General features: G+C 34.1%; 4 protein-coding genes and 3 long non-coding RNA genes across 58 annotated transcripts; 4 read left to right on the top strand and 3 right to left on the bottom strand.

Annotated features, from left to right (window-relative positions):
* Positions 1-13479: 13479 nt before the first annotated feature.
* On the bottom strand, positions 13480-13949 carry LOC125059876. The gene is made up of 2 exons (XR_007118743.1): positions 13740-13949; positions 13480-13581 (listed from the first exon to the last, which is right to left on the bottom strand). It is a non-coding gene; the product is annotated as an uncharacterized LOC125059876 (long non-coding RNA).
* A 4075-nt stretch (positions 13950-18024) lies between these two features.
* On the bottom strand, positions 18025-18494 carry LOC125059875. Its single transcript, XR_007118742.1, has 2 exons — positions 18285-18494; positions 18025-18126 (listed from the first exon to the last, which is right to left on the bottom strand). It is a non-coding gene; the product is annotated as an uncharacterized LOC125059875 (long non-coding RNA).
* Positions 18495-20733: 2239 nt separating this feature from the next.
* On the top strand, positions 20734-21837 carry LOC125059877. The gene is made up of 2 exons (XR_007118744.1): positions 20734-20793; positions 21095-21837. It is a non-coding gene; the product is annotated as an uncharacterized LOC125059877 (long non-coding RNA).
* Positions 21838-23315: 1478 nt separating this feature from the next.
* LOC125059634 lies at positions 23316-40656 on the top strand. 3 transcript variants are annotated; one of them, XM_047664141.1, is made up of 8 exons: positions 23316-23489; positions 23667-23773; positions 28925-29034; positions 31093-31239; positions 32096-32315; positions 37502-37623; positions 38390-38594; positions 40343-40654. In XM_047664141.1, the coding sequence occupies exons 2-8, from the start codon at positions 23696-23698 to the stop codon at positions 40535-40537; spliced, it is 1077 nt and encodes a 358-aa protein (XP_047520097.1). In that variant the 5' UTR covers positions 23316-23489; positions 23667-23695; the 3' UTR covers positions 40538-40654. The 3 variants fall into 3 exon arrangements, with proteins under 3 accessions (XP_047520097.1, XP_047520095.1, XP_047520096.1); XM_047664139.1 differs by lacking the exon at positions 23316-23489 and having other exon boundaries at positions 23496-23773; XM_047664140.1 differs by lacking the exons at positions 23316-23489; positions 23667-23773 and adding an exon at positions 25537-25773 and having other exon boundaries at positions 40343-40656.
* Positions 40657-43689: 3033 nt separating this feature from the next.
* On the top strand, positions 43690-53438 carry LOC125059593 (glycogen phosphorylase). The gene is made up of 8 exons (XM_047664069.1): positions 43690-44046; positions 44263-44494; positions 45480-45664; positions 47591-47702; positions 48182-49299; positions 49753-50039; positions 50530-50731; positions 52219-53438. The coding sequence occupies exons 1-8, from the start codon at positions 43807-43809 to the stop codon at positions 52366-52368; spliced, it is 2526 nt and encodes an 841-aa protein (XP_047520025.1). The 5' UTR covers positions 43690-43806; the 3' UTR covers positions 52369-53438.
* Positions 53439-54243: 805 nt separating this feature from the next.
* On the top strand, positions 54244-127988 carry LOC125059791 (Down syndrome cell adhesion molecule-like protein Dscam2). 50 transcript variants are annotated; one of them, XM_047664359.1, is made up of 42 exons: positions 54244-54374; positions 59755-59910; positions 70501-70685; positions 71153-71291; positions 78533-78712; positions 78951-79100; positions 80770-80893; positions 84773-84921; positions 85808-85991; positions 86725-86828; positions 87539-87795; positions 88488-88645; positions 89242-89396; positions 90294-90587; positions 99178-99297; positions 99929-100102; positions 100744-100832; positions 102015-102222; positions 103001-103157; positions 104571-104822; positions 105098-105208; positions 105634-105875; positions 106359-106514; positions 112291-112439; positions 113629-113761; positions 114376-114485; positions 115111-115270; positions 115647-115798; positions 116501-116583; positions 116705-116881; positions 117639-117703; positions 118307-118408; positions 119080-119274; positions 120064-120240; positions 121155-121253; positions 121955-122133; positions 122637-122750; positions 123463-123601; positions 124407-124556; positions 124842-124847; positions 125771-125831; positions 126635-127988. In XM_047664359.1, the coding sequence occupies exons 2-42, from the start codon at positions 59862-59864 to the stop codon at positions 126711-126713; spliced, it is 5967 nt and encodes a 1988-aa protein (XP_047520315.1). In that variant the 5' UTR covers positions 54244-54374; positions 59755-59861; the 3' UTR covers positions 126714-127988. The 50 variants fall into 50 exon arrangements, with proteins under 50 accessions (XP_047520315.1, XP_047520314.1, XP_047520318.1 ...); XM_047664358.1 differs by lacking the exons at positions 80770-80893; positions 90294-90587 and adding exons at positions 79669-79792; positions 97270-97563; XM_047664362.1 differs by lacking the exons at positions 78533-78712; positions 80770-80893; positions 90294-90587 and adding exons at positions 77113-77295; positions 83719-83851; positions 97270-97563 and having other exon boundaries at positions 119080-119256.
* Positions 127980-131416, bottom strand: LOC125059794 (ATP synthase subunit delta, mitochondrial). Its single transcript, XM_047664411.1, has 6 exons — positions 131265-131416; positions 130886-131009; positions 130546-130636; positions 129773-129879; positions 129281-129385; positions 127980-128140 (listed from the first exon to the last, which is right to left on the bottom strand). The coding sequence occupies exons 2-6, from the start codon at positions 131006-131008 to the stop codon at positions 128075-128077; spliced, it is 492 nt and encodes a 163-aa protein (XP_047520367.1). The 5' UTR covers position 131009; positions 131265-131416; the 3' UTR covers positions 127980-128074.
* Positions 131417-132288: the final 872 nt, after the last annotated feature.

Here is a 132288-nt window from a genome sequence, read left to right as displayed (position 1 = left end):
AAAATATGCTTAAAGACGAAACCGATATATTTAATATATTCCGAGCACTTACAGAAGATGTTCCGAAACCGATAAAAATTATTAGGTTAGGCAAATATAATCCAACGAAAATTCGTCGAGTTAAGGTATTCTATAACTCTTCAGACACAGTCAAATTTCTTCTTCAAAACAAAAGTAAGCTGCCTTCAACAATACAAATTTTCTCAGACCAAACTCCAGCACAGCAAAAATTCCTAAAAAACTTAAAAGAAGAATTGCTCCGACGTCAAAGTAATGGCGAAAGAGACATAACAATAAAATATAAAAACGGAACACCATTCATAATAAAAACTTCATCAAAAAACTGATAATTAAAGAGGCAATAGCGAATGTAAACACATATCAAGTGCTCGACAGCTACAACGACATACAAAAAACTAATTTCAGACTGTCATTCTTTTATCTAAATGCTCGAAGTATTTGCAAACAAGGAAAGTTTGATGAACTACAATGCGTGCTTAAATCGTTCTCGACAACTATACACATAATATTACTAACTGAAACCTGGATCAAAAATGAGAAACAGGCTTGTGAACTAAAACTACCAAATTACACACACTATTACAATTTTCGTACAGATACAATTGGTGGTGGAGTTTCTATATATGTTCATAACAGTCTTGAGCACAACTTGTCAGAATCAATCTACCAGGATGGAAATAATTATCTTTGGGTACAATTAAAAAGATATAAAATAGAAGTAGGTGTCATCTATTACCCTGGTAATACTAACTACAATCAATTCCTTGAAGCATACACTCAACAGCTTCGGAGAAGACGCAGAGCTATAGTTTTTGGAGATTTCAATACAGATTTATTAACTAAAAACACTAAATCTAAGCAGTACATTGAACTTATGAACGAAATTGGATATACAATACTCAATAAAATATCTAAAAAGTATTCCACAAGGGATTCAACAACACGAAAATCTATATTAGATCACGCTACAACGAACTTAATAAAAGATCACTTTCACATGGCTTTAATAGAATCTTCTATGTCAGACCATAAACATATATATGTAGAGTTAAAAACTGTCAAGATTCTGAAGAAAGAAATTATCGAGTACCAAGCGATCGATTACGAAAAATTGGGAAAATTAACAACAACTCTTGGACTTGACGAAGATAATGATGACTACAAGATACTGGAAAATTCTATTATAGATCACGTAAACAACTGTAAAACAATCAAAAAGAAAATACTTAATGAACCTCAAAAGGATTGGATTAATAATGATTTAATCAGCGAAATAAACCAAAGAAATAAACTATGGATAAAATTAAAAAACATGCGTGACTGTGAAACTACAAAGAAAGAATTCGAAGACTATAAAAACTATGTTTGTAAACGCATTAGGGATACCAAAGATGCCTATTACTTTCAAAAATTCATAAAATTAAAAAATAATCCGAAAAAAATGTGGAACCTTGTAAATGACCTAGCAAAAAATAAAACAAATACTAGCTGTGGGCCTTCGAAAATTATAATAAATTCTATCGAAATTACTAATAAAAACAATATTTGTGAGGAATTTAACCGATACTTCACTGGAATAGGTAAAATTCTGGCTGACGAAATACCAAAAAGCTATCATGATAATTTTTCAAAAGCTTTACCTTCAACTAAACAGTCTACAAACTTGATGATACTAGAACCATGTAGTAGTGACGAAATTTTAAAAGTAATAAATAATTTGGATACACATTGTAGTGCAGGCCTGGACGGTATTAGCACAAAATCTATAAAATGTATAAAAGATCATATTGCTAAAAACCTATCTAAATGTTTTAACAAATTATTAGAAATTGGAGATTTCCCAGACTCTCTAAAAATAGCTAAAGTTACTCCCATTTTTAAATCTGGATCTAAAACTAATACTGGAAACTATAGACCAATCTCGGTGCTACCCATAATAAGTAAAATACTTGAAAAGATACTATATAACCGTCTTACAAAGTATCTAACGTCTATAAATTTTTTATTTGAACGACAGTATGGTTTTAGACCAAAAAGTAATACTTTAACTGCAACTATTGACTTAATTACCAAAATTAAGACCAACATAGATAATAAAAACATTACGTTAGGTGTATTTATTGATTTAAAAAAAGCATTTGATACTGTAAGCCATAAACTATTACTACAAAAGCTTGAATGCATTGGAATCAAAGGCACAGCTCTCAAAATTTTTCAATCATATTTAAAAAATCGATTTCAGGTAGTTAAAATAGATAATACTCAGAGTAAACCGTTGCCTATCGAATACGGCGTTCCACAGGGTTCTATTTTGGGTCCATTACTCTTTCTTATTTATATAAATAACTTGCATGAAATTGGATTAAACGGTCACCTTGCTTTATATGCAGATGATACGTGTTTATTCTACTTTGGCAGTTCAGTCAAAGATATCTTCAGCAGAGCCCAAGAAGACCTTAATCTACTCTTCACTTGGTTTCAATATAATTTACTCACTGTCAACGCGTCGAAATCATGCTACATTATATTTAAATCTAAAAATAAAAAAGTTTTACCTCATGATCCATTAAAAATAAATAACACGGTCATAGAAGAAAAAAGTACAGAAAAATATCTCGGTCTTAGAATGGATAGCGGTTTGACGTGGAATACACAAATTGAGCACATCAGATCGAAGCTCTGTTCACTTATGGGATCACTTCGACACATTGCTCGGTGTATCCCACGTCAGGTACGTTACACCATCTACAACTCTTTGGTCAAGCCACATCTACTTTATTTAATTGAAGTATGGGGCAGCGCCGCTAAAACTAAATTAATAAATATTCAAGTATTACAAAATAAAATTATAAAAATACTGTTCCACTATAATTATCTTGCACCTACCATAAATATATATCGAGACACAAACATAATGAATCTAAAACAACTTTATATTTATCACACATGTGTTAGCTTTTATTATTTATTTAATAATATTCTAAATAATTTATGAAACATATTCTTTTGCTACAAGTGCGCATGTGCAATAATTACTCATTTGACTCGTTCGGTTATTTACGAATTGTTACGAATTGACTCGAATAACTGCCCGAAGTGGGAAGGTCGAGTCAGAGTGGGGACTAAAGGATAAAACAGCTTGTAGCACATGCGCACAGGCAATTCCTTTGTTCAAGTTGGTGTTTATACATTTTACGTAGGGTCAGTGTGTGAAATATAGTAAATCAAGTCATCATTGGAGTGTTTAATTTCCTACCCTAAGAACCAGATCAACTAGCCCTAACAAATCAGAAGAGCGGGATGCCATCGAGGTAAACTGATATGGTATATCATATCCTTGGTGTAAAGGATTAACGCCCACGAGGTATGCGATTTTTTTTTCCTTTCTACATTTTGTAACCTAAAGATGTAGGTACTCTTTTTTTTATTATTTTTATTACACCTTTGAAGGTAAATTAGTTACATTTGTTATGAAACCTAGCTTACGATTATGAAGTTTTGTATTTTTACTAACGGAAGACTGTGCTATTGCGTAGGAAGTGTGGGACTGTGCTGTTTTAGGTTATCTAAATTTTTTACCAACTATAACCCGTCGGCCCTGTCTTGTCGTCTTATATCGATGAAAATCAAAACTTCCCAGCTGAAGTCCTTCATACCTACCTAACATAAATGGAAGAAAATGAATCCTATACGAGTGTTCGAAATACATAATTTTATAATATTTGATGAGGGTGATCCCAAATATTTTTACTCGGCCGATCCTCATATGTTTTTATTAGTCTTTGTTGAGATTTACTCGAGTTACGTTAGATGTATATATAGTTTTTGATAATTATAATTGATAATATGTAGTTACGTCCACTAATTAGAATTTTATAGTGAGTGTTTAAGAAACGTTCTGGTAGGGAGACATTATGGCGAGGTATGTACTCGGTGCTATGAGTTATGCATCGACGGCCACCGAACCTGTCCTGTAAAACATATAACGTTATTTATTTTAAAGCTGTTACATTACATATTTTTATAATACTTACCGTCGGTTTAGTTGAAATAAATTGAATCATTATTATAAGATACTAGCAGACCGGCCAAGCGCGTTGCTGTGGCTAAGGTTTTTCTTATATTACATAGTAGTAAACTATTCAAGGGAGACGGTAGGAGAACACTAGTCATGGGGACCACCATGCTTTATTGGTTGTTATGCCGTTGAATTGTAGCTTATGTGAAACGTTGGTACTTTCAACACAGCGCCATCTGTTAGAATTGTGACTGTTCAATAATAAACAAATATTTTGCAATAAAATAATATAAATTGAAATGTAAGCTATCCTATATTTTAAGTTAGATCAAACTGCACACGGTGTGCAAAATATTTGATATCGGTTCGGTAGTCAGGAGTCGATAGTGGACAAACAACGTGACACGTAATTTATATATTAAGATTTACGACAGATTACACAAGTAATTAGTTTAATTTTGTCTCATATTTTAACAATTTTTTTTTTTAGAGGTTATTTGGTGAGTTGAATATTTTAATAAAGTTTTATTTTTACAGACTACTTTATTATAAATGTTTTACCATTTTTGAAATTATTAGGCAACTTGAATATTATAATAAGATACATTTAATTAATTTATTATTTTTAGAAGTTCCAAGCCGATTTAATACTATAATAAGTTTCTTACAGAACTAATTTATTTTTTATAATAATAATTTTACCATTTTTTTTAGAGGTTCTTTGGTGAGTTGAATATTTTAATAAAGTTTTATTTTTACAGACTACTTTATTATAAATGTTTTACCATTTTTGAAATTATTTGGCAAGTTGAATATTATAATAAGTTACATTTAATTAATTTATTATTTTTAGAAGTTTCAAGTCTGTTTAATATTATAATATTTTTACAGAACTAATTATTTCAATTTTTTTTTTTTTATATATATTTTATACCATTTTTAGAAATTATTTAGTGACTGTTATTATAATAAGGTTTTTACATATATAATTTATACTTTAAAATAATTATTCATTTTTAGAAGTTCAGTTAGTTTAATATTAAGGTATTTACAAAAGTAATAAATTTTACAATAATTTTCGCCATTTATCGTAGAAGGTAAGTTTAATATCATATTATGACTTTGTTATACGAAAATTCAATTGAAACGTATTGTTTGAAGTATATTTTATTGGTAATTAAAACTTAAATGTTTTATATATATAATCAATACAAACAATATTTTTTTTTTTATTACTACGTTGAATAATATTCTAAACTATCTTAAATATATGTATTAATAAAAAAAATTATTTGATTTTATAGAGTGTCTTTGTTACTTAGAATCGACGCCAATCCTTATAGATTAAGATGGCTGGAGTAATAATGTACAATGTTTTTCTTTTGTGTAACGATTGTTTCCAGTATGACTAGACCCAATAAGAATCCAGGGTTTTAGTCCTGAGTTACGAAGTCGTTTTAGGGACGAGGCATATAGAAGTCGAACCTTATGGTTGTTTCATTGGTGAGACTAAAGCAGCTTGCTTTCCAATGCAGTAGGTGCAGGCTATAGGGCAGTCGTAAGTTAAACTTACCACGAAGCTGCAGCAGATCGAGTGGCTACGCAGGCGTTGCCACTACAAATCATGGGTGTTGTATTACACAGGGCCTCGCATCAGGGTACTATTAGAAAGCTGATGGTATTTCTGGTTTTAAGTGAGAGCAAGGGTAGCAAAGATGAAAAAGATGACCTGGTAAGATGACTCTATAGGACAACGACACAGTAAGACTGTATATTATGAGGTATTAATATTATTATATTTTTTTTGCTGCTTAGAGATTTAAAATATATAAGAAGCAAGCATTCGCAAGTTTAGGTTTTAAGGAGGAATTAGTAATCCTCCCGTAGTCAATTTTACATGTACCATGTTAAATGGGAGCATTCAAAGTTGGCATTGCTGATAAAGAAGTTTGATTTACTTCAAATGAGTAAGACTCTGCTGAATGTTAACATACTGAAGAGCCTAGTCTTTCATGACATTTCTTTTGCGGTAATTCACTTTGGGTATATTACAAAGGGTTGCTTTTTGATACAGCATCAAACAGACATAAGTCTCAATTTCATTAACAAATCTGAAACTTCGATGTCACGTCATGTCGACAATTTAACTTGCTTGCTAAGGCTGTTGTTCTTTTTGTGTACTGTGGCTATGTGCTTAGAAATTCAAAATTACATATGACCTTTTAACATATTATGTATTCCCTACAAACCAATCAATACTTGGTTAGTTTTTTTTTTTTATTTTATTTTTGTTATTGGTCTTAATAATGGATATGAAATACTTTCATTATGTCTGATGATAAAATATCTTAAAACAGAATTGATTAAATGTTGTAATGAAATTTAATAATGTAAGAAAATTATTGTATCATCTTGATCGGTTACCAATGAGGTTGTATTTGACAAAGTAATGTCAAATTATTTGATAAAGTAATTTCACATTTAATTCATCTCCAGAAGTGATAGTATCCTAATAAAAGTGATGGCTTAATATAATAAGTAAGTTTTGAGTGCGTTGAAATATGTTGATGAAAAATAATACTCTAAAGAAGTAGGGTTGTAGTAGTAATAGTTCAAGTATTTGTTGTGCTTTCGATAAGTATTTTTTCTGAAGTCTGCACGAAAATCTGCAGCGTTTTTGTCAAAGAAAAGAGGGAGAGAGCGATTGAGACTTGAACACCGATGGTGTTTTTAATACATATCAATATCATTATTATTTTATTATGGGAAAAAATTACCATTTTTTTTTTTTGTTGGTTTGGACCTTTTGCTAAGACCCAGTTGGCTATTTTACAAAATGTGGACATTAGTTAGCAATTATGATAGTAATTTCTTATATTATTGAACTAATTTAACTAATTTTAGCTCTGGTTTTTAATTAGCCTTGGTATCATTTAATAATATAGAAAGACTGGGAAAATTAAATTATGGGATTTGGTCAGCTTAATTACTCAATAATTAATCTACAAAGAAGTTTCACTTTTGACATGTGTACCTTGTACTTACGCACTATTTATTCGTATAATTGACATAGACTAGAATATTTATTTATTTATTTAGTTAATAAGCTTACGACATCACACACAGTACTAAATCTACTAATTATTTTACAAAATCTTACATCTTAAATGTGTGACAATTAATGTAAACATAAGTTTTACAAAAAATATATAAATTATAAAGTACAATTAAAACATATACGAATATCAATTTCACATGATAAATTCACTATTGTGAATATAAAGAGATCATAATGGACTTAGTTTGGTAAAACTTTATTGTGATCTTAAAAGATCACAGTAGTTTCAGTTATGTAGGACTTTATTGTGAATATAAAGATATCTCAAAGGATTTAGTTATGTAAACTATATTGTGAATATTAAGAGATCACAATAGATATAGTTATATAAACTTTATTGTGAATATGGGTAGTTTATATAACTAAATCTAATATCACAATGCATTTAGTTATGTAAACTTTATTTTGAAAATAAAAATATCACAATAGATATAGTTATATAAACTTTATTGTGAATATTAAGAGATCACAATAGATATAGTTATATAAACTTTATTGTGAATATTAAGAGATCACAATATATATAGTAATGTAAACTTTATTGTAAATATAAAGAGATCACAATAGATTTAGTCATATAAACTTTATTGTGAATATTAAGAGATCACAATGCATTTAGTTATGTTAACTTTATTTTAAATATAAAGATATAAAACAGATTTAGTTATGTTAACTTTATTGTGAATTTTAAAGATCACAATGCATAAAAAGATCACAATACATTTAGTTACGTAAACTTTATTTTAAATGTAAAGAGATAAAACAGATTTACTTATGTAAACTTTATTGTGAATTTAATGAGATCACAATACATTTAGTTACGTAAACTTTATTTTAAATGTAAAGAGATAAAACAGATTTACTTATGTAAACTTTATTGTGAATTTAATGAGATCACAATGCATTTAGTTATGTATACTTTATTTTAAATGTAAAGAGATAAAACTGATTTACTTATGTAAACTTTATTGTGAATTTAATGAGATCACAATACATTTAGTTACGTAAACTTTATTTTAAATGTAAATAGATAAAACAGATTTACTTATGTAACCTTTATTGTGAATTTAATGAGATCACAATGCATTTAGTTATGTTAACTTTATTGTGAATTTTAAAGATCACAATGCATAAAAAGATCACAATACATTTAGTTACGTAAACTTTATTGTGAATTTAATGAGATCACAATACATTTAGTTACGTAAACTTTATTTTAAATGTAAAGAGATAAAACAGATTTACTTATGTAAACTTTATTGTGAATTTAATGAGATCACAATGCATTTAGTTATGTATACTTTATTTTAAATGTAAAGAGATAAAACTGATTTACTTATGTAAACTTTATTGTGAATTTAATGAGATCACAATACATTTAGTTACGTAAACTTTATTTTAAATGTAAATAGATAAAACAGATTTACTTATGTAAACTTTATTGTGAATTTAATGAGATCACAATGCATTTAGTTATGTAAACTTTATTGTGAATATAAAGAGATCATAATACATTTAGTAATATAAACTTTATTTTAAATGCAAAGAGATAAAACAGATTTACTTATGTAAACTTTATTGTGAATTTAAAAAGATCACAATGCATTTAGTTATGTTAACTTTATTTTAAATGTAAAGAGATAAAACAGATTTATTTATGTAAACTTTATTGTGAATAAAAAGAGATCACAAAACAGATTCAGTTATGTAAACTTTATGGTGAATTTAAAGAGACCACAATGCATTTAGTGATGTGAACTTTAATGTAAAATATATTGTAAATATAAAGAGATCTCAAAAGATTTAGTCATGTAAACTATATTGTGAACATAAAAAGATCTCAAAAGATTTAGTTATGTATGTATGTGACTATTGTGAATGTAAAGAGGTCACAGTAGATTTGGATGTGTCCGACTATTGTGAATGTAAAGAGGTCACAGTAGATTGGATATATAAGTAATAAGACTATTGTGAATGTGAAGAGGTCACAGTAGATTTTAGATATTATGTAAGACTATTGTGAATGTAAAGAGGTCACAGTAGACTATTGTGAATATGAAGAGGTCACAGTAGATATGATATGATAAGACTATTGTTAATTATTGATGACTTGATATTTTAAAAGAGTACCGAGAGTTTTTTACGCCGGCTTTTTCTCTCGGCCTACACCCCATGTCTTCTTTGCCGATGAATAGGGATTTCTACCGATACATATTTAATGACGTGAAATAGGTGATACCTGTATCTTTTATTCCATTATAAATAAACATAAATTAAATTTAGGTTCAATTTAACTAAAGAGATGTAATTCAAGAATGAAAGTTAAAAGATACATAGAATTAATTTTGTTTCTGTTTTGAGTTGTAATTTACAAAGCATTGTTTTTGTTTTTCTTTTTTTTGCGAGACGCAAACATTGTCAGGAAAGGCCGACTGTTAGCTTTTATTATTTATTTAATAATATTCTAAATAATTTATGAAACATATTCTTTTGCTACAAGTGCGCATGTGCAATAATTACTCATTTGACTCGTTCGGTTATTTACGAATTGTTACGAATTGACTCGAATAACTGCCCGAAGTGGGAAGGTCGAGTCAGAGTGGGGACTAAAGGATAAAACAGCTTGTAGCACATGCGCACAGGCAATTCCTTTGTTCAAGTTGGTGTTTATACATTTTACGTAGGGTCAGTGTGTGAAATATAGTAAATCAAGTCATCATTGGAGTGTTTAATTTCCTACCCTAAGAACCAGATCAACTAGCCCTAACACATGTATTCTTGTAAAAAAATGTATAACAAGTTCTCTCCACACTAGTTTAGCTTTCTCCAAACCGCCACGTGTACGAAGTATGCGTCGAACGAGTTATCTTGCATTACCTAAAGTACGTACGAACTACGGCAAAAAAATGTTTACCTACGAAGGCGCACAGCTGTATAATAAACTACCCACAGATATAAAAAATATTACTTCTATTAATTCATTCAAATCAAAGCTAAGTGAATATGTTAAACAAAATTACTTTTAAATTCATTTCTTATTACTTACTTATTACTTACTTTTAATTCATATTTCATTGTTTACTTTTATTTTGTAAATTTTTTGCATGTACGGCTATATTTTATTGTGATTATTTTAAGAACGACTACAATGTTACGTTATCTAGAGTATTATTCTCATGTAAGTGACATTTTTTGTCTTTTTTGAGAAATAAAGTCTTTAAACCTAACTATAATAAGGTGATCGTCTAGTTGTTCCATAAGGTTAAGGGCCTCTGACTTCTGAGGGCATTTTATACAGGGTGGCCAAAAAGTCGTGGATCAAAGGCAAATAGGGGATAGATGAGGTCATCACCTGCAAAAAATTGTTCTACGAGAGGTCTCTAAGCTCAACCCCTGCAAAGTTATAATTTCTCAATTCATAACTTTTTGTTTATTTGACCGGTACCGGTTGACCTTTACATATCAATTATCAAGTATGTCAACACGCACTCCATCTCAATAAATAGAAAATATTTATGGCGCTTTTTTAACTAAGCATAAAAAATTATTTCGAATCTGCGGTATATTTTCGTAGTTAGCAACACTGACCTCATCTATAGTCGTATTTTTAATTAGACGAAGCCAACTGACAGTAGCTAATGTCACTTTGTAATATAATGTTGCCATATTTAAAGTAATAGTAAATAGTGATACGTTCAGGGGTCTAGCCAAGATGGCTTAACAGTAGTGTATGTAGAAAGTCGAAAACTAAATTTGTATGAAAATGACAACTCGTGTCGACAGTCGGTAGCCTAGGCCCTAAAGGCGTGAGTCGGGATACAATAAGCGACGCCATGACAGTGCTACGAAAAGACACACATTAACGCTTACGCTATTCGGTAGCCAACGGCCAATTAATGTTTCGGCAGTGTAGAAAAAACGGCGTTTCTCCGCCATGTTTTAGCGTGATCTCAAAAGCTGCTGTTTGCAATAATTCAGTACAACTATTGCCATCTTTAATGACTACCGTTTTAAAAACATCTCATATTTTGGACGTTTTAACGAAATGGTTTTAATTTGTTATCTGTCTTTTTTAAGGTTCTCGTGTAATTATAATAATTTAAACTAGAGTTAATATTTTTAAGTTAAGAGTTTTAGTTTTTCTATGTATCAATGCGAGGATAACATAATAGACACAGATAAATATGAAAATATCAAGAAAATCAGCAAATTAGTAGAGGTAAATCCTGTTTATATTGGATATCTTTTATTGATATTTATATTGCATGTAAGTTCATGAAATTGTTCTTTAATTTGAAAAATACATATACCATTTAATATTGCTTATATTATGTAATCACAAAGTAAAAGGATTGTACATTTTATTTGTATATTTCAGACGAGAAAGCAGTCACTAATGAACATAATTAGAAGTTCTAAATATATTTTATTGTAATTATAATTGAAGCTAATGATATAATATTGATTTAAATTAATCAAATAAAGTGGATTTATACTTCATGAACTTTGGAAATATAAAATCTAGTGAGCAATACTAAGTAATGGTAAGCAGATATTTTCTTTAATTATTTACTAAGTTAATATACTAGAGAAGTTATTATAATATTGTTAATGAATGAGAAGTTTGAATTCAAGTCCCTTGGGAGTTACTGACATTGTTTGGTTATTAAAAACTTTAATTGACAATAAGCAGCAAAGTGACAATTTAAGTATATTTTTAAGTTTAGAATTAAGTAAAGAGTTTTAATATTAAAGTTACTTATTGAACAAATCTTGGACCGATCTTACAGTTTAGTTTGTCAGTTTTCTTTTCGATTTTGATCGAAAAGAAAACTGAGTACTAACTAAAACTACTAGTACTTTGGTACTAACTAAAATATTTTATTTTCAGAAAAAGAGAAGCTAATAAGACAACTAAAAATATTAAAGAAAACCACAAATGGACAAGTTTTATTAAAGTCTTATCTTTTAATTAATTTAAGTGTTATATTATGTACCTGAAAATGAATTTGATAATGGGGAATGGAGCATTTTATGAATAATGTAAAAAATAAGACAAGTGGAGTATGAAATAATGGTTGGTTAAGTACAACATTACCTCAAGAACAGGAAACAGTAACTGAAACTATGTTCTTCCACATTTAATCTTAATAAGTTCAGCAGTTTGAATTTAATGAGATATTATTATAAACAAACTGCATATATAGATTTTGGGAAGAATTATATCTTTACAATAACTATTATTATTTACAATTGTTGTGTTAAGGAAAAAATCACTATTTTTTTAATCGTCCAGGATGTATTCATAGTAATTTTATGAAATCATCACAACATCTTACGTTAGGTTTTATGAATTGAACAATTTTGTATATAACAGTACACAAACAAGATATTGACATTGCTGCAAATGAACACTTACATTTATTAGTTAATTATCTACATATATAAATATGAATACATCTACATTAGGTAGTAATGCATTTAATTTGGTGCACCTGTGTGTGTTCAATAGTAATGTCTGTATTGTTTGATAAGTTGTTACATATGCTTATTTTTCTATGTAGACTGCATTATGTTAAGGAAGATATTTGGTGCCTTATTTTAATAAAAAATAACCACAACTGAAACATTTTTATTTTGCTACCTGTTTGTTTAATATTCCTAACTATTAGTAGGTACGGGTCATTCATATATGCATTATCTGTATATTCTTGTAAAATAAACTAATATTGTGAACCACTTTAATGGCTTTTCCTACTAAAAAAGACATAGGTAAATTACCAAAAATAAAACTGACAAATACATAACATACAATGTTTATTCATTTCTTACTTAAACAGATTTTGCATTTACATATTAACTAGTAGCAAATCACTGATATAACCAATAGTTAATTGACATAAATATTAACTTAAAATCAGCATCAAACTTAAATTTATATCTAAGATGTTGGAACATCAATATGGAATCAAAGGTTCACTAAGGGTTTTAATTTCATACCAGACTAAGTTTCTATTTTATAATTTTTATTAATCCCTCTTTTCATTTCATTGAGTACTTACTGCTTTTCAATTCTCACTTTCTAAAAGTATAAATTTATTATAAACAATCAACCTTTATGACTAGTAGCAAATCACTTATAAAATCTACACTTATATACAAAACTGCTTTCAAATTGACATTAAAAATGTTCAAGCACAAACACCAAACCTAATTAAAGCTTAAATCAAACTCTAATTTCAGTGTTCACACTAGTCTACGTTTTTTTTCTATTGTTTTTTAATTCCTTGGACTTTATCAACTTCTAGTCAACCTTATTTTCAATCTTTATTTATCAATCCACAGTACTATTTCTATTGTTTCTTCTAACCGGTAACAAAATATGATGCTTCTTCATTTAGCAGATTAGTTGTGAGGTCAAATCCTAAAAATATCAAAGTATGAGTACTACTAATTATTATATATCGCGATTATGCAATTTCAAAATATTGTATTTATTTGTAGCCTTAAATTTCTGACAAAACATGAAACAATCCATAATTAATTTAAACATGGAATTAAATTCATATATTCACTTTGCACCTTCCGTAAATTCCACTTAAATCGAAAATTGTTCCGACCTTGCTGACATTCTAATGTCCCTTTTGCAGCTTCCAATTGCAAATTTACAACAATATTGTAAAGTTTTAACTTTTATTTGTTTATAAAAGTGACATTAGGAATACATTTAATCCAGAGACAATATGACGGAATAAGGTGCTACGAACAGCAGCTCGCATCTACGCTGTCGACTTTGCGGTAATGTATCGACATGCCTCTTGGCTACGAACGAAGCGTTTTCGACAGTACAATTACGCAAAAGCGGTAGTGTATGTAGAATACTTTTCGACACCAATATGGCTAGACCCCCAGCCCTGCGATTCTGTAACTCAACTGAAAAGGTGGGAGCTTGTAGTTTATTGTTTATCAGAATGCCAAATCATAAAATGACTGCTTCACGACTGATTTGAGAGCGACCGCCGATGCAAAAACCGCTGTGTGAGTTGGAAAAGTGAGTTACAGAATCGCAGGGCAGATCTTGTTCAATCAGATGAATGAACAATGAGTGTGAATAGTTAATGATTTCAAACTATAAAAGAATATTATTTCTATTTCAAAATTGTATTAAAGTGCTCTGATATAAGTTAGGTACTAGTACTATGTAACTATAGTCCTTTTCATGAAAGAAGTCCCCCAGACGCGGCGCTGCAATCGCATAACGTAATGTTGCCATTTATGAGTAAATAATTTACCAATTTTATTTACATTTAGCAGATGTAATTTATCAAAATATAATATTATTTTCTGCATACTTCGATGAAACAATATTTCTGTTATGTAAAAAGTATATTTTTATTTACTTATATTAGCGGTGTTCCAACTACTTACAAGGAAAAGATGAGAAAAAAGCAATACAATTTTTTATTCAGTTTTATTGCATAATAGTTGGGTTACAATTTTTTTCGAAGTACACGCCGCTATTATACCTTCGTTTGTAATTCTTGTTACAGTTTTCTGTGTCACACCTGCAATTAAATTATGAACAATTAAAAATAATAGTAACTTTAAGTTTATAATGCTTATGTAATATGTAATATATGTTTTAATTTCAGTTACCTAGTTTCATCACGTTATGTATCAATTTTGTCGCAAAAACGAATTTATATCATAAAAGTCCCATCAATACAGCAAAAAATTATTAAATGGCAACACTAAAAAGTACCTGTTATGGCGGGAACTCTCTTCCGAACATTGTTTAGTGGTATTAAAACACCTTGATTCTTATGTTCCGCTTCACAAAACTCTTTTACCTTTAATATCATTTCTCGAGCCGAACTTTTTACAACTTTTGGCATTGTAATCAATCTTTAAAATGCACTAAGCTAGTTAAAAATTCACAAAAATCTACCACAACAAACGAACTTGATAACATCGACGAATGACAACATTGCCGAGTGCCGACCGGCGACCTGTCAAATTTAGTTCCAAAAATCACCGCGGGACTTCTTTCATGAAAAGCACTATACAATCAGTTTTTTGACGGCTTATTACAAAGCGCGGCGCGGCGACTAGTGCCATCACCGATCATTAATTCAGGGGTCTCTACTTTGTCACAACACTATTTTTATTTCATTAAAAACTGACAACACCGTAAACGTCAGTTGACTTCGTCTAATTAAAAATTCGACTATAAACATACACGGGGGTCTAGCCAAGATGGCTTAACGGTAGTGTATGTAGAAAGTCGAAAACTAAATTTGTATGAAAATGACAGCTCGTGTCGACAGTCGGTAGCCTAGGCCCTAAAGGCGTGAGTCGGGATACAATAAGCGACGCCATGACAGTGCTACGAAAAGACACACATTAACGCTTACGCTATTCGGTAGCCAACGACAAATTAATGTTTCGGCAGTGTAGAAAAAACGGCGTTTCTCCGCCATGTTTTAGCGTGATCTCAAAAGCTGCTGTTTGCAATAATTCAGTACAACTATTGCCATCTTTAATGACTACCGTTTTAAAAACATGTCATATTTTGGACGTTTCAACGAAATGGTTTTAATTTGTTATCTGTCTTTTTTTAACGTTCTCGTGTAATTGTAATAATTTAAACTAGAGTTAATATTTTTAAGTTAAGAGTTTTAGTTTTTCTATGAATCAATGCGAGGATAACATAATAGACACAGATAAATATGAAAATATCAAGAAAATCAGCAAATTAGTAGAGGTAAATCCTGTTTATATTGGATATCTTTTATTGATATTTATATTGCATGTAAGTTCATGAAATTGTTCTTTAATTTGAAAAATACATATACCATTTAATATTGCTTATATTATGTAATCACAAAGTAAAAGGATTGTACATTTTATTTGTATATTTCAGACGAGAAAGCAGTCACTAATGAACATAATTAGAAGTTCTAAATATATTTTATTGTAATTATAATTGAAGCTAATGATATAATATTGATTTAAATTAATCAAATAAAGTGGATTTATACTTCATGAACTTTGGAAATATAAAATCTAGTGAGCAATACTAAGTAATGGTAAGCAGATATTTTCTTTAATTATTTACTAAGTTAATATACTAGAGAAGTTATTATAATATTGTTAATGAATGAGAAGTTTGAATTCAAGTCCCTTGGGAGTTACTGACATTGTTTGGTTATTAAAAACTTTAATTGACAATAAGCAGCAAAGTGACAATTTAAGTATATTTTTAAGTTTAGAATTAAGTAAAGAGTTTTAATATTAAAGTTACTTATTGAACAAATCTTGGACCGATCTTACAGTTTAGTTTGTCAGTTTTCTTTTCGATTTTGATCGAAAAGAAAACTGAGTACTAACTAAAACTACTAGTACTTTGGTACTAACTAAAATATTTTATTTTCAGAAAAAGAGAAGCTAATAAGACAACTAAAAATATTAAAGAAAACCACAAATGGACAAGTTTTATTAAAGTCTTATCTTTTAATTAATTTAAGTGTTATATTATGTACCTGAAAATGAATTTGATAATGGGGAATGGAGCATTTTATGAATAATGTAAAAAATAAGACAAGTGGAGTATGAAATAATGGTTGGTTAAGTACAACATTACCTCAAGAACAGGAAACAGTAACTGAAACTATGTTCTTCCACATTTAATCTTAATAAGTTCAGCAGTTTGAATTTAATGAGATATTATTATAAACAAACTGCATATATAGATTTTGGGAAGAATTATATCTTTACAATAACTATTATTATTTACAATTGTTGTGTTAAGGAAAAAATCACTATTTTTTTAATCGTCCAGGATGTATTCATAGTAATTTTATGAAATCATCACAACATCTTACGTTAGGTTTTATGAATTGAACAATTTTGTATATAACAGTACACAAACAAGATATTGACATTGCTGCAAATGAACACTTACATTTATTAGTTAATTATCTACATATATAAATATGAATACATCTACATTAGGTAGTAATGCATTTAATTTGGTGCACCTGTGTGTGTTCAATAGTAATGTCTGTATTGTTTGATAAGTTGTTACATATGCTTATTTTTCTATGTAGACTGCATTATGTTAAGGAAGATATTTGGTGCCTTATTTTAATAAAAAATAACCACAACTGAAACATTTTTATTTTGCTACCTGTTTGTTTAATATTCCTAACTATTAGTAGGTACGGGTCATTCATATATGCATTATCTGTATATTCTTGTAAAATAAACTAATATTGTGAACCACTTTAATGGCTTTTCCTACTAAAGAAGACATAGGTAAATTACCAAAAATAAAACTGACAAATACATAACATACAATGTTTATTCATTTCTTACTTAAACAGATTTTGCATTTACATATTAACTAGTAGCAAATCACTGATATAACCAATAGTTAATTGACATAAATATTAACTTAAAATCAGCATCAAACTTAAATTTATATCTAAGATGTTGGAACATCAATATGGAATCAAAGGTTCACTAAGGGTTTTAATTTCATACCAGACTAAGTTTCTATTTTATAATTTTTATTAATCCCTCTTTTCATTTCATTGAGTACTTACTGCTTTTCAATTCTCACTTTCTAAAAGTATAAATTTATTATAAACAATCAACCTTTATGACTAGTAGCAAATCACTTATAAAATCTACACTTATATACAAAACTGCTTTCAAATTGACATTAAAAATGTTCAAGCACAAACACCAAACCTAATTAAAGCTTAAATCAAACTCTAATTTCAGTGTTCACACTAGTCTACGTTTTTTTTCTATTGTTTTTTAATTCCTTGGACTTTATCAACTTCTAGTCAACCTTATTTTCAATCTTTATTTATCAATCCACAGTACTATTTCTATTGTTTCTTCTAACCGGTAACAAAATATGATGCTTCTTCATTTAGCAGATTAGTTGTGAGGTCAAATCCTAAAAATATCAAAGTATGAGTACTACTAATTATTATATATCGCGATTATGCAATTTCAAAATATTGTATTTATTTGTAGCCTTAAATTTCTGACAAAACATGAAACAATCCATAATTAATTTAAACATGGAATTAAATTCATATATTCACTTTGCACCTTCCGTAAATTCCACTTAAATCGAAAATTGTTCCGACCTTGCTGACATTCTAATGTCCCTTTTGCAGCTTCCAATTGCAAATTTACAACAATATTGTAAAGTTTTAACTTTTATTTGTTTATAAAAGTGACATTAGGAATACATTTAATCCAGAGACAATATGACGGAATAAGGTGCTACGAACAGCAGCTCGCATCTACGCTGTCGACTTTGCGGTAATGTATCGACATGCCTCTTGGCTACGAACGAAGCGTTTTCGACAGTACAATTACGCAAAAGCGGTAGTGTATGTAGAATACTTTTCGACACCAATATGGCTAGACCCCCAGCCCTGCGATTCTGTAACTCAACTGAAAAGGTGGGAGCTTGTAGTTTATTGTTTATCAGAATGCCAAATCATAAAATGACTGCTTCACGACTGATTTGAGAGCGACCGCCGATGCAAAAACCGCTGTGTGAGTTGGAAAAGTGAGTTACAGAATCGCAGGGCAGATCTTGTTCAATCAGATGAATGAACAATGAGTGTGAATAGTTAATGATTTCAAACTATAAAAGAATATTATTTCTATTTCAAAATTGTATTAAAGTGCTCTGATATAAGTTAGGTACTAGTACTATGTAACTATAGTCCTTTTCATGAAAGAAGTCCCCCAGACGCGGCGCTGCAATCGCATAACGTAATGTTGCCATTTATGAGTAAATAATTTACCAATTTTATTTACATTTAGCAGATGTAATTTATCAAAATATAATATTATTTTCTGCATACTTCGATGAAACAATATTTCTGTTATGTAAAAAGTATATTTTTATTTACTTATATTAGCGGTGTTCCAACTACTTACAAGGAAAAGATGAGAAAAAAGCAATACAATTTTTTATTCAGTTTTATTGCATAATAGTTGGGTTACAATTTTTTTCGAAGTACACGCCGCTATTATACCTTCGTTTGTAATTCTTGTTACAGTTTTCTGTGTCACACCTGCAATTAAATTATGAACAATTAAAAATAATAGTAACTTTAAGTTTATAATGCTTATGTAATATGTAATATATGTTTTAATTTCAGTTACCTAGTTTCATCACGTTATGTATCAATTTTGTCGCAAAAACGAATTTATATCATAAAAGTCCCATCAATACAGCAAAAAATTATTAAATGGCAACACTAAAAAGTACCTGTTATGGCGGGAACTCTCTTCCGAACATTGTTTAGTGGTATTAAAACACCTTGATTCTTATGTTCCGCTTCACAAAACTCTTTTACCTTTAATATCATTTCTCGAGCCGAACTTTTTACAACTTTTGGCATTGTAATCAATCTTTAAAATGCACTAAGCTAGTTAAAAATTCACAAAAATCTACCACAACAAACGAACTTGATAACATCGACGAATGACAACATTGCCGAGTGCCGACCGGCGACCTGTCAAATTTAGTTCCAAAAATCACCGCGGGACTTCTTTCATGAAAAGCACTATACAATCAGTTTTTTGACGGCTTATTACAAAGCGCGGCGCGGCGACTAGTGCCATCACCGATCATTAATTCAGGGGTCTCTACTTTGTCACAACACTATTTTTATTTCATTAAAAACTGACAACACCGTAAACGTCAGTTGACTTCGTCTAATTAAAAATTCGACTATAAACATACACGGGGGTCTAGCCAAGATGGCTTAACGGTAGTGTATGTAGAAAGTCGAAAACTAAATTTGTATGAAAATGACAGCTCGTGTCGACAGTCGGTAGCCTAGGCCCTAAAGGCGTGAGTCGGGATACAATAAGCGACGCCATGACAGTGCTACGAAAAGACACACATTAACGCTTACGCTATTCGGTAGCCAACGACAAATTAATGTTTCGGCAGTGTAGAAAAAACGGCGTTTCTCCGCCATGTTTTAGCGTGATCTCAAAAGCTGCTGTTTGCAATAATTCAGTACAACTATTGCCATCTTTAATGACTACCGTTTTAAAAACATGTCATATTTTGGACGTTTCAACGAAATGGTTTTAATTTGTTATCTGTCTTTTTTTAACGTTCTCGTGTAATTGTAATAATTTAAACTAGAGTTAATATTTTTAAGTTAAGAGTTTTAGTTTTTCTATGAATCAATGCGAGGATAACATAATAGACACAGATAAATATGAAAATATCAAGAAAATCAGCAAATTAGTAGAGGTAAATCCTAGTTATATTGGATATCTTTTATTGATATTTATATTGCATGTAAGTTCATGAAATTGTTCTTTAATTTGAAAAATACATATACCATTTAATATTGCATATATTATGTAATCACAAAGTAAAATGATTGTATATTTTATTTGTATATTTCAGATGAGAAAGCAGTCACTAATGAACATAATTAGAAGTTCTAAATATATTTTATTGTAATTATAATAGAAGCTGATAATGATATAATATTGATTTAAATTAATCAAAAAAGTGGATTTATACTTTATGAACTTAAGAAATATAAAATCTAGTGAGCAATACTAAGTAATGGTAAGCAGATATTTTCTTTAATTATTTACTAAGTCAATATACTAGAGAAGTTATTATAATATTGTTAATGAATTAGAAGTTTGAATTCAAGTCCCTTGAGAGTTACTGACATTGTTTGGTTATTAAAAACTTTAATTGACAATAAGCAGCAAAGTGACAAATTAAGTATATTTTTAAGTTTAGAATTAAGTAAAGAGTTTTAATATTAAAGTTACCTATTGAACAAACCTTGGACCGATCTCAGTTTGGTTTGTCAGTTTTCTATTTGATCAAAGTACTAACTAAAATATTTTCTTTTCAGAAAAAGAGAAGCTAATAAGACAACTAAAAATATTAAAAAAAACCACAAATGGACAAGTTTTATTAGTCTTATCTTTTATTAATTTAAGTGTTATATTATGTACCTGAAAATGGGGAATGAAGCATTTTATGAATAATGTAAAAAATAAGACAAGTGGAGTATGAAATAATGGTTGGTTAAGTAACATTACCTCATGAACAGGAAACAGTAACTGAAACTATGTTCTTCCACATTTAATCTTAATAAGTTCAGCAGTTTGAATGTTAATGAGATATTATTATAAACAAACTAGATTTGTAGATTTTGGGAAGAATTATATCTTTAAAAAAACTATTATTATTTACAATTGTTGTGTTAAGGAAACAATCACTGTTTTTTTAATCGCCCAGGATGTATTCATAGTAACTGTAGGTATCATTATCAATTTTATGAAATCATCACAACATCTAACGTTAGGTTTTATGAATTGAAATTTTTTTGGTATATAACAGCACATAAACAAGATATTGACATTGCTGCAAACTAACACTTACATTTATTAGTTAATTATCTACATATATAAATATGAATAATTGAATACATCTACATTAGGTAGTAATGCATTGAATTTGGTGCACCTGTGTGTGTTCAGTAGTAATGTCTGTATTGTTTAATAAGTTGTTACATATGCTTATTTTTCTATGTAGACTGCATTATGTTAAGGAAGATATTTGGTGCCTTATTTTAATAAAAAATAACCATAACTGAAACATTTTTATTTTGCTACCTATTTGTTTAATATTCCTAACTGTTAGTAGGTACGGGTCATATGCATTATCTGTATATTCTTGTAAAATAAACTAATATTGTTAACCACTTTAATGGCTTTTCCTACTAAAGAAGACATAGGTAAATTACCAAAAATAAAACTGACAAATACATAACATACAATGTTTATTCATTTCTTACTTAAACAGATTTTGCATTTACATATTAACTAGTAGCAAATCACTAATATAACCAAAAGTTAATAGACATAAATATTAACTTTTAGATTAGATTTATATCTAAGATGTTGGAGCATCAATATGGAATCAAAGGTTGAGTAAGGGTTATAATTTCATACCAGACTAAGTTTCTATTTTATAATTTTTATTAATCCCTCTTTTCATTTCATTGATTACTTACTGCTTTTCAATGCTCACTTTCTAAAAGTATAAATTTATTATAAACAATAAACCTTTATGACTCTAACATAAACTAAAATTGTTTGTTGGACATAAACAGAGATAATTCCAACTAGTAGCAAATCACTAATAAAATCTACACTTATATATAAATCTGCTTACAAATTGCCATTAAAAATGTTCAAGCACAAACACCAAACCTAATTAAAGCTTAAATCAAACTCTAATTTCAGTGTTCACACTATGTTTTTATTCTATTGTTTTTTAATTCCTTGGACTATCCTTCTATTCCTTATCAACTTCTAGTCATCCTTATTTTCACTCTTTATTTATCAATCCACAGTACAATTTCTATTGTTTCTTCTAAGCGGTAACAAAATATGTTGCTTCTTCATTTTGCAGATTAGTTGTAAGATCAAATCCATAAAATATCAAAGTATGAGTACTACTTATTATTATATAGCGCGATTATGCAATTTCAAAATATTGTATTTATTGGTAGCCTTAAATTTCTGAGAAAACATGAAACAAACCATAATTAATTTAAACATGCAATTAAATTCATATTATATTCACTTTGCACCTTCCGTAAATTCCACTTAAATCGAAAATTGTTCCGTCCTTGCTGACATTCTAATGTCCCTTTTGCAGCTTCCAATAATTGGAATTTGCAATTATTGCAAATTTACAATAATATTGTAGTTTTAACTTCTATTTGTTTATAAAAGTGACATTAGGAATACATTTAATCCAGAGACAATATGACGGAATAAGGTGCTACGAACAGCAGCTCGCATCTACGCTGTCGACTTTGCGGTAATGTATCGACATGCCTCTTGGCTACGAACGAAGCGTTTTCGACAGTACAATTACGCAAAAGCGGTAGTGTATGTAGAATACTTTTCGACACCAATATGGCTAGACCCCACGCATACACTATAGATAAACTACAAACGGAGCAATCCGTCAAAAATTCCAAACAAAAATATTACAATAAAACATTGCTAGATACTCAGGCGAAATATTTCTCATAGAGTATAAACTATAAACCTATGTTTATTCCATTGATACTCCTCATCTCTGATCTCAATCGATTTTTAAATTGCAACTTTCAGTTATATTATATATGTAGTATGTACATAAGAATTAGTAATGTAAATTTAGTATTTTAGTATGTTGCCCTTATATCTCTCTCTCACTGAATAGCGATATTGATTTTAAATTAATAGGTATTATTAAATTGACTATCTAGTAAATAATAAATGTTAACAATACATCTTTTGGCCGGAAAACGATTTTTCTAAAACAAACATGAAATTAAAACACTACTCCTATTGTTATTGTAAAATGTTTTTTTATCTTGCTGTCAGAGGTTTAGTTTAAATAAATAATTTTCAATATGCCAGGGGGAATAAAATGTGTGAACTGTATAACAATGGACAACGTTGAGGAAGGACAAGTGCCTAAAGAATTTATTGAATATGATTTTGCAGAAGATGCCCTAGACTTTGAGGTCAGTACTTTTAATGGAAATTGCCATTGTTTATTTTGAAGTATCAAATGTACTACTCTATATACTTTTGAAATATGATATTGTGACCTTAAGTTAATAGCAAAAGGTGACACTTACTAGGCATTTAACCTTAAATAAATCAATGTTTATTAAGAAACGTTTTTAGTTTAACGTTATGGATACACTAAGTATATTATTTCACTGTTTATTGTTACCAGATAGATGTTTCGAGTGCATAGAAATTGTACTCAATTTTCAAAAGTCATGCAATACTCATATTTTCTCATGAGAGATTTATCTCATATTCTATTTAAAAACCTTGATATCCCACAAAGTATTAACACTACTGATAACAATACTCTAAGATTCATATACATGCCCAAATAAAATTTGATTGCTGGTAAGGATTTATTTATTATTCTTCATTTATTTACACATTTAGTTACACTTACAATATTATATTGTACTGATGTAAAGAAACGAAATCTGTGTGGATAATTTCTTACATTGAACATAATTTTTTAACTGTAACTTGTATATTAAATTGGAAGATATGAGCATGTGCACACTTAATCCCTTAATTTTTGGTGATACAAGCAGGGCAATTTTGTCTTTAAAGAAATGTGATAGGCACTGAATATAAGAAACCATTTAAAAATAAACTTGCATTTTTGTATGTCCGCTCTACCTCTCAATAGACCATAATCTGTCGATACTCATGTAATTATTTAATGCATTTTTATAATATTTTTATAATTTATAACTACTACATATTTTATCGAGGCTACAAGTACTAAATAACCACACTAGGTATGGGAAATGGTGACTTTTGTTGAATGGTGTCTACATCTACTAACTCTCTCAGAGGTGCCCACTTTATGCATGCATTGTGCTTGCTAAATAATATTGCGGTACAGAGCAATATATTCAGTTTAACACTGACCTAATTCACATGAGTTGCATTGTCCATTATTTGCTATGAAAAGGAAATTAGGTTAGGTTATTTTTTTCTTTTCTATAGAATTAGTGTCAATTAGTTGCTGTAATCATAGACTAACATTTATTTATGCACTTTCTTTTCTCTTTACTGTAGCTTTTATGACACAACTGTTGAATTTATAACCCAGAAATAGAGTCATTGGCACTCTATAATAGCTTTTAATCTTTATTAATAAATAATGACACACATGTACCAACATCTGTGTAATTATTTTATATAAAATTATTCATAAATGAAAAATCCCTCATGTAAAAACTTAAATAAATTTTTCAGCTATTGAATAATTACATCAATTGCTTTTTAATCTTAAGATATTCAAATAAATTTTCTAGTATTTCTGATGTTAGTTTATCATTAAATGTTTATTATTATTTACTCCACTTTTCATTGTTATCTCTCATATCATGGGGTTGTAATAGAATTTCTTCTATTCTATTTGTGTGGTTTCTGTCTGCATGCAATCAAAGGTAAATTAAACAAAGTAATGACTGAATTATTTTGATTTTTTGCTTCAATGACTTTCAAATTAATGTTGTGAGGTCTGGGTCAATGCCCAGAAAAACAATAATTGTTTCAGATTGGCCGTTTCGCCTAAAATACAAGTGAACAGGGCACAGACAATGATCCATATTATAGTTTGAAAGCTTAAGAGTTACTAAGCATACAAAGTAACTCAAGCTTAAGCATACTCTACTATTTTAAGTCACATAGTAAACACGCAAATACTGCTATACGTTAATGCACATAACAATAAACAAACATTCTAATACTAAATGCTGAGGGTTACGGACGTAACTGGGGCGCGGGCACCCAATAGCACGATTGTACGGATATTTTCGTGAGCCAAAGATATAATTTGTGGGCAGTGCAATGCCTGGCCTCTTGCGATGACGAACGTCTAAATCGAAACACGATGGTCTGCTGTCGTGATTGTGGTGCGTTTTGTCGCCGTTTATTTTGCCGCCAAAACGATGTTAATGAAGAGATTCCAATATCACCGGTAATTTGAGATGTTGTTAACAGCACTGTAACTGAAAGCTTCTGACACTCACTAACTGTATGTATGTTTTTAACGCTGTGGTGTTAATGTATTATGTTGTGGTTACAAGCAATCTCTATTGTAATAACCTATTTTAATTGTTATATAGATGACCCCGGTTGCCATGACGACCAAAAATACAGATAAAAAATAGTTGAAATTTGTATTATACAATTTTATTACTTATAAATTAAATATATACATAGAATAACAAAGTGAAAAAAACTTGATTCATTTTTAGTTCTTAGCAATGTTGCTAATTGTGGTAACTTTGTTTACAATAACATTCCTTCATGGCCTCGAAAATAACATGAGTTTGAAATAGAAGTCAATTCAGCGAATTGCCGTAAAAAAATCGAACCCGTAAAAACATTTTAGACTTTTTTCGTTCCGCGGTTTAAGTGCAAAGGGCATTACTGATACTTGTAGATTACTTTATTAGTATATTACTTTAAAAAAAAATTTAACCGTCAAAAATTAAGAATAAATTTGATTTTCTTATCGCTTCAATACCTAACGTCTTGAAGGTTAATTTTTTCTCAAAGCTGACGTCATTTTGTTATGTACATTTTTAACGATGCAATAAAATTATAATATTAACACTGCTTAGATAAACTTATTCAAATAGCAAGGAAAATTGTTTATTAATTATTTTCCAGTAATAATTAAGGCTTTACTTTGGATTGCCTGCCATAGGCGGTTGGGCTACATGATATGATGAGTATATGTTCTTAATTAATAATAAAGATATTTCTGTACAAAATTTCTTGATTTGAGGTGAATGAACTAATTTTACAGATGGCGTCGTTGGATGCCAAGTAAAAAGCAATACAAATGATAAGCATTTAATTACTTCAAATTTCAATTTTAATATGTAAATGGCCAGTATTTCATTAAGTTTAGTCAGGTAACACGCCTTACGGAGCGTTCACAGTCTGCTAAGATTGTCCCTGGCACAAATTAATTTCTTTGGTCTGATGACCTCATACTTAGGCATGAGGTGTGACTCAGTACCTATCGTTTTGATAACATGGTATGAATGTTAAGATATTAACACCGTCATAGAAAACCCTCAAACCACTACTCATAACTACAATCAAAAAGCCCGCTTTGAATAATTTTTGTTCCAACATTTCTTAGTACTAGAGAAACTCTGAAGATTTTAAATAACTGTTATTGTGACTCATTTCAATAAAAAACATTGAGAACGAATTGTTAGCTTCGGGTTAGTAATACTTTTTGTACATCACAATAACACAAAAACAGGGAAAAAAACAAATAAAAGACAAAGGATGTCTCATACAACACAACTTAAAAACTTAATATAAAATTACATGCAAAGGTAAACAAATGCTTATCGATATAATTTTTACGTACATCAACTCTTCGAGGTCTGGCACGGCTACAGAAAGAGCATTCAACAATCGACGCAATCGTAGTCGTTTAAGAAAATTAACCCGTAACAATAGTAAACATATATTTCAAATTATAATTTAACCACACGACTTCAATTGTTTTCTGTTTATTTAAATATGTTATTTAATTTCATCCAGCATTATAATGAGTATTTAAAGCCTGTGTCATCGAAGGCGTAACAAGTGTACCTGAATCCTTACTATGTAACTTCCAATAACGATAGCCCGACGTTATAAGAGCACGATGTGATGTAGTTCTCTCAATATCCGTAGGTCTGATGTCGCAGAATTGAAATCAAAAACATATTATTAAAATCTGGATCGCTGTCGCTGAGCGCTCTCTATCCCAAAAGGTTAATCACATCCATATCGATCTATAAACGCGACTTCCACTAGTTAAATAGTCTCGGATACAGAAATACTTTGATTATGAATACGAATTTCACCGCCTTCTTGAAAAACCATTTGAATATCATTTAGTTCACACCTATGTAAATACGATAGATTATCTATTGATATATTTTACAGCAATGGCTCAAGATATGGTCCGTTAGTTTATCATGAACGTGTGTGAGGTAATTACTAAAAAAGTTTTTTGTCGACGTAGATATGCTGTAAGTTAATTATTTATACTAAATATCCGATCATTTTTCTCATTTATAAATTTCCTGTAGGGTTTTACGTATGCTAGCTTTTCCACGCGATGTTATAATTATTATAAAACCAATCTATCGTGTAAATATATGCATTTAAAGTCTCTTATGAAGGCCATACACACTACGGTCTACCGGAGAGGTAATCTGTGCAGGTATGCCTGCGCAGGTCAACTCTGAAAGAAACCGTAGACCGTAGTGTGTATGGCCTACATAACAGACACTATTTTATTGACTCTCTTTAGTCAGCGCTTTATTCTTTATTTAGTGATTAGTGTGGGTCATGACAACGTCTTCTAGAGTCAGGCACAAATATTGTCTGATCTGTCAATTTTTTTTCTATGGACATTATTGACAGCGCCCGATATAAGATAGGGTACCTAGTGAACCTAACAAAGGCAGTATAGAACACTGTTCTTTACAGGAGGCGATTATTTTCTGCCCATATTCCATAGAATCGAACCGCTTTCATCGTCAATTAAATGAATCAGTGGCGTTTCAACCTTTTTTGTTCTGGGCCCCAGATTTCTGTATCTGTTTCACAATTATTTGTTAATCTAATCGGCAAGTAGGTGATCAGCCTCCTGTGCCTGACACACGTCGTCGGCTTTTTCTGACTAAGGCAAGCCGCTTTCCTCACGATGTTTTCCTTCACCATTCGAGCAAATGTTAAATGCGCACATAGAAAGAAAGTCCATTGGTGCTCACGCTGAAGCCACTTGGTCAACAATGCTCGTCAATTAATCGATTATGTCACCGTAAAATTGTAAACACCGTTAGATTGTAATCTATCTCGCGAGATTGTAAACTGTCGAAAGATTGTGAACCTCAACGAACTGCTTACAATTTAACGTATTATTATTCGGTAGATTGTAATCTATCGAAGTGAAACCGTCAAATTGTGAAACGGATCGCACCTCGCGCGTTGATTGGTTGAACGGAATATGCCCCGCGCCACCATATTTGTTTTTATAATCTCGCGAGATAGATTACAATCTAACGGTTTTTACAATTTTACGTTAACAATTATATAATTTTTTTCAGATTCAGTTGGCTGAAGCGCAAGAAGTTAAGTTTAGTCAAACGTTGATAGAACCTCTCTCAATTGGATCTCATATCGTGTGTACGGGGACGCCTTCAGAAGATTTACCATGGTAGGTAAGACATATACATAATATATCTTATTACTTTGATATTTTCGTATATGATTGCGATAACCGTTTCTACCACCAGAACTTGATGTTTTTTAGTCCATTGAAATGTTACATGGGCTGAAATTTTTTTGGAGAACGCAATTTTACTTATGGGACATATATTGGCGCCCTTGTCCCCCGGCCGCCATCTTGGAAAAAGGGGTGAAAACACGTTTTTGGCTATGTCTCCTAAACTATAAATCGAAAAAAAATTTCAGTTTGGCCCTCAAATTGTAACATTTCAATGGACTAATTATAGGTTTGGGAAGACAGAAACGAATGCAGGATTTTTATGAAAGATGGAAGGAGGATAGATTTGAGAGAGAGTTTCACAGGGCATTTTCTTTTGGGAACTAGCGAGCAGTGGAATCGACTCCCGGTGGGGGTCTTCCCTGAGAGATACGACCTCCAAATATTCAAAATTCGAGTGTACACCTCCCACAAAGGCCGGTAACGCACCCACTAAAAATGGGTGTCTATGGGCTGCGACTGCCCTTTTTGGGCGTCCCGCAGGCTATATTATATAAAAAAAATCTATCTTAAAAATCATTTTAGTCCCCTGAACAACCAAGTTAAGTTATAAAAAAAATTTAATAATTAATCTCCACCAGTGCGAAGCCTCGTCAGGAAATACATGCAGTAAGAGAAATGAAAATGTAAAATTTATCATAGATATAATACCTATATCCAACCGAACGGTACCGTCATAATGTGGCATTATCGTACCCACCAATACTTTACGATAGTTAAATTCTTCAATGTCATATGTTGTATATAAATTGTACTAAAACTATTGTATATTATGTTTAGTTGAAATACGCGCCATATCAATATCTCTTGCCCTTCCGTGTTGAGTTCAAATCTTATTATATATCTTATAAACATTCTTTCACTACTTCAAACTTAGTACATTTATTAATAAGCGAATGAATTCCTTCTTTTGTTTGTTTGGAAGGTAAAATAACGATTTTCAACATGTTTATGGGTAAAAGAGGGTGGGTGACTTAGGCACAAAATCGTTATACAAAGGTCACGCAACCAATAAACGACACGCTATTGCCTCATAAAATCCTTCGATCCTTCTTTTTATTTCACCTATTTTTTCCTACTACTAATTGTAGTTTTACGATGTACCTTTGACTACAACATGGTATAGTAGAAGAATGCTTTAAGATCTGATGTAATTTTTAAAAATATATGAGTATATATTTGTCTAATATTACGATTGTTTTATGTATTTGTAGCGACACAATCTTCGGCTATAAATCAGTACGATGACGTCATATCCTGAATCGCGCTATCAAAGTATTTCCCGCTGAGTATATATCAACAAGCAACTAAGGGAGCGTTCACGTCAACCAATTTTTGGAGATTATTGACCCCCCCCCCATGTAACGCGCCGTATAAACGTTTTTCTTTGTAACGTTTCGGGACCACCCAGTCACCAGTGACTCTTTATACCTAAAAGTTACCATTATGTGGTGTAAAGTACTGGAAAGTTAAAAATAATATTAACAATAACGCGTAATTCAATCCCCGTCCCGCATCGTAACATCGTTTTACAAATAGACCCCCTTCCAAAAATTCATTACGTAATTCTTGAACGCTCCCTAAGGCCTTTGGTCCTATAAAAACCATCATCAACGGTGAAGTCCCTTACTTCAGTGAACTTCCGTTCTGCCCTTCAGGCTAGTGACCATCCCACGGCAACCACCCCAAGTCTCGCAGAAGACGCAGCTCCTCCCTTTGAAGCACCTTCCTTCCCCCACATATTTTTATTCTCTAAATAAGACTCCGAATATGTCATATGAAATGACTCAAAGCGCAATCATATCTACCCAATGTAGGATTTTCTATACAAGCAAAATAATGACATTTGAAACAAAGCTTACTACACTCATCTGTCCTTTTTCATCACAGCGTAATACAATTTAACGGAAAGAGACTAGATAAAACAGTGTAAAACTGTTTGAGTTTTTATGAATATGATACTCTATGGAATCTATGTTTATTTTCCAGGTTTGCTATAAACATCGGTTGTGGAGACGCCGATAAAGGGGGTGGAGATATTGCCGTCCATTTCAATGTACGTTTACCCCAGTGTTATGTTGTTAGAAACACGCGGCGCCATGAGAAATGGGGAACCGAAGAGACTACAGCCTACAGGTATTGCGCCATTTAAGTATTACGTAAATACTATAGGGGTGAGGGGGGTTCTTTGATTTTCTTATTAGGTGATTACAACAGTAATTATTAACTTTTTTGCACATATTATCCATACATTGTCTATGCTTGAAAACGAAATGCATTTTCGAGGATTCCTACGAAAAATTGATACGTTTTATATTAATTATTTACCGTCGCTTAGTCGGGTATATGGGGAAAGTCCTGGCTTAGATTTCCGATAAAGTAATAATTTTTACTTGTCTATGAGGAAAGATTAACACTCTAGATGCGCTACAAACTTATATGGGTCAAATTGTATCCGTTTTTTTCTCTTTTTTTTAGTAGGTTTACTCTTGTGGTTTTGAGGTTAGAGGGGGTAATGGGGGGCTGTTCAAGTATTACGTAAACACTATAGGGGGGAAGGGTGGGTCTTTGATTTTCTTATTTGGTGATTACAACAGTAATTATTAACTTTTTTACACATATAACCCACACATTGTCTAATCTTGAAAACGAAATGCATTTTCGAGGATTCCTACTTAAAATTAATACGTTTATGTACTATTATTTTTGAGAGCTTTGCTTAATTTTACTGACAAGAGGAAGGGGAGGGGGGGGGGGAATTGCTTGTCTTGACGACGTTTGGCCTCAACCTAGGAGCAAGTTCTAAGAATAGAAAAAAGAATAATTGTATAATAACTGACTCAAACGCACGACCTATGGGTTGAAATGGAATCGAATGGAAAAGTGGAAATTTGAGGCAAATTTTATGCAGAATTCCTTTAAACCAACTAAAAGTGTCGAACTTCATAAAATTAATTTAAAGTATAATTTTATGTTTATGTATCTATTTCAGTAAATTTCCCTTCAAAATTGACACACTATTCACAGTAGAGGTGCTCGTAGATGAGAAAGAAACATTATGGGCGGTGAATGGCATTCATTACTGTAGCTATGCCCATCGAAATCCCAGTCCCCTTATTGCTAACTGGGTGCAAGTAACCGGAGTAAGAGATGCGACATTGAATGTACAAAAGACTGAATTGTATCCGACGCTGGCACCGCCTTTGTTTGAGGTAATTTACATGTCTCTTTCTTTAACCATGCTGTAGATAAAGACAGCAAATATTTCATACACATTTTTATGTACTGGGCAAAATACAATGGGTCAGGCAGTCAAGAAACTTTTAAATTAAGACTCAATAATAGAAACAGAGATAAATATTATTGTCTCCTTTTAACTCTTTAAGAACTTCCGGTTGGGTACCTGTCAAGTGTGCACGTCGTAAATACTTTCCGACGATATTAATATATTTTTGTGGTTAAATTCAAGTGTTTCACCATAAATTGTTTGAAAACTGCAGTTCAGCAGCCTATTCACCAGGATCACTACGAAAACTGTCGAAAATCCAAGGGAAAACAGAGATAAGTGGCGAAATATTTGCTCAAAAACATACATATAACTATAACATCAACAGATTAATAGCCGAGTTTGAGGTTAGAGCATAGACTTTGACCGAACGAGAAGTGTCACTATCACTTACTGTCACTGGCAAGCCTGTCAAGAGTATTTACGCCAGTAAGCCTACAACTCAGTGTTGCCAAGATAATTGCCAACAGTGGGAATTTTTATCAAAATTAAGGGAGAAATTTTCCGAATTGAAAAATGGATAAACAAATAGAAACGCTGTTCAGCAAAATGAAAATAGAGCTTGAGAAACAGACTGCGGATATAACCATGAACCTTACGAAAAGTTTGGAAGTAACATTAGATGAAAAGTTAAAACCACTCACTGAAGAAACGAAGCAACTTAAGGAAGAGGTCGATATTTTAAATAAAAAAGTGAGAAGCTTAGAGAGAGAAGCAAGGAAAAACAACTTGATCATCTACGGAGTTGAGGAATCCGAGAAGGACAACACTGATCTCCTTGAACTTGTGCTAAAAACTTTGAACTATTGTAGTAACGAAAGTATGGAAAAATGGGATAAGTGGGAGATAAGTAATGTTCGGAGACTTGGCGAGAAAAATGCAGAGAAATCGAGACCAATATTAGTGACACTCACACTATTTTGGAGAAAAGTACAAGTTCTTAAAAATAGTAAGGCCCTCCCAACCAACGTTTTTGTCACTGAAGACTTCCCGAAAGACATTTTAAACAAACGAAAGGAGTTAAGAATCAAATTAAAAGAGGAACTAGGCAAAGGAAAGGTTGCTTTCATTCGATATGATGAACTAATTATCAAAGAAACTGGCAACGAAAAAAGAAAACGTTCTCCCTCGAATTCTCCAAATACTCCCACTAATAATCAAAAGAACAGAGAAACTTCAAAAAAGCCCACAAAAATCACCAAAACTAATGCTCCCATCTTCACTAAGCAACAATCACACCCGACTAATGACCAGAATAACCAATAGCAGACAAAAAACTCCTCCATCCGGAATGAACGACTAAATACTGAAACAATTAAAACTAACACACCAATTACAACAAGTCCCAACCCGGCTGGTCCCCGTGGGACTTTAAGCGACCACCACCCTCCATCAAAAAGAACAACCAGAAAACAAAACTCATTAAAAATATGTACATACAATGTGAAATCTTTAGCTACAACAACAAGGTTTCTCGAACTGATACTGGCACTAGAAAAAGTAGAACATGATATCGTAGGACTTGCCGAAGTAAGAAGAATGGGGATTGGCATCGAAGAGCATGAGAACCACATATTTTGCTTTATAGGTGAAACAAAAGGCCTTCATGGAGTGGGCTTTTTAATAAAGAAAAATCTAAAACAGAATATAGTTAACTTTAATGGCATTTCAGAAAGAGTAGCCCTACTTCAAATGAAAATTGACAATAAAGCTTTATCACTAATACAAGTCTATGCCCCGACAGCGAACGCGAACAACGATGATATCGACAAGTTCTATGCAGATCTAGCAAAAGCTCACGACTTAGCAGATGAAAAATTAATAGTTATGGGAGACTTTAATTCAAAGATTGGACACCGTCAAGAACATGAATGTTTAATAATGGGACAACACGGTTACGGCAACCGAAACGAAAGAGGCGAACGATTAATACAATATGCTTACGAGCATAAACTCTTAATATTGAACACCTTTTTTAAGAAAAAGCCTAGCCGTAGGTGGACCTGGAATTCTCCCGACGAAACGACAAAAAATGAAGTAGACTTCATAATGTACAACAATTCAAAAAACATTTCAAATCTCGAAGTATTAAATAAGATTAACTTTCCTTCCGACCACAGACTTTTGCGAGCGTCCTTCGATCTAGGTACACCAAAACTGAGTCGAAAAAACTTTAAACTAACTTCAAAATCATTAAAAACTAAAAGCGAAAAAACTAATTATTTAAAAGCACTAGAAACTAACTTGTCTAAACAAAGTGAAATACTAGAAAAAACACAAGATATCCAGACTTACTATGACAATTTTGAAAAAATCATCATCTCTAGTCTAAATACAAAAATGGAAAACAGCAAAAGAGAACATAAAATACTTAAAAAAGAAACACTAGATTTGATATCCCAACGAACGGAATTAAAGTCTACTAAAAATAAAACTAAAGAATTAAAAGAAGAACTAAAATCTCTTTATAAGAAAACTAACAAGGCGATTAGAGAAGACTATCAGAATTACAGAAAGACAATTATAGAGAAAAACTTGACAAAATTTAGAAGTGCTAAACGGGCCTACAAAGAACTGAGCACACATAAAAGCTGGATTCAAAACCTCAGCCAAAAACAAAAAGAAACCAAATCACGACAAGAAATAATTAAATGCGCAACAGCCTACTATAGAGAGCTTTACAAAAACATGCCGGACAGTAACAACTTAACAGAGACTATGAATAATGAGCTTGAGAAGGAATCTAAAATTGACGAAATCTCAGAAAAAGAAGTATTAAAGCACATCATAACATTAAAATCAGAAAAAAGTCCTGGCCCAGACAATATCAGTAACGAAGCCTTAAATGTGGGAGCTCCACTGCTTTTCACATTCTTGACTAGACTGTTTAATATGGTATTTATTTCTGGAACTGTCCCGTATCAATGGTGCAAGTCTGAAATTGTCCTGCTGTATAAAAAAGGAGATCCAAGAGATATCAGTAACTATAGGCCGATCAGTTTGTTATCCAGCATCTACAAACTTTTCTCATCACTTTTGTTAAGCAGAATAGCAGACAAAATTGACCTCATGCAGCCAGTAGAACAAGCCGGCTTTCGCTCCAAGTTTTCAACAATAGACCACATCCATACAATCGAACAACTTTTAGAAAAATGTAAAGAATTTAATTATCCTCTATATATAGGGTTTGTGGACTATCTTAAGGCATTTGATAGCATCACTCACTGCTCCATTTGGGAAGCATTAACATCTTGCAATATAAACTACTGCTATACAAAAGTGATACAAAATATCTACTCAAACAGTACAAGTTCAATACGATTGGAAAACAAAGGGGAAGAAATTAATATTGAAAGAGGTGTGAGGCAAGGGGATCCACTCTCTCCTAAACTTTTTATAGCAGTTCTGGAAATGATATTTCAAAAATTGGACTGGAAATCGAATGGTATATGGATTGGCAATAGACAACTAAGCCACATAAGATTTGCAGACGATATTGCTCTTTTCGCCAACTCTGCTTCAGAACTTCAGCAAATGATGCAATTTTTGAACAACGAAAGCAAAAAGGTTGGCTTACACATGAACGCCAGTAAAACTAAGGCTCTAACAAACAGTCTGCAGAGACCTATACAAATAGATGGGCACCAGATCCAATATGTAAAGGAATATGTCTATCTAGGGAAACAAATTTCCTTCAACAGCAACAGCAATGAACAAGAAATTGAAAGAAGAATTAGAAGCTCATGGAACAAGTTTTGGTCACACAAAGAAATTTTAAAAGGATCTTATAATTTAGAGCTAAAAAAGACGGTAATGGATGTCTGCATTTTGCCTTGCCTCACCTATGGTAGCCAAACATGGGTGTACACTAATAAGGCCAGAAACAGATTGCTCTCTACACAACACGCCATGGAAAGGAGTATGCTAAGGCTAAGGAGGTTACATAAAGTTAGTAACAAAACCATTAGAGAAAGGACGAATGTTACAGATGTTCTCAAACATGCTCTAAAAATGAAATGGCGCTGGGCAGGACATGTAGCCAGGGTCTCAGACCAAAGATGGAGTCTCAAAATTACAAAATGGAGAGGCCTCCCAGGGAACAGACATCGGGGCAGACCAAAAATGAGGTGGATGGACGACATTGCCAAAGTGGCAGGCACAAACTGGCTAGAGAAAGCAAGGGATAGACAGGTTTGGAATGGGATGGAGGAGGCATATACCCGGATGGGGTCAAGGCTTCAATAAATTATACTAACATAGTTTAAGAAATATACTAACTCAAAATAGGTTGTAAACAAAACAAATTGTAAGTCTTGAATAAATATGCTTTATTATTATTATTATTATTATAACTCTTTAAGAGTACTTTACTTGTCTGTTCTCTCACATTTCTTTCTCTCTCTTTCTGGTTTTTACACGCTTTATATTAGCTTCATCTGTATGTATGTATGTAACCGACTCCTTCGGATTCGATTTTGACCCACTTTTAACGGACAGATTTAATTCAAACTTTGCGCACCTGTCAAAGATCGATGGACAATGCAATAATCCGAAAAAAAAAATTAAAAAAATTTAACTAAAAAATAAATAATAGTTTAAAAAACTAAAAAACACGCTTTTAAAGCACATCAAACTAAAAAGTGAAAAATAATTCCTAATGTAGGCTGAAAATGGTAATGAACTAAAAATACTGGTATTATTGTGAAAAAGCGTGGGACGCTCTGTGCTATATTTTTCGCCTATCGAGCAACATTATTTATTTTACGTAAATTACGTTTACGCCGTCGTGAAAAGAGACAGCTGCAATTAACTATTCCTTCCCTATCATTCTTATATAAAGTTAACGATTATCTAGTTGATAAAAGGGCCTGGGACTAGTGCTAGACAGGCTACTTCTAATTAATTTGCGATATTTGTTTTAAAAAAAGTGTTGTTTGATGATTTGCTATTTTAAAAGAGTACCGAGAGTTACGCCGGCTTTTTCTCTCGGCCTACACCCGCTGTCTTCTTTGCCGATGAGTAGGGATGCCTACAAATTCAAATTTAATGAAATGACTCATCATTGAAACATTCGAAGTGAACTAAGTATTTTTAAATCTAACAACTTTTCAGGTACCACAGAGAGACTGTATAAATGGGCCAATAAAGAATGGGGAACCCAGTTGGCATTCGAATATTATAGCGACTTTACCAATTGGAATACCTGAAGAACATCAACTGGTTATACATGGAAGGTAAGTTATTGTTAGATGAACTGGCTTTTGCCTCATTTCTTCTATGGCCGTATATAAAGTTAGTACCGATGTTACCATGGTTTGCAAATGGAAATAATATCTGATTAGAGACGTGGTACGAAGAATCAATATTTATAAGTATAAAAATATAATACAACTTTTTAGGTCTGGGCCTCAGTTTTCTGTATCTCATTATTTTTTTGTAATAGGCAAGTATGTGATCACTGATCAGCCTTTTGTACCTGACACACTTAGATTTTTGGGTTTAAGTGAGTGTTAAATGCGCATATAGAAAGTCCATTGATACACAGCCGGGGTTCGCACCTATAACCTGTCATTGCTTGTGGCGGCGTCCATGCGTCGGGTTGACTCTCTCCCTAAAATATGGCGAGGGGTCCGATGGCTGGCCATGCGTCATACTCGTGAACGGGTGCTACTAGTCGTAATTGAATGCGTGTATGCGGTGATGTTAGTTATTTCGACTAAGTATTTGAGTGTTGTTCCCACGAGAATGTAAGCTTGCTCCTATTTCACCATGCCTACTGCTGATAGAGGACAAATCTTGGTTTTAAATTTATTTTACTATTATTTATTACTTATGATGTCATGTTGAACATGGTGTAATGGTTGTGTTGCTTACAAACGTTGTGTAAAACAAAAAACTTGGCGATTAAAAAGAGTGGCGGAGTTCTTCTTTTCCGTTCTACGCCCTTGATTTGCGAACTGTAAAATTAAAAAAAAAAAGTAAAGCATACACGCGTTTCAGACTCCGTCCAATGCTTCACTCGTTCGCATTGGATCTAATGGACATTGCGCGTGAGTGGCCGCGTCCTAACATCCTCTTGCACGTGAACCTGCGCGCGCACGTTGACTCGCAACTCGATCGACAGTTGGTCGTTCTCAACGCTTGGCTCGGCGATTGGGGTGCTGAGAGACGACAGCGGACTGCTAGACTTATACCTGGCTCTGAGGTATATTTTAGTTTTATAATTATTCTAGCTGACCCGGCAAACGTTGTTTTGCCATGTATATTATTTCTAGGAAACATTTTTTTAATTTAAAATTATGTCAAATAGTTGTAAATTTATAATAATACATAACTTTAATCCGGTAAAAAGCGTTTTTCTTTTAAACATTTTTTGGTTCAATAAAAATAACTATCAATAATAAAAAACAGGGGTTGATTTGGGGTGGACACCCCTAATCACTTAAGGGTTTGAAAGATAGATAGTAGCCGATTCTCAATCACATCGATCAATCAAATGTGTGGGCCGGTCCACTGAAAATAATTATTGCTGACGGCAAATTAAATCTGAGTTGGGTCCACTTTTCAAGGCAAAAAATTCCGAAGGAGGTTATCATTGTGTAGTTTTTTTTTAATCTTATTAGAATTGCATCACCTCGACGTCCGTTGTTCCACAACTGAGCATTCTTTAAGGCAGTTTTTGCCGTGCTAAAAATATGATCATGTTAGATTTTGTACTAACTATTTTAATTCATATTCAATTATAATGAAAATTGGCATACAAGTAAACAAAAGGGTTTGTTTTGAAACAAAATAACATTAAATTTCACAGTTTTCTAGAAAATTCACATACTTCTATGAGCGTATAGTCCTTTTCATGAAAGAAGTCCCCCAGACGCGGCGCTGCAATCGCATTACGTAATGTTGCCATTTATGAGTAAAAAATTTGCCTATTTTAGTTACATTTAGCAGATGTAATTTATCAAATAATATTATTTTCTGCATACTTCGATGAAACAATATTTCTGTTATGTAAAAAGTATATTTTTATTAACTTATATTAGCGGTGTTCTACCTACTTACAGGGAAAAGATGAGAAAATAGGGTAAAGAAAAGCAATAAAAAAATTTTATTCAGAGTTTTATTGCATAATTGTTGGGATACAATTTTTTTCGAAGTACACGCCGCTGTTATACCTTCGTTTGTAATTATTCTTGTTACAGTTTTCTCTGACACACCTGCAATTAAATTATGAAAAATTAATAATAATAATAACTTTAAGTTTATAATGCTTATGTAATATGTAATATATGTTTTAATTTCAGTTACCTAGTTTCATCACGTTATGTATTTGTTAAATTTTGTCGCAAAAACGAATTTATATCATAAAAGTCCCATCAATACAGCAAAAAATTATTAAATGGCAACTCTAAAAAGTACCTGTTATGGCGGCAACTCTCTTCCGAACATTGTTTAGTGGTATTAAAACACCTTGATTCTAATGTTCTGCTTCACATAACTCTTTCACCTTTATTATCATTTCTCGAACCGAACTTTTTACAACTTTTGGCATTGTAATCAAACTTTAAAATGCACTAAGCTAGTTAAAAATTCACAAAAATCTACCACATCAAACCAACTTCATAACATCGACGAATGAGAACATTGCCGACCTGTCAAATTTAGTTCCAAAAATCACCGCGGGACTTCTTTCATGAAAAGCACTATACCTATCAAATCCGTCACTTTACCTCCACTTTACTTTTGGATTTTTTTTTTATGTAACCGTAATATTTAGTCCATGTAGTATCCAAATATGATAAAAGTGGATTTTGTTTTTTTTTCAAATACGACATTGTTCTACGATCATGACGAGATGATCCTTCTGCCCGTGTGCCCCCTGTTCTATAAAAAACGGGGGTTTAAAACCCCTTAAAGCTGTAAATTATAAATTAATTTAATATTTTATTTCAGTCAACCGTCCGCATAGTGAGGGGCTCGTGTGAGTGGATGATATATGCGGATGATCTACTAATCGGGGAATTCGAGTACCGGGCGTCTCCTGTTGGCGTGACAGCTATGCGTCTACGTGGCGATCTATATCCGGAACAAATTTACATAGCACCGACAAGTAACTCACCTGTTTACGAAAAACCAACCTCAACATAAATAAAAATTGACAATTATTAAATGATAAATGACTATACAAGGGAGCGTTCATGTATTATGCCACACAATTTTTGGGAGATTATTGACACACACACACACACACACACACACACCCCCCCATGTAACGCGCCGTAACGTTTTTCTGCAACCCCCCTCCCGCATGTAACGCGCCGTAACGTTTTTCTGCAAACCCCCCCCCCCCCTATGTAAAGCGCCGTAACGTTTTTCTAAAAAAAAATCCTTAGGAAATACTTAAACGCTCCCCAATATCTAAAAACACGGCAAAAGTATTTAAATTTTTGATGATTTAAATAGGCCAAACGGATGGAAAATGTATGAATCTGAAAATCCTTGGAAGACAATCTCGAATGAATTAAGCTTTTAAAAAATATATGTATTATGTTATGAAATTGTAAAAATGAAGAATCAATTATTATTATTATGTTAGCCATTTATTGTAAGCGTAAGTCAAGACTTAATAGTGCACTTATATTATTAATTATTAGATGCTAATTGTGATAAACTTTTATTATTCAAAAAAATATCTACACTAATCTTTGATTTTCTGCTATCTATCTAAATAATCTATAAAAAACAAATCACAAGATTTTATTGAATCAAGTTTTTGGTTTATATTAGTTCTTCTATTATCGGAATTAGCACCAATAAAAACATTTTTATGAATTATATTTTGTTGCTATTACTAAGCGTGTATACAATGTTATTTAAATATTAAGAGTTATGTACACATTTCATATATTTTTAGCATTTGTTAGGACGTAAGTTATAAAATGAACGACTATATTTTAAGCATTTATTGTATTTGGTTAAAATGTAATAACCGATAAATTGTGATATTTTTGAATTTTATTTATCGACGTTGAGTTTGTTATGTGTTGAACACACAAATTCTAATACTAAATATAAATTTGCTTTAAAGATTAATTTTGACGTATTTGATTGATTTGTTGCGTTTCTATTTCAGTGTTCTCATAATACTGGTTTTGTAAGGCAACAAAGTGTCGCAAAAATAAAAAAAAATGTACGCGTAACTTATGTACGCGCGTAAGAAGTTATACTTCTTTGGCATTATTCAAAATAGCTTTTGATTGCATGCAAATAATTAATTAAAATTAAATAATCAAAGACTGGAAAGGGAGTCATTATAGTCAATAAAGTTCAGTTTACTTTTGAAAAATTTAATAAATAAATTATGTTATTATTCGAATGTTGTTTTTAAATTATGTCCAATGCCGTAGCATCTTCCGTGGGCAACTTCATTCTGCTAATTTTATGTCACGGTGCGCGCGCATCGTAAAATTTCACTCTCATCAATGTTTCATAACGCGCCTAAAGAAGTATAACTTTAATAAAAAGATTATGTATCTATAAATTATTACTATTTGATCATTGATATCGCTATGGCGTGATAGACATTGGAATGCAGATGTGTATCAAAAATAATGTTATATTGACATCACGTTTTAATTATACATATGTGCCATAAAAGTTATGTACAATCACACAATATTTATATTTAAAATCGACTGTATTTGGAGTGGTTACCAGGTTTTATTGCGATGTTACAATTATATTATGAATATATCTCGTTCCCTCTAATAAAGATTTATAAACAAATCACGATGTTTAATTGTTTTCGCCGTACATATAATAATATACTTATCGCCTTAATAATATACTTAGAAATTTGCAAAACAAGCTATATAGCAATGTATGAAACATTAGCAATGCCCCCGGTTTCACTCGCATAGATACCAATCTCGTGCTAGTGCAAAGTCTACTAATTTTAATTTCAGATAATTATATACACACTTACATTTATCTAATCAATATACAGATTTTACTTTACAACGAATATATATCTAATATAATATGTATGTACGTAGAATGTCCGACATTAGTAAATTTAAAAATATATACTCTACAAGTATTAAAAAATTCTTGATTTCAAGTTGGAAATGAAATAATTTTTTTAATCAGTCCAGGAATTTATAGCTTGATTTGAAAATTGTTAAAAATAAAAACAAGAATTCAAAATGCAAAACTTGATTCTACATTATTAGAAAAGAGCTTTATTTGTAGAACTTCCCTATACATAACATTTGACGTAGTTTTGTTTTGTGACAAAATAATAGCCGGGATAGGCCAACTTTATAATACAATTGCCCATTTGTAAAACATTCTTTTTGTAGCTATTGTTGCCGAATGTACCTATATAGTGTATTGTACGTTCTATAATACTATACAAGAATATTTTTGTTCTATCGTCAATAGTTTCCACAGCGCACGCGATGACAGGTTTTTTATGGATAATTTTTTCACACTTTGGATTATATTATTGCATTTTTATTAGAGATCCCTATTTTTTTGAAAATAGCCTATGGCAGTCCCTGATGGTGCAGCTTTCTAATGGTGAAATAATTTTTGAAATCGGTCCAGTAGTTTTTGTGTGAAAATATTATTAACATACATACAAAAACAAAAATGTTTCCTCTTTATAATAATAGTATAGCATTCTAGGTACGTGAATACTAACTTTAGGTATACAATAAATAGCATTAATAATCTATGAAATAAGAAGAACACAATTTTAGTGCAGAATTGGTAAAATATTAGAAGAGAATATTTAATATTTAGATCGTGTTCCTGATAAATAGATTTTAGACATAAGATAGAAAAGATCATGGAAACGGTAAACAGTTAACAGTGCCTATTAAGCTCTTGATAACTCATAGCGAGGTTCGTGCGTAGGTACTTTTTTTTTATAAAGAAATACATTTTTACTTCCACTGTAAACTATCGAGTATCGACTGTCGAAGCATTTTGTATTTAATGTTCAGTCAGTGTCAATTGTCATTATTGAAAACTACATTAAAATGTAGGGTAGGTACACTTAATTATTTTTTTGTTCTAGTACGTACATATCAAAAATGCAATACTTAAATAAAATAGTGATGTTTTTATGGTTTATAATATACCTACCTAATATTGTAATTGACTAAATACTATAATTGTTAATTTACTAAAAAAAATATAAAATAATTATTGTAATTAATAATAGTAGGTAGGTAGGAAGGTTGAAATATTTATCTCTGAATCTTGTTGGTAGTTGGTGCCCGGTATAGAACAAGAGCCGAACAGACGGTTGTAGTTTGACCTTCACAAGGTGACCGATATCGCTCCCGCAGTCAGACTGTACGCGACAGCTGATCGGTTGTGTGTTGTGTTAAAAGAAAGTAAACGTAATAATGAGCGTACAATCGGACTCGGAGAAACGAAAGCAAATATCCGTCCGCGGAATTGTTGCTGTAGAAAATGTTACCGAAGTGAAGAAGGCATTTAACCGGCATGTGCATTACACTCTTGTTAAAGACCGGAATGTTGCGACACCAAGAGATTACTACTTCGCTTTGGCTCACACTGTCAGAGATCATCTGGTTTCCCGGTGGATTCGCACCCAACAATACTACTATGAAAAGGATCCAAAAGTATGTGATTATTATTCCTATTACTTTAAGAAACCAGTTGTAAATTTATAGTAAAAATAACTTGACTTTTGTGTTATTTGAAATATAAAATTTGGTTATATTATGGTAAGTGTAATATAACCAATTCTATCTAATATAGTATAAATATTTCTCTTCTACATAATATGTATTTTATGTATTATATTATTATTTGTTCTCACATGAGATTATTTTCAGCGAGTTTACTACCTCTCATTGGAGTATTATATGGGACGATCCCTTCAGAATACAATGATTAACCTGGGTATTCAAGGAACTGTTGATGAAGCTCTGTATCAGATTGGATTGGATATTGAGGAACTAGAAGAGTTGGAAGAAGACGCAGGGCTTGGAAATGGAGGTCTTGGTCGTTTAGCTGCTTGTTTCCTCGACTCAATGGCTACACTTGGCTTAGCAGCCTATGGATATGGTATGATTATCTTATCTGTGTCATTCACCTCTAAATGTTTATTTTAAATTTTAAATAATAATTTCATTCAGATATTAAACACCAAAATAACTAAAGAAACTTTCTATACTACTTTTATTTTATTTAGTTGTAGGTATAACTACTTCTACATAATAAGAACAGTATTATACTAAAGTAACCGCATATGATTAACTTTTTAGATCTATTTTCAATTCCGCAGTTATATTTTATTTACTACACTTTTAAAAATACACAGCTGTAGGTATATAGTTTGCTTTTAATGATTACACAATGATTAAAAGTTTCTTAGAAAATGATACTAGAAAAAGAAAATTAGATTAAATATACTTTAAGTTTTTAAATACAAGCATAAGAACTGCAACATTTAATGTTTACAATTGATACCAATTTTATACACTAATTGACAGAATGGTGTTGGCGAGACTCCAATTATAAATATGTTCACCAAATAATTGCCAGGAATGGTGAAACATTGTTATAAATACTTCGTTTAACAGAAAACTATATTTTTAACCAAACATTTGTAAGTGTATGTTTGGAGTCCTGTCCAAAGAGGCAAAGGGTTCATGGTTTTGCATCTCATTTGCTTCATACATAATGTTTTTAAAAGCAAGAAGACCTGTGTTTTTTCTAAAAATGTCCATTGTGAGTTATTAAATCAATGCAATTATTTTAATATTACTATAATGATGAAAATATGTACTGTATTATTATAAAAAATGACTCTCATATATGTAATAATTACAGTGTAAATCTCAGAAGGTGACTCACAAAAAGAGATATTTATTAATAAAGATTTTTATTGCTATTAAATTGGGGTCAAATGTTAAAGGAACTTTGGGAACAAATTTGTGTGTATGTGTTGAAACATACATTATTTTATCAAATTAAAATTCTTGAATGTAAGTAAAGATAATAAAGACTTTTCAAATGTAGCAGTGTAAAAGCAAACAATTTTTTATAGGTATAAGGTATGAGTATGGTATTTTTGCGCAAAAAATTGAGAATGGAGAACAGCAAGAAGAACCAGACGATTGGCTGAGGTATGGAAACCCATGGGAGAAGGCCAGGCCAGAATTTATGATTCCTGTTAATTTCTATGGGCGGGTTGCTGATACTCCTCAAGGCAAGAAGTGGGTAGACACGCAGGTGAGTTCACTTAAGTGATTCTATTAATAAAATAATTTCTGTTCATATTACAATTACTTCCAGTAACTCTTAAATAGTTATCCAAGCATAATCTTAAGTTGTAAAACTTTTATTTTGAAATTCATTATTATAAATTATGTAACCTAAATTTGAAACTTGAAAATAATTATTGTCTTGTAGGAATAATTGTACTGAATAATTTCACTTTTTATTCAATGATATAAAGGTATAGATATTTTTTTTTATAATGAAAGAAAAATAAATTAAAAAAAAATTAATGTAGGGACGGATTTGAAAATACTAATAAAACTACTGTAAATAAAACGACGCAAAGACATGTTAACATAAATTCTTTAAGAAAGGCATTAACATTATACGAAAATAAACTGCATCGTCCTTAATATGACCTTAAGGTACCCTTGGAGATCGTTTCAGTAATAAAGATAACCCTCTATTCGTTGTGGGACACTTTTGTAGGTATCGTCCAGCGTGTGACGTCTCTAAGTCATTGACCTCGCGCGTTTTTACACTAAATTATACCTTCTGAAATATGGATTGCCAAAAATTCTAAGACTTTGTAAACGTAGTAACAATACTATTGTTCTTTTTATATGTTTGGGTAACATAATAGGGCCATTTCTCAGGCATTCTATTTTTAAATAATATTTGCGTGGTAACAAAATAATACATGTTTCTTTGACTCTTCACTTGCTCTCAATCAATTTAGCAAGTGTTTTAAGAAATTATTCAATTTACGATCGGGCGGAGACACTATCTGCCCGTATTCATAATAAGTTTCACTGCTATTCGTATTATTATCTATACTTAATATTGTAGACAGTAGAGGTTAAAACGTAAAGTTTGTAAGGTGTAGGGGTTAATGATCTGGATGTTATGATCCGATGTTGTGAGTTCATAGACTCACGAAAAAAGGTTCGTGGTAAATTTGGAAAGTAAGTCGGTGTAAAAACAAACGAAAATGCTTCTTACGAACGTTCCCTTGATGACAGATTGAATTGAGTTCTAGAGAAAATTGAAGAGCTTGATAATGCCTACAGCAATTAAGCGATACCATATGTCTTACTTTTATATTATATAGAAAAAAGTACTCTCTTTATTTGTTCGCGATAAACTCAAAAACTGAATTATTACGGTTTTCACAAATATCTGCAACGATTAATGAGGTTTAGCCCCGTAGCCGAGGCGGGTGGCTAGTACTCGATATTTTTCTATTTTGTGGCCTTCAGAAACTTGATATACCTATTGCGATTTCACTCAACCTTATACTACGAAACTGGAATAAATTAATATATTGGACTTATTTTTTATTATAATTATAGGTTTGAATTCTTTAACGTTAGAGTGCTTTGTATTTTTTTTTTATGATTGGACAATTCACACCAATTGACCTAGTCCCATGCTAAGCTGGTGAAGCTTGTGTTATGGGTACTAGGCAACGGATACACATACATATTATAGATAGATAGACATATGAATACATATTTAAACACCCAAGACCTAAGCACAACACCAAATGCTCATCACATCGATGTTTGTCTCAGCCGGGGATCGAACCCGGGACCCATGGATTCGCAGTCAGGGGTACTAACCACTAGACCAATGAGTCGTCAAATTGTGTGTTGTGTGTTGATTATGAGTACTACGATACGGCAACTTCGTAAATAGTGTTTTAAAATTCATGTCCATTTCTATTTTAATTAATTAAAGGTAGACTTTCGTGCTATCCGTTTATGTATCATCTTTGTTAATACTGATTAAAACCATTAAGTTTATTTTATTTTACGTTAATAAGCAGGGTGATATTGTGACCTATATCTGTGCAATAGTGGCAATCCGTTGTTATGACAATATCACTGTAGTTTATGGTCGTTTAAAGAGGGTCAAATGTCATCTTTTACTTCCTAGGTCGTGTTCGCTATGCCGTATGACAACCCGATCCCAGGTTACAATAACAATGTCGTCAACACGCTGCGGTTGTGGTCAGCTAAGAGCCCCGTGGACTTCAATCTAAAATTCTGTTAGTATATGCTATGTACTGAATATGATAATGTTTTAAAAATATATTACTAGTCTGTGAAAGAGAACTGTCGAGTGCAACCTTTTTTGTTAAGTTCAAAAGAAAAAAAGTACCTAAGTATATAAATTTTGTAATCAATCGAAATGACGCAACAAATAAGAATTATATTAGTTCGCTGCCACTGTTCTCTTTCTACTGATCCAGAAATAATAACATTTTATTATTATTATACTAAATTACAATCGAATATGTCTGTTGTCAATCCATGAGGAATAGAAATCTATTTTACTTTTTATCTTCAAGCCACATAAATCTACAGACATTTCTTAATAGAAGGTTTTGATTACACATTAAAAATAATGAGTATTTGATAATCTTTTTATTTCTATTTTTTTTTCTCAAAACATATTTATCTAAAATTTATAAATAGTTATTGTTATCAATAAAACACATTTGGAACTTATGATTATATATTTCAGTTAACTCCGGTGACTACATTCAAGCCGTACTAGATCGTAACGTCGCAGAGAACATTTCGCGTGTATTGTATCCGAATGACAACTTCTTTGAAGGAAAAGAACTCAGACTACGTCAAGAGTATTTCATGTGCGCCGCTACTCTACAGGACATCATTAGGCGTTACAAAGCCTCCAGATTTGGTAGTCGTGAGGCTGTCAGAACTACATTCGAAAGCCTTCCAGAAAAGGTCGCGATTCAGCTGAACGACACCCACCCGGCTTTAGCGATTCCAGAATTACTGCGCATTTTACTCGATATTGAGAAAGTTCCGTATGATGAGGCCTGGAAACTTGTCAACAAATGTTGCGCCTACACCAACCATACCGTTCTCCCAGAGGCTTTGGAGAGATGGCCTTGCTCAATGTTAGAAAACTGTCTCCCCAGACACATGGAACTCATATATCACATTAACTTCTTGCACCTTAAAGAGGTCGAGAAACGCTGGCCTGGAGATATGGACCGCATGCGTCGTATGTCTCTTATTGAAGAAGAAGGTGAAAAGAGAGTGAACATGGCCCATCTATGTGTGGTCGGTGCACACGCTGTCAACGGCGTTGCCGCCATTCATTCAGATATCCTGAAGGCAACCATCTTCCGTGATTTCTACGAAATGTGGCCAGAAAAATTCCAAAACAAGACAAACGGAATCACCCCACGGCGTTGGCTGTTGCTATGCAACCCTGGCCTATCTGATCTGATATCCGATAAGATCGGCGAAGAATGGACCGTCCACCTCGACCAATTGAAGGGTTTGAAGCGGTGGTCGAAAGACGCCGGCTTCCAGCGTGCAGTGATGAAGGTGAAGCAAGAAAATAAGCTTAAATTAGCGTCCCTCATCGAAAGAGATACGGGTGTGAAAATCAACCCAGCTTCGATGTTTGACGTACAAGTGAAACGTATTCACGAGTACAAGAGGCAATTGTTGAACATTTTGCACGTGATTGTAATGTACAACCGTATAAAGCGTGACCCCACTGCCCCAATCGCCCCAAGAACAGTTATGATCGGTGGTAAAGCCGCACCAGGTTACTTTATCGCTAAGCAAATCATCGCTCTGGCCTGCTCTGTAGGGGATACTGTAAGTATCAATTTAAGTTTAAACTGTCATTTGAACGTGTTATCATTATAATTGATTATGTATTAGGATAGTGTATGAGATTCTATCTTCTCTACATTATATGATTTATAATATTTACATAATAAAGTATTTAGAATATTCTTAACATTATAGTTAGGGAGCGTTCAAGTATTACGTATCGCAATTTTTGGAGGTTATTGTAATTTAATCCCCTCCCCGCATCGTAACGTTTTACAAAAGGAAAAATAATACGTTACGTAATACTTAAACGATCCCTTATAATAATAATAATTAAAACTAATAAATAGAAAACTAAATAATACAAAATAAAACACAGCGCCATATTTTCCGCCATCCAGCAACGATTAAACTATTTCATCAAAAAACCTATGCATATTTTATGCATAATATTAGCTAGAAATCAAATTCAATGGGGCCTTAATTTATTTGTAGGTTAACAACGACCCCGATGTAGGGGACAAGTTAAAGCTGATCTTCTTAGAGAACTACCGAGTCACCCTGGCTGAGCGTATAATGCCAGCAGCCGATCTGAGCGAACAGATCTCGACCGCTGGTACTGAAGCTTCCGGAACCGGGAACATGAAGTTCATGCTTAACGGAGCGTTGACTATTGGCACTATGGATGGAGCTAATGTGGAAATGGCAGAGGAAGCTGGGGAACAGAACTTGTTCATATTCGGAATGAGGGTGGACGATGTTGAAGCTCTGCAGAAGCGAGGGTAAGTTTTGGTTAAGTTAAGATAAGGATGTTGTTAAATTTACATTCAAAAATACCCTCACTTGTATTGTGCCTACTACCCTCATTTGTTGATTATTTTTAATGATATTTAACTTTTTAAAGAAGTACTAAATTTAATCTCCTACTATAAGTAATGAAAATTATAATAGGACTATCGGACCCGGGATTTTATTTTACTACTCCAATATAATGGAAAAACGTGACAAAATATTCTTAAACGAATTTAGCCTAATTATTATAACAAATTTCAATGTACGATTAACAATAGTGACTGGCTGTTAATTCCATGTTTAAAAATGTATGAAAAATAAATCTTATATTACAATTGTGGAGAAAAGATTGTAAAGTAACATCCTTTATTAGATTGGAGGAACTTTGGCCGGCCCTATAATATTGCTTTATCGCATCGAGTAGGCGTTCAGAGTCTTAAGTTAAGTATTTTACCTATTATGAAAAAAATATTGTTGTAGGTATAACGCGTACGAGTACTACGAGCGCAACCCAGAGCTACGTCAATGTATCGAACAGATCCGCAGCGGTTTCTTCACTCCTGGTGAACCTGGGAAGTTCCAGAATGTAGCTGATGTGCTACTCCATCATGACAGGTTCCTCCATCTGGCAGATTTTGATGATTACATCAAGGCCCAGGATAAGGTGTCCGCAGTGTATCAGGTATATTATTGAAATAATAGTTAATTACTAGACGAATTTTTGCAATATTAATAATTATTTCATTTCGAGTATTACGTCACGCAATTTTGGAGGTTATTGCCCCCCCCCCAGCCCCGTGTAACGCGCCGTAACGCTTTTCTGTACCCAAGTATAGTAAAACTTTTCGTGACCACCTAGTGACTCTTTATACCTAAAAGTTACCATTATGTGGTGTAAAGTACTGGAAAGTCGAAAATAATATTAACAATAACACGTAATTCAATCCCCGCCCCGCATTACGTAGTACGTATTGTGTAGTAACGCTAAATCCAAACAAACTTATGGGTGGATACGTAGATCCCATAAATGTTGTATTTATTCAAGAGACCACTTTTTGCCTTTGGTAATCACATTCTTAAATTATTTTATTACTGAATGGATTGTAATGAAACTTTACAATTATATAGCTTATACATCAGAATAACACATAAGACACAATTTATAAAGATATTGTGCAAATTGTCCAAAATATCAAGTAAGTTCGAAAAAATCTACCATCTGCGAGTTATTCTAGCGTGCGATGCCAAAACCGCTAGAGTTACGCATTTGTAATGTATGATGGAAATGTTTATTTTCAGTCGTTTTTTTCTACTTCTCGCTAATGTAAGATACTAATCCTGCACAGATGACGGAAGTCGCGGGCACCAGCTAGTTGCATAACAAATTCAAATCAGGCGATTTGAATTTGTTATGCATATATGTATCGTACACATTGTTTTTATGGCGCGTCTAAACGGGCCATGTTTTGCTGCAATTGATGGCTGCAACACTGTGGCCGGCAACATTGCAAACAATAGCAGCCACACTATGCAATATTGCGGTAATGTCCCGGCCATATAGCCAAACATGTTTTGTATAGCCACATATGGCCGATATTGCCCCGATGGGTGGCCGGACGATCGCTAGGCTATCGAATTCAACTGCAATATTGCACAGCCAGTTCTATTGTTGTTTCAGTCACTCTCTTTGTTATGGCACAGTGTATCCTTTTCTACGCGACATGACGTTTGCTATGAGTGAAGTGTGCCTGTTGCTATATTCTGTGTTTTGCGATCAGCTGCATTTTGACGTTAAATTAAATATTAATTAAAATTCAAGACTCAAATTGTCTACAGTATCACGCCTATTTAAGTAAGGTCGAATCCACAATCTCTTCTTTTTCTATTTCTTTTTTAAAACAATATAAGCTGCTGCGATCAGTGTGATTTCGTCAGCCATTGTTGCCGGTTTGTGTGGCCCGTTTATGAGTCTGCATCATGGGCCATACTATTGCAGACATATTGCAACACATTGCCAGCCATCAATTGCAGCAAAACATGGCCCGTTTAGACGCGTCATTACTAACATTTATAGACCTTTTTGTGCCAAAGAAATCAAGTTATAATTACAATTGTGTCGCCTTCATTCATGTAGACGTCGTTGCTTAACAAATAATGATTTTTCAACAGAATCCATCAAAATGGGCGGAAATGGTGATCGAGAACATAGCCTCGTCTGGCAAGTTTTCTTCGGACCGCACCATTGCCGAATACGCAAGGGAAATTTGGGGTGTTGAACCCACTTGGGAAAAACTGCCCGCCCCTCATGAGGTTGCTTAAGAGAACCGTGGTCTGCTAAAATACAATCCACTGGTTGGTTGTATTTTTTTTATGTACTCAAAGTTAAGCGCAAATATAGATTTAGACCTTAGCTAGATTTTATAAAAATTATATTTATTAATAAACGATTTTGGCGAGATATTCGAACACAACAACAAATTTTGTAATAGACACAATGTGTAAGACTGCAAAATCAAATTTTTCCTTTACAGGTGCTTAAATATAGAATTTATATTTTAACCATTTTTATTACAAATTATAAATAATCATATTAATATATTTAATATTAATCTTTGAAATGAAATTATGTATTTGTGAGATCTTATAAAATACTCTTAAGATGTCTTGTGGATGTGTTATAACTATGGCAACAGAATTCAGAGACAAGTGCTTATATGAATTATCTAGTAGAGTTGAGAAATAATAACTACAAAAGTGAGATAGAAATGTATTAGAGAAAACAAGATAAAGGATGTTTTGTTTTGGTTATGTGTATTTTGATGTTTGGCATCAGTTACTGAAGTCAGACAAATTGCGGATTCGGCAACATTTGTGTTGATAAAAATAAAATCCTTATTTGCTTTATTATTTGTGAAATGGTGTTAGTTATCAATTTATCCATATCAGTACGATATAATTAAATGTTTCCATGTATCTCACGAACTCCCTCTTCGAGTCATGTAGATGTGCAAACTGTCAAATCTTTGAATGTCAAGTCTTGTGGCCATTTTGACACATGCTAGAGTTCGCAATTGTCTCTGAATTTTAAAATTAGAAGACCTATTAGAAAAAATATGTAGTATAAATTATAGATGTTTCTAATATATTAAAAATGTTCTAAAGCTTGCCTAGAGAAGAAAAAGCAGCTATTCGTGTTCCTAATTTGTGTTAATTGAAAACTTCGTGCCATATTCATGAAAGTCAGAGTACAAATATTTTAATACAATAAAAATTATTTATAATTGATAATGTATCAGTATGTTATCCACTGCCGGAATTTTATAATTAATATAGTTATAAATTACATTTTGTTACTATTTTTCATCTATATTAATAAATTTTATTCAATATTTTAGAGTTATTTATTGTAATATGTCTTAATCCTAATGAACGAACGAACAATGAGAATCTCATTTAGTTTATGACGCAAATGAAATGCGTAATTAAACTCAATGTACATTACATACAACCCGCGATTTTAAGTCAATGAATCCTGTTTTTAAATAATAATTAAATAAACAGGAATATTAGTAATTTTTGTTTCTACTAAAGTACTTTGCCCTTCAAAAAAAAAGCGTAGACATAAAATAAAAGGCAGATGATCTTGTATAATATCCAATTTAACACATTATATAAATATTTATTCTGTTTTAGTCCAACACCTCGTTATAAAGTACCTAGACATTTCTGCTTTCACAAATTTATATAAGATGCTATCGCGAAACAATCATCAAGAATCAAATCCAGGACCTTTGGGCAGGGTTAGCCATTAGGCCACACAGGCGTTACTTATAATAGTGTGAAGTCGATCGTAAATCGTAATCTCTTTTTGTAAGAACTAATGTAGCTTTAAATTAAAAGCGATCGTCCATTATTACGACCAATGTCAAAAGGATTTAATAAGTAGAATGTGCGTACTATACTTTTCTGAATGCAGACACTATCAATAAATATAAGCCGCAACTTCAAGACCGACACGCATTTTGCAGCGTCCTGCGTGCGCATTACATCCCCATATCCTGATCCTTGTAAATCGGAAGCTCTCGGCTAAATTCGGGCACATAAAAGGAGATATCCATATGTGCGAAAGAGACACGCCACTATCTCTCTCTTTTTGATGTCATCGGCCGTTCATAATCCTCTACTACAAACTAAAGCAATAAAATACTATTCGTTCATTCGGCGCTTAAACTTCGGACGAGACGGTGTTGCCGCTCGTCCTTTCGCGTGTGTTGTGGTGTATTGTGTTGTGGGTGCTACGGTGAGCCAAGGCTCGCGTCTCGCAGGTAAAAATCCTTTTATTTTTTAATAGAAAATTCGCGAATTTTTTTAAGAGCACATTTGCCAAAATGCCGGCTATTGCAGACCGCGCAAGTTCGATCGATAGCTATGTTGACTTGAGTAGGCCGCCTCGCTAAACCAGACTGTGATTTAATATTTAAGTACAATTGCTAAATAGCACATTTAATTGTTTATCAGCGATCCGTATTGCGATAAAATTGATAAACATTGCAAAAAAAATTATAATCTTGCGGAAGCCGAACCGGACCGGTCACTTAGCCTTCAATTTATAACAATTATGTATTTACAAACAACTTTATATCTTATTATAGTGAAATAAAGCGCTGCGAGGTTACACTCATCTCAGTAAGCAATGACTCATTAATGACATAAACTTGCGTGTTATTTTTGTCGCAATATGTGAGGTCCTAAGGACTTGGTTAATTGGATGACCACGCCTCGGGAACTGGGGTTACAGTGGCAGTAGGAACGTGTGCTAAAAATAGCGTTTTACGCTCTCCAAACTCATACCTATATGCTACGTGATTTTACTAGTATAACAAGTTTACAAAGATCTCTATGCAAATTTATAGCTGGACCTACGAGAGTATAGATAATTTTATTAATATTATTTAAAAGAAATTCACGAATATATACTTTAAAGGATTAGAAGGCGCTTATTATAATTACGCACGGCTGAAACACCATTCCTTAAAGCACACATATAGACGGTGTTGTAATTGTTTATTGAGAAAATGAGTATTTTTTGTTATAATTATATATATAATAAAGGGACTTGCTATATAAAAATAAATAATTATATACCTAGCTTAAATCTTCAGCAATAAGCAAGAAATATCAAAATTAATATATGCAAGCAAAACTATAAAGGATTAATATGTAGACAATACAATGATAAGTTATTATTTATAAAGAACAACCCTTTAATCTAATTATAAGTTTTAAATTAATATAGAATTACATAAATTCGTACAATTTAAATCAGTCATTTACCTTACCTTCAAATACAAAGCACATGGCTTGAATAGCCCATTCAAGGGCAGGTGCAAAACGAAAAGTGGTTTGAACAAGATTTTTTATAAAACCATCAGGTAGCTTGCTTTTATTCCTATTCTAAAGGATTTTTAGTATGGATGATTTATTAACTTTCTTAAGTTCATATAAGCGTTTTCTTAATGTATTTATTTATAGAGTAAATGGCCGTCGATATGTTGGTGTACATTATATCTAACGATAAAGATAAAGTTCGAGTAAGTGTTATTTGATTAGGGATGTGACATTCTGCATAAAAAAATAGATTTTTTATTAATCGATTATTTTTTCACATCCCTATATTTGATGCAAGTAGATATAAAGTAAAAGGTAGAATCATATAACACTGGCTAATTTCGAAAAAATATTTTAATTACATTAATACTTCACAAAATACACTACACACTCTTGGTAGTGTAATATATTATACGTATTTGATAATTTTTATTATTTTTTTTCCTTTCGTTAACGTTTGAACATTTTTATATGTATGTATTATGTATTCCATCTTTAAGTTTATTTTATAACTAGCTGATCCGGCAGACGTCGTTTTGCCATGTTTATCATTGATAATAAAAAATAGGGGTGGATCGTAGAGGGGTGAAAGTTAGGGGATGTATGTATTTTTTAATTCTGTATCATAAAAAAATAAAGAATAAAATTGTTATCTCAAATTAAAAAAAAAATTAGGAGTGGACTAATCTGAACATTTAGGGGGATGAAAAATAGATGTTGTCCGATTCTCAGACATACCCAATATGCACACAAAATTTCATGAGAATCGGTCGAGCCGTTTCGGAGGAGTTTAACCACAAACCCCACCCAGCCACGAGAATTTTATATATTAGATTGATCTTAGCTGAAGGAGTACGAAATAAATAAATTACTATATATAGATAGTATAATTTAAGACAGTTTTAACATCAGATCCAAAATTAATAGGGTTTTTCATACCGGCTTCTTCGCGCTACGTCTCTGAATCGTACCCTTTCTTCGAAAACCGAATATTTTCTTCGGGCTGGAACACACAGGGCGTGTCAATACTTTCCTATACAAAACAGACAGATGTGTCCCACACCACATTTGTGAGAACGATATGAAACTCGCTCTTATCTACTTAATTATGTATAAGAAAAGATTACACTCGTCTGTAATCCTAGATCCTCCGTCCGGTACTTAAGTCCGTAAATAGATCGCATCTATTCAGTAAAGATATCGAGTTTGCATATACATTTCCTATAAATCAATAGAAACTATATAGATAAAATTCAAGGTCTTGATAAATCATGCGGGTGCATGTTTTTTACCTGAACTCATAAGTTCTGTTTAATTTAAAAATCGTAACATTACGTAAAATATTTTAATGAATTTATTGTGAAAAATTTATTATAAAGAAAATCAATAATTGTGAGCAGTGTTAGTGGCTTCAGCATGCAGCTCTCATCCCTGAGGTCGTAGGTTCAATCCCCGGCTTTGCACCAAGGGACTAGCTTTCTATGTGCGCATTTAATATTCGCTCAAACGGTGAAGAAAAATATCGTGAGGAAACAGGCTTGCTTTAAACCCAAAAAGTCGACGGCATGTGTCAGGCATAGGAGGCTGATCACCTACTTGCCTATTAGATCTTGAAACAGATACAGAAATCTGAGGCCCAGACCTAAAAAGGTTGTAGCGCCACTGATTTATTTTAAGCAACCCTAAATACTTAATCAAAGTACTCTTTCATCTCTGTCTCTCAATATAGAGATAGTTAATACTGTTTTAATGAATTATGAACACATTAAATAAGCAAATTTTCATACAAATATCCTGTTTACGGTGTTATGTTTAATTTACACGAAATAGAGTAGACAATTGTTTAACAGAAATGATAATAGCTCACTTAATTGTATAGTACTTACAATGAAATAATAACGGAGGTATAACGTAAATAAGATTTTTTTGTCTGATTTAGAGATAGCAAATTATAATTAGTGCTAGTGGCGAAATTATCAAACTTGGTGATTCTTGTCTCAAGATATATAGTATTCAATATTCAGCGAATATTCTAGCCTATTATATTCGTATGTCTACATCCCAGACGAGTCGATACTCGAGTACACGCCCGTCTACTAGAAATTTAACAGGATCGATCCGTCTTACAATGAAAGGTATACGGAAGAATTTATTTGTAATGTACTAGTCTACGCAGTATTTATTACGTTTTTGTCTCTTTCTGTCAAATTGTGTTTCCGTTGTAATGGAAAGAGACTCTCAACCTGGAGGTAGTGTTTTCTTTATATTGAACCCAATTAATTACGGCAAAAGAAAACAGCTTGAGGAAACCAGTCTTAAGCCCAAAAATCGAATCACAATACCTTCCCTCACTCATGCTTAAAGAAATGTCAATGACATGATTGAGGATTTATTATGATAATAGACAGGGATAAAGTTTTTATAAATATGTACGCTAGAACTTAGCCCTTTCTTACGGTCAATTAACATCGAAAGAGAAAACGTGTTGAAGATAATTTCCTGTTAATTTGTAGCAAAGGCTGGTTAATTGATATATCATTTATCTTACCGGTTTCTATATATAAAACACAACGTTATTGCAACGCGTGGTAGAGTCGTAAGCGCATTTGTCTTTAATTTATACTGAAAATTAACGATTGAAATATGACTACATAAAAATCGGGTGAAGCTGAACTTCGTCTGTTTGTTGTTTAAAAATTAAAAAGAAAAAATATTTACACATTTATTCCGACAACGAAGGATCAAACAGACAATACTTCAGAATAAAAATAGCTTTAAAATTATGATGAAAACATTTTAAACTGGTAAGTGTTTTCTTATAAATATACGAAAAATCTTTTACAGATATAGTATGGAAGGCTGATCACCTACTTCCCTATTTAGAAACCTGATCTAAGTCATATCCACTACCGTATAGGTTTTACATTGAATTCTGATATTTATAAGCATATAGTTCGTAGAGGGTTGAAAATTATTGGTTGTATGTATTTTTAAATGCTGTATCATAAAAAAATAAAAAAAAAATTTTTATCTAAAAATAAAATTAGGGGTGGACTACCCTTAAAATTTAGACGGATGAAAAACAGATGTTGTCCGATTCTCAGTTATACAAAATCTGCACACAAAATTTCATGAGAATCAGTCAAGCCGTTTCGGAGGAGATTAACCACAAACCCCGCGACACGAGAATTTTATATATTAGATAAAGATTTCTTTCAAAACGTCAAATGTATATCAATAACATTTTAATGTTTTCGAATAAAGTTCTTGTGTAATCAAAACAAACGCTAGCAGCCATTTCTGGATAATGGAACCGAAAATAATCCAAGCCGTTTGTTGTTTTACACATTTATGTTCACGGTTTTAACGCGATAAACTTTATAAATATTTAAAGCATTATTAGGTCGATGGTACCGCCTCCGTGGCCTAATGGATATATTTTGAGGGTTCGATTCACGGCAAAACAATTATTTACAGTTGAAGACTGATTTAAAAATTATGATATATAAGTCTACCAAATTGAATACTTTAAACAAACATTTAATTAATTACCTTTACATGAATTAAACACAATAATAATATTAATTACTTTGATATTATTATTGTGTTTAATTCATGTATAAACACACACCTGTACTCTAGTTCCTTTGTCCATAACCGTTAACATTGAAATTATATGTCAATTTTAAATTTGGTTATAACACATAATGTGATCACAAAGTTCGCGTTTTATGAGAGAAATCGAATAGTTCTAATGGTATAAACTAAGGTCATGAACTCCCAACGACACCCTTGGCCATGCGGGAACATATGTTACTGAAATCTTTTGCAAGTTCGGCTTCCAGGAAATTAATATAATTTAACCGTGATATACGTAAAGCATTTTAATAGAAATGTACATATCCTTGTATCCTACAAAGAAAAAAATGCTTGGAAAGCATCTAATATTAAGCAAAGTAATGGTACCGTTTTAGCAACTCCTAAATTTAATTTATGTAAGTATCACAAAAAGTCGATAAAAATAATTTATTTAATGTGGCCGTGTCACGCATTAATGCCCCTAACATCAGAGACAGAGAGAGACGATATTTTTAGACACTATTTCGAGGGTGGTCAGCCCTTCACCATTATTAGAATTACTCCCCCGTCTTGCCAACACGTACAACTGTTGAATAAAAAGTTGTTCGCTTCTAACTTTTTATTCAAAACGTTCTTCTAACGTTTAAAAATTTTCTATTAAGTACGTAACTGAATTAGGCTCATATTGTATGCGTTTATTTTTAGATTACCTTAATCGTTATTTCTGCTCTGTTTCAGATTCGGGCAACGCCCGGCCGCAAAGCGGCTAGTTCTACATATTTATCTGGTATACAGAAGAAAAGTGACCAAAGTGATTAGTGAAGTGTTAAGTGAAAGTGTTTAATATGTCTCTTCTAACCGTATTTACGGTCCTCGTCGGGCTGCTCGCGCTTGGTAAGTACAATGTTTGGTATATATAATAAATGGTATGTATAATAATAGCTACCTTATTTGGATACGTTTATGAATAATGATTATGCATTACCTGATTCGATTCGTTCCATAGAGTAATCAGGTATAGTTTAAGAAACGGGAATGAACAACGCCAATTAACATCTAACAATTTAAACATTACATCATATACGTCCAATTATTAATTAAATTAAATATGGAGCTGACATAATGTAACACGTGTAAAAACCTTGGCTATCAATATAGTGGCGGAGAGTTTATTGCCAGTTCTTCTCTTCCGTTCTACGCCCTTGATTTGAGAACTGGCAGTAAATGTAAAATTAGAAGGATTTAATGTATATTTCTTTTTGACGTTCATAAGTATACATTGTGTTACGTATATGATTTTAAATTTTGATTTGATATTCTTAATGAGATAAACCATTTGATCAACTTTACCGCGAAAAGGATTAAAACAGATGAAGGTTTTACAGACTATCGGAGACAGATTTGAAACATTGAAGCCAAGAATAAGACTGTACAAGTATATAACCTTTTGATTCAAAGAAAACACATTGCGAAGGTTGTGAGAAAGTTGTAATGGGATGAGGTATCTCGCACCCGGGCCCGATCGATAGCTGTGTCGGAAAATCTGTCGGGTTGCCAGGCAACGTTCGCGAATCTCCTCCTCAATCTTTTCATTGATATAGAACGTACTTGCAATATATACGAACAGATCGTCATAGTCGTAGAATAGTGACGGATCTGACAAATAGTAAACTTTACAGGGCAGCGATTTCAAAATAATATAATCATGTCAGTTTTTGTCATAACTATTTTAATTCATATTCTGTTATTATGAAATTTGGCATACAAGCAAACAAAAGGGTTTGTTTTGTTACAAAATAAAAATAATAACATTAAATTACACAGTTTTCTAGAAAAATCACATTCTTCTATCAAATGCGTCACTTTACCGACTGATTAATTTGAAATTTAAAACAAATGGATTTTTTTTAATGTAGCCGTAATATTGTAGTATCCAAATATGATAAAAAGTGGATTTTGGACTTTTTTCAAATCCGACATTGTTCTACGATCATGACGCGATGGTTCACTTCACACTTGATATCTAAAATTCCATTCGCGTCGACCCGAATTAAATTTTGCCTATATCTGGAATTCGCATATATTTGCATGATTATACATAATGTAAGCATTATATTCTAATAAACTCGGCAGCTAACAAACAAATATCCTAAAATGGCGTTATTCGAGCGAACGTGTGAGTGTCTTTGTTTAAAATATATGCTTTTATACGAAAGCTTACAGGTTTTCGATGTAAACAAGCCAGCACGTTGGCCTTTTGCATAGGTCGCGACCGTGAGCTCGCCTTAGAAACTGTGCTGCTAAAATCAATTTATTTAATTATATACATTTAACTCACTTTCTTGAATGAGAATGATAGAGATAGGAGACTTAACATATGTTTTCTGCTTAGACTAAACATTCATTCAATAATTTTAAATACCAATACCAAAATATCATATAATATGTTTATTTCCGTCACCTCGTTGTCGCTTCTGTCAACAGAAGTAATCTTTTAACCTATGACACTTAAGTCTAATACATATTATCAATTGTTTTCTAAATGTAACAGCTTGATATCAATGCTTTGGAATATGTTTTATAGGAAATACGCCGCCTTGTGAAAAATTAAACACTTTGACTGTCTTAATAAAATAAATTAAAATAAATTTACATAAACTATTTATTTAATACGGGTTTGATTATTCGACTTCGGGCTTCAAAAGCCTACGTTTCTACATAAAATGAGGCAACGGAATACAATTAGGTTAATTTAATTTTCTATCCCTAGAGCTTAGGATTTTCGTTGATATTATATAAATTATATAAAAATAAGCCAGCTGATTAACCTGAAAAATATGGTTTAAGCAAGAGCAATTTTTTTTAATTTTTTTTTATAGACAATTCACACCAATTGACCTAGTCCCACGCTAAGCTGGTGAAGTTTGTGTTATGGGTACTAGGCAACGGATATACATACATATTATAGATAGATAGACTTATAAATACATATTTAAACACCCAAGACCTAAGCACAACACCAAATGCTCATCACATCGATGTTCGTCTCAGCCGGGGATCGAACCCGGGACCCATGGATTCGCAGTCAGTCGTACTAACCACTAGTCTAGACCAATGGGTCGTCGAATTGTTTTTTAATTGGATTAAGAGCTGAATAGACCTTTCAAAATCCAATCCTGTTAAAACCTTTTATTTGAAACCAGTAAGTTACTTAAAATTAAATGATATACTAATTGAAACATAACAAATAGAAAAGAGCTAGCAAATTACTAAACTCTAAAACATACGTGTAAAAGATTAAACTGAAATGGTTGATGTTGAATAAAAGTGTTTTGTTCCCATGCACAGTTCAGCTACGATGATTATTCAATTGAAGAAATCTCTAAATTACACCCAATGCCGCGTCACTTGATATGCTATGCTGGAACAACGGAAATTGAATCCGCACCAAGCAAATACGTTACATTCCGAGATATTCGATTAGGATGTATGACTTAACGCTTCCGATTAATCATTGTTAGAACAATTATGGGTTATAACTTATAAGTCTGTATTAAGATGGTGAATAAGCTCATTTCTTAGTATTTGAATAAATCTTACGAGATCGTTCACGCTATGATAGTCCAAAGAGCTTTAAAAATTCCTTCGAATAGGTATTTAGAAACTCATTATTAAAAAATATCAATCAGCCAAACACAAATCTGTAAATGTATCTGCGAATTTAAAACAAAACACTCTCAATAATTTTATATATTTAATAGAGAATTTAGGAATCTAAATATTTATGAAAGTTATAACGTCTTTTCAATTACTTAGGCTATATATAAGTTAACAATAATTAAATAGATGAAAGGTTAAAATATCCACCATGTGAAACAATAATGGCTAAAAAGAAAACAATAAAAATAACTATAACCTTATAAACACAGAATTCAAAATATTTAGAAACAATTATTAACTTTGTATTTGCGAAGGTATTTTTACTGACTGGTGTGCAGTATTAAAACTGTATAAGATATGCGTGTTACTCTGAATTTAGACAATTCAGTGACAGGGATAACGAGGACGACGTGTGGAGGAATTCGTAGGGTGAATGAACTTATACTATCCATGGAGTCATGCGCCATAGATGCTAAGCTAGTCTGTTTAGGATAGGGGCTATATTGAGACAAAAGGTGTTTTGACAAGAAAATTGTATGCCATATTTTCAAATCCTCGTACATTCTGCGAGGGTATAGTGATGCATTTATTTTTAAAAGTTCTTAATGAATTATGTATCATTGTGACTTACAATCCAAAAATAAAAACTAAACTAGTAGCATGCCAGAAAGCAATGGAAAGAAGCGTACTTAAAATAAGAAAAATACATAAAATTAAAAGCGAAAAAATAAGACGAAGAACAAAAGTTATAGATGCCTTACATTATGCCCTAAAACAGAAGTGGCAATGGGAGGGACATAAAGCAAGATACACCGATAATAGGTGGACGTTAAAGACAACTGTATGGAAAGGACCAAGTGGAAGAAGGAGAAGAGGACGCCCAAAAAAAAGGTGGATAGAAGAAATAGAAGCGGTAGCAGGAAACGAATGGAGAAAGAGAGCCATAGACAGAGTCAGTTGGAAAAAGCTGTAGGAGGCCTTTACCCGTGAAGGGGTTCCGATCGACGGTACTGAAGGAAGCTAGAATATAGAATAACAATCAAAAGAAAAAAAAAAAAATGTAAAACAATCTAAGCTATGTATTATAATTAGTTTTTGTCATGATTGAAAATGAAACGGGCTTTATTATTATTAATGAATTATGTATCAGCTATCCTAACCTCTTTTTCGTTTCAAAAATGTTAAAGTATTCCGAGAGGTAATGAGATTAACAGTTGCGTAACGGGCTCATTAATTCTGAGCACTTGCCATTGCGGTTGCTTCAAAGTATACATTCAAAATACTGAACTGCCTATTTGCAGTCACCTCTTTTATGACTAAAATTGTAAAAAATAGATATTGGAAGGGGTGTTTTATGACATATCCTTGGACCTTATTAATCATGGCACATTTTGGCTGTCGCAGTTTAAACTAGTTAATATATGACATATAACAATTAAAATACTTTAAATGACATAGGGAGCGTTCAAGTATTACGTAACGAATATTTGGGGGGGGGGGGTTGCTTTTGTAAAACGTTACGATGCGGGGCGGGGATTGAATTACGCGTTATTGTTAATATTATTTTCGACTTTCAAGTACTTTACACAACATAATGGTATAAAGAGTCACTAGGTGGTCACGAAACGTTTTACTATATTTGGGTACAGAAAAACGTTACGGCGCGTTACATGTGGGGGGGGGTCAATAATCTCCAAAAATTGCGTGACGTAATACTTGAATGCTCCCATATTATATACCAAGTTTCTCCATTAGACGATTTAGTATGAAACGCAACACGTTATATAAATATTTCTTAACGAATATTTACATTTACATTTTTAAAACATAAGTTTGGTGACCGAATCCGTTGGTTATATAATTCAGGTCGCGCTTGCAACGAATTGTTAACAAAACAATGAACTGAAAGATTTAAAACATGTTAATAATAAATGCTGCATTAACGGGTATTTTTTTGTTTCTATACTATGTTATATTTACGCGAATACATTTCAATAATTAAAGAATTTCAACGGGAACTAATTTTATTTATATAACACCAACAATTCAGACAAAAATACAAGTAAGAGTAGAAGTGAGTTCCCATACCCTTTCAATCTCACCCAAGTTGTTTTTAGTAGCTAGAAATGGGGATGAAAGTTTGGAATGAATTGAACTCAATAGTACTGGCCAATATAATTAAAATAACTAGAAGTAGACTAAGGGTCTGTTTCACAATGTATGGATAAAGTAGCTGGTACATATAGCCGAATGGATAGCCATTGCATAGGCAATACATACATTATTTGGAAGATAAATTGTGCTATTTGACATTCATCGGACTCTTAACTTATGGACTTTATGTGACGAATAGCGCTATGTGACAGTCGTGAAACGCAACAATAGTGTTTATCCTACCAATAAGTAATAAATAGCTAATTTGGAACTTATCCGTACATTGTGAAACAGACCCTAAGGAAGGCTTATTTAAACCAAGACGAGACTTAGGCCAGTCTTGGTCTTGCGAAAATGCAAGAACAAGACCAAGACCGATTTTGGACAACACTAAAGCCAAAGCTTAGATTCAGAGAGGAATTAGCGCTAAGTATGTCAAAATCTGCGAGTAGTTCCTCACATCTCGGCCTTCAGGCACGAGCGTCAGACATTGAATCCAGTTTCAAGAGTTGTCAAACCATTTCTATATGAAGCTTTTAATATTTCACAGCGTTCAAAATAAGATTATAACTTTACGAATTAGAATATACCTTATTCTTACATCAATATCCTAATTTCTATCTTGTTTCAAGAAAGCCCGTTAATTTCTAGTTTAAAGAGATATATCTATCTATTTAAAGGAGTTTTGCCTTGGATGAAATATTCCGAAAGTATCTATTGATTACATTAAGTCATCAGTGAACCTCGTATAAAATGATCAAACCGTTTTACAATTTTTATTGTACTGCGATGGTTTTTTGCCAATTATTTAAATTACTTAATCACTAAAGTATAATTGATATTCAAATTAAATCGATTGAATGTCATTAATTATATTTAATTTCATTATTCCTATGTTAATAACCTTATGTATTATAAACCGCGAATATCTAAATGTCTTTATAATCTTGTGTAACTTTTTCAATACAAAGCATTATTTTTCTAAATGAGGCTTATACTATCTACCTAAAATAATAAACGCAATATGTAATATCTTTTAGCTTATACTATCAATACTTAATATTATAAATCTGTTTTTCAAAGTTTGCAAAGTTTCATTAAACCTCAGGAGCTACTGGTATTGAACCATATTTTGTAGTCAATTTATCGAAAAAACGTATTTTGAAAATAAACTCGACTATAACTGCAGGACACAGCTTGTTAAATAGCTAGATTATACATAAGAATGTAGGTACTAGCGCGTGTTATCAGAAAAATTCCTAAGGTTCATTTGATCGACCAGATGGTGCCGCAGGTGTTCGTTTACGAGAGCACCTACATACTTGATTACAACATCGAGATAGTGAAATTTAATGCTTCTTGTTTACCTTCTAACATCCACAATTAAGGCGTTGACGAAAAAAATGCACAAAGAATTTGGGCTTTAGAATACATTTAAACGAAGCACGGTAGCGATTTCAAGATCTGTGATACCATTCTTTTAGGTATATAATTAGACGTTTTGACAGCGCTCTAGACTTGAATATATTTGCAGAACATCTCTCGTTCGAAATACATCCGTATTCCGATTTCTATAACTCGACTATTTAACAAAACTTATAGTTTTATAATTCTCAATAGCGAGTCCTTATCGCACTCGTATCTCATTAAAAGCAAATGAGTGTGACGAAAAATTAGGAAGCATTTGATGAAAATGCCTGAGATATAATTTCGATATCCGCCATGAGAAGGAACGTAATTTAACAAGTTTCTTTGAAGTTCTACATATTATCACTCGATCTTTAATATCTAATTTATAGACAAAATGGGGAGACAGCTATCACTATTTTAGCATCAATTAGCTTCTCAAATCAAGAGATTTAGATTTATCGAAACTACGCTCTCCACCAAAACAAGTGCGTGATTTCTAAGTCTTTGCTTTTTATACAATTTGTTATGAAACTTTATAATCTATGTACTTTGAGAATGATGCTTAACCACACGGATGTTAGTCATCACATCTGTCGCGGTTCCAACCAATCACGTGTCTGCGTACGCGCACATCTGCTGCACGCAAGTTTTTGTGCTTGGACAGATTGTTGCCATTTTTTGTCCCCGTCCACTAACAAAAACGCTTCACACAATTAAGATAATTAAAACTTACGTGAGAGCTCCTATTTTATATGAAAAATCTTAATAATTGTTATTAATTTCGTAATAAGTAATTAAAAGTTGCCTAGAAGACATTGCTTGAAAGTGATATGCTATGATTTTTGTATTGTTAAATAATTAATTAAATAAGTGGCGCTAATACAACTCATTAGAGCAGTGTTGTCCTAATGGCTTCAGCGTGCGGCTCTCATACCTGAGGTCGTAGGTTCGATCCCCGGCTGTGCACCAATAAACTTTCTTTCTATGTGCGCATTTAACATTTGCTCGAAAGGTGAAAACAACGTGAGGCCTGTGTCAGGCACTGGAGGCTGATAACCTACTTGCCTATTAGATTTAAAAATGATCATCAAACAGATTCAGAAATCTGAGGCCAAGACCTAAAGAGCTTGTAGCGCCACTGATTTATTTTTTATTACAACTCATAAAAATCACTTTTTTGTTATTTCTAGGCTTATTACAATGCTCTAATTATACTGCCAATAGAAATACATATATATTATATGTCTATATAATTGATAATAGAAATAAGCACAAGATCCCTATTATATTAATTGCCATAAATTAAAGAAAATTGCATTACCAAAGATAACTAAGTCAACTGTCAAAATCTCACATATTTAACTCGCTCACTAAACGTCTATTCATATTTAGAACTAGTAATTTCAAAATAAAAGACGACCATTAGCCGCAATTAGCGCGTCACTTATTCTTTTGCTCGTCGCAGTAGGGCTCTGGGCTACAAAGATGCTTTATGCAAGACGTCATTATGAACTAGGTCGAGTCCTCATAAGGGCTGCCATTGCTGTCGTATGCAGACATTTTGTTTTGTGAACGTGCCATATAGAATTGATCTTTTTTTGTTCCGGTTCACGCATCGTGTCAAGGAGAGAAATATTATATCTGTTAGATAGATTTATTAAGTTATACTATGTTTCCATATTTATAGAGATTGTATGACAGGCCTTGATTTTGTAAGAGAATTAAATGTAAAACTAATTAACACATATACATATAGTGTAAACTCTTTATAATGAATTTCAAGAGACCGAGCATTTTTATTCGTTATAGAAATGTCGTTTAGTTTCGTTATCGAAAGGGAAGAATTAATGTACGGGTTTCTTGTTAAACCAAACAAATTTAACTGTATATACTATACATTTTATTCTCCATCAAGTATTATGATAATTAACTTTAATATAATAATTCAATACTTCATTAATAATTCATTACTCTTAAGTGATATTAATTAGTAATACCAATAATTGATATTGCATATCTAATTTACGAGAATGGATGAGCAACGCAATCGAATCATGTGAAATTAAACGAGCTTTGTTACGCATAATTAAAAACTTCCATTCAAAGCTTGAAGCTTTCTGTATACGACGTAGAAACAAAACCACAGAATATTTTTTTATAGAATCACTACCGACGCTTTTCTCACTATTTCATTTACTTAGGCAAATTTCAATATGATTGTTCAATGATGGCACGTTGCTTACTTTCGAAGCCCAAATTACATTAACATTCCATACTTATTTTTCTATACCGTGAGCATAACTTGCGTTGTACCTGCAAATTCGTATGAAAAAATATGCGTATGTAGGGACGTCAAGTGTTTTCTACAAGCCAGTATTCGGGTCACGCGGTTTTTGTTTTAACATGAGATGTTACAAACGACTAATAGCCCTTACTATATCGCCCTCATATTATAGTATACAGTGGTACCAGAACGATGTAAAAATAAAGTTTATAGTATACAGTGGTACCAGAACGATGTAAAAATAAAGTTTTAACTATAAAGTACTAGCAAACTCTCGTATGAACCTTGGTAAACAATTAACCTAGTTATTCTATCACGTTGTTAATGAATAAATTGATGTGAGCATGTTAATAACAGTTAACTACTCATGCTCTTGTTAGGTTAAAAATCTTTTTCAAGTACAATTCTTTCAGCACAGCGAACTATGTTGATGAGCATTGAGCACCCTTCCTTTTAATACAGCGTATCTTTTACACGGTTTTAAAATGATTGAAATGAACGTATACGTGCACGAATTATGGCAATACTACACTTTCAAAGTAAATTATTGCCAATGGACTTTGTATCCGGCTAATAAATAAATTAAAAAAAAAGTTATTTTTTAAATTTGGAATCAATAGACATTTATATAAGTATTATTGTTGAGTTCACAAAAATCTTGTCACAATACACGAAAACCACTCGGGCGAAATACTTAATAATTAATGCCCAATAGGTGATCAGCGTTCTTAGTCAAGTTTGATAATTCAATTTACATTTAATTTGCGAGCAAATGTATATTGCGCATCAAGTCTCAATTTGTCTAAAGGAAACTAAAAATTTCACGTATAAAGACTGTGGAAATAACTCAATTTAAAGGTATAGCACTATGTGTATGTATAATGGGACGGGTCTGCATGGAATGCATAATTAATGAACTAAATATATATATATAAAACAAAATATGCTTTGACACTTGAAATTAAAAACAAAAACAAAAAACAAATATAAATAAATTGTGCATATAAAGTTCTCGTTAAAAAGTTTTTCGATGCCTATATATATAAGAGTTATAAGAAATAATTTAATAATGTTCTATAGTATTCAAGTATTAAATAAGAACTTCATTAATGTATGTTAGATTTTCCAATCAACATAATTTATTTTTTTAGTTAGGCAACGCGTTTGTCTTTGACAGTTCACAAGTCTATAGCGCGGGAAACGAAAAATTATTGAGGAAAATCTTCAGATTCTCTACAAAATTGTTCTGACATAATTTTTTGATAAAATCAAAAGAAAAAAGTTAATAAGCAAAAACGGATTTTTTACTTATAACTTTTGAATTTTGGCATTTTGATAAAAAGTTACACAGTTGGATAGTTTAGGAGATATAGTCAAAAACGTGTTTTCACGCCTTTTTACACGCTTTATATTAGCTTCACCTGTAGTTCCTTCGGACTCGTTTTTACCCACTTTTAACGAACAGATTTAATTCAAACTTTGCGCACCTGTCAAAGATCGATGACAATGCAATAATCCGAAAAAAAAAAAATGAAAAAAATATAAAAATTTAGTTAAAAAATAAAAAATAGTTTTAAAAAACTAGAACACACGCTTTTAAAGCACATCAAACTGAAAAATGAAAAATAATTCCTAATTTAGGTTGAAAATAGTAGTGAACAAAAAATACTGGTATTATTGTGAAAAAGCGTGGGGCGCTCTGTGCCATATTTTTCGTCTATCGAGCAACCTATTATTTATTCCAAGATTGCGTCCTCTAACAAATGTTCAGCAAATGCAACATTTCAATGGACTATATCTAAATCATTGAGTTGCCTTTTTAAACTATCGTGAGGACAGTGACAATCGTTTTGCACGATTCGTTTTGAAAAAGCGAGTGACGAATTGCACGGCACGATCGACCGAACTGTAAACTTTTAAACTAGAATAATTTCTTATGAACAGCTGTAAACATTAAATTGTTTGGCATCTTTCAGGAGCAGTGCGATGCGAGGACGAAACGATCGGACCGATATTTATGAAGGAACCCCCAAACCGAGTGGATTTCAGTAACACGACTGGTGCCGTAGTGGAATGTGCCGCAAGAGGATCCCCCCCTCCCGATGTCATTTGGGTACGAGCTGATGGCACCGCTGTTGGTGACGTTCCTGGATTGCGACAGGTCAGTTACCCTACATTATTTTCTCATTTTGTGTCGGCAAAAATGCTTGGAATGGAATGTTCTCTTGTTCTTTACTTTAGCTATTCTCAGGAAGCATACCCATTTTATATAAATTAATTTAATAAGCTAACTAAACTATGAGGTTAATTTTAAATAGAAAGTTTTTTTTTTTTCAAATATAAAAACATCGTTTTCGCGTTTATATGTAGGTGATAGAGACATGCTTCTGGTCGACTGGCTTTAAAAACATCTGGCTTAAGGCTAATTCTAGAACGTTAATCCAACTTACATCAACTACCAGGAGATAACATAACATTTCTCGTATATGTTTGACAATGCTTTTACGAGATAGTGTCTTTACGATTATTTATGTATTAGTATTGTCCTATTTTTTTATTACAAGATGATTTTTAATTCATAATCTTAAGAAACAAATAGACATTTCTGAACATTCTTTTATATTCCAGGTCTTACCGAATGGCAACCTTGTTTTCCCACCTTTCCGTGCTGAGGATTACCGTCAGGAAGTTCATGCCCAGGTCTACGCTTGCCTTGCTAGAAACCCAGTTGGTACAATTCATTCTAGGGACGTTAACGTTCGCGCCGGTAAGTGTTATAGATATTTAAGTTTTATATAGAATACTTATTTTTTAAATTGCTGTCAGCTGCCTCACAGTGGAATCACTATAACATTCGACTACTGAATAGTAGTTAATTTATAGATCCAGCAATATTGGTAAATAAAATAGAGTCTGGCTAATGAAAGAAGATAATTGAATTTTTTGAAAACCGAAAGGATGGCAACACAAAATGTCACTGAATTTCTTAGATTAGTATGATTTATTGTCTTGATACTTCATGCAATTACTCATTTTTATTTCTATTAAATATTGTTTCCGAATAGTTAACAGGTATAAAGCCTAAACCTTGTTTCATTGATTTTTTGGATTCTGATTTTGATTATTCCGAATAAAGTTGTGTTTTATAATAAACTAGCAAACTCGGCGAACTCCGTTTCGCCACCAGATGGCTTTGTTTTATGTAACATTTCGTTTGGTGATCCCGCTTTTCTGTTGAACTTTTTCCAGAATTTTCTTTGCTATAAACCTCACGGAGCCCGAGACCTTTCCAACGAATGCAAAACCGTGGAAATCGGTTCGTGCGTTCTGGAGTTATAGCGTCAGGAAGGAAAACCCGACTTATTTTTATATAGTAGATATAGTTTAATTTTCCATGCAATGCTAGTCATTTTAAGTATCAATAGTAAAATACTAAATACGTATAGTGTTTAATTTCATAAAAATACAGTTACTTTCAATGTGAAAAATAATAAAATAAAATCAAGTATCAAGTAAGTTTATAAATATAAACATATCAAACTTTTCCATTCCATACTAAATTTTGTTGCATTTGCCGCGCTTTTTCGTTATCTTCTTTCGTTAGTCAGACTCTAATAAACTGTTTTGTCTTTGACGTTGTTAATTTAAGAGCCCTGTGACATATTGACAATGGTAGCTGACAGAAACGCCAATGCCAACCTAGCTGACATATATACAGTAAAATCCGGTAAATACGAAAGTCATTAATTTTAATTGATGCCTTGACCAATCCACGCCTGAGGGCCTATAGTGGTCCCATGTAACCTACAAAGGTACGAACAATTTTTTAAAAGTTTCCCTTCGAGAAGCTTCCTAAGTATTTGATTAATTTGGTTAAATCTCAAGCGACACTGGTACACGTACTTGTCCGAAGAGAAGATACGACTTTCGTTCCTACCGTCTTGCGTTTTACTGCATTTGAGGTTATGTTCTGAGTGTACGACGAAATAAAAGCAATGCCACGTTTCGCTTTGTGATTGTTTAAACGAAATGATGGATCGTATAGCGTGCGTTAGATTGGACTAGTGACGATGTTGACCAATCGCGAATAAGCGAAACGTTCATTGTTTCCATTTCGTTTTACAATAACACTATAGGTTTTTTAAGTATTACAAATTAATAACGTTTAAAAATAAAAAGCGATTACACAATAACATTTCATAGGGAATACTTATGCGTTGAAACTTAAAAATAAAACTATTTAGGTATATAGTATAAATTATGCATATAAAGTTTTCGTTTAAACGTAACCAGCAGCCCACTGAAGTATTTTCGAACCAATTGGACTTAAGGTCCTTCAAGAAAAGAGCGTACCAATTCTTAAAAGGCCGACAGCGCGCTTGCGAGCCTTCTGGCAGTGCGAGTGTCCATGGGCGGCGGTATCACTTAACATCAGGTGAGCCTCCTGCCCGTTTGCCTACTTTTACATAAAAAAGACGATTTTTTTATATACGTCTAAAACCAATCTACCTAACACACACAAGTTGTGTTAACTTACACATAAATTCAATTCTTAATTGCGAGAAACTTCACCATTAATTAAATTACAGGCACAAAGTAAGGCGTTTAACACAATTAAGATTATAAGTAGAACCAATTGCTCTAACTTAACCCCTATGCCTTTTGAACCAGTAATTTGATCGTTAACTGCGTCACACGTAGAAAGTGTTTGAACATATTTTTTAAATTAATATATTGCTATATTGACCTCGTCCCAGCTCTCGTTGTATTTCAATTTATTAATTGATATTGTTATATGCACTTATTAGAAGATATTTAAAGATTCATAAATATGCTACAGCCGCTCTTGCCTCGTTCGTGTCTGAGTGATTCATATGTATGACCGAAGATTCAATTCCGATGTAACAATAATTATTCCGGGTTAGACACAGAAAGCGCTACTTGCCTATAAATTATCAATGAAACATACTCCATTGCGGGGTTTACGGGAATTTATACAATATAAAGAATAAAAAACATTCATTAAAACTATAATTCTCTCATCAATTATTTATTCATGTAGGTACATTGAGACACTTACGAACATCAGTAAAAAATAAATGTTTCAAATTTAGACAGCCAGATATCAAGTCAAGGCATAGAGTGGACGAGAAGAACTGGCAATAAACTCCGTCACTCTTTTAAATAATTTTAGTTTTTTTTACAAAATGTTTGTAAGTTGCAACTATCACATCATGCTGAAATCCTCATCACGTGTTAAAGCAGTTAATAATTGTAATAAATTAATATTTTTATATACTAATAAAGAATTACTTTCCGCTACTACTATACCCTTATGCTAGTATTATATATACAAATATATTCACTAATTATTATATTCATAAATTATTCCGACTTTTGTAGTGTAAAACATTTATCAAATGTTCAATTTATCGGTTGAGATATGAGTTCTAAATAAAGCAATGATCGTCGCCCTTACAACCGAGGGCTCAATAAGGTCAATTCAATAAATTCACTATGTCAAGTATCTTGAAACTTCTTTCAACTGACAACTGTATCAATAGTATTGACTTTTTAGTCTAAATTAAAAACATGAAATGCTAATTTGTGTAATCGCTTTTTTTTTACTAAATGGTCTACAATATTTAGTAATGCCGGCCGAATCTTTTTAATTTATGCAGCTTAACGACAGGATATTCGACAAACTTTTTGCATGAAAGAAAGCTAGATTGTAGCTAGATTGAAATAAACATTTAGTATACTTAAACACTTACGTGTTTTTTTCAGAATCTAAAAAGCTGGTTAAAATCTAGATTGTTGATTTAAATAATTTAATCCTTATAAACATTATTATTCGATAGAGTTGCCATTAATATCGAGTGGCACCTCTACCAATCAATGGTCAATGTTCGATTATCCTGGCTTAAAGCTTAACACTCACTAACAGGAATACTAAATGTACTGGCGAACACAAAACTTGAAGATCAATTTGTTATTAGAAATATCAACACGTTTTAGATACCAAATCAATAACGTTACCATTAGAATAAACAGTCAACGAACGCAGATTTGCACGTGTTCATATTTTTAATAGCGTACTGAATGACTTCCTAATAATATAATAGGGCCAGGGTAGGCATTAACAAGTACATAGTATATTTAAGTTTTGAATTTCAGAGACAATTTTCAAGAATATATTACTAAATAATTTAATTTAGTTGTTTTGATAAACTACTTCTTTTTATAATATAAGAGATTTTCTATGGTTCAGTGGTCGCTCAGAATTATGATACCGATGTGAATAAGGAGTACGTGATAATGGGAAATAGTATCATTTTGAAATGTCAAGTTCCTTCATTCGTCGCCGATTTCGTTGAGGTTCTATCTTGGCACACTGATGAAAAGGAAGATTTTTACCCGGGCGAAAATTACGGTTGTTCTAAATTCGCTATACTTTTCCCTAATTCCTTCTCCATAATGGAATCTTTCAGTCGTTCAGCAGCAGTACGAATCTGAAGTAAATAATGAGTATGTTATCCGTGGAAACTCGGCTATACTCAAATGTTCAATACCTTCCTTTGTCGCTGATTTTGTCAGTGTTATTTCGTGGCACGATGAACAGGAAAATTCGTTCACGATAAATGGAACAAAAGAAGGAGACGGTAAAAAATTAGAAATAAAGCCATCCCAGACATCCCTGCCACTAAATCTTTATTACTTACAGTCGTGACTCAATATTTTGAGGCCGAAGTTGTCTCCGAGTATGTCATACGCGGAAATACAGCTGTTCTTAAATGTAACATCCCGTCCTTCGTCTCTGATTTCGTGAAAGTAGAAGCTTGGGTAGACTCCGACAAGAATGAATATTTAATGACCGATGATATCGGTAGGATCGCCAGATCTTAATCTATAAATCTCTCTGCTCCTAATCCTTCCATCATCCAAAAGTATAATAATTCATTTAGGATATTTCCGTATATTGCAGTTGTTAATCAATTTTATGAAGCCGAAATTTTAAAGGAATATGTAATTCGTGGAAATGCGGCGGTTTTAAAATGTTCAATACCATCGTTTGTCGCTGATTTTGTTAAAGTTGAGGATTGGATTGACGAAGAGGGAACAGTAATTAGCCATTCCGACAACCTCGGTAACAATAGCTTCGATAAACAATAAAAGCAACTTCCGTACTAAGCGCATTTTCCACCTCCTACTCAACACCTATCCATATTAACTCAATGTCTAATCAATATTCTCTAGTGGTGTCACAGTATTACGTGACTGAAGCCGAAAATGAGTACGTGATTAGAGGGAACGCTGCCATTGTTCACTGCAAGATCCCATCGTTTGTTAGCGACTTTGTGTATGTGGAGTCCTGGATAATAGACGAAGGCCAAATATTAACAAAAAATAACACTAATTTTCAAGATGGTACTTATTCTACAATATTTCGCAAAATCTTAACAAATATATCACCCATTCCTATGAATGCTCCTTTCAAACGCTCTTACTATATCTATTGTATATGTATTGTTTGAATAGTTGTATCACAGCCATATGAAGCTGAAGCAGACAACGAATATGTAATCCGCGGCAATGCGGCTATAATGAAATGCGAAGTCCCAAGTTTTGTCTCCGATTTTGTTTTTGTTGAAATGTGGATGGACAGTGAGGGTGGTACTTATTTTCCCGGAAATAATGAGGGTAAAATATCGTGATACATTATTCCAAGTCCTTTTATCCTGATTCTTTTTACTGCAGCTGTTTTGCAAGAGTATGAGGCGAGAGTAAACGATGAATTTGTTTTGAGAGGCAACACGGCGATTTTAAAATGCATTGTCCCATCCTTCGTGGCTGACTTCGTTCACGTTGTATCTTGGAGTATGGATAATGAAACTGTAACTGCTGATGAAAATCTCGCTGATATTTCTGGTATTCTTACGCATATGCTATTCCAAAGGCACTCCTCATCCCTTTCCCTAGATTTTTCTGATTTTCTTATCTTATATGGTATTTATAGTCGTCCATCAAAATTACGAACCTCGAGTTACCGATGAAGATGTTTTAAGAGGGAATGCTGCGATAGTAAAGTGTCTGATACCATCATTTGTATCGGATTATGTGCAAGTTATAGAATGGGTGACAGACGACGAGTCGCTCTCTGCATTTTCACTAAATGACTCTGCAGGCAATTACGGTAATCAAGATCGACCGCGCGTTCCCAATTGTTCCTATCCGCTCTATAGTAAATCCCGTCTAATGTGTTCTCTCACACAAACATATGTACAAAGTAAGCTAGATTTATTTATGTTACCGTTTTCAGCTGTCAATCAGTTCTACGAATCTCAGGTTTACGATATCTATGTGATTCGCGGTAATGCTGCTGTGTTTAAATGCCACCTCCCATCATTTGTTTCCGATCATGTGCATGTAGTTTCTTGGCACGATTCCGAGGGTGGAGAGTTTCTAAAGAATGAGGATTACGGTATATTGCGTATTATTTATATTCGACGACTTAGTAGCCTTTAAATCCCGTCCCACATCTCAAACAATATGATAAGGAAATTCGTTAAATTCTTATAATCTTGCAGTTGTATCCCAGGTGTACACAGTAAATCTTGTAGAGGAAAATGTCTTGCGAGGAAATGCTGCCATATTCAAGTGTCTTATTCCAAGTTTTGTCACTGAATACGTTCAAGTATCTTCTTGGATAATATCAGAGGGGGACGATGAGACTGAAATACAATTGAACGATGCCAGTATTAACCGAGAGGGTATTTCTTAAGATAGTTTTAAATTTAACATTTAGGACCTATCCTCCCCGTCCACGCTAAGTGAACTCGTTCAAACTTCACTGGCCAATCGGCTTCGGATATACTTAATAACGATCTCAAAACTTTCAGTTGTATCTCAAGCTTATACGGTCAATATATTGGAAGAGAGCGTACTTCGCGGCAACGCGGCTATCCTTAAATGTCATATTTCTACCTTCGTAACAGAGTATGTTAGCGTTTCCTCTTGGATAATCTCTGAGGGTGACATTGAAGAAGTAGAAATACAACAGGCAGATTCTCAGGATTTGGGTACCTGATTAAACGTTTATTCCAAGTATCCATTCCTAATCCAGCTCATGTTTCATTTCACAGTCGTGTCTCAGGCGTACACAGTCAACTTAATGGAGGAGAACGTTTTGCGTGGCAATTCTGCTATTGTTAAATGTCATATCCCAAGTTTTGTATCTGAATATGTGACAGTCTCAAGTTGGCTAATATTTGAAGGAGAAATAGAAGAGAAAGAAATAAACGGCACTGGATATGGAGATTTGGGTGTAATATCTACTTTAGTTGGCCATATCCCACTTCCTCAATCTCCGTAATCTAAAAAAGCTTTTTATTCAGAAGCTATCCTCAACCATATTTGTACACTTTCAGTTGTTTCTCAATCCTACACCGTCAATCTTTGGGAGGAAAACGTCTTAAGAGGCAACTCTGCTATACTGAAATGTCATATCCCCAGTTTTGTGACCGAATATGTAACTGTTACTTCTTGGATTATATCCGAAGGAGATAACGACGAACTAGATATTAATATAGATTCCGATTCAAGTTTAGGTAATGAACTATAGTATCGTACTAAGAGCCTCCAACAAACCTTACCCCACTTAATACCTGCACTTTCCCCCCACATAGAATCTTCTTAATGGTGTTAAAAAAATTATATCAATTTCCAGTCGTTTCCCAGGCCTATGATGTTAAGTTTTGGGAAGAATACGTCTTACGTGGTAACGCTGCTGTGTTAAAATGTCAAATTCCTAGCTATGTTTCTGAATACGTAACAGTTGTGTCTTGGATAGTATCGGAAGATGATAATGATCAAGAAGTGAAAATTAATGAGACTTCAGACTTAGGTACTCCTATAAGATTGCTAACCAAACCGAGGTCCTTCCCTGATAGGTCATATCCCTACATCCTTATAAACGATCCTAATAATAGGTATTGTTTCTGTTTACAGTTGTCTCCCAAGCATATGCCGTTAATTTAATGGAAGAGTATGTATTGCGAGGAAATTCAGCTATTTTGAAATGCCACATCCCTAGCTTTGTTTCGGAGTATGTGAGTGTCATCTCATGGATTATTAGTGAAGGAGATGAAATCGATGAGATCAACCTCGATAGTGCTCAAAATTCATATGGTACTTAGTTTTGTTTTCTTTTCCTTCTGGATCTATAATTGTATAATAGGGAAACTGATCCTGACTTGGGTTCCTTTAATTCCATGGGCCTCACGGCCTACCCATCCCTCAATCCTCCTTCCTGCATGCACTGAATTTTGTAAGTAAATCGCAACCCTACGTTGCGTTGCTACATGAAATGAATTCTTTGATACACCTTTGTCTTAACAACATATATTTCATAAGCTAATATTTTCAGAGGGCAAATACTTGGTCCTACCATCTGGAGAATTGCATATTCGTGATGTAGGACCCGAAGATGGCTATAAATCATACCAATGTAGAACGAAGCATAGACTTACTGGGGAGACTCGTTTATCAGCCACAAAGGGACGTTTAGTTATCACCGGTAAGTACTTTCAGAATTTATTGTGACATCATTAATTCATATTTTGTTACACATTTAAATTTCTAGTGAATTAATGGTGTTTCTTCTTACATTTTCTAATAATGATATTTTATTTCAAATTTTTAATTAGAGATTATCATCATATTTTAATATCATTTTTAGAATAGAACTCTAAATTTAATTACTTACTAATAACAGAATTCTTTAAATTAACTTGAGTGATATTGTTTTAATACTTAAATACAATTGTGTTTTCTATGTGATATTTAAGTTTAAAGTATTCTGTTATTCATGAAATTATTATAATCGTTAGAGAAATTAATAATACTATATAAATACATAATTTTAGTGAGGTTATAATAATTTCTTGTTAGAATCGCTAAAACAATTAAGTCGATATTTATAGTTTTAAGTTTTTATCTTGCCGTGCCTGAATGTTGGGATAGGGTACCCTGCTGAGCCTTTACTTTATACAAGCCGATTTAGAGAGTGTAGGGGATATATTAAAAACCTGTAACTGACCACTGGTGTAGTGCTGGTAAAAAACGCCTTCTCCCAACATGCGCAGAACCGATGGGACGTGTGCCTCCTAAGTTTCCTAGCGCGCAGACGACCAGTGGCTTCCAGTTCAATGAATCTACCAGCCTAGCTGTTCTGTGCCCCGCACAAGCATTCCCCGCACCTATGTACCGGTAAGGTTTCATTAAAATTCTCTTTTGAATCATTCTTCAGAGCCAATAGGGCGCGTGCCACCCAAATTCTCCTCCAGCCAAGTGGGTGCGTGGTTTATAGCCACAATGGATACACCATTCTCATTGCAGTGCCCGGCCCAAGCGTTCCCTGTCCCCGTATTCAGGTAATTAACGGAATTCCCTATCATTTTCTGTAATATTTTAGAACCAGTCGGTCGTGTACCTCCCAAATTCGCGACAGTTCTAACGGGGACCATGTTTGAAGTAAAGAAAAACGATTCGTACGCTTTGCAATGTCCCGCTCAGGCGTTTCCCACCCCACTATTCAGGTAATTGTTAATAGTAATTTCTCATTGCCCTCATAGAACCAGTTGGACGTGTTCCGCCAAAATTCGCTTCTGTTGTCATGGGAACCATGATCGGTGTCAAGAAAACCGATTCTTTCGCTTTGCAATGTCCTGCACAAGCATTTCCTGTACCAGTATTCAGGTAGTTAATTCCTCTTTAAATATATAACACAATATTAGGCATATCCCAAATTTTATAAGCAGCCAATAGCAATATTTATTAATATGAAACAGTTTAAAACTATATTCCATCATCTCTTTGCTTCAGAACCAATGGGAAAAGTATCCCCTAAGTTTCCGAGTTTAGAAAAAAGTCGACTATTCAATTTCGATAGTAATCAAAGCATGTCACTTTTGTGCCCTGCGCAAGCATATCCTGCCCCAATGTTTGGGTAAGATTTATTACTTTATAATACACTGAATAAATACTTCAATTTGAAGTAATCCTTAGACCATATAATTTTATAAACAGAGCCAATGGGAAAAGTGTCTCCTAAGTTTCCATCGACGGAAACCGGTCGCAGTTTTACATTCTCATCAAACACGTGCGTGACTTTACTGTGCCCGGCCCAAGCATTTCCTACTCCGCTATTCAGGTACATTTCAAATAGAATTTTATCTTGTCTCTAGAGCCTGTGGGGCGTGTCTCACCTAAATTTCCTTCGATGGATAGTTCCAGAAGTTTTAGCACTACACTCAATGCCAGTTTAACTATGTTATGCCCTGCGCAGGCGTTTCCAGTCCCATTATTCAGGTAAAATTATGTTCCTCTTACATATTTTATCGTTTATTCATAGAACCCGTCGGTCGTGTTTCACCTAAATTTACAACTACTGACAAAAGTCGTGCCTTCGATGCTAAAGAAAACGAAAACATCACGCTCTTATGTCCCGCCCAAGCGTTTCCGGCACCGACATTCAGGTACAGAGAAACTGACGTTTATATTTTCTTTCGTAGAACCTATGGGCAGTGCAGCTCCAAAAGTTGCGACTAAAGTTATAGATATCACAGACACGACATCGAATGATACTAGTACATTATTATGTCCAGCACAAGCTTACCCCGTCCCAATATTCAGGTAAAATTATACTCTAAAGAAATAAATTAGGTCTATCTAAGCTTAATATTTGTCCCAATTCAGAACCTGTAGGGAGAGTACCTCCCAAGTTTCCTACATTGGATAACGTAAGGGGTTTCGGTGCATTTGTTAACGCTAGTGTGACATTATTGTGCCCTGCACAGGCATTTCCAGTTCCATTAGCCAGGTAATAACACTTAGTTGGTTATTTTTTAGAACCTATTAATTCTGCTCCACCAAAACTTCCAACAAAAACAATAGAATTTTTGGATTTTGCGATGGGTTCGAGTATCACCTTGTTTTGCTTGGCACAAGCCTACCCCGTCCCAGTCTTTAGGTAAGTTAATATTATGTGCCCCCTGCATTCTCTAAAAACATTAGATCAAACATTCGTCATTAGATTAAAAAGGTAATATAGAACTTTTAAAGTAATACTATTAAACACTTTTAGAACCAATTGGCTCCAAAAGCCCTTCGTTCTCGAGTGGTTCAAAGTTAGCCTCGTTCGATATGAATAAAGACCAAGACTTCGCAGTATTATGTCCAGCCCAAGGGTTCCCAGTCCCATTATTTAGGTAAGGACGTTTAATTTTCAGAACCGATTACCACAAAGCCACCCGTATTTTCAAGCGATGATAAATTCGCATGGTTTCTCAATAGAGCGTTTGGACAAACGTTTGCATTATTGTGTCGGGCTCAGGGATATCCTATACCAGTGTTCAGGTACATATTATTTTCATACAATCACGTGATCTCATCGTTATATTTTAGAACCAATTGGATCGAAATCACCATCCTTTTCTACCGATAATAAATTGTCCCGGTATGTAAGGACAGTCGGTCAAAGCTTGAACATACTCTGTCCGGCACAAGGCTATCCCGTCCCGGTATTCAGGTGAATAAATTGTTATTTTATTTGTAGAGCCTATTGGATTTAAATCCCCCACATTCTCTAATGACGTTCAGTTTTCTGGAATAACACGTAGGACAAGCCAAGACTTTGCCCTGTTATGTCAAGCTCAAGCATTCCCCGTCCCAATATTCAGGTGAGGTTCAAGTTTATTTTCTCTATCGCAGAGCCAATTGGATCGAAAGCGCCCTCATTTTCAATGGAATTTAAGAGTACTACCCTCACTAAACTAGCCGAGCAAGCAATTGTTCTTTTATGTCAGGCTCAAGCCCACCCCTCTCCCATTTTCAAGTGAGTTCTCAATTACATTTGTGTTATTCAGAACCCGTATCTGCCAGAGCGCCAGCTTTCCCTACTTCTGCATCGTCCTATAATTATGTAATTGAAGCGTCTTCTGGTGGTTCCATGCTTTGTCAAGCGCAAGGGTACCCACAACCGATGTTCAGGTAGGTTTATTTACATTACAATGTACGTCCATATTCTTATAGAACCCGTCGGTGCTAAAGCTCCGTCGTTTTCGTCTGACTCCAAAGGCAGTATATTTGTTAAGGAAAACGGGCACAGCTTTGCTTTACTTTGTCAAGCTCAGGCTTTTCCTACACCAATATTTAGGTAAGTTGACATTTAATTGTATCTTACTTGTACAGAACCAGTGGGTTCGAAACCACCAACGTTTGCAAACGACATTACTTTGTCAGCTGTAACGAGACATAAGGACCAAAATTTCACTATGATGTGTCAGGCTCAGGCATTTCCCGTCCCAATTTTCAGGCAAGTGTCGTCATCTTTGAGTACTAGCTTAGCTTTTTTTAGTCTTAGCAATGACGTCATAATTAACAAATAAATTAGTATATCAATTACGTCACGATTCAATTATTTTGAACACACAGAGCCCGTCGGTTCCAAAGCGCCATCATTTTCAACTGAGTCAGCACTTTCATCGCTCAAAAGACATGAAAGTCAAAGCTTTGCACTTCTTTGTCAAGCGCAAGCTTTTCCCGTCCCAATATTCAGGCAAGTTCATATTAGTATTCGATAATTTATGTATAGGTAAACCTTTGTAGAGCCCGTTGGCGCTAAGTCTCCGACATTTTCGTCTGAATCAATGGGAAGCATATTTAGAAAGCGTATCGGTCAGAGCTTTGGCCTTCTATGTCAGGCTCAAAGTTATCCCGCTCCAGTTTTCAGGCAAGTCAAGTTTAAGTGTACTGAAATAAATATAAAACATTTTCAATACAGAACCAGTTGGCTCGAAAGCACCAAGCTTTTCAACGGATTCACTTAGTAGTACCTTTCTAAGAGTCATCGGTCAAAGTTTTGCGTTGTTGTGTCAAGCTCAAGCGTATCCTGTACCAATATTCAGGCAAGTCAATCTTATTAAGATCCCTTATGATCCATAATGTTCTCAGTTAATTGAACATATTCCTCCAGAGCCCATTGCCAGTGCTATACCCAGTATTACCTCAACAACAAAGGCCGCTGTTCATTTTTCTCAAAATACATCGATAGCGCTCCTTTGCCCAGCGCAAGGATATCCTGTACCGGTGTCAAGGTGCGTTTGATTTACTATGTTAAAATTTACATATTGCAGAACCGACGAATAAAATTGCTCCTCGAAGTGATAAAAGCCGAAAGTTCGAAGGCGGTGAAATTTTCGTTGTCTCCTTAGAGAGTTCAGTTTATCTTACGTGTGAAGTAGCGGGGTATCCTCCACCAATATTTCGGTGAGTGAGTCTTTCACTTACCTTCCATATCTTAATGATACAACCATTTCCCCAACTCTTTCAATAGTTCGACGATAGTTCAGTACCCGATGGTCATTCAAATTTCGATTGCAGAACCGACTAATAAAATTGCACCCAGAAAAGATTCCGCTCAAAACTTCGAGGGCTGGGAGGTATTTCTAGTGGGACAAAACGATGTAGCGTATTTAAAATGTCAAGTTGCCGCGTACCCCGCCCCGTTGTTTAGGTGAGTTTAGGTAGTGAACGTAGGTTTACATTACAGAGCCGACGGGTAGGACGAGGCCGAAAGTTACGGGTGACGGACTTAACCGTCAAGTGGGGCGGGGTAACGAGAATCTCGCTTTACTGTGCGAGGTTCAAGCATACCCGGCGCCATTGACGAGGTACGATAGTTTTACGGCTGGCCGCACATCACGCATTCATCAATCACGTAGTTACACCATTCAAATATATTGATATCAGTTGTTATTGCAGTCTGTAGCGGCCAATACGTGAAGGTGTGACCGCGGCCGGCCGCGCGCCTTTAACAGCCAAAGTAATGATTGAGCTGCGTAGACACCTTCTGGTAAGTCACAGGGTGTTCTTGCTTTCATTCAGACGCTTTAATCTTTACTTTGTGCTTCCCGTAACACATGGCTAGATTTTGTTAGGCGGTTTATGTCTAAAGCTCATGATGGCTGTTTATAAAATTTTATCGTCGAACTCAACGTTCCGTTGTTTAGTTTCAGAGCATTTTCTCATTCGCAATGTCATTTGAAGCTTTGATTCGTATTCCTTATTTGAGTTATTTGTGGTAGGGCTTGAGCCTTCTAACACTTGGAATTAACTTCTTTTATAGGCCCTTTGTTTAAAGGCGACATATGGATTACCATAACCTGAACTTTTTCTCCTTTGTTACAGATGGTATAAATTCATTGAGGGATCAGCGAGAAAGCAACCAGTCGTGTTGAATGACAGAGTAAAACAAGTTTCTGGAACTCTTATTATCAAGGAGGCTAAAGTTGATGATTCTGGCAAATATCTGTGTGTTGTGAACAATTCTGTTGGTGGTGAGTATTGCATATTAATAATTTATGCAAATTCTAATGTAACATTCTTGTCACAAAGGAAACTATGTAAACGATGTTCCCTTGCGGTAAAAATCTAATTTATAATTAATATGAAATTAAAATGAATAAAAATTATATATGTTAACGTAAAATTGTAAAAACCGTTAGATTGTAATCTATCGGTTATCGGTTATCGGTATTCGGTAGATTCTACTACACTAACTTAGTTATCATTCAAACTTCTTTGGTCAATTACAGATTAATTTTACTTCCCAACAATTTCATATAACTACCGAATAATAATACGTTAAATTGCAAGCAGTATGTTGAGTTGACAATCTTTCGACAGTTTACAATCTCGCGAGATAGATTACAATCTAACGGTTTTTACAATTTTACGGTGACATATACACTATCTTGAGCAACGGTGTTTAATTATATTTTGGCTATTATGTGTAATCTTTACTTGTCTTGTCTTGAGCATTGCCATATATAAAAAATTGGCATATAAAAATAAATTTAACCTTATTAGGTGTAGTAACAGTGCAGTGTTGGCCTAGTGGCTTCAACGTGCGACTCTCGTCCCTGAGTTCGTAGGTTCGATCCCCGGCTGTGCACCACCAGACTTTCTGTCTATGTGCGCATTTAACATTCACTCGTACGGTGAAGGAAACATCGTGAGAAAACCGGCTTGTATCCAAAAAGTCGAAGGCGTGTGTCAGGCACAGGAGGCTGATTACCTACTTGCCTATTAGATTGACAAACGATCATGAAACAGATAGAAAAATCTAAGGCCCAGACCTAAAAAGATTGTAGCGCCTCTGATATTTTTTATTAGGTGTAGTGCTTTGGAAATAAATTGCTATTTTCTAACTTACTTTTTCAGGTGAATCGGTCGAAACTGTCTTAACTGTAACTGCACCATTAAAAACAGCAGTAGAGCCGGCAACACAGACAGTAGACTTTGGTCGCCCAGCGGTATTCACTTGCAGATATGAAGGAAATCCCATCAAGACTATCACCTGGTTGAAAGATGGAAAAGACATGAACCACCACGACCACGTATTAAGGTATGAGTAATATAAAACTATTCTAGGAAAAATTATAATATACTAGCTGACCCGGTAATCGTTGTTTTGCCATGTACCATAAAAATAACTATCTACTATAATAAAAAATAGGGGTTAATCGTAGAGGGGTGAAAATGTATGTATTTTTAATGGCACATTATAAAAAAATAAAATTTCGTCCAAAAATAAAATGTTAGGGGTGGACAACCCTTATCACTTAGGGGTTGAAAAATAGATAGTAGCCGATTCTCAATCCTACTGGATATGCATATAAAATTTGATAAAAATCGGACGAGCCGTTTCGGAGGAGTATGGTAACTAACATTGTGACACGAAATTTTATATATAAGATAATATTTATACTAGTAATACAATTTATTACAATTTCAAATTCTAAAACGATTATCATGGTTTAACGTCCGCACTACACGTACTACACCGTGTGTATCCGTACACGCGTGCACTTTTTGCAATTTTTGTTAAAAAGTGATGTCGGTTTTGAAGTATTAAGTTTGTATTAAATACAATTCTGACTACATTAAGAACCCGGGATCTAATATAATGTTTTTAGAACTTGCTTAATAAAACAAATATTCATGTAAGTCATAAAAGTAACTTCATATTCACATTAAATTAAACTATTGCTACACAAAATAATAACACACTATTCTATGCCCTAATGAAATGTTACTTAGAGTTGTACCTCTAAAGTTTTATACATAAATAATTCCAGAATCGAATCAGTAAAGAAAGAAGATAAGGGAATGTACCAGTGCTTCATCAGAAATGACCAAGAAAGTGCCGGAGCTAGCGCCGAATTGAAATTAGGAGGACGATGTACGTATTCAATTGTTTATTAAGATTGGTTAATGGTTGATAGGTAATTGATTTAAATTGAAATGTAATAATGTCAGAGCAATAACTGTCAGCTGCCACTGTCATTATATGTCACAGAGCTTACAATAACAACTATTAAATAGTAATAGAAATTCCATAGTGGTAATTATTATCGACGATTGAAGAGTCGTTCAAAATTTGTGTTATCACTTGCAGCTGTACACCATTGTTCCGACATATATAATATATCTGAAAGTGACTTAGTTTTAGTACATATATTTTCCATTATTTATTAAAGTTATTGATGTTTATTCGCTTAAAGTAAAAGAGGTAATACTATTCTTAAAGGATATGTAAGTCCCTAATTGAACATCCACTTAAAATTATCAATATTATTAATTATTATAATTAAAACTACTGCCAAATTTAATAAGATATTATCACTTTCATCAAATTTGGAAACGTCAGCTCAGCTTTTATTTCACGTTCGGCCTTCCCTCAACACCCTCAACATTGTAAAATACACCCTTAACATTTGCTATGAAAATTCAATTACGAGAAGCAATCTTGTTAATGTAAGGACTGGCTCACGAATAACTGATCTATGTCCTTTAAAGAAAGCAAAAGTGTCCACCGTATAAATGTATCCAGCAAAATACCGAAGGACCAAAATAGTATTTTTACTATAATCGACTTCCAAACCTTTTCAGTTGAACCACCACAGATTAGACACAGCTTCTCAGAACAAACTCTACGCTCCGGTCCATCTCTAAGGTTAAAATGTGTCGCATCTGGCAACCCTACACCTGACATCGCATGGCAACTAGATGGAGACAAACTGAACAGCGGCGAAAGACTGCAAATCGGGCAATTTGTTACTGCCGATGGAAATGTTGAATCCCACTTAAATATCTCATCTGTGCACACTAATGATGGAGGACTGTACTCTTGTATCGCGTCAAGCAAGGTTAGTATTTCGTTCTAAGTCTTTATCAAAGCATATCAATAATGAGTTTGTAATATTAAAAACATATGATATGATATTATCAAAATTGTGAATGGATAGGTACCCACAATAGACATGATATTTATTCTAAAATATGTGTAGAAGAAAACAATAGCGACCAAACTAATTATGAGACAAAATAACTTATATTGTATTGAGTAACTTTTAATTTTTTTTTTATAATTTTATTTATTGCCAAAAACAGGTTACATAACAAACACATATCCCAGGCTCCTGATGTAGTGAGAACTGTATTTATTGAGCCTGTGACTTCTCTAAAAAAAAACAGTGGCGCTACAACCTTTTTCGCTCTGGGCCTCAGATTCTTGTATTTGTTTCATGAAGTGGGTGATCCTCCTGACAACCGCCATCTACTATTTGGGTCTAAGGCAAGCCGGTTCCCTCATGTTTTCCTTGTCTAAGTGCGCACTTAGACTGAAATTTCATTGGGGCACAGCCGGGAATCGAATCTACGACTACTCAGAGATGAGAGTCGTACTCCGAAGCCAAGACTACTCTCATCGAGAAGAATGACAATAATTTTATTTGTTTTTAAGTGTATAGTGATTTTAGCAAGCTCATACTTGTCTAAGCTAATCAGAATAATAACAGATGGCGCTATTACCAACTTCATACTTTACTGTGTATTCCAGGTTGGGAGCGCATCCCATTCATCGCGCGTAAACGTTTACGGACTGCCTTACGTACGGCCAATGAAGAAACGCCCAGTTGTCGCCGGAGACACGCTCATCGCTCACTGCCCAGTTGCTGGATATCCTATTGACTCTATTGTATGGGAACGTGATGGACGGTAAGTAAATAATCCTGCAAATCTGAATTCAGACCTCAAAGGTCTTGACTTAGGGTCCTTGATGAAAAAAGCGTAAGTACCCATTTTAAAAAGCCGGCAACGCACTCGGGAGCCCTCTGGCATTGAGTGTCTATGGGCGGTGGTATCACTTCACATTAGGTGAACCTCTTGCCCGTTTGCCCCCTGTTCTATAATAAAAAAACTGTCAAATTTGGTTACCCCTTAGCACGTGTTTAAAAAAAATACTGAAATATTTCGGCCCTAAAAAGCTGCCTTGACCTACACCAATACGATGTAATATATAAAATTAAAAATTCAAAAATCATTTAATCATATAGGTAACACATTGTATACTTATGACTTGTCAGTAAAGAAATACATATTAATGCTTCTAATTTTACATTTAGTGCCAGTTCTCAAATCAAGGGCGTAGAACGGAAGAGAAGTTTTTTTTAATATACAATATAGTATCTGGCAGCATGTTCCTAAATCGACAAAAATTCTACTGGATTCTCAAATTGAAATTTAAAAGTCAATCTTTTTATAATCTACTTTATGAAATTTTCCTTTAATGACATTACCTCATACAATTCCAGTGTTCTACCAATCAACCGCAAACAGAAGGTGTTCCCTAACGGCACGTTGGTTATTGAAAACGTGGAACGAATGAGCGACCAGGCCACTTACACATGCGTCGCTAAGAACTCTCAAGGATACAGCGCAAGGGGACAACTCGAATTACAAGTCATGGGTACGTATTTATAATTAAGAAAAAAGTTTGCGTTCAATTAAAAAAAATATTTTAAACTCAAACTATATCGGAGTAAACTAATTATGATTTCTGGATACTTGATTTTGGTATGGAAGGATTTTGTTGAGACTGGACATCATATGATATATGTAAAAAATATAGTATGATAAAAAAAATCACTTTTTAATGTTATTGAAACAAGTCAGTTTGTTCCATAATATAATACTTATAACAGATTTAAACTGAACTTATGGTCTAAGAATCATTCAGAGTCGAGACTTAGTGTGGTGTTTATCAAAAAAGTATTAAATTTGACATAAATCTGAGGGTTAGAACCTAAGAGAACGCAAACTTTTTACTATTCAAGCATTCAATGACGGCAAATTTATTGAAATTTATCTACAGATTCTTTAAATATGTGAGATATTGTACAAAAACCTAATACATTTGGCGTTTTAATTCACAAATGTACAATTATAAATTCCGAAGAATTAGTCGCTTACTACTCTTTGGGTATGTCAAAACTACACTATACTAGGTTCGATTCCTACAAAAAAACTGTATTACAAAATTTTAATTATTTTAATAATGGTAAGCGACGGAGCTGAGTACGCAAAAAATATTATAATCTTATAGAAATGTACACTATTAATTGATTTATACTCAGCAATTCTTCGAAGAAGTAATATCATGCACAACAAAAAGTTTTTATCAGAAATGCGAATAAGTAACTTAGAAAAATGAATGTTTCATGATATTCCTTTCGTACAGTTGTTTAACCAGTTTCTTTCAGAGTTTACGTTCGGGTAATTAAATTTAGGTACTAGGATTAAAATTTATACCCGCCAAAGCTACAACTTGCGCTAAATTGCGTCCACACTTCAATCTTCTATACAGTTCCCCCACAAATCTTGCCTTTCGAATTTGGCGACGAACCGGCTAACGCTGGAGACATGGCGTCGATTTCCTGCGCAGTTAGCAAGGGTGACCAGCCGCTCAATATCTCCTGGATTTTTAATGGACAAATCATATTCCGACACAATGATTTGGGAATAGTTCTAACCAACATTAACAAAAAGACATCGATCTTAAACATTGATTCCGTTAATGGAAGCCACAGAGGCACATACTATTGCGTGGCAACGAACCCAGCTGGCTCCGTTAATCACAGCGCCATACTCGAAGTTAATGGTACACTTAGTGTAACTTTTTTGATTTAGACATTCCCTATCCAAACCCCAGCTTTTTGTTGATTGAATATTCTTTATCTCAGTCCCGCCTCAAATTACACCTTTCGAATTCGGAGAGGAGGTACTAAATGAAGGTGAAACGGCCTCCGTGTCGTGTGTGATGAGCAAGGGAGATCTGCCCGTGACATTTAAATGGCGTTTCAACGGGGAGATTATAAATTCCCACAACAATCTCGGCATCATTCTCACTACAATCAGCAAGAAAACATCCATTCTAAACATCGAAGCCGTAACCGCCGTCCATCGCGGCTCGTACACTTGTGAAATCCGAAACGAGGCAGGACAAACAAACCATACCACTGTCCTTAGTGTTAATGGTTCGCTTATTTCATTATTTTATTTACTAGTGCTTTTTCTCACTGTACAGTACCTCCCCAAATCTTGCCCTTTGAGTTCGGCGATGAACCCGCAAACGCAGGCGACACGGCATCGGTTCAGTGCGTGATGAATAAGGGCGATCTGCCCGCGAACTTCTCCTGGAGTTTGAATGGGAAACTGATATCTCGCGCGAATAGTCTGGGAATCGCAATAGGAAGCATGAGTCGAAAAATGTCTATCCTCAACATTGACTCAGTGAATGGAACGCACCGTGGCGTGTACGCTTGTCACGTAGAGAATCTAGCCGGACACGTCAATCATAGCGCGACGCTAGAAGTCAACGGTCTATATTTCATTCTTGATATTAGTAACACATAGTAAAGTAGTTCTCCCTTAACAGTTTTACCTCAAATCCATCCCTTCACGTTCGGTGACGAGCCTGCTAATGCGGGTGACACAGTCGGCATCCAATGTATGGTCACGAAAGGCGATAGGCCAATTAATATCACTTGGCTCTTAAACGGGAAGCCGATGAATGATATCCCAGGAGTAACAATCACTAAAATTGGCCACAAATCTAGTAGTTTATCAATAGACGCAGTTTCCTTCATACATACAGGAGTGTACACTTGTTTTGCCTCAAATCAAGCTGGCCACGCTAATATTTCTACAGACTTGGTAGTTAACGGTAAATTTTAAAACATCGTACATTTTTGCTTTGATATCGCAAGTTCGTTTGCATTTGTCCATTTCCCTAACCTCTCATAATGTTAAATCTGACGCAATGTAGCTTAGTTTATATTCCAAGATATCCCTTTATTTATCGCTATCACAGTTGCACCACAGGTTACACCATTCGATTTCGGCGAGGAAATCCTAAACGCTGGCGATACGGTATCCCTTACGTGTACTGTAGGAAAGGGTGACTTGCCATTAAAAATTCACTGGCAGCTTAACGACGAAATACTAAACTCGGGGAATGGTATTTTCATCAATAGAAATGGAAAGAGAATATCGGTCCTTAGCATTGAGAATGTTCAGCATGAACATATTGGAAACTATACGTGTATAGCTGAAAATGAAGCCGGTTCCAGTAGTCACAGTGCACTTCTCAACGTTAACGGTATCTTCAAATGAAAAACACTTCTATCAGCAGTCGCTTTTACACGCACTAATTGTTTGTGTTTACTTTTTATATATTTATTCATTACCCCATAAATATCACTTACACCTTTTACAACCCATAAATTCTCCAAAAGCTTTAACAAACGTTTAATTTTACTTTGTGAAAAAACAGTTACGCCACAAGTAATGCCTTTCGATTTCGGATCCGATCCTGCTAACGATCAAGAAATGGTCGTTGTCATATGTACCGTAACCAAGGGTGATCTTCCACTTGTCATTCAATGGTATTTTAATGGAAAACCTCTCAAGTCTGAAACAAATGGCGTATTACTAACGAACTCCAGGCGTACAAGTCAGCTTGCAATTGAATCTGTATCTCATCACAATCAAGGAAATTACACGTGTTTTGTCAAAAACCAAGCAGGAAGCGTAAATCATACAGCTGAACTTTATGTCAACGGTACTTAAGTCGATCCTAGTTTTATTGCTTAGTTAATTTTGTTCTTTCCATTTCCTTTCACAGTCCCGCCACAGATAATTCCTTTCGAATTCGGTGAAGACACAGTGAATGCCCAGGAAATGGTGTTAGTCACGTGTACGGTTAGCAAAGGCGATTTACCTTTATTGATAGAATGGTATTTCAATGGAAATAAAGTTAAATCGGGTGACATCGGAGTTACTTTATTGAATACGAAACGAACAAGCCAACTCAGTATTGAATCTGTAACTCACCAAAACCAAGGCAATTATACGTGCGTAGTCAGAAATCAAGCTGGTGCTTTGAACCACACTTCTCAACTGTTTGTCAATGGTATCAATTCTTGAATATTGAATTTATTATTATACGTAGTTGTCTTCCTCAAGCCTATTCCTTCCTATCCTGTATACGTAACTTTGGCGGGCTATAAAACGCGACAATGTGATTGTTACTAAACAAAAGAACGTTTATTCCAGTGGCACCTATCATAACGCCTTTTGATTTCGATGAATCAGTATTTTCCGGTGAAGGAGTACAAGTTACTTGTCACGTACCAAAAGGAGATACGCCTTTAAATTTCAAGTGGAGTTTTAGCGAGGGAGATGTGAGTTCTCTATCAGGGATAAACATAATAAATGCCGGGGACAGGGGTTCAGTTCTCATTGTAGGTGCAGTTACAGCTAAACATTCTGGCAATTACACATGCACAGCCTCTAATACAGTTGCCAAGGCTAGCCATCACGCAACGCTCAATGTCAAGGGTATACGGTCATTGTAAACATTGTCCGCTTTTCAGTTTTGTTATTCCACTATTCCAAAATTATTGTTGTAAACGTAGCGTATTCCACTAGTATATTTATTTAACTTCACAGTGGCACCGATCATATCTCCTTTCGAATTTGATGAAGCTGTATTTTATGGTGAAAGTATTCAAGTCATGTGTCAAACTACAAAGGGTGATACTCCCATAATTTTTACCTGGTCATTCGGATCTCGGCCCCTGCAGAAAACTGACGCCGTCATAATCACAAAAGTAGGCGCCAGAAGTTCTATTTTAGCTATCCCTTCGGTCACGGAAAAACATAGCGGAAATTATACTTGCACTGCTTCCAATATTGTTGCAAACACAAACTACACTGCTGCACTACACGTTCAGGGTACAATACAAACATTTTACTAGTTTCTATGTTCTTTGTTTTTATTTGTTTTATATTTTATTTGCCAGTTCCTCCACATATCGTTCCGTTCGAGGCTGAGGAGCCAGTATTTGCCGGGGAGTCTGTACAGTTAAATTGTCACGTTTCTAAAGGCGATACACCTCTTACTATTACATGGAGTTTTCACGGAAAAGAACTATCTTCTCACGAAGGAATAACAACCACGAAGATCGGCCAAAGAACGTCGTTACTAACGATATCTAGTGCTATGGCTGGTCACAGTGGCGAATATTCGTGTCACGCCGCGAACCACGCTGGCCTTGCTCTACACTCAACTTCCGTCAATGTTCATGGTATCTCCCGAACCCCTTCACAAATATACGCACGCTGCACGCTTGCCACAACATTAATTTCGGCTTTCTAAATTAACAGTATTACCATACATCGTGCCCTTTGAAGCGGATGAATCTGTATTCGCCGGTGAATCGGTTCAACTCAACTGTCACGTTTCAAAGGGCGACTTACCCCTTGACATCAAATGGCATTTTCATGGATATGAAAATTCATCTTCACATTTTGGGATTATGACGACTAAAATGACTTCGCGAACTTCTTTTCTTTCTATTGCTACGGCTAGCGCAAGCCACAGTGGCAATTATACCTGCGTAGCTACCAATAGCGCTGGCTCCACTAACTACTCCACTGTCCTTAATGTTCATGGTCAGTTTCATTTTACATCATTATTGTCAAACTTTGTTTTCAATAGCTTTTCGATGCTAAAATATATGCGCACGGAAAAAGCACGAATTCCGTTTGCAAATCTTTTAGCAGCGTGAGCTTGTTACGTTTTATTTTAAATCATTTGCCATCTTTATTTTTCTGGCTCATTGTTTTTTGTGCAGTTACACCAAACATTTTACCATTTGACGTCGATCAAGCCTTGTTTTCTGGGGAGTCCGTTCAGATGATGTGTCATATATCAAAAGGAGACACGCCTCTCGAAATTCGGTGGCAATTCAATGGAAGAGAACTGTCTCAAGATCTAGGAACTTTTTCTAAAGTGGGAGACCGATCATCTGTCCTAGTACTACCATCAGTTATGGGATCCCACAGTGGGAACTATAGCTGTATAGCCAAAAACCGTGCTGGAACTACTTCGTATACTACCGTCCTTAAAGTTATTGGTACTTACTATATCAGTGCGGAACGCTTTTGGCATAAAAATATTTTTTAGTTTTAATTTATATCCGTATCCTCAACATCTATTAACTTTATTCACATTATCTTTATTAAAGTGGTTCCGTATATCATTCCCTTCGAAGTCGAAGAATCAATATTCGCTGGAGAGTCGGTACACATAACTTGTCATGTATCAAAAGGCGATCGTCCACTTCAAATATCGTGGAGCTTTCAAGGGACTGAAATTCCCTACCATAATAATATGGGTATAACGACAACTAAACTAGGAGAAAAGGCATCCGTTCTAAGCATTCCTACAGCAATGGGACAACATAGTGGCAACTATACTTGTACGGCAAGCAATCGGGCCGGCCGCGCACATCATTCCGCCGTCGTCAACATTCATGGTACACCATGTCGTCTTAGCTCTTATTAGAATATCCTGAATTAGATGAAACCGACTGGAAGTCGTGTTAACATTGCAAATGCACGTTAGATATTTTTAGTTTTCATTTGTTTTCTTTTCATTAGTTCCACCCCATATAATGCCATTCGAGGTCGAAGAATCAGTTTATTTTGGCGAATCAGTCCAGATGACATGCCATGCTAGTAAAGGAGATCGACCAATGTCTATTTCATGGACTTTTGAGGGCCAAGATCTCTCAACACACTCAGGGATTAAAACTATGAAGATGGCAGAACAGACTTCCTTCTTGTCGATTGCTTCTGTCACCGGGGCCCATACGGGCAATTATACTTGTATCGCTAAAAATAGAGCTGGTGAAGATAGATACTCCACGTCTCTTCACGTTAAGGGTATTTTTAGTTGATATAACAGCATGAACTTTGATATTAAAATAACATTGTATGTTTTTCTTTGCTCAGTCGTCCCTCACATCAAACCATTCGAGCTGGACGAAGCCGTATTTGCAGGAGAATCTGTTCACCTAGATTGTCACGTTCCCAAAGGCGATATTCCTCTTAGTATAACATGGACATTCCAACGCCAATACATTACTCGTAGATTGGGTGTCAAAACGACAAAATTGAGTGAACGCGTGTCAGTATTAGACATTCCCACCGTGACTGATATTAATAGTGGAAACTACACGTGCACGGCAAGCAATAAAGCAGGAGTTGTTAATCACACAGCCGTTCTCAACGTTATCGGTATTCAAATTGAATCAATCATAATATTTGCTTGCTTTTCGTTTAGTTCCTCCCGTGGTCCAACCATTTTCATTTGGAGAGGTCGCTCTCAACTCCGGTCAAGTGGTAACAGCAGCTTGTTCGGTTATTGAAGGAGATCACCCACTACATTTGCGTTGGCTTTTTGATAATGAACCAATCAAACCTAGATCAGGTGTTACGGTTTTTAATATTGGAGAAAGAAGCGCAATTTTAAGTATCGGTGCAGTAGCCCATAGTCATGCAGGCAATTACACGTGCGTCGCTGAAAATGAAGCTGGATTTGATTCGCACTCTTCAACTTTAATTATTAACGGTGCATAATATTTCGCGATCATATAATTTAGGTTTTAGCCTAGTTGTTATGTTGTATATTTATTATTATTCATATTCAGTTAATGTTTCATTGTTGATAGTATTCAATTATATTTTCAGTACCTCCTAACATAATACCATTCTCTTTCGGCGACAAACCCGCAAACGTGGGTGAATATTTGCAAGCAGCGTGTACTGTTAATTTTGGAGATTTTCCATTAACAATAACGTGGACATTTAATGGACAATTAGTATCGCAAAGAAACAATAATTACTTACTGTCGAATTCTAAACGTAGTAGCTTACTAATAATCGAATCGGTTGACGCAAAACATGCTGGTTCTTATACATGCGTTGGAGAAAATCGTGCGGGACGAACGACACATTCTACTGATTTAGTCGTTTACGGTTAGTCGATAGCTGAATCGTAGAATACTAGTTTATATCAACTTAGATATTTGTTTCAGTTCCTCCAAAGATAGCACCTTTTTCTTTTGGGCCAGAACCGGCTTTCCTGGGAGATTATTTTGCATTGCAATGCATAATCACCCACGGTGATCAACCCGTAAAAATAGAATGGGCTCTTAATAATCAGTCGGCTAGAATAATTCCTGGTGTTCGAATTAGCAACAATGACCGAAGAAGTAGTGTACTTACTATAGAATCTATAGCTGCATCACACGCGGGGTTATATAATTGTACGGCCACCAACGCCGGTGGTGTCGTTTCACACACAACAGAACTTGTTGTAAGGGGTGCGAATATTTAATTATTTAATGAGGTTACGCTTTGTTCTCCCTATCGTGTACTTTCATAATACTTTTCTGAATGTTTCGCTTCATTGTAAATTTTTGCTATCCCAGTACCGCCGTTGATAGTGCCGTTTACGTTCGGAGATATCCCGTCGAATCCTGGTGACGCTGTGGTCGTCAATTGTGTCGCGACGAAAGGAGATATGCCTCTCGAAATATCATGGACGTTTAGCAGCGAAACAATAGATTCCAATATGCACCGAGACATCACGACGACGCCGTTGGGTCCCCGTGCTTCTGTACTCACTATAAATTCTGTGAGCGCAAATCATCAGGGGAACTACACTTGTATCGTTCAAAATGCCGCTGGACGTGTTGAGCACGCGGCAACCCTCGTCGTTAATGGCACGTTTATAAATCTTGATTATGATACAATTATCAAAATATATTAATCCAGGAGGAATATAAAAGAACTAACATCACCAATTGAGCACCAAAATACCCGACCTATATACACATCTTTACATACATTCTGAAATTGCTAACATTGCTTGCCTAAGATAAATAATCCACTATTCTGTGGTTGGTTCCAGTTCTACCCCGCATTGTTCCGTTTTCGTTTGAATCTCCACTATACGCGGGCAAAGCGACTCAATTGACCTGCCTAATTACGGAAGGCGATCTTCCCCTAGACATTCAGTGGTACTTTGAAGGGCGGCCTTTAAAAGAAATAGCCGAAGTTTCAGCAACTAAAATAGCAAAAAGGGCATCGCTACTTCTAATCGACCCAGCAGAGTGGTCAAATAGTGGCACTTATACATGTGTTGTCCGCAATCCTGCGGGCTCTTCGAACTATTCTGCCTCGTTAGAAGTACATGGTACATATACATCAACCCCTCAATATGTGTAATCTGATATATCTCCAAGCACGGCCAAAGCTTTGCGTAGTTTACATACTGATGTGTGCTTTTAAACAAGTTAATGAAAAATTATGTTCGACTCATTAAACATATAAGGCTAGTGCATTTCAATGCAAATCTGAATAATTGCGATAGAGTTAATACAGATTAGTTAGGATGAAATGAATAGAACTGTTCCTAGGAACCGACTGCGGCTATCATCGACGATATCACCTCTCTTCCTCTTCCTGCATTTTTACTAATCCTTCCATTTCCTCAGTCCTGTCTTAGACTTTAGTTTTATTTGCATTATAATTTTGCTTCATGTCTTGCTTTACTAACATTTGTTGAAATAATTCTACTGATTATTTACATAAATCCGTTTTATTTCAACAAAAAATGCGCTGGTGCTTGTTTTATTATTTTTGTTTTGTTCAGTAGTTAGTTGGGCTTCAGGTTATTTTTGCATAACAGTAAGTTTATAAGTTAAAAGCTTCTATGGCAAGCTTTCGAATCATCTCACGCGCTAATCAATGTTTTGTTATAATCATAAGAAAAATATAATGAAATATCCATTTAAATACATATAGAGGCTTTTAATTTAAATAATTACGTGATAAAGCTGGAAAATGAAATATTTTATAAATTAGACGAATTCATTAATAAAGATAATAATTACGTACATTTTCCAGTCAATCACATAATACATAATACTTTGCAGGAACAATATTTAAAAATCTTTCAAAATTTCATAATTAGTTAAGCTTATCCTACGTGCCGAGCTAAATTTATTATAGTCCATTCAGTGTATTAAAATTTGTATCCAAATTTAATAGAAATACTGTTCCTGTGTAGTACTGAATATTAAAAATTTTATTTGATTCAATAAACAAAGCTATAGTGGCGCAGCAATAACTTCTGAACCATTTCAAAGAGTTATAGATATTTTATAAAATTAGTAGCATGAGTTACGAACTCGAACTACATAATTAAGGTGATCAGCCACTTATGTGAAAGAATTGAAATTACTCAAATGCCACAGTTTTGAATTTAGAAAATTTGAATGTTTACAGTATGTGTATCGCATACAAATAGCTACAATAAATCGTTAATATTTTAGTTCCTCCTCGTTGGATTTTGGAACCCACTGACAAAGCTTTTGCTCAAGGTTCAGATGCTAAAGTTGAATGTAAAGCCGATGGCTTCCCTAAGCCCCAAGTCACATGGAAGAGGGCTGAAGGTAAATTATCAATATTTCATTTTGGGATATCATGTGAAAGTATCTTTACTAAAAATAATTGCTTCTTGTTATTGCATATGAGGCTGGGTATCTTTTCCCCCAGTCTCCGGTCAGTCATGTCTTTACTTAATATCAAATTATGTATATAGAGAATTTTTGTGTATTCGTAAATGTAATAACGGTTATTTCTTTTGGTATATCCACACAAGAATCATATATCGGTTTTATTACTATTATTCTGGAAGACTGAACTGGTTCTTTACTTGTAGCAATCAAGCTAAACATCAGGATAATTTAACTATTTAACTTTAACTTTTGACGACTCATTGGTCTAGTGGTTAGTACCCCTGACTGCGAATCCATGGGTCCCGGGTTCGATCCCCGGCTGAGACGAACATCGATGTGATGAGCGTTTGGTGTTGTGCTTAGGTCTTGGGTGTTTAAATATGTATTTATATGTCTATCTATCTATAATATGTATGTATATCCGTTGCCTAGTACCCATAACACAAGCTTCACCAGCTTAGCATGGGACTAGGTCAATTGGTGTGAATTGTCTTTAAAAAAAATATTATTTAAAATTTAACATTTATTTAAGTGTGAGATTAGTTGCAATAAGTTATGTTTATAGGTGATACCCCAGGCGATTACAAAGACCTTAAACCAAACAACCCAAATGTTAAAGTCGAGGATGGAACATTGGCCATTACTAATATTCAAAAGACAAACGAGGGTTATTACCTGTGTGAGGCTGTTAATGGAATAGGATCTGGATTGTCTGCCGTCATTTTAATCAGCGTTCAAGGTACGTCCTACTACGTCTATTATTATACTCAAACTCAAAATATCTCTATTCATATGGGCAAATAAGTGCACTTATGAACGCCAAAATCAAATTAATTGTACATTTATATTTACTACCAGTTCGCAAGGACGTAGAGCGGGCAAGAAACTTTCTGCCACTCTTTTTAATCGCTAAGTTTTGAGTCATACAAATTGTTTGAACTGGAGCAAATCAATCCCAAGGATTAGGGTCATTTAAGTATTCGTCAAATTTATAAAAGTTTTATTGATTAATTTACGTTAAACATGGGCTTTGAATTTATTTATTAAATTTTTAATTTATGAAGGACTAGACACGTTACGTAGGTTTACTTTTTGCAATGGAGTACCGCTATCATAGAGCTTCCCTCTCTACAGCTTAAAATGCCCAATTTGGCGAGTATGGCTCAACCTATCGTAATACACACTTGAACCTCGATTTGGGTACTCATAGGCAATAAATAAAATCCCTTGATAAGTCCAGTGTGACAGAGATAACGCTCTACTAAGAATAACACTATCTCTCTCCAGACTATTAATTATCAAAACACGCATTTTATTAAGGACATAACAGACTGATATGATATTTAATTCTATGTAATCATTGCAACATACTATTTTCAGCTCCACCACAATTCGAAATTAAAATGAGAAACCAGACTGCTCGCCGAAGTGAACCCGCTGTACTTCAGTGCCAGGCTAAGGGTGAAAAGGTAATGTTTATTTTGTATGTGTATGACTTGATAATAATATCCTAAGAGCCCAGGGTCCTTTGCTTCTGCCAGACCTTCGTCATTTTATAAAAGCTGAAAGTTCTTCTTCTGAAAGTCATTCTTGTTACTTGGGGACCTATGAAAAAATGATACCTCAATAGCCGGACAGTTTCAATGGTTTTTACACCCTGCCAGACACATTGAAAGTCCGCTGTAGGTCCGAGCGCGAGCGCTTAGTCTTTACTACCTGTTATCTGCCAAAGTAACCACTACCCAAACTCTATAGTCTCTGGTCGTTCTTACCTGTATAGGGGACACGCACAGAAGAACTTTCAGCTTTTATAAAATGACGATGGTCTGGCAGTCCTGGGCTCTTGATCTATAAGACTAGTTTTATATATGTGTATGTTATTGCGTATAAGCAACCACGGTTCTATATGTTATACGACGGTTTATATAGAAAAATAGCCCGTTAGCCCGTCTCGCCTCCTTCGGACAAGCAAAAAAGCTGGGGCGGCAGCAGAACAGGCGGATAATAATAAATGGCTCAAATATAAGAGTCTTTCCTCCAACTTCGATTTTGTTCCCTTTGGAGTAGAGACTCTTGGGTCGTGGGGTTCAAGTGCACAGGCGCCAATTAAAGATTTAAGTTGGTACATAGATAGTACCGGTGATTCCAAAGCTGTTGCTTTCCTCGCTCAACGAATAAGTATCGCAATACAGCGAGTGTTAATGGTACACTGCCACAGGGACCAAGTTTTTAATTTGTTTTAATTTTCTTTTTATTTATTTTTTTACTACTACGTAGGTTAAGAAAATGGTAAATACAGTATAGTTGATTGTTATATTTAGGTTTTAATAAACGATTATGTTTTTTTTTAAATATCTGTACCCCAGTTTATCGTCAGTTACATATCCTTAATCGATAAGTGACTTTACAACACAGAATGAGTTTGCGTTTAACTAAACAGATTATATATAGAACGAAGAAAAAACGTTTAGGAATTTTGTTATAGTACAAGTGTGTAATATGCATATTTAAGTATAAGGAAAATTTTAATAACTAAAACCCTATTCTAAAATTTATTAATTCAAGTTTAATTTGGCTTAAGATCTCAACGATCTAACAATTTATCACGGCAACATTAACTACAGATTTTATAACTAAGCTTATCTTTTCAGCCAATTGGAATCATCTGGAACATGAACAACAAACGTCTTGAGCCCAAATCGGACCCACGATACACGATCCGCGAGGAAATCTTGCCCGGTGGAGTTGTTTCCGACTTGAGTATCAGACGTACTGAACGATCCGACAGCGCTCTCTTCACCTGTGTTGCTACCAACGCTTTCGGCTCTGACGATACCAGCATTAATATGATTATTCAAGGTTTGTATTTTTGTGTATGACGGAGCAAACGGGCAGGAGGTCATCTAATGTTAAGTGAAGCTCAAGATGCCAGATGAGTCGCGAGTGCGTTGCCGGCCTTTAAAGATTTTGCTCTTTTCTTGAAGGACCCTAAGTCGAATTAATATTAAAACCTTTAAGAAACTGTAATTATGGCTTGGTTTGTAGATATAATAATAAAGTCAAATCATTTATAAACCACCTAAAATGGCAATTTTGAACGTCGAACAAAATACAAAGAAGATTCTATTTGGCTCTTCCAAAAGGTAGTTTCTTGTGGAGAAGAACGGGCAAGAAACTCTTACTCTTTTAAAATAAGTTTACAATAAGTTAATACATTAGTTAAATAATTATATGTGAAGACAATGTACACTTAGAATAAAACTACTATACTAAAAAAGTTAGTATACATGTTCCTCACATATTTAAAAATACTAAATCCATTTTAATTTCATACTGTTAAAAAATTACATATCAAATGGGTGTTAGTTTTGTTATTATACTCTTAGTCTGAATTATGGACCCCTATAGGGTAAACCCCATCTCCTGAACTTTCCATTTGGATCTGTTCTTAGCTTTCACCATCCATTTCTCCCCAGAAATGGGAGAAGTGGTTTGTAGATAAACAATCAATTTTCTGAACCTTCAAAACCCATAGAGCGCAGGATCTAGAACAGAAAATAACGACGAGAATTATTTACTAGTTTAGCGTTGCAGAAATGTTCTACGTACTAGAGTCATAAAAAAATTATGATTTCAGAGGTACCCGAAGCCCCCTATGGTTTAAAGGTATTGGACAAATCAGGAAGAACTGTTCAATTATCTTGGGCCGCACCTTACGATGGAAACTCTCCAATTAAGAAGTTCCTCATTGAATACAAACGCGCTAAGGGCAACTGGGAAAAGGATATTGACAGGTAACATTTGCACATTTGTGTTGATTCACGTAAATAAAAAAATGTGTGCGTGTACTAGGTGTACACACGTAAGAAGTGAAACTTCTTTATGACCTTATTTTTCGAAAAATGATCTACTATATGCAACTTTACAGAAATTGGTTAAATAAAGTTAAATTAGATAAAGTTTAACAAAAGGCTTTTATTATCATAGTCATGAATACAAATATTTCATTTTAACTTATTACTGTACTACTATGTAGTACTAAGATTATTACAGAATTTCATTAATTGTAATAGAATTATTAGTATTACTATCATTGTTATCGTTATTATATATTTTTGTTACTAATGGCTTCGAATCTCTTCGGATCAAGTGGAGGGACAAGAAAAAGATGGCGCGTAACCGAAAAATGTGACAAATGTGTGTAATTTTTTTTCCAACGCCGATAAAGAAGTTTGACTTCAAAAAGCAACATGGCGCGTAACCTGCTACAAAATTTCTCCCATACGTCGATAAAGAAGTTTCACTTCAAAAGATGGCGCGTAACGGAAAAATGTGACGCGTAACGAAAAAATGTTACACTAAATTTTTTTCCAAAAAATCTGTGGCGCTACTACCTTTTTAGGTATGGGCCTCAGATTTCTGTATCTGTTTCATGATCATTTGTCAATCTAATAGGCAAGTAGGTGATCAGGCTCTTGTGCCTGACACATGCCGACTTTTTGGGTTTAAGGCAAGCTGGTTTGCTTGCGATGTTTTCCTTCAACATTCGAGCGAATGTTACATGCGCACATAGAAATACGAATCCAGTGGACCGGGGATCGAACCTACGACCTCAGGGATAAGAGACGCACGCTGAAGCCACCAGGCCAGCAATTCACTGATTCACGTAATTAATAATATAAAAACATGTTTTTTTACGGATTGTGAAGAATGAATGTTTCTATCTTAAGTGAGACACAAAATCAAATCATCGAGGTGTATAGCTGAAAACTAGCTTAATTTCACCATTTCAATACAACATCCTATTACGGTGTACTTTATTAATTCAATTTTTCGTTGCATCACTAATCGACTCCGAAAATTGAATCTTAATTTTATCTTCGCTGCTCACGTCATGGGGAATCCTAGTTTGAGGCCTAATGCACTTAACATCCTTTTTTTTCTTTATTATATTTTTATTAAGTTTTTTCTTTCTATTCAACAAATCCTCGATCCCCGGCTGAGACAAACATCGATGTGATGAGCATTTGGTGTTGTGCTTAGGTCTTGGGTGTTTAAATATGTATTTTTATGTCTATCTATCTATAATATGTATGTATATCCGTTGCCTAGTACCCATAACACAAGCTTCACCAGCTTAGCATGGGACTAGGTCAATTGGTGTGGATTGTCCAATCATAAAAATAAAAAAATATAATGAATTGCAGAGTGCTCGTCCCAGGAGACGCAACAGAAGCCGGTGTATTCAGCCTCCGTCCCGCCACAGCTTACCACATTCGTATCGTTGCTGAAAATGAACTTGGAACCTCTGAACCATCCGAAACAGTTACCATTATCACTGCTGAAGAAGCCCCCACTGGAATGCCCCAAGACGTCAAAGTCGATGCTGCTGATAAGCACACCCTTAGGGTTACATGGAAACCACCCCCACCTCAGGACTGGAATGGCGAACTTCAAGGGTGAGTCGCAAAATCTCTGCTTTTACCAAATTGGTTTATTAAATTCACACGTTACTCCTCAGTCTATATTAAAAAAAAACAAATCGCTAATTTCATTAAAAAGAGTTTACCTTTTATTGCAACTTAAAACTGTAAATATTTACAAAGTTTTAATAAGACTCATAGAAAAACGAAGAATAGAACATTTGCTTGCATTAGAAGAACATTGTTAAGTTTTGATGAAATGACGAAACACTTTTTTTAATTTAAAATGTAAATTTAATTTTATCTACCAGCTACTACGTTGGTTACAAACTGGCATCAAGCAACAAGTCATTCGTGTTCGAAACCGTCGACATCTCAAAGGAATCTGGCAAGGAACACCATCTCGATATCCTTAACCTCAAGTAAGTTAAACTTCATTAGTATACAACAGATTTTACTAGTTTTACTTTCGTGTAAAGGAACAAAAAATACATAGGTATATTCCGCTTTGCGGACGTAACTTTTTCTTTACACGTCGCTTATATAAAAGGAACCTACATGGTAATAATAAAAACGAAAAGAAAATTAAAACACATTTAAAAAGTTTGGTACCTGTGGCAGTGTAACTTTATTATATTGCAGATAACCTTTTTTTTTACACGTCGCACATACAAAAAATCTAAGAAATTTTTATACATAATTTGTGTATTATATAAATGAACAATATCATTTGTAAAGCGCAATAGCGTATAGTAGTAGTTCCTTGGATCTGTTGTACGCACTTCTGCAATAAGGATCCATCAATTACACGTATGGGATACAACTAAATAATTATTATCATTAACAGGACCTACACTCAATACGCGATCGTGGTTCAAGTGTTTAACAAGATGGGTTCAGGTCCCGTATCGAACGAAGTCCGAGCCTACACGGCCGAAGGAGCTCCCTCTGCCCCACCTCAAGATGTCCTCTGTACCACGTTGACTGCTCAAACTATTCGCGTATCTTGGGTATCTCCACCTCTCGCCGCCGCTAACGGACTCATCAAGGCATACAAGGTTATCTATGGACCCAGCGAGACTTGGTATGGTAAGTGTTTTTATAGTTGCCTACCAAAATAAAATAAAACGTAACACGCGTTAGAAGAAGAATTGGCGTAATAATTTTCTTCGTGCACTTTAGAGGGACGTTTCTCTCTTCGAATTGCATTTTTCTCGTCAATTTTAATGGTCACTTCCGATTGAAACGATATAATATGTACTAATCATGATATTTTACAATAAACACTATTTTTTTTATCACTTTGGAATGGGTTTTCTCGTATGAAATCATTATTTTGGTTTAAATAAACACTACGCCTTGACAGACAATGCAACTTGTCGATAAAACAGAGCAAGCGCCAACTAGCGGCCCAGACTGTTTTACCGACGTTTGAACAGATATTCAGGGTGTTGGTTTTTTGTGTTTCCCTAACGCGCCAAAAGAAGTATAACTTCAAAAAAAACAAGGACACGCACTTTATATCTAAATAACAGAAACAAATATATAAAAACGTATATTTATAAATTTTAGATGAAAAAACAAAGGACACAAAGATCACGGCCAGCAGCGAAACAATCCTACACGGTCTCAAGAAATTCACAAACTACTCAATGGAAGTGTTAGCTACTACTAACGGCGGAGATGGCGTCCGAGCAGCACCTATTCATTGTCAGACTGAACAAGATGGTATGTATATTTAACTCTTACAGCCCGTTCCCACTAGTCGAAAGTCGCATAAGACTAAAAGTCGAATGCTCTGGTCACCATACACTTTATATGGAGCTGTTCACATTAGATGAGACGCGACTTTTAGTCGAATACGACTCAAAAAACCATCCGACGGGCCAGCGTCCGTTTTAAGACTAAAAGTCGCGTCGAATCGTGCTCGCATAGGTGCCTGCTTGTTGCTGTTCACACTAGTCGTACGTCTTTACGACTCGAGCGCGTTGTTACCTCTCTCCCCGCCCCGCTTCCTAGACACACATTCCTACACATTGCTTGCTCACTCCATTCGTGTTTTTTTGTTTGTTGTGTGAAAATGGAGAAAGAAATAAAAGCCGAAGAACTTATTCCATTAGTTGAGTCGATCTTTCTGTTAGGATTGGGTACATCCAGTATTTTCTTGGAATTGACATTTTTTTCAACTTTTTTAATTTTCTTCGTAAGTAGTAGAGCACAACATCGCGAATTCGCTACGTACTGAATGGCTCGAAACTACGATCTATACGACTCGCGACGCAGTGTGAACAGGGACATCAGACTTTCGACTTTTAGTCTTATGCGACTTTCGACTAGTGGGAACGGGCTGTTAAATAGCATAATTAATATGACGGTTTTACATAACAATAAAACCGATATTATGTGCCGAGAAGGAAAACATACAGCATTGTATAATGAAGAAGCAATGTATACTTAGCCATGAAGTGCGATACATACCGAGTGAAATAGTTCCGCTTAGATAGAATAGATGGCGCTGTAATCGCCTCAACTTCATACTTATCTTAACCAGCTAGGACGGTGTCATTTCCACAGTCATAGAGTCTTCACCAGGAAGAGCTTCCTACAATGCTGTATGTTTTCCTTCTCGGCACATAATATCGGTTTTATTGTTATGTAAAACCGTCATATTGATGTGCCTCCGGAAAACATACAGCATTGTATAATGAAGACGTGTTTGTTATCTGCTGGTGGATGTATATAGTACAATATAAAACACAACGCTATGATGATTATGAAGAACTAAGGTCCGGGCTTTAGCTAAAGCCGTTATTGTTTATATAACTATTTTATTTACTTGCCATTATTCTTAATCAAAGCATAAGTATTTAGCAATTATTATTCTTAGTTACGGTATAAATATAACTACAGTTACTAATAACTATATACTCATCCGATTTAGATGTACAATTAACATAATAATATAAACTTCCTATCATAACAACAAGGTATTTCTATAATTACGATGGTGCAAATGTATTAAAGAAAGAGTGATGAGTTTTCTCTACGAGAGTCTATCTCGCGGCAGTAATGATTAAAGAATCTATGTATTTGAAGATTTCCAATTACCCCGTGTAATAAAAAATTTCATCTATTGGTTGATTTTCGACCAATTATTTTGCTGTTGATGGATAAAAAAAATATTGTTTAGATTTTTTACTTGAGATCTTGTTGTACCTGTTACTCAAAGCAATTTTTTTTTTTTTTTTTTTTTTTAAGACAGTTCACACCAATTGACCTATATACTAGTCCCATGCTAAGCTGGTGAAGCTTGTGTTATGGGTACTAGGCAACGGATATACATACATATTATAGAAAGATAGACATATAATTACATATTTAAACACCTAAGACCCAAGCACAACACCAAATGCTCATCACATCAATGTTCGTCCCAGCCGGGAATCGAACCTGGGACCCATGGATTCGCAGTCAGGGGTACTAACCACTAGACCAATGAGTCGTCAGGACTAACTGAAGTCTCACTAAAGTGATAGGGCATATGTTTTATCGTGGTGTTTAGAAAGTTTCCATGTTGACTGGCGTCTTGAGTGTCTGTCTTAGATTCGAATACCGGTGTTAAATAAATGTTACCACCATCATCCACGAATTGCTCGTCAGTAATTTCTAATAAAGTGAACCCTGCGGCCCAATGCTAAATGCAATACTGTGGCTGTTCTGCGAGCCGTATCGAATAAAGTGTCCCTAGGAGGGTTGGAAGAAAGCCAGTCTAGTACCATTCGCGGGTCCCACGTGACGGATGATTTCACGACTTTTGGTTTAGCTACTCCTAATACTCTGAGGATGTGTTTAGTAATAAAATTTGAAAATGTTTGTTGTTCTACATGGGGACCGCAAAAAGTTAAAATTGCCGATTTGCGAACAAGGATGGTTGATAGGATAAATTCCTGTTTTGGCTTTCTGTACTGTCTAAGTGTTTGTTTTGTAATATTATGTATGTTAGCTGTAAGATTACTTATAATTAAATAAATAAATAAATTTTCTTTTAGAAAAAGTGATATTAAATTTTTTGCAATATCGGCTGTTTGAGGGGATTTTGGGTTCACTTGAGAGTTGTCACACCATGACAGCCCTCTTTTGATTGCGGGTAAATAAGTGGACAGGTGGAGTGACCAACTCTTCAAAAGTAAATCTTTTTCCAGTGTGAACCAGTCTTTTATTTGGGCACCCCACCCCCAATTTCCCAAACTTTTAGGGTCAATGCTTGTATTTGTGAAGGAGACAGTGCAATTGTCGTATCTAGGAGTGTCTGCGATAGGTATTGAATTTCGTGAGGGTGATCTAGAGACCTGGATTTCAGGTCCTGCAGCCAGAAACCTTGCGGCCAATCTGAAGCAACTATCAGATAGGTTCCCGTCGCCCGGTTTAGGTGTGCTAAAACTCAGGGTAACAGACTTGGAGGGGGAAACACCCATGCTAGAGGAGGAAGGTGCCACTACGCAGCCTTTTTTTCCCTTTATAATCTGTCTGCTATGATCACCCTGGTAGGTAATGTACCGACAGAGTTATGTTGAATTTGTCCGTCAGTTGCAATAGTTTGAAGGTTAGTGTAAGTAACCCTATCGATTTCGTTCCACCTTCTGTTTGAATGTATGCAATCAGAGTTTCGTTTGTCCGATTGTATTAACACGTGTGTGTTTTGTAATATTTTTACATTTAATTTTATTGCGGCTATCACTGCATATAAGTCCTTTTTGTTGCAGTGCCACGTTTTCTATTGGTATGACCATTTTCCTGACAAGGTTTCCGTCTAGATGTGAACCCCCCCCCCAACCCCAATCCGAGGCGTCCGTCGCTAGGAAGTGGGTTGCAGGTTCTTTGTGTATAGGCGTCGTCTGATGAGTAGCTCCGAGCCACCACATCAGTTCCTGCCCTACAATCTAAGGCAGCAGTTGACCTCGACGGGGTCGGATCTTGCTGAATTGTCGCAGAAAGATCTGTACCTGGCGACAGTGAAGCCTCCCGCGGGGCACGAGTTTAGTTTAAAAGTTTGCGAAGTTTACTTGCCCTAGCAAAGCTTTGTAACTCGCGAATACCACGCATAACTATGGTTTTTGCGCTGTATTTTTACCTTGGGTAGCAACATCACATTGACCATAGTATTCCAGCGAATTCCAAGGTATTCTAAATTTTGGGTTGGTACCAATACGGATTTTTTGGTAATTGATTTTCCAACCTAGGTGTTCCAAGTGTCTCACGGCCTCCGCGGCCTGAGAATCTAACTTGGCGGGTGTTCCAAGTGTCTCACGGCCTCCGCGGCCTGAGAATTTAACTTGGAGTGGTCTTGGTTGACCAGAAGGTAGTCGTCTAGGAAGACTAGCACTCGACATCCCTTCGCACGTAAGGTCTCCGCGACCCAACATGATACTGCAGAGAAAAGGTGTGGTACTGACGCTAGCCCAAAAGGAAGGCAAGTCATGTTTTCGTATAACTGCCCTTTTTAGCTGAGCCTTAAGAAAGGTCGGTGTGATCTCGCTGCCGGTAGATGGAAATAGGCTTGTGATAAATCTATTTATCATCCAGTCCCCTAGTTGAAGAAAGTCTGGGACTAAGCCGTGGGTGATCAACCGAAAATGTTTTGTCTTTACGAATCGGTTTAGTTCTCGCAAATATACAACAGAACGCATCGTGCCGTTGCTTTTCCTGCGAAGAACCATTTTGGATATAAAACTGGGAGTTTTGTTGAGAACTGTTTGTAGGATACCTTGCTTGATTCAGGAGTTCTATGATTATCTGCGATGTCGTAGGTGACGGTTCGGTTGCGTATTGACTTACTATTCGATTTATTGGCATTAACAAAGCGGTTTCTTGTACAGAGGTATGCAGAATCCTTGAATTATGTTGGATAGTAATTTTTTCCGTCATTGTTAGATAACGGGTAGTTTTAAAGTTGTTTATGACTATCGATTTTCCTGTTAAACGTTCGCATCGTTTCTTGTTTTAGGTGGGTATTACGAAAATTATTTTTTCCATTTTGTGCCTGGTGTCTGTATTTGGATGTAGACGCTTACGATTCTTTGTATCTAGGTTTAAAAAGCTCTTACTCTTGAAGGTTGCGGCGGAGATAACCAGAATTGCGGCCCACCGAGGGATTGTATTAGGGACGCGAGCTTACTTTTGTCAAATAAAAATTCCTCGCTAGGAGGTATATTACTAAGCGCAGTTTGAATACTTTTGTCCGAAATCTTACTTATTAATCTTTTACGCCTAGTTTCTATACATTCCGCTCGTTTTCCGCATACAATTTGCAGGGTTTGTTCATGCAATTTGTAAGAAGGTGATTCATTACCAACAATATAGGATATATTTGTGAAAAGATTTAATCGCGGGTTTTAATTCCGTTGGGTTATTACGAGTCCAGTTTATGATTTTTTGTAATCCAGATTGTAGTAATTCCCTTTGACATAGGAGTTTTAAAAGCTTAATATATTATTAGATTTTTATATATTTATTTTGTAATTTTTTTTCTTTTTTATCGGCTTTCTTAATAATCTTTTTATCATCAATATTTGTGATCAATATTTGTGACCAAGCCCAGAGATTTCGATTTTCGGGTCGACGGTTTAATAAAAAATGGCTATAGTAGTTGGTCGGTCAGTGGGTACCCTCGTCATTGGACGCACTGGCGTTGACATTTGGTACATAATATCGTTGATGCATTATAAAATTTGTGAGGAAACTCACCTGATTATATAACGCGTCGATCATGGGATCGACCGTTACCTGTGCTACTCGTTTCCTTTTCTTTCGTGGCGGTTCCTCGCGCTCCGAGTCGCTATCAGACGCGCTGCTGGTGCACGTGGAGTCCTCTTTGCCTTGTTCGCGACCTTGCTCGACACTTTTTTAGACTACTTGCCTGATCGGCCCCGGCGGCGGCCTTATCGGCATCGTGAGTCCATTACGCACTTGTAATGTATAAATAATGCGTTTAGCTAATAATTAACACTAAGAAAGACTATAAGGTTTTAAGTCGTTATTGAGTCGTTTCGGTTTCGACCGCACGCGGCGAAAGTACACAACGCTATGACTGTGGAAATGACACCGTCCTAGCTGGTTAAGATAAGTATGAAGTTGAGGCGATTACAGCGCCATCTATTCTATCTAAGCGGAACTATTTCACTCGGTATGTATCGCACTTCATGGCTAAGTATACATTGCTTCTTCATTATACAATGCTGTATGTTTTCCGGAGGCACATCAATATATTTTATTTATTTTCTGTCAAGAAATTAAATTTATTTTGAAGTTATTTCACGTTCTTACCTTCTTATTAATAAAAACTTAAAGAACTATTTTATTAAAAGTATTATTATCTTTCCGTCAATTATATATTATAATTTTGTTTTCGGTGATATGGAAAAAACCTTTCGTTAAAACGGTGCAAGTAGACTTATGTTAAAGTTCGTGTTATCTTAATACTAAAAGATTATTCTTGATATGACAGTACCCGAAGCCCCCCGTGCCGTAAAAGCCTTAGTGATGGGAGCTGATTCGATCCTTGTGTCATGGAGACCGCCCGCGCAGCCCAATGGAGTCGTCACTCACTACAACGTGTACACTCAAGCACAGAACGCTGAACCTCACCCTAACAAGGTAATTGTACACCATGTCTTATACTCAGGGTCCTTCAAGAAAAGAGCGTACCAATTCTTGAAAGGCCGGCAACGCACTTGCGAGCCTTCTGGCATTGTGAGTGTCCATGGGCGGCAGTATCACTTAACATCAGCCCTGCGATTCTGTAACTCACTTTTACAGAGCGACCGCCGATGCGAAAACCGCTGTGTGAGTTCGAAAAGTGAGTTACAGAATCGCAGGGCAGGTGAGCCTCCTGCCCGTTTGCCTCCTATTACAAAAAAAAATACAAGATAAAATATAGATTTATTGATGAATTCTTTAAAATTGACGTACACGGCCAAACAATAACAAGTAGTCGGCAATAAAAACTAGAAGAATGTTTTACCTAATCACGGGTGTGACCTGTTCTTGCCAAAATCACAGCTTGAATCCTTCTGGGCATGCTTTCCATAATGTTTTTATTAACGTTGTGAGGAATACGTTCCCACTGTTCTGCAATGACTCAACAATGACAGGTCGCACTGATATAACTCGTCTCTTTAGAATATCCCAGACATGCACAATTGGATGGTCAGAATTTCGAGCTGGCCACACACACACACACGACGTCACACAATTAAATATATTTATTATTAACTGAAATTTAACTTAGAACGTATCTACATTTCCTCAGATGTTCGTTTTTTTGGCAAAAGATTTTATTTTTAAAGTAGTAAGAGAAACAAGGTATCCGAAACTACAAATTCAAATTCAATTAAATTAATTTAAAATTCATTTAGGTAGTAATACGATGTACACTTATGAACGTCAATAAATAAATACATATTAAATGCTTCTAATAGCCATTTACTGCCAGTTCTCAAATCAAGGGCGTAGAATAGACGAGAAGAATTGGCAATAAACTCTCCGCCACTCTACACCGATAAGAGACCAAACATAAAGTGATATAATATAGTAAAATTACATAAGTTATTAACTAACTAAATAATTATTGTTAATAACGTGTAAGTTTTGGACTTGGTAACTTCACTTAGAATAAAAGCTAAGATATTTTTGAGTGTACTACTCCCTCAAAGGCCGGCAACGCGCCCACTAAAAATGGGTGTCTATGGGCTGCGAAGACTGCCCTTTTTGGTCGTCCCGCAAGCTCGTTTGCCCCCCTATTATATAAAAATAATCGTTTTTATATATCCATTAATAATTGCAGGTCCCCGCATCACAAACTAGCTACTCCGCGACAGAACTGAAGGCCGGCCGCTACGACTTCTGGGTAACAGCTTCCACCATCATCGGCGAAGGTCAACCCTCAGCCACCGCATCTTGCAGCGCCAGCGATAAAGGTTAGAATTCTTGAGCTGATAATTTCATTATATTTACTGAATATAATCTTAAATAAAATTAAAATGATTCATGTGTACTTTTTATTATTATTAGTATAATTTGTTTTTTTTTAATATATCCTTTATTAGTTTGTTTTTTTTTTATTTCCTGTTTAGTTTCTTTTTCTTTACAAGTATATGTAATACATGTATTTTTGCACTTTTTGCCTACCTCATGTAATTTAATACATTTTCTTTTTTTTTCTTTTCTCACAGTGGTTGCCTGGTAGAGATCGCTCGAAAGCAATAAGGCCGCCAGTTGCCTTTCCTTTACTTGTAATTTTGTTAAATTTTTATATCATTAAGCAACAAAGCGTAATTAAATAAATAATAATTGTTTTTTTTTTCTGGGTTTTTATGTGTTTATCTTTATTATTGCAATTTTCGATATTGAAGCGCTCGAAGGGGATGTATGTATTTTTCTAAGAACTTCATAATCCCCTAGTACGAATGGTTCATTTTTCTTTGATTTTCATTTCTTATTTCTAGTTTGTCGAACATTTTTATTTTTATAAAAAAAATAAGCTGTGAAATATTTCGTAAATATTACATTTTATTTTATTAATCTTTTTTAGTACCTGCCAAAATTGCGTCATTCGATGAATCATTCACCGCTACTTACAAGGAAGATGTTAAACTGCCCTGTCTGGCTGTCGGAGTTCCACCTCCTAACATTCTATGGAAGGTATAACAACTAATATTAAATAATTATATAAGTTATGGTTCGCAAACGTCCGAACTATATCTTTCATGCAAAAAGTTTTTAGTTTTGTCTTTTATTGACATAACTTTCACACATTTGATAATAAAACAATTTTGTACCGGATTGAAGTTATGTATTTATAATTATTTTTCATAATCTTAAATTTAACCGACGTTTCGCGTGCTTTACAGCGTGCTTGGTCACGGTGACTGAAGACAAAAGGTGTTGAATGTCAAAAAGTATCACAGCTGTAGAAAAAGTTGTATTATCTGTATTTGTTTCCCCGGAGTTGGTATCGACTAAAAGATGGTGGGTTTTGGCAGAAATGGCTCACGGTGTCCTCTATTTTCGCGGATTGTTTATCTTGAGATTTTAATTTGGATATTATTGGATTGTTTTATTATCAAAAGTTTTTAGTTAATATTGCCAATATTAGATATGCCACAACCATTTTACTTTTTTTGTCTGTATACGCTTCGTCTTAATATATATCCAATTTGGGTGTGTTGGTTCAGCGATATGCGCTTGCTACAGAAATTTCTAAGCGTTTCTATAACTATTAAACATTGTACAATAAACTTATGCTTCACTTACTTTTATTTAACAGGTCAAAGGTCACCCATTAGAGCCATCAGAACGCGTTCGTCAACTTCCCGAAGGATCTCTGCAAATCGCTGGTGTAGCAAGGGAAGATGCCGGAGAATACTCCTGCCATGTTGAGAATCAATTCGGAACTGACACTGTTACTCACACGTTATCTGTACTCGGTAAGTTACGTAAATTTGCAATATACATCCGGCTCGAAGGATCAAAAGCCGAATAATCCTTCTTCGTGTTTAAAAAAAGTTATTTCTATGAGCTAAGCAAAATGTTGATAAAAAACTCAGTGGTTTTAATATGTATAGTCAACTATAAAAAAAAATGTTTTCTTAGGGGTATTCTAGTATTGAAAGAAAGAAAGAAAAAACTTTACTATACACAATATACATAATGTTTGCGGTTTGCGTTTTGCCAAAAAAGTCTGCATATTGCTATTAAGTATAATTGTCTCACAGTTAAAAGTTATTAATTTATTAAAGAACACTAAATTTGTCAAAAATTGATTTAGGCAGGCTTTTAAATAAATAATGTTCTTAATTCCAGCTCCTCCCTTCCCTCCTCAATTGAGCATCGCATCTTCTTCCGTATCGTCTCTGACTCTGCGCCTGAAGCCTCCGGTAGACGCTGACCAATCACACGCAGCTGGCTACACCATCCACTACAAACAAGAGTTCGGCGATTGGGAAACTGTTCAGGTATTTTTATGGAAAAATCTTATCTTACAAAAAGTATCTGACATAGTTGTCGTAAGAAATTGTGTATTAAGATAAAATTTTCTATAAGTTTATGCATCTGTCATGTAATAGAGGGTATTAAAACATGAGTGTAGTTTATTAACTAAAAAAAAAGATTACACGAGTGTTTTAATACCTAATTATATGCAGTTGCATACACTACTTTATTTAATCTCATGGCTATAGGTTTCCAAGTCATAAAGTGTTGGTAACATTTGTCGTACGCTTTTGTTGATTTTTCTGGCAAAACACTATTCGTCAGTTTCGTAGCTGTTTCTGGAATGTCAATTTTCATCGGTATCGTCGGTGTTGCCGACGTTTTTGCTACTAAAGTTTTATCCAACAAAATATTACTCAAATTCGTATGTACGAAATAGCGGCAAAATGGAAAAAGTCTGTTATTGGTCTATTGGCTCGGAACCAGCGCGCTCACCACAGATTATGTGTACTTAAAAAGAATTGAAATCTCCTTGGTCGGGACACATTGTACTTTAATAATTAAAAAATTATATTAAAGCATTGTTTTGTTAGGAGAATAATGTTTTAATGTAAAGTTTTTAATTTTCTTAAAGAATTATGTAAATAAAACATGCCAATAAAGGTCTGTATTTCATTTCATAATTAGAATATTACCGAATGAGATTATATAAAATATTTTTTTAGATTCCTAGCAACACTGACACCTACACTTTGGAAAACCTATTCTGCGGATCCAGATATCAACTTTACGTTACTTCTTACAACGGGTATGTCCTTTATATTTTCGTTTCATTATAAAAAGGCGTTCTGTCTGTGACTACGCGAGGTAAAAATAATTTTCTTGCTGTAAAAAAATACTTATTTCTCATCAAATCTCGTATATTTCAGTATTGGAACAGGCGAAGCGTCCGACGTGGTCATCGCCCGTACTCGTGGATCCAAACCCCCAGTACCTCGTGCCGCTGACTTCATCGAAGTGGGAAGTTCCTCTGTCACCCTTCACCTCAAGCAATGGCTGGATGGAGGCTGCCCCATGAGCCACTTCGTCGTTGAAAATAAGAAAAAGTAAGAAATTTCGATAACATATGTAGTTTTGTTTTTATATATTTTTTATTGAAGTGAAACTTGTTTAGAATCGTTGTGATTTCAAACCGGATGCAACGGAAAAAGCGACAGTGAAAAGAGACAGACACATAAATTAATAGGATTTGGCGTGGGAGAGAGTGAGATAGGAGGCATTATACAGTGTATAAACTTTAAATTAGTGTGTATTTGAACATTTTCTTAAATATAAAAACAGATTTGATGAAAATTCAATAAGTAAGTCAAGTAAGTAGTTTAATTATAAAATTAGATTATTTATCAATTTTATTTACAAATCATTAGTTTTAGAAACTTTTTGAAGTGAAAACTTCGTACTACACTTAATTAAAAGTTTATACACTGTATAATGCTTCCTATCTTATTTTTCCCATCTTGTGAATTTATTTCAAACTTTTATTATTTTAGTTTTTACCAAATTAAAGATTGATATTAAAGTAAAAATAAAAATTTAACATTAAAATATATATTTTTTTAAAGAAAAGATCCCACATTTAGATAGAGAAAAAGTCTAATTTACATATTTTAATTATAAAAACTTTGTTTTTGAAGGTTTCACTTCTACCACGTGTGAATTGGACACATGTTTTTTTTTTAAAAATAAGGTCCTGGTATACTATCTATTCGTACTGATCGACTATAATTATCGAATATCAATCAATTAATCTACATAATAAAATCAAAACTTAAATGGCTATAATATGTTCTCAAATATTTGCAGAGGAGCTGCTGAGTGGAACCAGATCTCGAATGCTGTAAAACCTGGTGGTAACTTTGTAGTACTGGGTATGTATATAATTCATTAACGCCTATACAAGCCGGGTTTTGTTAGATTACCAACCAACCACCAATACGAGTCGTACTTTTCCTATACTAAAGTTAAACCGCCGATGAAACTGATGGATGCCTTGGCTGCCCAGATCTCCTGTCTCATTTTAAATTTTCCGTCCATAGACAGAGAACAAGACATACTACTCATTTCTCGGTTAATACAAATAAAAATAACTTTTTCGTAACGCCCTTAGAATTTGTTTTAGTATACTTATCTCTTTTCCCAATTTGACATTTTTAATAAAACAAAGGACTTCTACAATAATGATGTACAATATAAAGTAAATAGTCACACATACTCTCTCACAAACACGCATGCACACATGCGTACTCACAGACACACCAATATTTATAGGTATTATATTTTACTAGGGTAGGCCGTTCATTGCAATAATTGCAATTTTAAAAGAATTATTCTTTGGTAATACATTTTGTTTTTTAATATTATAGAAGCTTGTCTACCTAAATACGACGGAATTAAAATTGTCGAGCTTGACAGCGTAATTGTTAATCAATATATAGTTATTAAGTCGTAAATAATGTTGGAAACTATTTCAGACCTGGAACCCGCAACTTGGTACGTTTTAAGGATCACCGCACACAACAACGCTGGATTTAACGTCGCTGAATATGAATTCGCTACCCTCACTATGACTGGTGGTGAGTAACTTTGTTCTAAATTCTCCATTTACATTTAAATATTTCCTTTACAAAAATGTTCATAGATATACATATATATATAATCATGATCGGTGGTAAAATCTGAGGAAATTAACAAAAAAAAAAATATTTTATGTAAATCCCGTCCCCCAACGGCACACGTTGAGCTTATAGTTATTTAAATTTTTATCTATTATTTTAATAAGTTACGCCTTTGTTAAAATTTATTACTTGAGTCTTGACTCACATTAACGCTAAGACTGAGGCATTGTATAGGTATCGCGTGCTAGTGGAAATGTCATACACTTTTACTAAAGCAACGTAAATAAATCTTGCAGACGACTAAAAACATTAGCGGAAACTATCTTAGCGTCCTATTAATACATTAAAAATTAAAGAAAATCGATTGCAAAATTGTACCTGAAATGCATTGCCTCAATTTATTTCTATGTATTATTCTTAAACCGAGGTTGCATTTCAGGTACGATTGCGCCAATCCGCGAAGCCGGTGACACGTCACTGACGCCCGAACAGACGCTCAAGATTATCCTCTCGCATCTCAACCTTATTGTGCCCGTAATCGCCGCGATTTTAGTCATTATCATTGCGATCGTCGTGGTCTGCGTTGTTAAAGGCGCGAGGGACCATCACCACAAAGGTAATTTTTCCAGGAACTGTCGCTCCCCTCCCCGGAAACTCTGACGATAAGGAACTGCCCCCGTGGGTCAAGGCCTGGCTGGAACCGGAGGTCCTTGTCCCGATATTGGCGACTATTGTCGTTTTCATCGTCGGAATGGTCGTGATCTGTTTGACGTTGGCACGTAGAAACACTCCTCACAGACTGCGAGGTCAGAAGGACGTATACTGTATGTATGGTGGCATGATCACCGCTTTTTATTACTTTGTGCTAGAAATTTCGATCGCAGCAATTTTTATTTTTCATGTATCATCCCTCACTATAATTCCTGTTCTGATATAATTTGCGCTCATTAATTAAATGTTCAATTGAATGCTATACGAAAGTAATGCTGCCGGTATGGATAGTATAGAATTTCCGTTATTATTGAAGTGAAACTTCTTTATCGGGGTTGGAAAAAAATTTAGTGTAACATTTTTGCGTTACGCGTCACATTTTTCCGTTACGCGCCATCTTTTGAAGTGAAACTTCTTTATTGACGTATGGGAGAAATTTTGTAGCAGGTTACGCGCCATGTTGCTTTTTGAAGTCAAACTTCTTTATCGGCGTTGGAAAAAAAATTTACACACATTTGTCACATTTTTCAGTTACGCGCCATCTTTTTCTTGTCCCTACCACGGTTGATCCGAAGAGATTCGAAGCCATTAGTAACAAAAATATATAATAACGATAACAATGATAGTAATACTAATAATTCTATTACAATTAATGAAATTCTGTAATAATCTTTACTACATAGTAGTACAGTAATAAGTTAAAATGAAATAATTGTATTTGTATTCATGTCTATGATAATAATAGCCTTTTGTTAAACTTTATCTAATTTAACTTTATTTAACCAATTTCTGTAAAGTTGCATATAGTAGATCGTTTTTCGAAAAATAAGGTCATAAAGAAGTTTCACTTCTTACGTGTGTACACCTAGTACACAGTCCCTTAATTATAATTGTATGAATAGATGATGCGGTATACAACGCATCCCAAGCTGCATTAGGCGGCGGCGCCGGAACCTTGGACAAGCGTGGCGGACTTCGTGATGAATTAGGATACATCGCACCCCCCAACAGGAAACTTCCCCCCGTACCAGGATCTAACTACAACACATGCGACCGTGTTAAGCGACAGGCTGTTATTAGTAAGTATAACGACAAAAGAATCACCAAATATTTCTAAAGTGTATATCTTGGTACAAGGATATGATGGTACAATACTTACTAATATAGAAGATTGTGGTGTCTTGTACGAAAGGTGATGGTTATTTAAGAATATGGTATAGAAAGTTAGTATTAAACAAAGGAACACATTTTTGAGAAGGTCTCTATACCGGTCTGTCGTTCAGGGTTGTCAGATTTAAGTTATTTTCAATAATAAATAAGAGTTCGTTCAAAAATACGATCTAAAACTAATAGAATATCAGCCCTTGACAGCAATTAAAATATCTACTCAACTAAATAAGTTGAAGAGGTTTGTATTTTATTGTTTATAGTCCCCAAATCCTTTTACATGTATATCAATCACTCTACTAGAGCACTATATTTTGTTGCCGAATTTTAGAGTTTTTTTCGCCCCCTAATATGTTCTAATTTTGTTATATTTACATGGTGGCTGTTCGCTTATGGTTACAGTCATATTATGTTTTGGCTATAATCCTTTTATTTGTGATGTTTCGTTTAATTTAATTTGCATTACTGTGACACAAAGAGGATTCGTCAAAGCATAAATCAAGGTATGTGGTGTATGGTATTCTTTCAAACATCTCCAAAATCATACATAAAAATAAAATACTGTATAATGTATAATAAATTAAATACATAGCCTAACATTATCAATTATATTAAAGGTGGTAAGTTGTTTGAAAGAATGAAACGTTACGATTACAGAATGTGCATACAATATTTGCGAATAAGGTTTATTTTCAGTAACAGTATTTAGAATTGGTCAACTAAACCTGTAGTCATAGTAAATATTTAAAATTAGAACATGCACGTTGTATGCACGTTATGTACGTATACGTGTACGTAGCATGCGTAACACAGTAGTGTGGTTCAGTGGGTGCTCATTCGACGTGGGATCCGCGAAGACATCACTATGAGCGCATTCGACGCACGCGTCTACGCAGGACTGGATCTGGTGATACAATATCAACAGGTAAGTCTTAAATAGAATCGTGCCATCATATATATAATGGCACTGTTCGAAGTGTAGTTTGTCTGAGTGTAGAGTGAGCAGAATGGAGATTTTGAACTATTTTGTTTTGATTGGAAGTCATTTGAGTTAGTAAAACTCAAAATCGAATCAAACATAACCTTCACTTCAAACTTGCACAATGGTAAATAGGCAATCGCCACATTTTTTTAATATTCGCCAGAAGTATTTAAAAATAGAATGTTAATGTAAGAAAAATAGTAAAAATGAATAATCATATTGCCTATTAACCCAAAATGGTAGTAGAGATAAATACGAATCTTTTATCAGTTTGATTTGTGAGCTTCAAATATTCTTACTTGTCTCTATATTACAGCTTAACTCCGTAGTAGTAGTTGCTTTGTAGATAGTAAATAGTGATAAGCATGATTTATACTAACCAGACTATGATTTCATGTAAGTATTTACAATATGTGTGTACCTTACAGGTGTGACGCGTTCGCTTATTTCTTAACCTCAGTTTATTTTTTATTTGCGTTTTGTTGTTATTTCTTAACAAGAATTTAACCGTTTTAGGTATCTTTAAATTCCTTAAATAATACGTAATCTATACATATTATGTTTACGTAAATCTTTTAAAAAAACTGAAAATATATGAAAATTGGAGAACAAACTTAATAAAGATTTTTACTTGAATTTTCCAGGCATGGAAGACGAAATCTGCCCCTACGCAACGTTCCACTTACTAGGCTTCCGTGAGGAAATGGACCCCAGCAAGGCTATCGCGTTCCCCCACCACCACCCGTCCCACGCTGGCACTTTGGCCCACCCACACCCACACCCACACCATCCAGCACACTCACGCGCAGGATCTCAGAGCATGGTACGTATGGAAATACTTTTAACGTCCGGCAAAAATAATGTATGCCCTTTATGATGATAAAGATACGTACTGATACATCGAAAATAGGTTTTCTACCAAAATAACATTAGACAAAACATATTAACACTGTAATGCATAACCAAACTGAATTCGTTTATATGTATATCCTTAAATTATCTATACTTTTACTTTAACGGAAAATAAGAAACGTTTGGATTTGTAAAATCAAACTTTGTTTAATTTTTTTAGGAAAAAATTTAAATGATATTCATAATAACTTCTACCAACATACATAACTATTAATTAATTATCTTGAGCATTCGTGTGGGATATTGGTTGGAACAAAAACATTATTATGTTTTGAATAGTACGATATACAATTTTTTAGGTATTGTTAAGTAGATAAGTCGACCAATGTGTGTCGTCATTATTGTTTAGGTTATTAACCATACGCAAAAGTTCACGCCACAATAACTATACATTAATTGTTAATCCCATTCCAGCCCCGTGCTAACAGTCGCTACGCCCGCAAGAACTCTCAAGGAGGACAAAGTGCTATCTACTCGACCGCTCCCGAATACGATGACCCTGCCACTTGCGCTGAAGAGGACCAATACGTAAGTTATTCACAATTGCAGATTATGAGGTCTCGGTGAGGAATTAATGTATAACCTGATTCCAAAAAAATTTACGGACTTTAATTTAATAAAACTACACTGTATATTTATTTATCTTTGTTATTAATATCCCCTTCAGAAATATGCGAATACGTATCTGAAGTCTTAGGTTTATATTCTAATTCGTATCTCAAGTCACAATGACGTCGTAAGCGCTGTCAAATATGTCAAACTTCGTACAGAAATAAATAAATTAGTCAAATTTTAGTGCGATCGACGTTCTAGAGTACGAGCCGTAGTGTCTCAAAAACTACGTGATCTATACTCATAAAACTACTATTCCCTTTGTTGGACTATACCTAATTTATTATCTCCATATTATTTCTAGTTTTCGATTAGTTGGACAAACATACATACACGATATACTGATAACGTCCTTATATTATTAAAATATTCATTTCTCCTATTCTCATGATACTCCGGTCGCGTCGAACATCTGACCGATACATGACTATATCGCTCTTACTAAGGGTAAGATTTAGAGACGAGACTAAATGATTTACGAATGTCAAAATCTAATAACATTTGACGACGACGACGACAATTTTGATTTTATACGTGAGCCAGTTGTCTCATGTCTGAATCTGAAGGCCAGTCTCGATAGAGATAAGTCGCCGAGTCGGCCTGAATTCATTATTTTACGTAACCACAGCGTGCCCGCTACTCACGTCCGATGTACGCATGCGGCCCCGAGTACGACGAGCCCGCTTGTTGCCAACCCGAAGACGAACAGTACACTGGCGCTTACGGCACTCCCTACTCTGACCACTACGGATCCCGACCCAGCATTGGTATGACTACTATAAAGATATTTAATTAAAGGATTTTTATTTTACTTAAAAAAACATAGCCTTGGTTTAAGATATCTGATTTATTTTCTTGATCTTTATAAGGAACTAGCTGACCTGTCGAACATCGTACCGCCTTACAGTCGATTCTTTATTTGTTTAAAATACTTATTCCGCTATTCGGGACACCGGTCTAGCTAAGATAAAAAAAGAAAGTTGATAAGACAACACATACATTATGTCAAAAAATAAAAATGTACCTTTCCGGAACCCCTCCGCTAACACTTGAACTTTATGCTATGGTATTAAAGTTCAAATTGACTTTTAAGTATTATTACGAATATTTTGTATGGGAATATAGAAAAGTGTTGTTTTTAGACTTTTTCACTCAATTTTTTTTAATTTTTCTCCGTAAGAAACATCCTCGTACTTCAAGGTATATTATAAAAAAAAAAAATCAGACAAATCGGTCAAGCCGTTTTCATGTTATGTCGTGACAACGGAAAACGGGTTTCATTTATATATATATAGATAACTTTGTGTCCTGACACTCGCCGTGGATTTTAAACGTTTTCCTCGTGATAATTTTCTTCATAGTATGAGTAATTAATTGCACATAGATGGAGAAATCATTTGGTAGGCGGGGTTAAAGCGGCCGACGTTGGTTGGCGCGCCTAACTTAGCTGACTTAGGTTTGTCGCTAGGTCTATTAAATAATACTTTTAATTCTGACTTAACGGTGTAATTTCGATTCATTGATAATAGATTAATTGCGCACAATAAAAAATCATATTGCAATAAATCGCAGGTACCCGCAAATGCGGCGGATCTCCCGAGCCTCCCCCACCCCCACCCCGCAACGCGAACAACGACAACAACTGCTCTTCCTCCTTCAACGAAAGCAAGGACTCCAACGAAATCTCCGAAGCCGAATGCGACCAGCCACGGAACTACCCTGGTACGTATAGTTAACACACTGGCTCAACTGTATTAAAATGGATCCATGGATAAAATTACCAGTTAGATTTTTTAAATAATTTGACGTGTCTTTTTAAGAAAACTTTTCTTAACCTGCCACAAAATTACATCAAAATCTGTATGAAACAAACACAACGGATATTTTTTTAAATTATATGTCAAACATTACATGACTTATTTTAATATAAATCTATAAATTTTCTTAAGGCTTTTTCCAAATAATTAACTGAATTGGTCCATGCGCACATGGGCGACACGTGAACAGAAGACGGTAACGTTTTAAAATAAATAATAGTTTTTTCCCCTTTTAATTTAACTTGTGACTGACCGCATGCAATTGTTTAATATAACTACGTGAAGTTTCAGCTTTTAGACTTTATGGCAATTGGCTTAAATTTGTGTTCAAAATTTTATATTTTTTTTATAATGGCAAGATTAGTAAGAATTTAAATTGACTAATTTCGCCATATTTAGAATTACGGGATCCTTTAATATTTCTTCCTAAAATGTTTCGTCACGCTTAGATGTGATTGTGTTAACTAAATCTTTCTAAAATGGTTTGGTAGATTTAGTTCATGTTTCAGAATTATCACAAACAATATCCAAATGTAATATTAACCTTACTTTTTAAAATAGGCTATTTGACAGTATCATTAAGTGATGTACATTAAAATCATGGCTTTAAAAGGCGTTGTGAAGTAAAAGTACTTATTAATAATCAATGATTTATAAAAAAACAAAATATTGATTTTTATGCGTCACGTGACACGAAACGGTCACACATTAGTCGATTCGACGATGACGTAGGATGCAAATACATAATATGTTTTCGCCTGTCTAATCCTAATACTGTATTTCCATGGAGTCAATTTTTGTCATAAATATAAATATTCGTGTATATTAAAAATGGTAGTTAACAAGTAAAAAACTTTGTCAGTTTACGCTGTAAACTAGTGCGACGCCATCTTTTTTTACCGTTTTGGCGGGTTCCTGAAATCTTTTATTTAAATTTTTGTGTCATCAATTACAATTAACTTTAAATTGGTTATATTTTGAAATCTTGTCAAATAGCCTATTGTCTTCCTTATAAAAGCCATAGAGGTTTAAAATATTGGGTATTGTATGCGATGTCTGCGTAGAAGGCAGGTCAAGTCGTGTTAGTGTAGATGCGTCGTGACTTGTATGTTGTTACAGTCAGGGCCCACACTGCCAAGGACGGCTTGCACACCGAGGAAATGAGAAAACTCATTGACAGGTCAGTTCCACCAGACTTGTCCCACTGAGTGTCTTTTTGACTACTTTTGTACCACCGATTGTCACTGGATTACACTTGTATCACTGTCAATTATTGGCGACAGTACTAATTTAAAAGTTTTAAGAATATTACCATAACTTGTTGTGCAATAATCTAACTTACACTTGCACTCGAATTTTAGTATGTTAACTGCCTCCTTGCGTGTGCGCACAAAAGCGCAATGACGATAGTCTAACACAATAGGTTTTAACTGACGAAGCATCGTGTATAGAGTATGTATTAAGCATGTATTATGTTCTGCATCCATGATCAACAGGAAACAGTAAGTCAATGTATGTCCACAAAATAGTTCGCTGAATGTTCTTTTGCCTGAAATTTTTGTTTAACCTTTGTGGCTAACACTTAACCGACCGTGCACTAAGATTTTGTTTCGCTAACATTGGTCAAATGTCATTGTTTTAACACTTGTTTCACTTGCGCTCAGGGATTACCTAATCATTTACTTAGATCTATATAATCAATAGCAATAGTACATAATCAATATTTAGCCAGCTTATTTTTCTTCACGATTTTATTTCGCTATTAGCGAATGAAGAAAATGGCTCAAACTTTGCATTTTTTTAATAGAGCGCATAAATACATGTAGATTTATTGAAATTGTATTCTATCATTTGTAAGTACCAGAAATACGTAAAAAACTCAAATCCAATACCTCATTTGTGTGACATTTCCCATTAGATAACCTGTGTGTTCCCCCGTACGCCTTATTAGAATTATTTAATAATTGATGTTAAACATTACAGACCAGAAGCAAACACCCCAATCCCCCAGCAAGCAGTCCACGGGCGGGGACTCACAGCCTACGATACTGTGGCAGTGTAACCTATAAATTGCTTATAGGATTCTCATACGCCCAATATTTTTTCTGCAGATGATCACGACCGCGCTGTACGCTCTTGCCTAAGAGTTTAACCAATAGTTTGCATTTAAGCGAGTTGCTTTGCTTGCGCATTTCGCCAGCGAGCAGCGGGGTCGTTGTCTTTTCTTACTTGGTGTGTGATTTTTGTATCCCAAAATGCCAGATTTAACGCACTATGGTGCCATCATTCGTTAGCGTCTTACAGAGTTGGGAACGACCGTTCTCCCGTAGTGAACCCTCGAAACGTCATTGCGTAGCGTTGCCATGCTTATCGGAAAATTATGGTTGTGTTAGATATTTCAAATTGATAAATTCCTTTAGAATCGTGACGTATAATCAACTGGTGAGGTGTTCCCGACCTTGTGCTGTGACGGCAATCGAAACGTTTTTTTGATCTTATTTGTTTAGCTTAATTTGAACGAGGCTGCGCTTGGGGTGTTTTAATTAAGCTCAACATGTAATAACGATGTGATATTTTGTATTTACCCATTTTTATGTGAACTAACATTAACGTTATTTATATATTTGTAAGTCAGACAACGCGACCGCGGTCGATATTAATGCTTCCTTTTAAATGTTTAAGTTTTAATAGTGCTTTTTACCATTTGCGTTATTATTGTTTTACGTACACAAACACTACTAGTAAGGATAGGTTTAAGCATTTTATTCGTAATTATTAATCAACTCTTAATAATACTGTATAATCGGTAGTTAGTTTGTAAGCATTTAATATTCGGGTTATTATAACTTATACCCGTATGGGTTTAGCATTTTCTTTTCCTAATCACAAAATTATGTAAAATATGTATTACCCTAATCGATTATACACAATAAGGTGCATTTTTTAATCATATTAATCGTTCTATGAAATGACGTAGGTTTAAGGCACTCGAGTGCCGTTTTCTAGATGTCTCCCTTCGTGTTGTGTCGTGTAAGCTTTGCAATTAGGCTCTTAGATAGGTTTTCGCGACTTCCTAGCAAACGATTTCTTCTATAAACCTTCCAAGTAGACTTTGGATAAATTAAAATTTAAGGAATACTATTCGAAATTTAGATTGTTCAAAATCAGGTTTGAACTTAAGATAAGTGACTGAGTTTTTACTAATTTTGGTTAGCTTATACGAATTTCATTTGCGGCTTTACGATTTTGGATTTTTGCAAAAGTCATTCGCTATTTGCAACTAACCGTTTGTACCAAAGTGTTTTGTGTTGAAATAAAGTACTCAATGTCAACTAAATCGACTTTTATTTCGTATCGATTCACCTTTACATTCACATTGATAATTTGTTACATTAAATAGTTCACAGAATTAATTTAAGGCATTTACGCAGTTGCAGCTTTAACAATTTCTTCGGCGACTTCCACTGCGATCGCTGCTTCGGCTTTGGCCTGAAAATAAATTAAAGGAGTATAATCATTTTTTTTTAAATAACTGGACATATGAAATCGAAATTTAGTTTTTATCCACTCATAAAACAAAAAATATCTACTTATTTACAATTATTCTTATTTTTAATTTAATTTTATTTATTGTACACCGTTACACACGATTTACTCACACTTCTAACTTTAATATTATTATTATTATTTTTCTACTTGGTATTATAATTATTTATTTTATTTTATTAGAGGCGCAAACTAGCTGCTGTGGTGTCTGGCAGAAGGACCATCGCTGTGGAACTTTTTGCTCCTCAGCATAATGAGCCAGGGCCCAATTAAAACCACAGTACACACACATTGCACACTTGAAGCGAACCGAATGGCCAAAGGGAATTTTTAATTTTTATTGTTTTTGATATGTCTTATTTTGAGTTTTGTTATTTTGTGTGTTAATGTGTGTGTGGTTTTGTTTGTAATAAATGTTATGTCTATGTCTAAATCTGGATTAAACACTAATGGAAGTGATTGTGAGAATTGTATATACATATCATTTTTTTAATAAAAATTTTATTTATTCTCTTTGCATTTGGTAAGTTTAAAAGTTATTAGTTGTCTTTGCTAATTTTTTTTTTATATCATCTTTTTGTACTGCAAGGTTTTGCACTCTTGCAATAAACATTTATTTTTACTGTTTTCTTTAATTCTGGTTGCCTGGAAGAGTTGCCGCTCGTCGCAACATTTTTCTTAAAGATTATTGTTATTAATTTAATTATTTTGCCAAAAAGTAAAAATAAACAAATATAATAAATTTTCTAACAAACATTGAGATTCTGCAGTCATGTCAAATTCATTAAAAACTTATTACATAGTAATCAATTCTGAGTTTGTTAAAGCTATACAAGTTAAGCTAAATGTTTTTACTGTGTCTCTTTACTCTGTGTTGTTATATAATATAGAACAGAACTCGTAATTAAATTGCTGTGTTGGAATTAAATATCAAACTTTAAATTTTGAACCAATTCTATTAAACTTAAACAAGTTTTTTGTATTGTTTTATCACACTCTCACATATGTATAAGGACAAAAATAAACCATATTATACAATGAGTGTGTGTATTGTGATTCGCAGAGGTTTATTGGGAAATATACCTTTTCATTGGCAGCAGAGTTCAATGCTGATTGCGCCTTGCTTAGGGTCTCTTGTGCTGCTGCTCTGTCAAGGTTTTCTAATGGGTGCGCTTCCTCAGCAAGGACCTAATCAATAAAACAAGGTTTAACATTAGTTAGTCACAAATATGTTGAAACATTTGGTTGTAATGCATACATCCAATGGCGATGGCAATATCAACTTATTGGTTGATTAATCTTCTTTGCAAGCCTGAGGTCGAAGGATCAAACGCTGACTGTGCACCATTACACTTTCTGTCTATATGTGCTATTAACACTTACATTTGGATTGAAATCATGATGAAAGCGAGTAACAATAGACCCAAAAATTCAACAGCATGTGTCATACACAGAAAGCGGATCACCTATTTGTCTATTATAAGAAAAACAAATGATTAAGTTTGTAGTGCTACTTTTTTTTAAGAAATCTAAAAATATATAAATTAAATGTGTATAAGGATAATTAAATGTTACCTGAACAGATGAGTCTTCGTTAACAGTAATAGTTCCTGATGACACAAAGATTTTGTTCTGTTTTCCATCGTTTTCTAGTACTGTCACAACACCGGGCCTGAGAACCGCTGTCGAAAAAATAAAACAAAAAATTTGTATTTAAAGTAGAGTACGAGAAAGTAGGTAAAGTAAGAGTTAGTTCATCTATTGTTTAGCTGATTGTCAAATTGCATAATGTGTTAGACTTTATGGGAAGAAAAGAGAACAGTCATGTGATTTGAATGCAGTGTTAAATAACCTTTTTGTTATGTTGACAACACCATAATAGTTTGACTGTGATCTAAATATGTAATATACCAAAATTAATATTAATTTTTTTTTTAAATATATGAAATGATGTATTAACAAGCATTACATTACGCTTAACTGCAATGGCAGCAGCTTTAATTCAAGTGCACTTGCAACACCAGTGGCTCTACCACCTCGACTACTCCATTATTGTTGCCATATTTTAGTATTGGTTATGTGATGAAAGGGCCAGTTTAATGAACCAGAATTTAACAATATAACACCCTGGTAGGTGTTCTATTAGCAGTGGCACAGACTAAACATATATGGTTAATTTTTTACTTATGAAATATATTTTTACTTTTACAATACTGATTGTATTGTAACATTAATTGAAAGATTATGTCTATGAAAAATGCATTTGCATAGAAATGTTAAGATTTAAAAATTGCCAAACTCATTGCAGAGCTGCAATGGGCTTTAAAAAGTTACAAAATAACACATACCAAGAGTGGGCACATGCTTAGGGAGGATACCAAAAGCACCACTAAATGATGGTACATCTACTTGTTTTACAGCTTGCTTGTCGTAGAAGACCTGCAAATATTAAGTGCTTATTTAAGATATATACCAGGTACGCATGTACTTAGCAATAACTATTTAACCTGAGGCTACTTTTTAACATGACTTGTTTCCATGAATATATTTAGATTCTGGAAAAACTGTTGAGAGAAATAGAATCACAAAACATAAGTTTCATCAATTACACATCCTAAAAATATGAAAATAAAATTAAAAAAATACACCTGACCTGAAACAAGAATAAGATCCCAGATTTTTACTTACTTTGTTGCCAGCAGCAAATGTGAGTGCCATTTCACCCTCTTTAATTGCTGGTGCATCAGCATAGCTACGAATTTGTACCTTCCGGAACACACTTCTTAACGAAGAACGCAAAGCTGAAGTCATTCTGGAAGTACATAACCTAGTGAATTTTAATAGTACTGACAAATGTATATATAAGTAATAAATCCATATACCTATATATTAGTGCAAAAACTGCTTAAGAACAGCTAAAAATGTAAATAAAGTATACAATTATTTTTTTAGACTACGAAACCCAAAACTTAAAAACATTCGATTATGTAATAAAATAATTTCTGATCACTTTTTAATGGAAAAAGAAATTATATATATAGAAATGCAGTTGTAACATGGCACTTACTTTAAAGAAGAGTTCAATACTACAAAATTGCAAGAATTTATCAGGCAAATGGCCTTTTATAAAATCCAAATTGGTTAATTTCTATCTTCTCTACCAACTTCCACCAATAAAACTCAGTTGAATACGAATGACAATTGGCATTTGACAACTGACAACTTAATAGTAGAGATGCTAATCAGCCATATATTTTTTTTTTCCTTCATGGCTCTGGCACGGTTTGTGCATTAGCCAGCGTCAAGTAGGTACATAAATCAACCATATAGAAAAAAAAAGAGATGCTAATCTGGGGGTCTAGACAAGATGGCTTAACAGTAGTGTTAAGTAAATGTAGAAAGTCGAAAACTAAATTTGTATGAAAATTACATCTCGTGTCGACAGTCGGTAGCCTAGGCACTAAAGGCGTGCCGCGTGAGTCGGGATACAATAAGCGATGCCATGACAATGCTACGAAAAGACACTCATTAACGCTAACGCTATTCGGTAGCCAACGGCCAATTAATGTTTCGGCAGTGTAGAAAAAACGGCGTTTATCTGCCATGTTTTTGCGTGATCACAAAAGCTGCTGTTTGAAATAATTCAGTACAACTATCGCCATCTTTAATGACTACCGTTTTAAAAACATGTCATATTTTGGACGTTTTAACTAATAGGTTTTTATGTAATTATCTGGCTTTTTTAAACGTTCTCGTATAATTATGAAAATTTGAACTAAAGTTAATATTTTAAAGTTAAGAGTTTAAGTTTTTCATGAATCAATGCGAGGATAGCATAATAATTGATACAGATAAATATGAAAATATCAAGAAAATCAGCAAATTAGTAGAGTTAAATCCTAGTCATATTGGGTATCTTTTATTGATATTGCATGTAAGTTCATGAAATAATTCTTGATTTGAAAAATACATTATGTAACTTGTAAGTTACTTGTGTGTTGTAAACTTTATACCATTTAATATTGCTTATAATCACAAACTAAACTGATAGTACATTTTATTTGTATATTTCAGATGAGAAAGCAGTCACT

This window comes from Pieris napi, chromosome 20, assembly GCF_905475465.1.
Source record: "Pieris napi chromosome 20, ilPieNapi1.2, whole genome shotgun sequence".
NCBI lineage: Eukaryota > Metazoa > Arthropoda > Insecta > Lepidoptera > Pieridae > Pieris > Pieris napi.
The sequence above is the reverse complement of the archived record's forward strand: the minus strand, read 5'-3'. Positions and strand labels throughout refer to the sequence as shown.

What these genes read in the sequence shown, in the direction of transcription:
- LOC125059791 (XM_047664357.1), top strand. Translation starts at nt 59,862, where the DNA reads ATGTCTCTTCTAACCGTATTTACGGTCCTCGTCGGGCTGCTCGCGCTT. An exon ending in TGTGAACAATTCTGTTGGTG is followed by an intron (nt 84,922 to 85,807) that starts GTGAGTATTGCA and finishes TTACTTTTTCAG; the next exon opens with GTGAATCGGTCGAAACTGTC. An exon ending in TGGAATGGCGAACTTCAAGG is followed by an intron (nt 104,823 to 105,097) that starts GTGAGTCGCAAA and finishes TTTATCTACCAG; the next exon opens with CTACTACGTTGGTTACAAAC.
- LOC125059593 (XM_047664069.1), top strand. Translation starts at nt 43,807, where the DNA reads ATGAGCGTACAATCGGACTCGGAGAAACGAAAGCAAATATCCGTCCGC. An exon ending in GGACTTCAATCTAAAATTCT is followed by an intron (nt 47,703 to 48,181) that starts GTTAGTATATGC and finishes TATATATTTCAG; the next exon opens with TTAACTCCGGTGACTACATT. An exon ending in CCTGCTCTGTAGGGGATACT is followed by an intron (nt 49,300 to 49,752) that starts GTAAGTATCAAT and finishes ATTTATTTGTAG; the next exon opens with GTTAACAACGACCCCGATGT.
- LOC125059634 (XM_047664139.1), top strand. Translation starts at nt 23,660, where the DNA reads ATGCCAGGGGGAATAAAATGTGTGAACTGTATAACAATGGACAACGTT. An exon ending in TGGCACCGCCTTTGTTTGAG is followed by an intron (nt 32,316 to 37,501) that starts GTAATTTACATG and finishes ACAACTTTTCAG; the next exon opens with GTACCACAGAGAGACTGTAT. An exon ending in CAACTGGTTATACATGGAAG is followed by an intron (nt 37,624 to 38,389) that starts GTAAGTTATTGT and finishes CACGCGTTTCAG; the next exon opens with ACTCCGTCCAATGCTTCACT.
- LOC125059794 (XM_047664411.1), bottom strand. Translation starts at nt 131,008, where the DNA reads ATGACTTCAGCTTTGCGTTCTTCGTTAAGAAGTGTGTTCCGGAAGGTA. An exon ending in CATTTGCTGCTGGCAACAAA is followed by an intron (nt 130,637 to 130,885) that starts GTAAGTAAAAAT and finishes TAATATTTGCAG; the next exon opens with GTCTTCTACGACAAGCAAGC. An exon ending in ACTCTGCTGCCAATGAAAAG is followed by an intron (nt 128,141 to 129,280) that starts GTATATTTCCCA and finishes ATTTATTTTCAG; the next exon opens with GCCAAAGCCGAAGCAGCGAT.